The sequence below is a fragment of the Balaenoptera borealis genome (genome assembly GCF_965194805.1).
Source record: "Balaenoptera borealis genome assembly, chromosome: 2".
Classification (NCBI taxonomy): domain Eukaryota; kingdom Metazoa; phylum Chordata; class Mammalia; order Artiodactyla; family Balaenopteridae; genus Balaenoptera; species Balaenoptera borealis.
Genome location: NC_138867.1, coordinates 128,604,905 through 128,731,332, shown reverse-complemented (window position 1 = coordinate 128,731,332; position 126,428 = coordinate 128,604,905). Strand labels below are relative to the sequence as shown.

The window sequence follows — 126,428 nt, the reverse complement described above, 5'->3', positions numbered from 1 at the left end:
ACACGGGGAGGTGCATCTGTACCACATCTATCCCACATCAATGGGCCCTGTAGGAGACACTGTCAATACCTTACTCAAATCCTTTGGACCTCACCCACTTCTGTTCTCCACAGACTTCCAACTGCTACTATCTGCACCTTTGTGTCTGAGGGCTTTTCCCAGAACCACACAAGGCCAGTCTGCCAGCCTGGCATTCCATACATACCCAGGAATTAACACCCATCCCCAGGAGCAGCTCTCGATCAAAGACTGTAGAGGTATAAATACCCCAACTCCCTCACCCTTTGATGGAATTATTTTTTTAACAGCAAAATTGTTGGAACCATTTTGAGGCATGTGTTTACATTGTTTTCCTGAGTTTCTCTATGGGACTCAGCTCCAGTCACCCACTCTGATAACTGGTTTAATAACACAATCTTATTGGCTACCTTCTCTTCCCTGTATCACTTCCTCACTCCTCTAATAGTTTACCCTAAACCTCTCAAATAAATGACTTTTACTTAAACCCTTATTGCATAGTCTGCTTCTAAGGGAACCCAAACTAACATAGGTTTCCTTGATGTCTGACTTTCTGCTGGGTTTAGCTAAGAGGGAAGAACCAGCAGGAACTGAGGTGTTTTGCATTCTACGCTCTACCCCCAGGATGTCAATGCCTGGCTCTGTCCTGTACCCAAAGGTCCAACTCCTGTCAGGGGCCTTCTTCACACAGTTCTCTCTGTCTCCAGATCCCAGCAAGTGCTCCCTCCCCTTACCCTGTCAGGCCTCAGGCTACAAACAGAAGCCCACCTCCACTAGCCCTGGGGTACGGCAGTATTCCTTGTGATTACCCTCCACCCCATTCACCCTTTTTGCAAATAGTCCCTTCATTAAATGTTCCTCAAATTCCAAGTTTAGTCCATGATCTGTTCCTGTTTGTACCACAAGCGGTTCAGCAGGTTTGATGACTTCTGGGTTTGGCTACAGATAGTTGGGTGAGGTGAAGTACACAAGGTGATGCAAGGATGGTAGAGGGGGCAGAGATGAAAGGACAAGTGTACAGTGCAACAAAGGTTAACTGTTGTGGTGGGAAGGGAAACTGGTTATATTAGTTATCTTATTGCTGTGTAACAAAGTATCTCAAAATTTAGCAGCTTATCAGAAGAAAAAGAAAACACTAACTTGAAAAGATATCTGCACCTCTGTGTTCATTGCAACATTACTTACAATAACCAAGACATGGAAAAAGTTGTTTCCATGGGTGAATGGATGAAGAAAATGTGAAAGATATGTATGTATGTGTGTGTGTGTGTGTGTGCACGCGCGTGTGTGTGTGTGTGTATATATATATATATATATATATATATATATATAATATATGTAATATATAGAATGGATTTCATGTAATCTTGGCCAAGTTACATAACATTTTTTTTAAAACTGAAGTATAGTTTATTTATAATATTGTGTTAGTTTCAGGTTTATAGCAAAGTGATTCAGTTATATTTTTTCAGATTATTTTCCATTATAGGTTATTACAAGATATTGAATATTGTTCCCTATATTATACAGTTAATCCTTGTTGCTTATCTATTTTATATATAGTAGTTTGTACCTGCTAATACCATACTCCTAATTTATCCCTCCCTCCCTCCCTTTCCCCTTTGGTAATCATAAGTGTTTTCTTTTCTTTTTTTTTTTTCTTTTTAACATCTTTATTGGAGTATAATTGCTTTACAATGGTGTGTTAGTTTCTGCTTTATAACAAAGTGAATCAATTATACATATACATATGTCCCCATATCTCTTCCCTCTTGCATCTCCCTCCCTCCCACCCTCCCTATCCCACCCCTCTAGGTGGTCACAAAGCACTGAACTGATCTCCCTGTGCTATGCGGCTGCTTCCCACTAGCTATCTATTTTACGTTTGGTAGTGTATATATGTCCATGCCACTGTCTCACTTTGTCCCAGCTTACCCTTCCCCCTCCCCATATCCTCAAGTCCATTCTCTAGTAGGTCTGCATCTTTATTCCCATCTTGCCCCTAGGTTCTTCTGATCATTTTTTTTTTCTTTCTTTTTTAGATTCCATATATATGTGTTAGCATACGGTATTTGTTTTTCTCTTTCTGACTTACTTCACCCTGTATGACAGACTCTAGGTCCATCCACCTCACTATAAATAACTCAGTTTCGTTCCTTTTTATGGCTGAGTAATATTCCATTGTATATATGTGCCACATCTTCTTTATCCATTCATCTGTTGATGGACGCTTAGGTTGCTCCATGTCCTGGCTATTGTAATTAGAGCTGCAATGAACATTTTGGTACATGACTCTTTTGGAATTATGGTTTTCTCAGGGTATATGCCCAGTAGTGGGATTGCTGGGTCATATGGTAGTTCTATTTTTAGTTTTTTAAGGAACCTCCACACTGTTCTCCATAGTGGCTATATCAATTTACATTCCCAATAAATTAGTAAATTAGGTCACACTAGGTTAGGAATATCATTGGGGACACACAAAGAATTGCCAGGAGTCCATGGGCACATTCAGTTGTAAAGAAACCAATTTCTAGACTCTTGACTTCCTAAAATGATGAGCCTGAGAACACTGTCTCCTTTCCAACCTCCTCTTTCTCAACAGCCCTTCTCTCATTTTACTGAAAAAAACACATTCCTCTTTCCCCGCTACCCCCCATGTGGCTAATCTGACCTTGGTGCATTGCCCCAAGGGACAGAAGCCTCTGAGTACCAAACAACAGGACCAGCCAAAATAAGGGTGTTGATGTGGAAAAATGAATGACCCTAATCTCTGCTTAACAAGACCTTTTGCAACACAGGAGGTTTATAATTCTTTGCTTTCAACAAAATTGCTGAAGTAACTAATGGAATTGTCAGCTAATAAATCATGAAAATTAATTTTTGAGGCTCATGATGGAATTTTTGGTACATAACTCAGAGGAAATACAAAGAATTGTGTGACAATGCTGTGAGAAAAACTTTTCATTTCCTTCTACCTATTCATGTGAACAAAACTTCTTAGCATTTACATTTTTTCAAAGTGAAAGAATCAAAATAAAACTGATACTGAACCCTGTCTCAAAAAAAAAAGTAGCAGCTTAAAACAAACATTTAATATTTCACAGTTTCTGAGGGTCAGGAGTCCAGGAGCTGCTTAGGTAGGTGGTTCTAACTCAGGGTCTCTCAAGAGATTAAAGTCAGGCTGTCAGCTGGGTCTGTAGTCATCTCAATACTTGACTGGAACAGGAGAATCCACTTCCAAGTTCATTCACTAGTTGTTGGCTGGCCTTGGTCCTCATTGGCTGTTGGTGGAGGTTTCAGTTCCCTACCGCATAAGCCTCTCCATAGGGAGGCTCACAAAACGGCAGCTTGCTTTTCCCAAACAAGTGATGTAAGGGAGCACCCAACACAGCAAGAGGGCGCCCATCATAGAAACCACAGACTTTCATAATCTAACCTCAGAAGGGGCACCACTACTTCTACTGTATGCTATTGGTCTCACAGACCAACCCTGGTACAATGTGGAAGGGGAATACACAAGGGTATAAATACCATTGAAGGACAAGTTGCAGGCTGGCTTCTACAGGTGGTCAAGAGAAACAAAACATCCCATTGAACTTCCCTCGGAGGCCAGAAAGATCCTCTCATGTAAACTGACAGCTCAAAGTCTAAAAGAGCTTCCCAGAAATGAACTGTAAGAGGCACTCAAGAGGCACAGATGAGAGTGTGGGCAAGACTGGAGATCCCAATCATCCAAACATAATAAAAGAAATCAACTTAGTTAGTGCTCATTAAGTAAGCTGGAGATCCATGTAACTTCAGACAAACACTTCCTCTCTCTGAAACTGTTTTCTCACTTGTAAATGAAGGGACTGGACTAAACTCTGTGGCCGAATAACAAATACGTAGCAACTTATCATGTTCTGTGCTCTACCCACTTTAACTTTTAACTCATTTTTCCTGCATGGCGAAAGGCAAAGCTCATTTGGAAGAGCCCTCGGCACCATTGCAAATGTGTTGGGTGCTCCCACACCAGTTTCCTATTCTCAGCCTGAGCTGGAGCTCCGAAGATGTGATCATGTGTTTAGTAATGGGCTGGCTCTTTCTCTGGGCTTCTTGTGAAATATGCTTCCCTGTGTGGCAATCACCGTGCTTTGTGACTTGGAACAAAGTAAACTAGAGGCTAAACAAGTTAGCTTCATCTGCTTCCCTTAAATATGAAAGTGTCTGATCCTTTCTGTGATGTTTTTATTTTGACCTCCGGGAAAAGAGAGAGTCTTGATAATTTCTGAGGAAATAAACTCCCAGCGGCTGAATTTGGCTAAACCATGAAATGGATTTTCCCCCAGCCTAACAAGGGCATCTCTGCTGAGACTCCAAACTACCCTTCATATGACAGTCTATGTACATGTCTTCCCAGGGTTGGGCATTGGGAAATCCTGTGAGCTCTACTTCAAAATATAGTCAGAATCCCTAGTCCATGGCACTGTTGCCTGTTGCCTGGTCACTGCAGTATTCTCCAAACTCACCCCCTGCTTCTATCCTTGTCCCTCTACAGTCCATTCCCAAAACAGCATCCAAAGTGACCCTTGTTAAATGTAGGTTAGATCGTATCACTGTTCTGTGTGAAATCCTATAATGGCTCCCCACTTCCTTCACAGCAAAATACAAAGTCCTTAAAATGCCTTCAAGATCCTGCATGAGCTGCACCCCCATTACCTCTGGGACTTCATCCCCTGTACCTCTCTCCCTTGCTCACTCCTTACCAGCCCCACTACCTCCTTGCTGTTCCTCAGTTAGGCCTTAGAGACTTTGCTGAGACTCCGCTTGGAAGGCTCTTCCCCAGATGGCCACCCGGCCCTCTCCCCACCTCCTTCAAATCTTTGTTCCTATCTTACCTTCTTATGAGGCCAACCCTGACCACCCTATTTAAAATTGTGACCAGTTTCCTTCCCCTATTTCTTCCTTTACCTTCTGAAAGAAGGAGTTACCTAAAGACCAAAAAGAAAAAAAAATTTAGTTACTGGATTCCATCTGCAGCAAGTTCCAGATAGTTGAAGATAGTATATTGAGTTAGGCTGGAATTCAATTTTCAATTCTCTTTTATTCAATTCAACAAACAATACACTGGTAGTCTCCCAGAAGCAAGCTTTAGGGTTGGATGGTGAATTGTGGAGAGATGGAGGTCCAGCAAAGTGTAGTGAAGGCAATAAACTTGGAACAAAGACCTGCATTCAAACCCTAGCTTCACCTCTAACTTCCTTTGGGAACCTGGGCAAGTCTCTTCCCTACTCTGGGCTTCAGTTCTCCATCTTGAAAATAAGGGGAGGGAACTAGTTAGTCTCTAAGGTCACGTTTGGCTCTATAGCTCCATGACTTTACCCTTATTTCACAGAGAGCTATGGTCTCGTGTCAGTTGCGAGTTCTCAGGGGTGAGTGGGCACAGAGAGTGCATGGCCACCAGCTATCCCTTATAAGCCAGCACCTCAGGGGCCTGAGGTCTGCCTTAAGCACTAGCAGCAATTGGGTAATAGCTTCAGTGGTTAACCTGAAGTCACCCTGTGCATCCTCCAGCCGAAAGAGGATGCCCGTCTCACCTCCCTGCATCCTCAGCAGAACACAGAGGAAGTGTTCCATGGTGCCACAGAATTAGCATTAGCTTCCGGTTAGTCTACTAAGCAGAGAAGGGGGGGGGGCGGGAACAAGCCTTGGTTAGGTTTGAGGTATGCTTGGGAAATTACTGTTGAAGCCAAGCAGAGAGCATTCTAGAGGTGTGAAACTCATGTGCCCATAATGGGAATGATGCAATTCCAGCAAAGTTCCAGGGCAAAAATGAGTAGGCTATCAATTAATTTTCCACTTTCCTTTGCATTTGCTTTCTTCTCTTTCTAAGTGTTGTTAGAAGAGCAACTGGTTTCTTACTCTGCTGTGAATATAAGTGAACTGCTGTAGTGTGCAGGGAACTGCATTTATGGAATTAGAAAACAGAATACTGTACCAGGAGTGAGAAAACCTGGGGCATGTTCCTGGGGCGTGTTGACGCTCAGGACCTCATTTTCAACATTTGAAAAATACAAGTATTGAACTAGGATCTTTCTAGTATATGATAATTCTAAGGTATCCAGTCCACTACCCCAGGAGGCTATAGCAGGTGTCAGCAAACTCCAACCCGTGGCTGTTGTCTGTTTTGGTAAAACCTGCCAGCACCACTGAAGCAGGCTGGCCCTGTGAGCCTCAGAAACCAAGCCAGGTATCCTCCTATGACTCACTTTCTCCCTCTGCTCCCAGTGCCGGTCTGCAGTGCCAGTGCCTGTGCCTTGCTGCTGCCCAGGGCCCAGGCTGGTCCCTACCTACACACTGGGGATTCTGCTACTGGTGACTACCAGTCACAGAGCAGAGGAATCTCAGTCTGCCCCAGTTGAGATGGCCAGGCTTTCTTGGGAGAAGAGAAGGGCACCCGGATCTCAGTTTCCTGCACTGTAAAATAGAGATAATGATACTACCTGCCTTTTGAAGTTCTGGTGAAAATTAAATGAGGCAATGTATGTATAGTTTTGACACAGTGTTCTGCATTCAATTAAGTGCTCAATAAACATCAACTAATATTACTATTCAGTTCTATTTCTTCTCAATCACCAACTCTAATATCAGATAGGCAATAATACAACACTAGTACAAAGAGAAAAGCACTGAACTGATGGCAGGTAACATGGGCTCCAGTCTCTGCCAGCCCAGCTCTAAGTGGTTATTTTACATGTCTAAGCTTTAGTTTATGCACTAGAAAAATGTAAACGACACCTAGCAACATTGTTCATTCATTGATTCCACTCCTTCATTAGGCAATACTTATTGAACACCCAGAGTATAGACTTAGTCCTAATGCTAAATATGCGAAACCCGAAAATGAATGAGATATGGCTTCTGCGTGGAGGAGCTCAATCTAAGGAACTTCAAACGAGATAACGTCCGTGAAAGTTTCCTATAGGTCAGCAGCAAGACTGTCAGAAGCAAGTGCTGGTGTGGACTCTTAGTTTTCCAGTTCCAAGGAAACTCTGTCTCAGAGACCCTCCCTAACTTCCGGATGTTTGTCTGGAAGGTGAGGGCGGTAGAGGCAGTGTTAAATAAAACGGAAGAGCAGCCTTCCTTTCTGTTAGATACAAAGGCAAGGAGCGCACTGAGTCTGTCTGGATTTCTTCTGCGACTCCGTACTTGTCAAAAAAAGGTCTAAGCTCAGCCCGGACGGCTGACGCTCACAAAAATGGTTGAGGGGGAAGATGCAGGCAGGGGGGAAAAAAAAAAACAAAAAAACAAACAAACAAACAAACAAAACACCTGGAACCCCAGCTGAGCATGCGCACTTTGACTTTCTTCCGGCGCAAAGCCCCCCTAGCTCGGAAACCTTACGTCAAAGTCTACGTTGAAAGACACAGGGAGGGAAGCCAGGGAAACGCTGACTCTCGAGTCACGTGATGCGACGAGAGCGTCGTTGACTCCTCCCCCTCAAGATGGCGTCGTTGCTGCAATCGGAGCGGGTTCTCTACGTAGTCCAGGGAGAAAAGAAGGTTCGGGCCCCGCTCTCGCAGCTTTACTTCTGCCGCTATTGTAGCGAGCTGCGGTCGCTGGAATGTGTGTCTCACGAGGTAATGCAGTCGTCCCATGAAGAGTGTGTGTGTGGGGGGAGGGGGGAAGGCGGTTCCTGCTAGTCACCGAGCCCAGCGGGTGGTAATTTTCCTAGCATGTTGATTGGCTCTGCCTTCCGTCACTCAGATTTGCCTGTGATTTAATTTGCTTATACGTACGTAATTTGTCACTTGGAAAGGAGGAGCGGCCTTGGGTGGGGCTGAGCGGCCCTTCTGTTCTAGAGCGCCCTCTGGGACAAACTTGACTTTGGGGACCCTGGCCATCTCCTGGGGCGGGGGTTGGTAATTGGGTGGGTCAGGGGAAAAAAGGTATGGGGGTGCTTAGTTCAGGCCACTTGAGGGGCGAGGTATCGTCTTTCCAGCATTGACTGAGGGAGTGGGGAGGTCCGCGGGCATTCTCATCCAAGCCCCTCCCATCCTGGAAGTTCTGCCCCTGCTTGGGCAGAAACTGGGCCTTCTAACAACTGCCTTGTTCTGTTTCCTGACCCAGCCCAAGGCCTGCAGCAGATAAGAGGTTGGGATGGGGTGAGCTGAGTGAAAAGCGCTTACAATCGGGTCTGTCGTTTAAGAAGCTCAAAGTGTTACATTCATGGCGCTTCTCCTGAGGGTACATTTCTGACTTTCACTGGCGCAAGTGGGCGTTGGAGGCGGGATTGCTCAAAATGTAAAAGACCCCCGGAAAAAAAATCACCAAATAACAAAACCCCAGAACTTCTGCAGCACTTGGAGCATGCTGTTCATTCAGTAGGCTCTGCGGATTAAAAGACGCGTTAAGACGTAAATCTTGCTGTTGAGTAACTTGCAGTCTCGTGAAGGAAAAGCTGATTAGTAATAATACATAGTTAATGCTTATTCAGTACTTTCTATATGCCACGTGCTTTACATAATCTTTAATCATCCTACAAATTAGAATGGATACCTTTTTTAAAAAACCACTTTACAGTTAAAGAAAGAGGCACATAATGTTTGCGCTGGGTCACACAGCCAAAAATTTGTGGTTGGGAGGGGGGCACCAAGATTTGAAACCAAGCAGCCTGATTCAGAGGACTTAAGTGAGGATCCCTGGACGGTTAAAAATGCATATGAGAATATGTCCTATACTATAAGCCATTTTACACATTATGAATAATTATTATTTTATTGGGAATATTTTTCATACTGTTAAGAATAGTCAGAGAAAGCAGTTAAATAACACAAGAGAAAAATCAGTGCTGTATTATATACATGATTTTTTTTTCTCCATCTCCATTAGCACTTTGTATGCTTATTCTTTGGCAGGTCCTTTCTCTTTAGGATGCTGTCCTAACTCCACCTCCAGAATTTATTGGATTAGATTCTCATTTGGTGATCATTAGGGAGCTGAGTCTCCATGATCTGTAAGGATCTCTTCAGCTAGGACATTCAGTCTGTGACTGCATCTTTTACAGACTGGTGTGCACCTGTGAAATGGAGGCCATTAGGGTGTGGGGAAGGATGATGCTAGTGAAGGCTGAAGCAGTCCAGAAATTTCTAATGACAAGCCTGGGATTGGAGCTTCACATGAAGGGATGAGCATAATTTGGAAAGGGGACGGGGAGGAATGAATTATATTTTGCCTTTTATGATAGTAAGTGCAAATATAAGTTAACAGTATTATATTTTGTGTTCCTGGAGACTTATTTGAGCAGTAACTTTATCTTTTCAAAGGTGGTTCTGTTTATAAGCAGATGATGAAAAAAGAAAACAGTTTCTGTCATAGTATTTATGTTCAAGTGAATCTGTCCATCTGCAGGTGACTAGAGTTCTAGAATTATCAAATAGGATCTACTACATTAAAGAAAATATTTAGTCCTTAAAAAAATACAATGAATTTAATTTTTGTACTATGTTTTTGCATTAAATGCAGTAAGACTATGTTGTTAACTTAGTAGTTTTAATTTGCCATTTAAAAATCTCTAATTGGTTGGCTACAGCTGACTTTGTAAATGTTAATGTATGCTTTTCTTCAGTGAACATGTAATACCTCAGTAATGGGAAAACTTTTAAAATCTCTTAACAGTTTGTGTGGTCAAGTTATTGCAGTCACACAAAGCTAGACTAGATAGAAGGATATTTGATCACAGCCTCATAAATTGGGTTATTTTATTTGTTAATCTATTTAGATTATCATAGAGATCTTCTTTTACATAAACATGTTTTAACACATCTAATACATAAAACCCTGATGAAAGGGAATAGGAAAGACCAGAAAGGAAAAATAGAAGGATTTCAGGAAATCCAGAGGTTAAGAAAACAACAGGTGATTGAAGAATAAACCCGATGCTGAAAACAGTCCAGGTTCTTTGCCAGATCAATGATCTCTCACCTCTGCTGCAGAATAATGTATTTTAAATTTCACTAATTGGCATAGACATATATACAAGCCAAGCTAAATGTCTTTTCCTCCGATTTTTTGATTTCTTGTTTCTTTCTAGGTGGACTCTCATTATTGTCCCAGTTGTTTAGAAAATATGCCATCGGCTGAAGCCAAACTAAAAAAGAATAGGTAAGACTGGGATCAATTTTTTCTATTTTCCCCAACTATTTTTTTAATAGCTGGTAAAAAAGCACATGGAATTAACTCTCATTTTTAACAAGCTGTTTTTCTTTTTTTAGCATCACTTATGCCAAAGATGAAACTTTCATTTTAAAAAAATAAATTGTATTTTAGAACAGTTTTAGACTTAAGAATTACTGTGAAGATGATACAGAAAATTCCCATTACTCCTTACCCAGTCTCCCCTATTGTAAATGTCATATATTAGTATGGTATATTTGTCTCAACTAATGAACATTATTGGTAACATTATTATTAAATAAACTCTATATTTTATTTAGATTTCCTCAGTTTTCCCCTAATCTCCTTTTTCTGTTCTAGGATCCTATTCAGAATACCCACATTATATTTAATAGTCATGTCTCTTTAGGCTCCTCTTGCTGTGATATTTTCTTAGACTTTCCTTAGTTTTGAGGAGTACTGGTAAGATATTTTGTAGAATGTCCCTCAATTGGAAGTTGTCTTATGTTTTTCTCATCAGCTGGGGGAATGTGTTGTGGGGAGGAGAAACACACAGGTAAAGTGCATCTCTCATCACATCATATCAAAGGTATATACCACCAACATGACATCACTATTGATGTTAACTTTGATTACCTGGCTTGAGCTAGTGTTTGTCAGGTTTCTCTGATGTAAAGTTTCTCTTTTTTTTTTTCTTCTCCTTTTCCATATTGTACTCTTTGGAAAGAAAGGCACTGTTATAGCCCACACTTAAATAGTGGGGAGTTATGATCCCCTTCCATGAAGGCTATCTCCATGTATTACTTGGAATTCTTTTGTGTGGAAGATTTTTCTCTTCTCCCCTTTTTATTTATTTAGTCATTTACTTCAAGCAGTATGGGCTTGTGAATATTTATTTTATACTTTAGGTTATAATCCAGTACTACTTTTTTTTTTTTTTTAACTCAGATTGTTCCAGCTTTGGCCATTGGGACCTCTTTTAGTAGACTTCCGTCTCCCTTTGGCATACCCTCGTCATTATATGGCAGTGAGGAGGAGGGAAGTGTTATTCAATTGTTTGAGAACTTTCTTACTTACTCCAGGCTCATCCTCTATATTTTCTGCTCCAGTCCTAGAATTAGCCATTTCTCCAAGGAGCCCTGGTACCTTTTATTCGAGATTGGTATTGCAAACCAAGATCTAGGTAGTATTAAAAACCAAGATTGGTATTAAAAACCAAGATTTGGTATTAAAAACCAAGATCTAGTACTCACTGCTACTGGTGCCATTTTGGTTTTTAGCATGGTGTGGAAGTCCCTTGTAACCAGTCACACCTCTGTACCTCCATGGATATGAACCACTGTTTTGTCTTTCCTGTCCCGGAGAAACAGCTCCTTGTAAACCAGTTTTGTATGCTTTCCATACATTAATTTTGTCATTTAATCCTCAAAATATCCCTATGAGGTGGGTACTGTTATTGTCCTTATTTGAGGATATTATCTGGTAGCAAAATATCACAGAAAATTGGAGTTATGGAATGGAACGTCAGAACAAGTCCAGGACTGGAGGTGAAATCTTGATAATCTCAGATGGTGGGAAAGTTAAAAGCAACAAGGCATGGGGGAGCCTGTAGGGGAATGTTGAGTGTTTCACTACGAAGAGTAATGCCTAAAGAGAGCAGAAAGCCCTGAAAATGCCCCGCTTCTGAAACATTTCATCTTGGTAGCATTGTTTGGTATCTGTTTCAGCTCTCTGGCACAGCAAACAAGCAGTTATTTTCCAAACCCAGTTTCACAGCTTATTGTATTGTTGCCTCTCAATTTTCCATTGTGCAATTGGTCTGTCCTCTCTAAAGTCATAAGCTGTGACATTTCTCTGTCCCACAGAAATCTTTGTGGTCTGTAAAAAAGTCTAAAAGTTAACTCCAGACTGTTAACAGTGATTCCCTCTCTGGAGTAGGATTGGGTCATGCTGTGACTCTTCAGGAACTTTGATGATGATTGAATTTTTAAAAATAATTATCGTAATACTTTTGAAATTTTAAAATGAAGTTTGTAGGAGCCTCTTCAGAGTACTTTTTAATTTCTTTTTGCTTGAGAGCCGCCCTTCCCTTATAGTTCTCTCTTGAATTCCTAACATGTAGAACAATGTCTGGCACATAGTAGGTGCTCAGTAAATATTTGTTGAATGAATCAATGGTTGTTTGTCGTGTCCTAGATGCGCCAACTGCTTTGACTGTCCCGGCTGTATGCACACCCTCTCCACTCGGGCAACAAGCATTTCCACACAGCTTCCAGATGACCCAGCCAAGACCACGGTGAAGAAAGCCTATTATCTGGCCTGTGGATTTTGTCGCTGGACATCTAGAGATGTGGGCATGGCAGACAAATCTGTGGGTGAGTGAGGCGGACTTCAACATGAGATTTTGTGAAATCGGCAGTGCTCTAATTGCACACAAATCATTATTTCTGTTACCTGTTGGGAGGTAGGCGATAAATTCAGAGTATTTTGTCATTAAATCTTCTATGTTCCCACATTCTCACATGGACCATGATGTTTCATCTGAGACTTGGTAAATTATTTCATTTTCTTAAAGTTGGTAAAATAGCATTTATAAATCTGATACTTTTTTAGAATCAAAAGATTAATGTTCTTCATAAAAAATAAATGCTCCTGATGGTAGAACACACCATGAACAAACCTAAAAGATAAAAGTCACAAAGCTTGGATCATATATAACAGTCTAAAGATAAATAACCAAAAATAAGGAACCCTTAGAAATCAGAAAGCTACCCAATAGAAAGAAAGAAATTGTCAGAGGATATGAACAGCAGCTCTCAGAAATGGAAATAAAGATGGTCAATGACCAAAGTGTGCACAAATCATTGGATCTTTTTTCTTGCACACAACTTGGTGAGGTGATTTTTTTTAAGTCAATAAATATGCAAAAAGATACGTTCAGTTTTGCTAATAATCATGAAAATGCAAATTAAAACTTCGTCCATTGATTTGGCAAAATTTTAAAAATCTGGTAGTATGACAAGAATATGGGAAAATAGTTGTTTTGTCTGCTGCCATTTTAGAGAGCAGTTTGACAACATTTATTAAAATTTCAAATTGCTTTTATTCTTTTACCCAGAAATTACATGTCCAAGTACCTATCCTGGAGCATTCAAACACATGCTCAAAGATACATCTATATGTATCATAAGTGAAACAGAAAAGTTATGTATGTTTGGACCTAAAGAAAACCTAAGGTATTAAATTACCTCTCCATCATTTGAGCATTTCAAAGCAGAGGTTGCATTTACCTTTATTAGGAAACTTCCTTTATTTTTTCATATCCTGTACTCCATGGTTACTATCAGAGAGTAGAAACACTCTTTATTACAATCAGTTGAAAATCTTGAGTTGCTGTTTATTTTTTATATAAACAGCAGCACTGCTAACTCCCCATTGTCTTTTTTCTTTCTGAAATTTCATTTGTTTAATTTTGTGAAAACGTTTATTGTTAAAAATTCCCATTTTTACATTTCCATTCAAAATATCTACTTACTATTTACATGAGGAAGCCAATTAAAAACTCATTATGTTATTTGACATAACTAAAATGAAGATGGACTTCAGCTGAAAGTTTTCTACAGATTCTTACATAGTTTGGAAGTAAATATGGGTGAAGTTCCTTTAGATTCAACTCTATTCTTAAAACTTAATCCTTGGTTCTCTTGAGTTTGCCCTTTGGTTTAGAATGCTTGAGCTCTTGGTTGTTTTTCTAACTTCATAAATTATGTTGATAAAATACTATTCAAAGACAAAAAGTTAACTAAACAAGTCCCTTAAAAATGCTCATTGGTGGGTAGGCGTTTCCTGAAATGTGATTTATATTGGAAAGTTTCTGTAGCATCTTCTTAGATTGTCAGTAAATATTTGTGTGTGTGTGTGTTTTAATGTCAGTGTAGCAAGTAAATTGTTTGAATTTGTTTATGAATTTATGTTAAATGTAAAAAACAACCTCAAAGTGACACTTAGTTCAGTGAGTTAAAGTGTATTTTTTCCATGTTTGTATTTTGTTTCTTTTTATCAAGTTAAAGAAACGAAGCCTAGAAATCCAAATGGATTTCTCAGTTTGTTACTCTGTAAGTGCTTTTTTAATATTTTTTGGACTGTAAGCTATTAGGATTGGAGAATTTATTTTTCAGAGTTTAAAGGCTGTGCTTGTTTCTAGAAATCTAGCTCCTCTAGGGTATCTTGACAGTGATAATTGAATACTAGGAGTTCTTAAGGAGTACAGATAATTTCATTTCTTCCATGATGTCACTGGTGTCTGGGAAGCCCTGAAACCACTTTAGTTACAACTATTTGTTTATTTTTAAGTAAGCCATTGTGTCAGTAACGTGAAGAAACTTTTTAATGTCTCTCAAATTTATATTTAGAATAAATCACCAGTTCTAAAAACACAATTAGGTAAAACATTCAGATTTTCTAAAATATTACTAAAACATTTCTTTCACATAATTATTTTTCATAATTGCCTTAAGGCAACTTTTAAAATATAAATATTGTACTTAAGGATGTTATTGCTACATTTTCTTGCAGGGGGCTATAGTGTCACCTTCAACAGGAGTCCTTTTTATTTGGAAAAAAAGTTATTTTTAATTATACAAATAATACACTTTCATGAACTTATCACGCAGCTTAAGAAATTAAACATAACCAAAACAGTGTAAGCCCATTGTATAGCCTTCCCCCCACTGCATCTGCCTTCTTCTGCCTTCAAGACAGAGATAGTCATCACAATCCTGAATTCAGATGGTCATCAGTGTCCATGCATGTTTTTGCACTTCTTCATGTATGTATGTAGCCACTAGCAAAGAATGCTTCTCAACTTGAAACAAATGGAACCATGCTTTGTGCATCCTGCTACAATTTATCTCTATCAGGTTTGTGGTATGTAGTTGTGATGGTGGGTGATTCATGCATCACTTACCACAGATTACTTCTTCATTCTTCTTCACATTTAGGTTGTTTTCAGTTTTTTGGTTCTGACAACAGTGCTGTTAGAAACATTCTTGTGTGTGTTTCCTGTCAGAAGAGCAAGGGTTTCTCTGTATAACAAAGTAAAATTGGTGGTTTTAAGATGTGTACATGTTTAGCTCTCCAAAATGGTTTACCAATTTTTGCTCCCACTAATAATATATGAGTAGACTACCCATTGCTCCAGATCTCCGGCAGCTCTTAGCATTGTTGGACTTCTTTCAAGTTTTTCCAAACTGATGGTTGTGAAATGTCATCTCATTACAGTTTCTGCACCCCCCCTTTTTTTTTGATTAGCTTTATTGAGATATAATTTACATACAATGAAGCTCACCAATTTTAAGTGTAAAATGCTTTGATTTTTGTCAGATGTGTATAGCCATGTAGCCCCCTCCACAATCATAGAACATTTCTGTTACCCCAGAAAGTTCTCTCATGCCCCTTTGCAGTCACTTCCTTCCCCCCACCTCCTGGCCCCTGACTACCACTGATTTCTTTCTTTCACTGTAATTGTGCCTCTTCTAGAAGTTTATATAATTGGAGTAGTTTAGTCTGTTTTGTCTGTCTTCTTTCACTTAGCATAATGCTTCTGAGGTTCGTTCGTATTTTTGCTTTTTATTTTTGAGTTGTATTCTATTGTATGGATATACCATAATTTGTTCATTCATTCTCCAGTTACTGGACATTGAATTTTTTGCAGTTTAGGGCTCATATGTATAAAGCTGGCTATGAACATTTGCCTAGAAATCTTAGTGTGAATATGTATTTTCATTTTTCTTGAGTATATACCTAGGAATGGAATTGCTGAGTCCTAGGGTTAAGTGTATGTTTTCCTTGACTGAAAACTGCCAAACTGTTTTCCACAGCTGTACTATTTTGGGTCCTCACCAGCAGTGTAGGAGAGTTCCAGTTCCTCATCAACTATTAGTATTGGTTTTTTTCTTTCATCTTGGCCATTCTAGTGAGTGGGCAGTGATACCTCATTGTGGTTTTAATTTGCATTTTCTTAATGTGCTTGTTTGCCATCTATGTATTTTCTTTGGTGAAGTGTTTGTACAAATCTTTTGCCTATTTTTAAACTGAGTTTTAATCTTTTTATTGAGTTGTGAGAGTTCTGTATTGTGGATACAGGTCCTTTGTTGAATATATATTTTGCAAATATTTTCTCCCAGTCTGTGGCTTGCCTTTTTATTTTCTCAGCTGTGTCTTTTGAAGAACACAAGTTTCTAATTTTTTTTAATTTTTATTTTAATTTTATTTTTGGCTGCATTGGGTCTTTGTTGCTGCACTTGGGCGAGCTGCGGCGAGCGGGGGCTACTCTTCGTTGTGGTGCGTGGGCTTCTCATTGCGGTGGCTTCTCGTTGCAGAGCACGGGCTCTAGGCATGTGGGCTCAGTAGTTGTGGCTCGTGGGCTCTAGAGCGCAGGCTCAGTAGTTGTGGCGCACAGGCTTAGTTGCTCCTTGGCATGTGGGATCTTCCCGGACCAGTGCTCGAAACTGTGTCCCCTGTATTGGCAGGCGGATTCTTAACCACTGCGCCACCACGGAAGCCCTACAAGTTTCTAATTTTCATGAGGTTCAGTTTATCAATTTTTTATTTTATAGTTGTGCCCTTTGTGTTCTAGTAAAGAAACTTTAGCCTAACCCAAGGTTGCTAAGATTTTCACTTCTGTTTTCTTCTAGAAATATTATAGTTTCAGCTCTTACATATAAGTTTATTACCATTTCAGGGTAAATTTTGTAAATGTTGTGAGGTGAGGGTCGAGGTTAATTTTTTGTAAATTGTTACAGCACCATTTGTTGAAAGTATTCATTATGGTTTTACTTTCAGCTTTCTGGAATAATCTTTTCCCATATGATTTGTGCTTTTGTCTCTTATGTAAGAAACTCTTCTCTAAACTGAGGTCGTAGAACACAGAAATTGCCCAGTGTTGCAGATACGGGCAAGTTCTCTGGAGTCAGACTGCCTGAGTTTGAATCCTGGCTTTACCGCTTACTATCTCTATGACTTTGGGCAAGTTATTTAATTCTCTGAGCCTCAATTTCCTCATTTGTAAAATAAGACTAATAATGAGAGTCCCTACCACAGCGCGTTATTTTTTTTTTAATGAATTTATTTATTTATTTATTTATGGCTGTGTTGGGTCTTTGTTGCTGCACGTGGGGGGCTTTCTCTAGTCGCGGCAAGCAGGGGCTACTCTTTGTTGCGTTGTGCGGACTTCTCATTGCGGAGCACGGGCTCTAGGCTCTGTGGCTTCAGTAGTTGCAGCACGCAGGCTCAGTAGTTGTGGCTCGCGGGCTCTCTAGCACAGGCTCAGTAGTTGTGGCACGTGGGTTTAGTTGCTCTGCAGCATGTGGGATCTTCCCAGATCAGGGCTTGAACCCATGTCCCCTGCATTGGCAGGTGGATTCTTAACCACTGAGCCACCAGGGAAATCCTCAGAGGGTTATTATGAGGATAAAATAGAGTGTGATACATTTCAAATACCTGGCACAGAAGTTATACATGTGTTAGTTGTAGTTGTGGTCCTAATGGTGGTTATTATTATCACCATCATTATATTTAAAGAAAAAATTTCATTCTGAGCCCTTCGGTCTGTATAATTTCTAGGATTCTTTCTTGGAAATTCTGTGATTTTATGTTTTTAAGCTTTATTTTGTGGCCTGCAGATGACCTGTTTTTGTGAAAATAAAATCAAATTATGTAAGTCTTGTTTAATATTCCTTTATTTTGCAGCTAGTGGTGGTTGGCAGGAACCTGAAAATCCTCACACGCAACGGGTAAGTAAAGGGTCATCAGAGAGAGGATGAAATGAGAAAAGATGAAGAAAAAGACCATTTTATCAGTGTATATGGCATATGCTTATAAATCCATGATGTGTATTTTGGTGTTTTTTACACTTAGAAAGTGCTTCTCGTTGTAAGACATTAAATCACAGTGGCAGTTTTTTCCAGTCTGACTTAAGTTAATAGAGAAACCTAGGTGTAGTTTTAGTTCTGTACTCAGGTTGTGAATTGGAAAAGGGAAATGATACGTTTCTGTTTTCCACGTACCCACCAACTATGTTAAGGGTCCATTTGTTCTCAGAAATATCATCAACATATAAACATTTTAACTCTTGGAAACACCACTAATTTGGAAGATGCCATTGGACTCAGTAGTGGTTGCTTATAGAATCATGATTTAGACATCCTTTAATAGTTCACAGTGAATTGATCTCTGCAGTATACATTAGAACTGATTTTGTTGCCCCTGGAAGTAGAATATTAGAGAGATGATAAAATGCTATCGAAATGAAGTTGTACAGACTGCAAATTAAATAGTAATTTATAATTATTCACTTATGACATCAGCAAAAATTAGAAATACTGAAAATATCTTGGATGGGAATGTATGGAATTTGACCTTTTCACATATACTATTGTTAGTGTAAATTAGTACAGATTTCTTGGTCTCTCAGCAGTATCTACTTCCTGGACTCTGACCTACAGAAATACTTGTACTTATGCACAAAAATATGTATATTCATTTATCAAACACTTATCAAGCATGTGCTGCAGACTGTGTGTCAGGGATGGTGCTGAACAATAGGGATACACGGTCCTTACCCTCATAGAGCTTAAGTCTAATGGGAAAACAAAAATCAATTAAATAATCCCCAGATAAAGGAAAAACTCAAGGTAATATGAAGGAGAGAGAAACTGTGCATGTGGGCATTTATTAGGGGGAGTTTCAACTAGGTAGGTCCACATCTGAGGATTGCGCTAGGATCTGAGGATGACAGGCAGAGAAGGGAAAGAATTCAGGGCGGAGGAACAGCATAGGCAAAGAGCTTGTAAGTGGAAGGAGCAAAGCAAGTTATAGACAAGAAGGCGAGTGTGCCAGAGTGGAGCATAGCAGTAGGTGAATGGAGAAAAGATCTGGGGTCAGACTGTGCAGAACCATGTGGACCAAGTTAAGGAGTCTGAGAAGCCTTTAAAGCAAAAGAGCTGAAAGGATCAGGTTAGTGTTTCTAAAAAATAATTACTGCTGAATTGAGAGGACAAGAGTGGGTACCAGGGGACCATTTAAGTGCTCTCAGAGGAAATGGTTAAATACCTTTAGGACATCTGTACCGTTTAATAAGATGCAGCCTTTAAAAAGAATGAGGTAGATCTATTTGTACTGAATGGAAAGTTAATGGCACTTACAGTGAAAAAGTTTTAAAATAGTATGTTTTTTCCCCTTATATGAAAAATAAAAAGAGCTGTATTTATTTTACACATATAAAAGCGATATGTCTGTACATGCATTTTTTTAATGTATGCAGGATATAATATCATACCCGTGTCTGTAAGTGTGTAAGAAAGATATCTGAACTTTAATGGTGGATACCTGTGGTGAGGGGAAGGGTGGACTTGGGCGTGAGAGATAAAAGAGAAGTTTCACTTTTTATTCTTTATGTTTCTATATTGTTTGAACTTTTCACAGTTATCATATATTGCTTTTATGATTAAAATATATTTTTTAAATGAAAATATGTGATGGAGAGTGGGAGAAAATAAAGTATGAAATGTCACATCCTTGGAAGTAGGTGGTCCTCTGGTCATGCAGAGAAAATAGGAGCAGTTGTGAGGGGAAGTAAGCAATGAAGTTAGAGAGCAGTGAAAAGAGAGCATGAAATTTTCAAGCCTTTTCATTGCTCATTTCTTCCTGTTGTTGAGCTTGAAGGTTCCATTTCAATTCTGAAAATAGAGCATGTAATGAAGACAAATTCTCTTTGAAGAAGAGGGCAAACTTGCCCACCTTAATAAATCTGTCTTGTCTATTCATTATATGTCTAGTCAGTGGAGTTGATTAATTTTGTAAGTTTCTTGTTAGCTTTTTCGTGAAACGAATACTGAGTCTTTGATTTCTTACAGATGAACAAACTGATTGAATATTACCAGCAGCTTGCTCAGAAGGAGAAGGTTGAGCGAGATCGCAAGAAACTGGCACGGCGTAGAAACTATATGCCTTTGGCTTTTTCGGTGAGAAATTGGTACAAAAAGGAGTTTGCAATTCATGGATCAAGACCAGTGTGGCATAAGAACAGGGAACGTTTCAGAAAGTGGCCATTGTCCCTAGATTCCTGAACGATGGCTAACAGAAAAAGGTTCCTCAGGTGATAGGTGTCTAAGTCCAGCGGTTACGCTTTTGCCATATCATTAGTTCTGTTTGAGTTCTTTGAGTTTTAAGTACATTTGTGTTTCTTTCTCCATCACACCCCTTTCTCTTCTGATCATTCCTAAAGAGGCTACTGTTTAGTTTTGTAGGCACCCACATTTACAGCTTTCGGATATTACAGAAAGTCAGGAGAATATGGGCGAGTGGTAGGTTTTATCCATATTACCCTGTAGCCCACCCACCTTTGGCATCCTGGTAGTAGTGGTTTCCCAGCTTTAGTTACCATAATTTTTTGGCCCCTTCCAATATTTCTCCAGTATAAAAAACCCTGACTTTTACACAGAGCATTTTTGTGGTTAAATAAGTAGTGCTATATGCAGGTGTAATTTTTGATAGGAATTATTTACAAAAGTCATTCTCTACTCGTTTGTAAACTACCAATTAGAAGCAAGAAATTAGGATTTGGAGCTTTTGCTATTGTCCCCCAAGTTTTATTTGCTCTCACAGAACAGTTTATTTTCTGTGTGTTTGCTTGGAGCCAAGCAGGTTGGCATTTAATAAATAATGTTTATTGAATAGCAATGATATGTCAAGCTCTGTGCTAAGCACTTTATGCATATTATTTTGTTTAATCCTCACAACAATCCTGTGTATTAGGTGGTATATCCCCATTTTACGCTGAAGGGAATGAGACCTGTAAAGGTTAATTAACTTCTTTTACTGCCTCTGCATGAGAATTAAGGCATTAAAACCCTAAGAATTGGTAAGGTTCATATAAAAATATCTAGTTTAGAATTTAATAAAACATTAAAACTTGCAAAGCATCCATATTTGCCAGAGATTTTTATGAAGTCTCAGTGAATTTTTTGAACAATCCAGTGGTATAATCAGCATATGCACTAGTGTATTTAGGAGAGGAATTTGAATTAAATGTGTTATTCTTCCAACTTTCCCATATAAGCTGCCTGCTGTATGAGTTTGCTTCTATCTTATGCTGCATTTTTTGTCTCTGTTGCAACCTGCTGCTATTTTGGGGCCTACAGCAACATACTATTCATGTAGTGGTAAGTTCTCTTTTATGATTCTTGCTAACCCTGAAGAAGTTAGCAGATGATCACTGGTGTTCCAAGAAGACGTTCATCGTGTATCTTAGATACTCAACATAGTTCTGGTCTAAGCCATAGCTTAGATATTCTTAGATTATCACATTTTGCTCATTTTCACTGTATTAATGTAGTTTCAATCTCCATGTTCGGTGCTTTTGTTATTATTTTAAGAGTAAGATGATGTGGGGCTACAATTACTCTCTTTAAAAGAAGCTTTAAAATTAGCTTTTTTTTTTTTTTGGCTTATTTCCCTGAGCTTCTCATGCTGTCCCTCCCAAAATTCTTTATTTTGATACACAGGATATATAAAAGTAGAATTTCTAATAGGAATTTCTGAACTCTGTTTAGGACAAATATGGTCTTGGAACCAGGCTTCAGCGACCACGAGCTGGTACAACCATCAGTACCCTTGCTGGACTTTCGTAAGTTTGGACGTTAAATGGCTTTGAGGGAAAAAGCTGATATCAAAATGAATATTGAAGGAATGTGGTTTTAAAGTTAATAACAGTTGCCAATGGGGAAGAAGATACTCATACTTAGGAAAAACCTAAACAGAAAGAATATTCTACAATGGAGTAATACTTCAATTATTGATATCATGGACTTTGAAGATATTGAGGTGGACCCTTGAGAAATGATGGCTTTTATCTTTTAGCCTTAAAGAAGGAGAGGACCAGAAAGAGATCAAGGTTGAGCCAGCTCAGGCTGTAGATGAAGTGGAACCTCTACCTGAAGACTATTATACGAGACCAGTAAATTTAACAGAGGGTAATTTTATACATGATTCTGCTTTGTTTCTATTTTACATCTAATTCTGTTTTTACTTATATGTCTTGTGATTTGAGGGTTTTTCTTTGAGATTTTTAATAGCATAGTTGTTAGTACTAAAATGAATCATGTAGAAAATAAAATAGATGTAATCATTTGAAGAACTTGAAAACGTCTGTCAAATTTCTGTATTGTAGTTTTTTGAAGAGCACTATTCACAAAGGCAGTGTTATTTTGTGTAATTATCTCATATACGTCTGATTTTGAGCAAGTCAGTGTAAACCAAGCTTGGTTTCTGCCTTTCATGCTAGTGACCACCCTTCAGCAGCGCCTCTTACAGCCTGACTTCCAGCCAATCTGTGCTTCACAGCTCTATCCTCGTCACAAGCATCTTCTGATCAAACGGTCCCTGCGCTGCCGAGTAAGTATTCCTTTCTGTAGAGTTGTCATTTGTGTAAGAGAAAAGCAAAAATAAACACAATTGGCATCTGGTCAGTATCAAAACCTCTGGAATGTAGTAAATGTAGAAAATGCTTGTAGATAACGTTCCTGTGTCCAGGCACTACTTTAAAACTTTCAAGATAAACTTAATCCCCCTAACTCAGTGAGGTAGGTACTATTGTTACCCTTGTTTTACAGATGTGGAAGCTGCGGTATTTGAAGGTTAAGTTCATACTGCTAACCCCTAAAAGAATACTGAAAGAATATAAAGCTTTTAGGCCAGTAGAGAGGGGGAAAAAAGGACTAATAAAAAAAATCAATTTAAAAGAAAGCAAGAAAGAAGAAAAATCAGCAAAAGCCTCTGGGAATCTATGAAACTAACAACAGGGTTTCTTCAATAAATAAAAGAAACATTGTAAAAGAAAACAAAGTATGAAAGAGAAAATGGAAAGGAAACCTTTGCGATCAGTACCGTCCAACAGAACTTTTCTGTGGTGATAGAAATGTTCTTTATCTGCATAGTCCAGCATGTTAGCCACTAGTCACCTGTGGCTACTGAGCACTTGAAATATGGTAGTGCATTTGAGGGCCTGAATCTTTCTAAGATGAAATTCATTTAAATAATCACATGTGACTAGTAGCTCCTGTTATCAAATAACACAGCATTAGATTAGAAGAGACTTACGAGGCCTATCAACCAAACACAGTGTATAGACTTTAATTCCTGATTCAAACACAGCATAGAAAGATAGAAAGGGACCAGGGGAGGAGGGAGGGAGGAAAGAAAAATGTGTGGAACCTTTGGGGAAATTTAAATACTGGATTTTTTAATGCTATTAAAAGAATTATTCATTTTTTTAGGGATAATAATGGTATTGTTATTTTTTTTAAGTATCTTTATCTTTTAGAGCTGCATAACAATGTTTAAGGATGAAATGACATGATGTCCGATATTTGTTTCAAAATAGTCAGGCATAGGGAGTGGGTAAGAGTCTAGGTGAAACAAGATTGGCCATTGTTGCTAACATGTTGCTAATTGTTGAAGCTGGGTGGCTGGTACCAAGGGATTTATAATACTACTCTGTATTTTTGCATATGTTAAAAAATTTCTATATTGAAAAACCTTTTTAGAAAGAAAGGGGCTTCCCTGGTGGCACAGTGGTTGAGAATCCGCCTGCCAGTGCAGGGGACATGGGTTCGAGCCCTGGTCCAGGAAGATCCCACATGCCGCGGAGCAACTAAGCCCATGCGCCACAACTATTGAGCCTGCGCTCTAGAGCCCACGAGCCACAACTACTGAAGCCCGCGGGCCTAGAGCCTGTGCTCCGCCACAAGAGAAGCCACCACAATGAGAAGCCCGCTCACCACAACTAGAGAAAAGCCCACGCGCAGCAACGAATACCCAAGGCAGCCAAAAATAAATAAATAAATTTATTAAAAAAAAAAAAAGAAAGGAAAAGCCCACTTTAAATATAAAGACACATATAGATTAAAAGTAAATGGAGAAATCCAAAAATGGGCAGAAGACCTAAATAGACATTTCTCCAAAGAAGACATACAGATGGTCAGGAAGCACATGAAAAGCTGCTCAACATCACTGATAATTAGAGAAATGCAAATCAAAACTACAATGAGGTATCAGCACACCAGTTAGAATGGGCCTCACCAGAAAAATCTACAAGCAAAAAATGCTGGAGAGGGTGTGGAGAAAAGGGAACCCTCTTACACTGTTGGTGGGAATGTAAATTGATACAGCCACTATGGAGAGCAGTATGGAGGTTCCTTAAAAAACTAAAAATAGAATTACCATATGATCCAGCAATCCCACTACTGGGCATATACCCAGAGAAAACCATAATTCAAAAAGACACATTCACCCCAATGTTCATTGCAGCACTATTTACAATAGCCAGGTCATGGAAGCAACCTAAATGCCCATCGACAGATGAATGGGTAAAGAAGTTGTGGTACATATATACAGTGGAATATTACTCAGCCATAAAAAGGAACGAAATTGGGTCATTTGTTGAGACGTGGATGGATCTAGAGACTGTGATACAGAGTGAAGTAAGTCAGAAAGAGAAAAATATCATATATTAACGCATGTATGTGGAACCTAGAAAAATGGTACAGATGAACCGGTTTGCAGGGCAGAAGTTGAGACACAGATGTAGAGAACAAACGTATGGACACCAAGGGGGAAAGGCACGGTGGGGGGGGATGGTGGTGTGATGAATTGGGCGATTGGGATTGACATGTATACACTGATGTGCATAAAATTGATGCCTAATAAGGACCTGCTGTATAAAAAAATAAATAAAATTCAAAAATTAAAAAAAAAGTAAATGGAGAAAAATATACCATGTCAATACTAATTGAAAGGAAGCAAGAGTAGCCATATTAATTTCAGACAGAACAGACTTCAAAGTAAGGACAGTTACGAGGGATAAAGAAGGGTATTACATAACGGTAAAGGGGTCAGTTCTCCAAGAAGATGTAACAATTTTTAACGTGTATGTGCTGAACAATAGAGTGTCAAACTGTGTGAGGCAAAACCTGATAGAACTGCAGGAGAAATAGATGAGTCCACCATCGTAGTTGGAGTCTTCAACACCTGTCTCTCAGAAATGGACAGATCCAGCAGGCAAAAAATCAGTTTCGTATTGACCCATCGATCTCACTTCTAGGAGTCTACCCTGAAGGTACACCTCTACCAGCCAAAATATATAGAGGTTAAGGTACATCCACACAATGAGTACCAAAATATAAAATAGAATGTACTAATGTGGGATGTATTTTTAAATGCAAAAAGCAGGGTGCGCAGCAGTTACATAACTTTTTGTATAAGAAAAGAGGGAAAATAAATATATATTTAAACATAAAAAATATTTGTGTATGTTCGATTAATAGACTGTTGGAACAGAATAGAGAAAGCAGAAACAGACTCATGCATGTGTGGAAACTTGATTTTACTAAATATGGCCTTGCAGGTCACTGGGGAAAGAATACTATTGAAATTTTGCTAGGTCAAATGAATCTATGAAAAATAAAATAAAATTGGGTCTCTAACTCACACCATACACAAAAGTCAATTTCAGGAGCATTGGAAACTTTAAAGAGTAAATATGATGACCAGTATGTCTAGAAGGAAATATGGGAGAATATTTTTTGTGGCTTCTAGTTAAGGGAGTAGTCAGAAAATAAGACAAACCATAAAGGAAAAGTTATATATTTGACACATTAAAAGTAAAGTTTATACCCCCATTCCAAAGAAAACCCATAAAGAAATGAAAAGGTAGGCCATAGATTGAAAAAAGTAATTTGTAAGGTATATAATTGACAATTAGTATCCAGAATATGTAAAGAAGTATAGCAAATCAGTAAGGAAAAGATACCCTGTATAAAAATAACAAGTAGGTACTAACTTGCAATTTATGGCAGAGGAAATCCCAATACCCAATAAATAGGAAAGATACGCAAACATGTACAGTAATCAGGGAAATGTACATTAAAACTACAGTGAGAAACCATTTCATAGTCATCAGATCGGCAAAAGTTAGCAGTTTGGCAATATCCATCAAAATAATAAATGCATGCACCCACTTTTAGGAAATTATCCTACAGATACATTTATATGTGTGGGAAGTGATTTGCATACAAGATTACTCATTGCTGCATTATTTGTAGTAGCAAAATCAAGGAAACATCAATTTGGGTCTGGTTACATAAGTTATGGAAATCATTACAGTAGGACACAGAGGTACATCTGTGTGTGCTGGTATGTCATTCCAAGATCAATTCAGTGAAAAAGGCAGAAGAATATAAAATGTTCTCTTTTGTGTTATTGTGAAAAAGAAAGGTGATGTATGTGTATACTTCTATGCGCATCAGCTATCTGAGAAAACACATGAGAAGCTTGTTGGCTCTGGGGAGAGGAACAGTGGGACAGGTAACTGGTATCTTTACACTGTTTCTTTTTTATACCATTAAAAAAAATGTTTTAACCGGATGCATGTGGAACCCATTGAGGAAAGTAAGCAAGTAATTGTTACTGTATTTTAAAGCATGAGATCTGGAATCACACCACTTGGATTTAAATCCCAGCTCCAAGTCTTACTGGCTCTGAAGTTTGCACAGATTATATACCTTTCCTGTGTCCCATTTTTATCATCTGTGACATAGGGACAATAATAATTATAGTACCTACACCTACCTCATAAAGTTGATGTGATGTTTAAATTCATTTAAACCAAGAATATATATCTTTTAGGCTAGTAGAAAGGAAATTAAAAAGGACTAATAATAATACAAAAGAAAACAAGGAAGGGACTTCCCTGGCGGTCAGGTGGTTAAGACTCCACATTTCCACTGCAGGGGACATGGGTTCAAATCCTGGTCAGGGAACTAAGATCACGCATGCCGCAAGGCACGGGCAAAAAAACAAACAAAACAAAACAAGGAAGAGGAAAACTCAGAAAAATCCACATCGTTCACACTTAACAAGTCTGTGTTATTATTTCAGTAGTTTTGAAGCACTACAAGGTTATTAATATTTGATAGTGTGGTTGCATATTTCCAGAAGTCCAAAACATCTTTTGTATATTTTGGTTATGGGTAGTATACACTCTATTTCAAAACATCTGTGATCTTGCAGCAAAATAAATCCAAACTGTAGTAAATGCTATGCTTCTGGATTTGGCAGGTCTCTGGATCAGCAGAGTGTGTTCCTGTTTTCCTCTGATACATATTTTTTTCATTTTAGAAATGTGAACATAATCTGAGCAAGCCAGAATTTAATCCAACATCTATCAAATTCAAAATCCAGCTGGTTGCTGTGTGAGTATTTGGGATTGGTGTTTTGGGTTACTGTTTTTTTTTTTGTTTTTTCACTGTGACATGTGCTTACTCTTGGCTTAGAAAAAGAAAGAGAAACTACCTCAGAATAATCTTGCTGTTTTGTTCCTGTTTTGGTTTTGAAATACATACCAGGAAGTTTAAGGCAAATATACAGACACAGAATCCAGGGTGTTATATCAGGGCACGTGATAGTATGGTTTGTGGCAATGTGGTATGTTGCTGGTTGGAGAGTCACTAGTCATTCATCACAAATGATAAAGTACCTCCGTTTGGGAATGATCTCTTAAAAAAATTAATAAAATATATCAGATGGAAGAATATCCCTGTAACAATGTTCATGCTATTTAACTGTGTTCTGATAATGCTTTGTTGAGTGGGATAAAAGTGATTAAATTAGCGTTAACTCACTGAGACTTGTCAGTAGAAGGGAATTTTGTGTATGAAAATCATCTATGAAACAAGAAAAATTAGGAAACTATTGTCTTGACTTTAGGGTGAGAGAGCCCTTCCCAAGTAAGGCAGGAAGCCCAGAAGCCACTAAGGAAAGTAGCCAGCTTTGACGTTAGCAGAAAGATATGAGTTGTAAAAACCAAAATTGACAACAAAGTCCTGAGACGGTAGAGCAAGAAAGAATATTTGCTACTCCATGATAAATAAAAGTTGAATATCTCTGGAATGGGCTTGTTGTGTGGGGATGAGGTAGGGCAAAGGATTTGAACATGTAGCTCACAGAAGAGAAATTCCAAATGGCCGGTAAATATATGGAAAGATGCTGAGACTTGATAGGAAAAATTTTAAATAATAAGTAGTAGTGAGTGCTCATGAGCGTGTGGGTAAACATACTTGCATACATTGTTGGTAGACTGAATTGCTAGTGTCTTTTTTTGGAGAGAGACCTGGAATATCAAGACAAAATGACATAGACCTTTTAACCTGGTAGTACTATCTCAGGAATCTATTCTGTAGAAACAAAGCAATATATAAAGACCAATACATAAAGATACATTTATAAAGATGTATGTTATAACATTTTAAAGGCAAAAAGCTGGAAACAATTTTAATGTCAAACTGATTAACCATTAAAGAAATAATTGATTAAATTGAGATACACTCAGGTAGAATATTATGCAACAATTAAAAAGAAATCATTGGCAGTCAAAATGGCAGAGAAGTGCTGGTCTCATGACTTAGGAGGAAGAAACTAGAAGGGCCAGATACGGGTTCTGGCACTTACAGAATTTGTCTAAACTGATTTCCCTCATCTCTGAAATGGGCATAACACCAGTCCTGCCTCTCTCTTGTGGTTGTTGAGAAGGATCAAATGAGCTTTGTGTTCACAAATGCTTTGTAACTGTAAATCGCCGTACAGTATGTTCTGTTTTCCCAACTGTTATTTAATGCCTGACTGGTTAGGACTACAAAAATGGCATGTGAAGTGTGGTATGAACTCCTTTCTTAATTAAGAATTACACTCATTACAGAAATCCTGAATGGCAGGATGTGCTTTGCATCAATTTCTTAAGATTGCTTTGAAAAAAAGTGCTTTTCTTCTGGAATCATGGCAGAGTCACCGGGGAATCTTAATACATATGTTCTGGTCACACATCAGACCAGCTAAATCCAAATCCTTGATAGTGGGTCTCTTGAATTTGTATCAAGTTACTCAGGTAGTCCTGATGACCGTCATGAAAAATACCTAGTAAGAAGTTAAAATACCTTAATGCTAAGATGCACTCCTACCCCTGCCCACTTGTAGTGTTTCTGCAATAGATTTTGTCTTACGTTAATATATGCACGATAACATTTATGCATGCTTTGTTCCAAGCACTTTTTGCACTATTATTTAATTTATTCTTCACAATAACCTCAAGATAAAGGTACTTTCAATGTTCTCATTTTATAACCGAGGCACAAAGAGGTAAATCTTGCCCTGCTCTTTACAAAGAAGTATCTTGGTATATAAACACTAAGCTGGAATTTGAACCTGGGTTTTGAGGTTTTGAGTCCAGAACAAGCACATATAAGTACAAAATTCTATTGTCTTATTTAGAGAGGTAGTGTAACATAGTGGTTAAGAGCAAGGACCCTGCAGCCAGACTGCCTAGATTTGAATGCTGGCCGCTTACCAGCAAGCTGCTTCTCCCAAGCCTAGTTTCTTCCTCTTTATAATGGGGATAATAGTAATATCTATTTTACACAGTTGCAGTGAAGATTACATGAGTTAATATTTGTAACATACTTCAAATGTTACACATAGTAAGTGCTATATAAAAGTGGTAAGTATGTGGTAGTGTTTTTATACCCCTACAATGTATTATTAAATCAGTCTTGGATCTTGTAACCAGTTGCCTATAGGTTTACAGAAATGAGTTAATAAAAATCGCAAAAAATATATCTAATCAGTATATAAGGTAGAGATATCTGCCATGATGCACCCACATATGTAGGCTGTAAACTAGAGGTATACGTAAGATTTCAGAAAGAATCCATTACCAGTTTGGTTTCATATCTTAAGTTCTTATCATAGTGGTATGATTCTTTAAAATTTTCTCTGACATGTTCTAATTAACGTGAAGAAATCGTTTCTTTGCTGCACTAGCTTTAAAAAAAAAAAGTAACAATTTTAAGAGACTCCAATGACCATTAATGCATTTTTTTATTCACGCATAGCAATTATATCCCAGAAGTGAGAATCATGTCAATTCCCAACCTTCGCTACATGAAGGTTAGTACCATGCTTATTTACGGGAAGAGAAAGAATTAATTGATCAAAGATGTATGCATATGTGTATATGGTGGCTGTGTGTATTTGACATGGGATGCAATGAACAAGGGATAAAGAAGAAAGTTTGAAATAATAAAGGGATTGAGATTTTAAGTGTCCTTAAGCTGGGATTCTTGATAACAGCACCTTTGAAATATATGCAGAAGGAGCAGTGTGCACATTACATTGAGGTAGAATCATGGCAGGGAAAGAAAGGAGATGTTAGACCCCACAGGCATCTTCAGCTCTCCTCCAGCCAGGAGATTCTCCACCACCTCATGTGTGTGTATGTGTGAGATATCAGGAGTCAGCTAGATTTCTTCTTTACCACAGCCCCTCTCTTCTTTGAGGTCCTTATCTCCCACACACAGACACCCCAGTGAATTGCACAGTGTTCTGCAGCAGCGTCTTAGTTCTTTCATGCTGCTCATAAAGACACGTTTATAGTCCCTGTTCATTTTAATTTTTTTTTTTTTTTTTTTTTTGCTAATGTAAAGAGCATACCAAACAAGGGCAAATTATGGTTCAAGAAATCTTAAAAGTCTTTTACAGTCTTGATGTGCCATTTTTTTTCTATGCTAATATATCTGGCTAGCCTGTGGCTCCCATATTTTATTTATGAGGGCTTACTTCTTTTTAGTCCTTAAGTGGCGACCTGGGTAGGTCAAGAGTTGTAAACTTTAAACAATCACTTAGATAATGTGTATTTCTCAGAATTTCTGCATCTAGTAACTGGCCCTTTCTGTGGGATCTATTCGATTTCCTCGGTGAAATAGCAGCTCCAGAGAGTATGTAGACTAGCATGTAAGTAACAGAATAGGAGTTAGTGAGCGCTTTGAGAATGCAGTGATGTAGAGGCACAGGTGGGTGTTACTGTTCAAGAGTAATGGTGGGGACGTGGAGGGCGGAGGGGGTGATGATTTTGTGATCTAAGCATCTAAGGAAGTGGACCTAGGTGGCAGCAGTGGAACATGTCTGAAAGATGCCTTTCCTTTTCCCCAGGAGAGCCAGGTCCTCCTGACTCTTACGAATCCAGTGGAAAACCTCACCCACGTGACTCTGTTGGAGTACGAGGAGGGGGACCCTGATAATATCAACAGCACTGCTAAGGTAGGAACGCTTTGCCTCATCCTGAGTAACCCTGACTTCTCCTGGAGTGGCCTCATTTGCCCTGGCTTAAAGGACTCCCCACTGTCTCATTTTCACATCCAAACAGTCATCAGGTTCTTCTGATTTCACCTCTTGAGTTTTTTTACTTCATCCGCAGGCACACTGCCACTGCCCTTTTTGAAGGTCTCATCATTTCTTACGTGGACTGTGACAGTAGCCTCCTAAGCCCCTGTTTTTTCTTCAGCCCCACTTCCGTGCCAGCCCATCTTCCATCTTGCCACGAGGGTGCTCTTTCTAAGATCTCACTTTGATCATGGCATGCAGCTTGTTTGGTGTCCCTCTGACGTTGGGATGAAGTCCACATTCCTTGGCATAGCTTAAGAGCTCCCTACTGTCCTCACCTCTCTCTTTTCTTCCAGGATGATCTTCCCTGAAACCCCCAAATCTAGCATTCTCGAAATTGTGCCTATTAATGGTTGAGATCCAAGCATATCCAATGGGTCATAAACTTTCATGCTTCTGGAGGACTGCATATGCTATTCATTTTATCTAGAATTCCTCCTTCCCATCCCCACTCCCCATACATGGGCCACACCTCTCTTTCTGCCTGATGCATACTCATTTTTCAAGACACAAAGGAAATAACATTTCCTTTTAAAAGCTGGTGTGCCTCCACTAGATGCCCTCTGCTTACACAGAGTATACATAGCACTAAATATTTTTTTTTAATAGTCAATTTATTTATTTATTTATTTATTTATTGGTTGTGTTGGGTCTTCATTGCTGCACGTGGGCTTTCTCTGGTTGCGGTGAGCGGGGGCTACTCTCCGTTGCGGTGCGCGGGCTTCTCATTGTGGTGGCTTCTCTTGTTGCGGAGCATGGGTTCTAGGTGCGTGGCTTCAGTAGTTGCAGCTCACGGGCTCAGTAGTTGTGGCGTGCAGGCTCAGTAGTTGTGGCGCCTGGGCTTAGTTGCTCTGTGGCATGTGGGATCTTCCTGGACCAGGGATCGAACCCGTATCCTCTGCATTGGCAGGCAGATTCTTAACCACTGCGCCACCAGGGAAGTCCAAGTACTAACTATTAAAATAGGTGATTTTGACTCTCATTGTTGGTTGAGTGAATGAAATGAGGCCTTTCTACATTTTGCTACTTCATGATTCATCTAGTACTTGAAATTTTAGAGCAAGAACTTTTCTCTATAGACCATCTATTACTGACTCATAATTCAGCATGATACTCATAACAAAAGTTGGTAGAGAGGATGCCTGTATCTTTAATTAGCTGTTATTCAAGTTATACTTATTAGAGAATTTATCTTTTTTTTTTACTTCTTCTTTTTAATGATTTCATTTACTAGCATCACTTCCAAAGAGAGATGACACTCATCTGTCCTTGCTCCTTTTTAAAATAACACTAATAAGCTGTGCCAGTGAGGATAGACACAGAAATAAGTGCCTGATGAGTATACGCAGCTTATGGATTTGCCGTTTTTCTCTCTCTTTACAGCTCCCCAGCCACATTTATATCCATAATTAGGAATGTTGTTTACATTGTTATCTGTTAACTTCTAACATAGCAAAGTTGAAGCCTAGTTACGACATAAGGCTAAGTGTAAAGAATGCTTAACTGTTTTTCATGGCCATAAACATACCCAATATCTGCATTTCAGAAAATATGTTGGAACCACTGTTTCACATTATGTTTTTTCTTTTTTAAAAAAAATGAAGAACTGTTTCAGATATACCACAAAGCATAAAGAATAATATAGCAAACACCCATATTCCCCCAGCCCCTTAAGAAATAAAACATTAAAGACACAATTGAAGCCCCCGCATCCTGCCCACTTAAATTCCCCTTAGCAGCCCCAGTGAAGTAAGCACTCACCTGACTTTACCATTCCCTTAAATTTCTTTGTTCTTATATTTTTATCAGAAATGACCGAACAATATATTTGTTAAACTTTTTATAAGTGAAATAATGTATGTTTCTTGAAACTTGCTGCTTACTTCTGCATGTCTAGGTCAGGGCAATACTTTTCTGTATCCCATTGAATGAATGTTCTACAACGCACTGATTCCTTCTCAGGCAGCCCTCTTTGTGTTGCTCTCCAGGTGGTGGTGCCTCCCAAAGAGCTTGTTTTAGCCGGCAAGGATGCAGCAGCAGAGTATGATGAGTTGGCAGAACCCCAGGACTTTCAGGATGATCCTGAGTGAGTGATCCTTTTGTCACACACACACACACACACACACACACACACACACACACACACGCCACAACTGGCTGGTACACGAGGCCCACTCATAGATCTCAATTTTCTTATCTGAATTTTTAAAGTAATTTTTTCTTCCTATTTATAAAAATAATTACTATAGAAATTTGGTGAATATATATTTATATTTATCTATAAAACCATGAAGAAGAAAATAAAATCTCACCACCAGAGATAAGCACCATTAACATTTCCATCATTGGGATCATTCTATAAGCACAGTTTTCTTAACCTATGTTTCCTGTGTTAAAAAATTTTCAAGTGTATGATTGTTAATGGTTGTGGACAGGATATAGTATTCTATCCCCAAAGATTTACCATTGGATTTGTCCACCTGCCCCCCAACCTTTCCCTCTTAGAGCAACAGATTTTACTCTCTCATACCTAATAACTGAGAAGTAAAAAACCAAACCTTTCCCAGAAGAGGAATACATCAGTCAGGTTCCAGTCTAAAAACAGAAGTCACATCAGTTATTTGAACAGAGAGAATTTAATATAAAGACTTGTTAACTGGGTAACTTCAAAGGTTAAGAAGAAATCTGAAATATCCCAGAGATGGTAATTTTATGAAGCATTTACCACTCCGAGGGCTGAGGGAACAAAGGGAAATGGTTTAAATGATTCAAATTTAGAAGCTTGAAGGAGGAGCCCCATGGAGCTGAAACTCAGACCCCTGGGAAATGGGAGCGGGGACACTGCCTGACTGGTGCTGGCGTCACAGGGTGCCAGAGGAGGGGTGGCATGCTGAAGCTGGTTATGCAGTTGGAAAACCTGGATACTGCCACTTCCTGAGTGAAGAGGCATTGCCGGACTGCTGCCCACAGGCGCTGCCTGCGGACAGGAAGCTCACCGGGAGGCCTCTGGTCTCCGTTAGAGCCCCTAAAGGGAGCCTGGGAAGGAGCCAGCCTACCAAGCAGAAATGCGGTTAGCAGAATCCTGTGTCACAAAGCCGGCTGCAGAAAGTGGGCTTGGAGCTGAAAAGCAATAACATGTAATACACTGGTGTAGGGAATATTTAAGGTTTTTTAACAGAATGATCAAAAAGCTCCCTCCGCAAGATCCCGGAAAGAAGAAATAACATGGGACAAATTAGAAAAACAAAGTGAGGGCAAAGAGGAGGTTAGTACAGTGATTACCAAACTTGGGTGAACTTCAGAAAGCACCAGCGTGGGTGTTTTGTTTTAATTTTTTTTTTTTTTAATTCTGTATAGAGTACCGGACCCCACAGCTTCTCTTTAACAGGTCTAGGTAGGCACCAGGAATCTGAATTTTTTTAAAAAAAGCTTCCCAGGCATCAGTGGTGGCCTGGGAAATTAAGGCTAGAAAAACTTTTTCTTTTTTGCTATTTTTGAACTGAATTTTTAAAGTGAATCTGATGTAAGTCAAAGGTTTGATTAGTTACTACAAAATGATTGTGTTAGTATAATACAAAATGCATTCTCTATAATCCTTGCTTTATATAAATTATATTAATTTAAGTACAGAAATTTGTTAAGCCAAGGTGAACTTCTGGAAAGATCATTTGAGATAAATTCCAGTCAGATTACATGACAGATTAATGAAAGATTGAACTAATTATATTCCACATTATTGTACTTTTTAGGACTTCCAGATATCTGGAAATTATTAGTACTAATACTGGATAATATGTAAATATTTGATTTCAGTAACTTTTCTTAAAGTAATTGAGTATCATCTGGATAGTAGATCAAGTTCTGTTTATTTCATTGCCTTTTGACTTTTTGAAGCTAAGTTATTTAAACACAAACTTCAAGTGCATATCAGAAAACTGAAATGGAAACTTCAACTAAAGAGATTCTTTCCTATTCTAAAAATTCCTAATTTACAGACTCTATTTACAAAACACACTGATTTATGGTATCCCAGAAATTCCTTTAAAGCTCCAAGTTAGCATCCGTCTATATCCTACAGAAATAATACCATATGTATATAAAGGTTAATGTGAAGGGATGTTTATAACAGTGGAAATCGGTGTATACTAATTATGGTCACTATGCACCCATTAAGTAGAATGGAGAAGACCTATATATACCAGTATGGACAGGTGTTTGTGATAAACAGTGAAAAAAAGCATGTTACAGAATAGTGTGTGTCCCTTTTGTGTTGGTTAAAAAAGCAGAAAAGTGTAAGTGCACAGAAAAATATTTGGTAGGTTAAGAGCCAAACCGTTTACAGTTGTTCTCTGTGTACTGAAGAGGAAAATAAGAGGAAAGACTTACTTTTCCCCATTTAAAATTTTTATGACTATATTTTACTGTTGTAATATTAAAAAAATAAGGAGGTCAGCATTTTGCTGAAGAAACTCTTCATTGTTGACAAACGGGATGGTGGTCATATCTTGTCAACAGAGATTTCCAGTGGGGCATAAAATGACTGTGAGTCTAACAGGCTTGGCTGACTTGTGACCTGCCTAATACTATGCTTATTTCCTTCCATAGCATTATAGCCTTCAGAAAGGCCAACAAAGTGGGTATTTTCATCAAAGTGACGCCACAGCGTGAGGAGGGCGAAGTGACCGTGTGCTTTAAGATGAAGCACGATTTTAAAAACCTGGCCACCCCCATCCGCCCCATCGAAGAAGCTGACCAGGGTACAGAGGTCATCTGGCTCACCCAGCATGTGGAACTCAGCTTGGGCCCGCTTCTTCCTTAAAGCGTTCCACTGGCGGGCCGATCCCACAGGACAGTATCATCACGAACCCGCGTTAAAATGTGGAAGCCGCTGCTTCGTTAGGCCTTGTTTATAATGATGTACCCGTGCACTACTGAATCCTCTTCCTAGGAGGTTGGGGGCATAGGCAAGGCATTAGGAACACAGGGTGACTGCTGTTCCTCTGGCCCTCTCTTCTGTTAGCACCCGTAAGTCTGTGTCTCCCTCACTGAACCCTGCACGTTGACTAACAACAGCATAGTTCCATCCCAAGAAAGGGGGTGGCTGTTCCTTGGAGTGGCATTCGATTGACCACTTGAGAAACTGACCATACTATCTCCCGATCTGATCTCATAAAGGATCACAGTCTCACAGATGAAACTTAAAATAACCGAAAGGTAGGCCCGCTATTGATGACCCAGCATTGGTCTCAGTATACCAGCTGCTTTTTGCATTCCACTAGATATAATCTAGAACTCTAAACATATCCCTTCACTTGCCGTCTTGGCTCCCATCCATTTGACAGGATAATAGAATCGTCATGTTGTCTTTAGTTTTGTGATGATTGGAAAAACCTGTGAAATAGTTAAGGCACCTTAATTTGCCTTCTTTTAAGTGAATATAGGATACTTATTTATTAATTGCTCTTAAAAAATTTCTTCCCAATAGAATACAGAACTTTTTCTTCTAGGAAGATTTTGAGAAGCAAGCAATTACATGTCATGTCAAGGGGGTGGCAAATTCTGTTCGTTTTAACTGTTGCCACAATATCCAGGGACTGATGCTGCCGCAGCGAGCCAGGCTTTATGTCTTACTCCCTACGCTTCTCTTCGGCTCGGCCTCTTTAACTCAGTAAGTTGTTCTGAGTACTGGGGACCTGGAAAGAGCCCAAAGAAAACTTGGTGGACAAGTTCACTTCTGGAATGCAGAAACATTTTAAATGTTAGATGTTTATCATGATCTGAACTAATGTTCTTTCCATTGATTCGAAGGGGAAGTTAACATTTTGTAATCTCTTGAATCCAAAACTGGATATTCAGAAAAAGAACCTTCTCCCTTCCTGCACTTAAGACTTTTATCATACGGTTTGTCAAATAAGAGCATTTTGACCATAAATCATAAAGAATACTTGCCTAACAGCACACATGCTGTTTTCACTTGGTACCCTGGAGTTGGGTTGCTAACCTTAATTTCTGTGATGTTTTCTCAACTGAGACTTGACAAAGTAGACCACCACCTGCACCACATTTTCTGTAAATGTATTGTTAGCAAGCAGCCAACAGACTTTCGGGGAAAGAGAAATTTCCTGTTTATTCTGGTTTTGTTTTTAAGTTCAAGCCTTTAGTTTAAAAAAAAAAAATTAAAGGTATATATAGTAATCTAGAGTACAGACAGGACATAGTTACTTTTCAGCTCCCCTTGGAAGATAAAAATATTTAGGAAGCCTCTGAAAGACACTAAATACTACTCTTTAAGATCAAGCCAATATTATGAAACAGTATTCCACAGAGTAATATATATGCTGCGGTATAAGAAAAAAACACTCATGTCTCCAATATTTTGACAGTAATAAGGCTTAGCCTGTTAGGAGTTGGGGCAGGGTGTTGTATAATGACACCTCTGCAGACTATAGAAATTGCTTAACTTTTTGTGACCCCACAAAGTGTCAAATTAATTTTTATTTCACTCCCCACTACAGCCTCCTGTGATGTGAGTGCTCCGTATTTGCCAGTGGAGGAGATGAGCCTCAAGGTAGAGGATAGCTTCCTATGTTTACACATTTGCATAGACTACACACAGTTACGTGTTTATGGCATATAGCTGGTGTTTGTTCCCAGAAATAATGATGTTGAAGTAATGGGTCTCATCACCCCCATGTGACACAGAAACACAAGAACACTTTTGATCATAGAATTTTTTCCTCAGAAGCCAAATTAACTTGCAGAATAACAGAGCCATTGATTTAATGGTTCCTCAAGATAGTTTTCAGTGCAAGCTGGTACTTCCGTGTGTTAGTAGAAATGGTTCAGTATCCGTGTGTTAGTAGAAATGGTTCAATACCTGCAGCTGGTGAATTTGGAATTTTATTTGTTCCTTTTTTATGTTCGATTAGGTGCAAGATTTTTAAAGTATAGTCAGTGTGCACCACTGCAGGCAAATTAGATGTCATTAGCACTAGAAACTACAATTTTGGAAGCTTAAAGCTAAGTTAATTTGAATTTGTGATTTGATTAGCCCACCAGAGTTTTCTTTTCAAACTGTTTAATGAGCTAAATGTCATGCATATTTGTAAAGAAACAGCCTTTTTGGTTCCTTTTGGGAATGAGAGGCACTCCTTGGTCTTTATGAATGACAGGTTACTGTTTTGCCTGATTGCTTAACTTCGTGTGGTGAAATAAAGCAGAAAAAGCTTGAAAAGTGTCTTTTGTTTGGTTTCATGAAGACTGATTGGAGTAGCATGCCAGGGGTGGAGTTAGGGTTAGCATGAGGGTCAGTGGGGCATACTCCCTTCTTCCATTTGTCTAAATGAACTAAGGTAAAACCTCAAGGTAGTTCACTATAACATTATATAGATAGATGTTGCTTGAGCTCCTTCTGAACGTATTATCAGAACCAATATGTAAATGTTATGTTGTTAGGACTCCACCAGCTTTTATCCTGGGTCATTGCTCCCAAAGATATCCTTTTAAGTGTACAAAGTGGCCCAGCCCTCTCAGGTGGCCACTTGTCCACTTTCATCTGTACTCAACTTTTCCCTCCTCTTACTGTAGATGAATTGTTCATGTTCCTCCTGTCTAAAGCCAGCCCCACCACTTACTGCACTCAGTCTCACCCTCTTACCTATTCAAAGACCTCGCTTCACCAGTTTCTCCCCCTCCCTCTCCTGCATCATTTCCATTGGCATGCTATGATTTATCTAAAAGAAATTGACCTTATGCCCCTCTTCAGCCACCACCCCATTTTTCTATTCCCTTTACAGCAAAACTCCTAACTTTATTTTTTATGTGGAACATTTTTTTAAGTCTTTATTGAATTTGTTACAATATTGCTTTCTGTTCTATGCTTTGGTTCCTTGGCCACAAGGCATGTGGGATCTCAGCTCCCAGACCAGGGATCGAACCCGTGCCCCCCACGTTGGAAGGCGAAGTCCCAACCACTGAACCACCAGGGAAGTCCCCAAACGCCTAACTTTACCTTCCAGTTCCTCTTCCCATTTTCACCTGAACCCATTCCACTTAGGCTGCCACCCCTTCCACATCACCAGACTGTTCTTGTCTAGGTCCCCAAGAATCCACACCATTAAATATAATGGTCAGGGACTTCCCTGGTGGTCCAGTGGTTAAGACTCTGTGCCCCCAACGCAAGGGGCACGGGTTCAATCCCTGGTTGGGGAAGATCCCACATGCACAGTGGACGTCTCCCTGCTTGAAAGACTTAACTTCACTTGGTTTCCAGAACACAGCTCTCTTGGTTTTCCTTCTACCTTACTGGCAACTTTTGTTCTGTATCCTTTGCTAGTTCTTTCCCATCTTCCCAACCTTGGAGTGTTCCGGCTCTCATTTCTTACAGTGCTTTTCTCTCTGCACTCACTCCTAGCGATCTCACCCAGTTTTCAGGCCGTCTGTCAAATTCATATACCAACTCTAGAATAGTCTGTGAAAGTGCAAAACCACAGTCTGGATTGTCTCTCACCACATCTGTCTCTCCAGCATTCGTCCCTAACTAGGTGGCAATTGTTTCCCTTCAGTTGCTCACAACAAAGACCTTGGCATCACCATTGACTCCTCTTACATGCCACATCCAGTAAGTCAGCAAACCCTTTCAGGTCTGTCTTCAAACTGTGACCACTTCACAGCCTCTCCAACGTTACTATCCTGGGCCAAATCAGCATCATCTATGTAGACCCCTAGATGATATTTACAGTAGCATCTAAACTGGTCTTGAAGCCACCCTGGTCCCTGCCCCACTCTAGTCAGTTTTCAACATAGCAGCCAGAGTGATTAAGTCATTTCTCTGCTTAAAACCCTTAGTCTTCTTAGCTTGCTCAAGAGCAAAACAAATATAAAGTCCTTACAATAGCTTAGGGGGTCCTACAGGACCCAAAGCCCACTGCCCACCCCTGCCTCCCCGAATTCATCAACTACTTCCCTTGCTCTCTACACCCTAGCCACACAAGTCTCTGCTATTCCTGAGTCACCCCAGGTTGTGCTCTCTCAGGGTCTTTGCACTGGCTGTTCCCTCTGCCTGGAAAACTCTTCTCCCAGATATCTGTACAACTCAAACCCTCACCAGTCAGGTCTGTGCTTAAATGCTTCCTTCTTAGGCTTTCCCTGACCTCCCTATGTGATAATGAAAACTGCCCTTCCCTAAACACGTATCCCCCTTCTTTGCTGCTTTTTTTCCCCATAGCACTGATTACCATCCAGCACTATATACTTTATTTTTTGTTTCATCATACAAGAACATAAGCTCCCATAGTACAGGGATTTTTGTGTTTTTTAAAAAATTGATGTATCTGCAGAGCCTAGAGCAATGCCTGGCAAATAGCAGACAACCAATATTTGTTAAATAAATTAATACCATCTTCCTTTTCCTTGTTTATGTAGCTGTTGGTCTTTTATCTTTTTAAAAAATATATATACATATGCCTCTTTTTGTCATAAGCCAAATATCTTAACTTCCCTTGAGCTCTCTTGTTCCAGTGTTAGCTCAACCTAGGATACTCTTTCCTCTCTCTGCACCTTCTCCAGAATTACTTTGCTGCTCCCATCTCTCCCTTACTCCCATCTAGATGTGGTCTTAATCTGTAGTACTTAACCTCTCCAGGGCATTTACCTCTGCCTAGTATTGGGTTTTGTATGTGTATAGTTCCTTTGCTGTAATGCACACCCTTGCAGAGCCAAATCCAGGCCCCTCTGTCATCTCTTTCTCCTATATTCCAGTCAAAGGGTAACCTGGAATAAATTCAAAAACTCAGAGCCAAGTCACTTGCTCAATTGCAATATAGTTGATCCTTGAACAATGCAGGGGTTAGGGACACTGACGTTGGGGCAGTCAAAAACCTGTGTATAATTTTACAGTTGGCCCTCTGTATCCAAGGTTCTGCATCCATGCATTCAACCAAGTGCAGATCATGTAGTATTGTAGTATGTATTTAGTGGGGGATAAAAGTGTGCAAGTGGACCCATGCAGTTCAAACCTGTGTTGTTCAAGGGTCAATCATCGTTAGCTTTATTTATCCCCATTTTCTGGTGGTCAGGGACATCAATAGTGAAATATATTTCACGATACAAACCACCTACACAAGACAATGACTTTAAGTGTTAAGTGAAAGTAACATTAAATGATATGGAATCAAATAGAAAGTTGTATCATTCTCATGCCCTGCTCCCCTTTCCCCATCCTTCTGTCAAATAAGGATAAAGTATCAGTTCTCTTATGTAGCACTTTTTTTTTCTTTTAAACATAGGCTTCTGTCTCAGAGCCTTTGGCAGACAACAGAGGCTTACTTACTAAAAAATATTGTTTCATTTTCATTGTACTTGTTCTTAAGGCTACATCTACACAAGTGATACTAATTTTCCATTTACAGAAGTGATAAAAAATGTTCCTCTTAAAATATATTTAAGTAAAATGAGGAGACTTAGGAGTTCCACTTGTGCCTATGATGTGGATGTGTGGAAAGAGTGTCACCCTGACTCAAACAAAAAAAGTGGATAGATGACAAAATCATCCATTTTATTGGATCTATCAGATAGCTGATGTGGCAGGGCAGTCAACTAGCCTGAATTTCAAGGAAGGACAGACCTCTCCAAGGAGAGATGGAATGTAGACTGGCTCACTTGTAGCACAGCATGGGAGGAAGCAGTGTTGACCACCATATAAGCAGGTAAGAGGAAATCAACTAAAATAAAGAATTGATAAAGGCCAAACTGGGGCTAACATGACAGTATAAAACCCCTGGGAGCCTGAGATACTAGGGGACCTTGCATGCACTGACAAGCTCTTTCCAAAACCTCCACCGGGTGTTCATGAGAAAGAGCTGGGGGGAGTGGGGTGCTGGAGCTCTACAGAGCCTCCCTTGGTTTGGAGGCATGCAAAGGAAGGAGGAGTAGGAAAGGCATGAAACCTTGCCTCCCCCTGGCTAGGCCCTTCCCTCATTAGGAGCAAAAAGGCCTAAGCCACTGGGGGAGGAGCAGAAAACCCTGTCTCCCTAGAACACAGGTAAAGACCCGTTGCTGCTGGGACAAGGTAAGAAAAAACCTCTACCCTTGGGAGGGACAGGATTCAGTCCTGAGCCCCCCCCAAGATTTTATACCAATACCATTAAAGGCCTCTTGCCAATGCAAGAAGGGCAAGAAACTCTCCCCCCTCAAGACCAACCACAGATACAAATCAGGGTTTGGCTGCCACAGAGAGGAGGGGCAAGAATGCTGAGAAAAGACCCATTCCCAAGGCCTGGGCATGAAGGACCTACTAAAGACTGAGGCTTTGGGACTTCCCTGGTGACGCAGTGGTTAAGAATCTGCCTGCTGGGGGCTTCCCTGGTGGCGCAGCGGTTGAGAATCTGCCTGCTAATGCAGGGGACACGGGTTCGAGCCCTGGTCTGGGAAGATCCCACATGCCGTGGAGCAACTAGGCCCGTGAGCCACAACTACTGAGCCTGCGCGTCTGGAGCCTGTGCCCCGGAACAAGAGAGACCACGATAGTGAGAGGCCCGCGCACCACGATGAAGAGTGGCCTCCGCTTGCCGCAACTAGAGAAAGCCCTCGCACAGAAACGAAGACCCAATACAGCCAAAAATAAATAAATAAAAATAAATTTAAAAAAAAAGTAGCTAGATAAAAAAATATTATTTAAAAAAAAAAAAAAGAATCTGCCTGCTGGACTTCCCTGGTGGCACGGTGGTTGAGAGTTCGCCTGCCAATGCTGGAGACACGGGTTCGAGCCCTGGTTCGGGAAGATCCTGCGTGATGCGGAGCAACTAAGCCCATGTGCCACAACTACTGAGCCTGCACGCCACAACTACTGAGCCCGTGAGCCACAACTACTGAGCCTGCGTGCCACAACTGAAGCCCGTGCGCCTAGAGCCCGTGCTCTGCAACAAAGAGAAGCCACCGCAATGAGAAGCCCGTGCACCACAACGATGCTCGCCACAACTAGAGAAAGCCCACGTGCAGCAATGAAGACCCAACGCAGCCAAAAATAATTAATTTTTTAATTTTTTAAAAATTAAAAAAAAAAGACTGAGGCTTAATTAGAATAAAGAATCCCTGAGTCCTCCCTGACTACCAACGTAGCAAGCAGCTGCTGGGGGCATGGGCAAAGGCATAGAGACTTAACCATATGGTGCAGGTATGCAGGACAGCTGAAAGCTAAGGATGAAGTATGAACACCTGAGAAAAATTCTTCAGCCCCAACCTAAAGCACAAAATTAGTGGATATGAAACCTGTGGTACACTGAAGGCAACCATCGCAACAACAAAACCCAAACCTAGCTCAATTTCTGACCAGAATGACCAAACCCCACATGAATGGCCTGACAGAAGAGGCTTGCCTATTTCCAAGCATTAATACTATTGACTTCAGTCTCTACTGTTACGTAAGTAATGACTGGCATTCAATAAAAATTTTGATATACACAAAGAAGCAAGAAAAATCAACCCATTTGTGATAGACAATCAACGAGACCATATACAGGTATGACCCAGATGTTGGAATTATTGGGTCAGGGGCTTAAACTCTGATTAACATGTTGAAGATCTAGTTGAAAATAGGGATAATATGCATGAACAGATTTCAGCAGAGAGGTAGAAACTATAAGAAAGGGACAAATTGAAATGAAAACCACAGGATCAGAGATGAGGAATATTTTCTCTGGGCTCATCAGAACACCTTGTCATACCTGAGGAAATAATCAGGAAACTTGGAAATGGGTCAATAGAAATTATCCAAACTGAAACTCCCAAAAAGAAAACAACAGAGTATTCAAGGTCTATGGGATGATATCAAATAGTCTAACGTGTAATTGGAGTCCCAGATGGAGAAGAAACTGGGCAGAATATTTAAAGAGATGACACTTAAGAATTTTCAAAATACAATGAAGGACAACAAATCACAGATGCACAAAGCTCAGATAAACGCAAGCACTTTCTTTTACAGGAAAAAAACATACCACATGATCAAGTAATCCCACTCCTAGGTATTTACACATGCAAAATGAAAACCTATGTCTGTACAACAACCTGTATGTGAACGTTTATAATGCCTTTATTTTTAGTTTTTGTTTTTATTTTTTTTTAACATCTTTATTGGAGTATACTTACTTTTCAATGGTGTGTTAGTTTCTGCTTTATAACAAAGTGAATCAGCTATACATATACATATATCCCCATATCTCCTCCCTCTGTGTTTCCCTCCCACCCTCCCTATCCCACCCATCTAGGTGGTCAGAAAGCACCGAGCTGATCTCCCTGTGCTATGTGGCTGCTTCCCACTAGCTAGCTATTTTACATTTGGTAGTGTGTATATGTCAATGCCACTCTCTCACTTCGTCCCAGCTTACCCTTCCCCCTCCCCGTGTCCTCAAGTCCATTCTCTGTGTCTGCGTCTTTATTCCTGTCCTGCCCTTAGGTTCTTCAGAACCTTTTTTTTTTAGGTTCCATATATACGTGTTAGCATACGGTATTTGTTTTTCTCTTTGTGAGTTACTTCACTCTGTATGACAGACTCTAGGTCCATCCACCTCACTACAAATAACTCAATTTCGTTTCTTTTTATGGCTGAGTAATATTCCATTGTATATATGTGCCACATCTTCTTTATCCATTCATCTGTCGATGGACACTTAGGTTGCTTCCATGTCCTGGCTATTGCAAATAGAGCTGCAATGAACATTGCGGTACATGACTCTTTGAATTATGGTTTTCTCAGGGTATATGCCCAGTAGTAGGATTGCTGGGTTATATGATAGTTCTATTTTTAGTTTTTTAAGGAACCTCCATACTGTTCTCCATAGTGGCTGTACCAATTTACATTCCCACCAGCAGTGCAAGAGGGTTCCCTTTTCTCCACACCCTCTCCAGCATTTATTGTTTGTAGATTTTTTGATGATGTCCATTCTGACTGGTGTGAGATGATACCTCATTGTAGTTTTGACTTGCATTTCTCTAATGATTAGTGATGCTGAGCATCTTTTCATGTGTTTGTTGGCAATCTGTATGTCTTCTTTGGAGAAATGTCTATTTAGGTCTTCTGCCCATTTTTGGATTGGGTTGTTTGTTTTTTTGATATTGAGCTGCATGAGCTTATGCCTTTATTTATATTCATTAAAATCTGGAACAACTCAAATGTCCATCAATTGGCAAGTGTGTGTTGGGGGGGGGGCGGTGTGTGTTTAACCCCAGGGGCATCCATACAATGAAATTCTCAGCAATAAAAAGGAACAAATTACTGATACGTGTAACAATATGGATGAATTTCAAATACAATATGCGAAGAGAAAGAAATCAGACCCAAAAGGCAAAAAGGATTCCATTTATGATATTCTGGAAATGGCAAAACTATAGGGGCAGAACACAGATCAGTGGTTGCCATGGACCAAGCATGGGGAGAAGTGGATTCACTCAGCACAAGGGAACTTTTGGGGATGATAGAACTATTCTATAGTTGTATGACTATATGTAAAAATTCATAATTGTTCAAGTAAAAGGGTAAAATTTTACTCTACACAAATTATGCTTTAAACCTAATTGTTAAGATATAAGGTGGCATAAATAAAAGTATTAGTTTGATGATAGGGTATGTCAAAAATTACGAAAGTGATACCAGGACGCTTGGAATTCATAAAGTATCGGCAGTGTGGTTATGAGTTGTTCCAAAAACGATGTAACAATACATGTGTTGATCCATAGGACCCTTTTCATTTCAGAAGTTGGAAACACAGTACTATTGTCTTTGGATTTGTGGCTTCACCATTTTCTAGCTACACGACCAGAAGCAAGTTACTTAATCTCTCTAAACCTCAGTTTCCTTCTATAAAAGAGGTACAATAATACTTGCCTAGAGGGTAGTGGTTGCCAGATAAAGTACAAGACATCCTGCTAAATTTCACTTTCAGAAAAACGAGTCATTATTTAGTGTAAGCATGTTTGGAACATATTTGGAACTAATATAGGGTTCGCTGTTTATCTGAAATTCAAATTTAACTAGACGTTCTGGGTTTTCCTTGCTAAATGTGGCAACCCTACAGAGAGAAGGCTTATTGTGGGAATTAAGTAATACACGGTCACGGCAAGACGTTACCCCACCGTTTCGCATAATAAGCGCTCAGTGGGGGACCAACGCTGTTTTAATCCCAACCTCTCATTCATTACTTGTTCCTTTATTCTTTCACTCAAATGTTTAAATAAACCAGTTGTACTCGTAATTCTTCATCCCTTGCTGTCACCGCTCTGAAGAAGCACCAGGAAGCCAACTATCAGGCGAAGAAATTCTGAGCGGGCGACGTCATGACGCACAAGGCCCGCCCAAGGGCGCACAAGACGCGTAAATCAGACGTCGACGGCCGGCAGGCAGCCTCGGGGCCTGACGGGATTGTGGCGGTCCTCTCTCCCAACTCGGAAGCTGCGGCTACCTCCGGACGCTTTCAAGATGGCGACCTCTCTGGGTTCCAACACCTACAACAGGCAGAACTGGGAGGATGCGGTGAGTATACCTGCCGGAGGAGGACGGAAAGAGGCAGCGAAGCCAGGCCTCCACCGGGCGGGCAGGGACATGGCTGCGGCGCAGCCGAGGGAATTCCGGGGAGAAGCCAGCACCGCGGCCTAACTCGGCCACGGCTGAAAGCTGAAGGGCGGCCCGCCTGCGGGCTTGGAGGGAGAGGGCTTAGCCAGGGTCCGGCACCAGCCCCCTTTCCATCCCTACTCCCTCCACTCTTTTCGAGGGGATCTTTTCTCCCGCCATCTGCCGGAAGTGCAGACAGCACCCCGTCCGCGACCCGGCCCGTGCTGGACCTCGGGTTCCTGCCCCCTGTTCCCCAACCTCGCTCCTCGTCCCCTCCCCCCCCCCCCCACCACCACTGTGGCCGAGATGGCAGGGTCTTCGGAACCTGGCGTTCGACCAGATTTCCCATTTTCACCAGGACTTCCCTATTCTGTGCCAGACGTGTCTTGGAGAAAACCCATATATCCGAATGGTGAGTGATCGTGTGTGAAACGGGACTTAACTGTCTGTGTTCTGTCAGTGTTGTGGTACTTGCACACTGTCGGTGATGTGTTTGTCTTAGCCAAGAAGTAATAATGCCCCTTTACTAACCCGAAGAGTACGACGAATTTGCAAAGGACTGTCAGGCTTGTTCTCTCACTTTGGAACTCAGCAACAGTCCTGTGATATAAGAGTCATGATAATAGCTAATATTCGTTGAGCATTTACCTAGGAGATAGGTCTGTTAACCAGAGGCAAAGGGAGTTTATGTGTTTTCAATATAGCAAGTAAGGTGTGGAGCTGGGATCTAAGTTCAGCTATTCTGACTCCAGGGACCTCAGCAAATAGGAGGAGAACCAGGACTAAAAATCTAGGTTTCCTGACTCCTAATCAAGTGCCTTTTGGCCTCTGCACCTTGTAATCTGTTTAGTATAGGTACCCTCTATCCTTACAAATAAGGGTAAAATTAGCAGCAGTTAACATTTAATACTTAGATTAGGGCTGTGTTGTGATCAGTCTTGGAGGTATTGGTTGACTATATGCAGGGGACCAGCACAGGATGAATCTGTAGTAGTTAACTCTGACTAAACTTTGTAAAATGGGCTGGCCATGGCTGCATCCTCCATTTAGGGACTGTGGAAACCATTAGGAAATGGTTCTTGGGAGAGAACTTCGGAGCCAGAAATGAATCTAAGAGTTGCGGTTGTGGAAAGGTACATACTTACCTGGTGTTAGATCTGTAAGATTCTTAAGAGGTTATAACTTGTAGGTGACTAGATTATATCCCCAGCCCTCCCTTACGCCCCCTCCCTCCCCAAAAGGGTGCATTTTTTCCTCCTCTCTTCAAGATGCCAGGGATTTCCAGATAAATTTCTTGGGTCCTGTCTAGAGAAGGAGCAGGCATCAGGTTTTCTTCTTTCCCTAACTCATTCTTTTCTATTTTTTCTATTTCAGACCAAAGAAAAGTACGGGAAGGAATGCAAAGTAAGTATGTTTAAAGAGTAATGATTTAATTTTATTTTCCTTTTCTCTTCCACTTGCTGAGGTATGAAGTCCTTTATAAAAGTGAGTGCTACACAGACATTCATGTATCATTTATATACTCATTGGCTGTTAACTATTTAGTGTAGGGATAAGAAAATGAGCCCTTTCATGTAAGGATTCTTAACTTGGTGTCTGTGGTTGGGCTTTGAACCCCCTGAGATTGTATATACCAAGTGTTGTATGATTATGCACATGAGCATTTTAGCTGAGGAGGAAGGTCATAGCCATCATAAGATTCTCAAAGGAGTATATGACACTCCCTACTCACCCCGTAAAAGATTAAGGGTTATATCATTAATGGTGGTGACCTCTAGGGTGGGGAGGACTTTGATTTTTGAGTATTTTATTTCTGTACTATGTGAATTTTTTAACTACTGAGGAAGGGTGTTGCAAAGGATTGAAACATCATATGGTGTTTAGACTAGATGATTGCTAAGATCCCTTCTACACCCTAGATTCAGGGATCCTTTTATTAAATCTCCTGGATTGATTGTCCAGATCAGGACCATTAACACTCTGTGGCTTTATTTTGTGTTCCAGATCTGTGCCAGGCCATTCACAGTGTTTCGCTGGTGCCCCGGGGTCCGCATGCGTTTCAAGAAGACTGAAGTTTGCCAGACCTGCAGTAAATTGAAGAATGTCTGTCAGACCTGCCTCTTGGACCTAGAGTATGGTATGTTTGCCCTGTCCCGTAGGTCTGAAAGTGTGCAACTACTCTACACAACAAACCAGTTTTCTTGTCTCCCACTTCTCACCCCTTCTCTGGTTCTCACCCACTTTGGAGTGTCTGCTGTGCTCTGCTTTTCCCAAGAAGAAAAGAACCATACTAGTTTATTCTAGCGTTCTGAACAACAGTAGGGACTTAAAGAAAAGTTGGTAATTGATCAGCACTGGCCGAAACCTCCCTTCTGTATACCTTTGTAGCCAAGGTAAGTTAAAGGCATTGTTGCTATGATAGGTAATTTCTTTGCCTTTGGCTTCTTTCTAAATCCAGAGCTTTTTTTCCCACAATCCCTGACAAAGTTCTGGCTAATTGTGCTCTAGATTTTTGTATCGAATATATTGTTAGGACTGATACACTATATTGCTACTGTTTCAGCATAACTGCTTTTGGGAGTGATTTTTTTTTTTTTTAACTGCAGGTGACTTTTTATTTATGAGAAAAATATTCTTTCAACAAAAGTGTCTACTATACAGTAAAATAAAAGGGAAAAGGAAAATACAAGTTTATCTATGTTAAGTTCAGAAAGTTGACTCTGCTAATCAGAGTCCTGGTCACATATTGTTTAATATTATTTGTATGTTTGTTGAGGGGGTGTTCTGATTCTGGAATACAATGACGCTTACATGACTGTGACTATCCAGAGGATGTGTAGGACAAGCCTAAAAATAATCCATTTTTTGTATTTGTTTTAAATAAATTATGGCATAGTAAAAGCTAGATGCATTATTCATTGTAGGTCAAATCTAACTATAGTAAAAGTTTGTTCATCTAAAAGATTACCTAAAACATTCATTTCATGAAATTTCATGAAGACTCAGGAATTTGGATAATTTCTTAGAATGCTCTGTAGTAGTATTGGCCTGATGGTGCTAAAGATTTTGAATTAAAATAAAGCCTCTGGTACCAACTAAGAAAGTAGAGAAAGGAAGAATGATGTATGCTGTCTACAGATTCAGTTTGGATATGGTTTAAAATTATTTTGAGTTTTTTCCTCCTTTCCTTTGTTCTAGGCTTGCCCATCCAGGTTCGTGACGCAGGATTGTCTTTTAAGGATGACATGCCAAAGTCCGATGTCAACAAAGAATACTACACACAGAATATGGAGCGAGAAGTATGTTGCCACCTCCTTGATGTAGTTTTATATTTGAAAGAATGAATGAATCCTGGGGGATTGATACAACCTGTGTAATTTATCTTTTGAATGTGTCATTCCTTTATAGATTTCTAACTCTGATGGAACACGGCCAGTTGGCATGTTGGGGAAGGCCACATCCACCAGTGACATGCTGCTCAAACTGGCCCGGACCACACCCTACTACAAAAGAAATCGACCCCACATTTGCTCCTTCTGGGTGAAAGGAGAATGTAAGAGAGGAGAGGAGTGTCCATACAGGCAAGAGCTGAACTGCTTTTTCAGTTTTTGCTTTCAGATGATTAGTCATCTAAGAAGGGGGAGGTGCTAGCTTAAACTATTTCGGCTTTAAAATGTAAAAGTTTATACAACTAGTGTCATATGTCTTATATCTTAGGACTAGAGCTTGATTAAATTGTGTTTACTTATAATGGAACTTTTACTTACAACCAAGCCTTGGGAAACTAAATTGCTCTGCCATAAAATATCAATGTTGACCTCAAAAGTTTCTGCCTAAGATGTAAGTCTTTGCCATCATGGTATGATTGGCTTGAATCTCAGTATATAGTTGAAATCAGATTAAGACCAGACTTCTAAAGAATGTGTAAGTGTGTTTGAGTCAAGACTGCCAGGCATCTGGATTAGGAGTTCTTACTTTGGGGTTGGTGAAGCCTACACCCAACAAAAAGTTAGCTATGTTTTTTTCTGGGGTTGGGTCCATAGATTTAATAAGACTCTGAGTGGAATGCAAGACCTCAGACACATTAAGAACCCTTGACCTAGAGGAGGGTAATCATGTTGTGGTTGCCTTTTGTTTTGGAGTGGATTGTGCCAAAAACATCTTTATAAGGAAACTCTGCCACGCTGTGGCCGTTTAAGTGGCTTTTCGGAGGCTAGCAAGTCCTTGTGTGATACAGTAAATCCCTTGATATTAGCTCTGTTTTAATAGTTATGTTTTGGTACGGCCATGGTTTCTAGATCAAATGGGGACTTTTGTAGCTCCTGTTGGGTGGTATCTATAAAATTTTTCCCTTGTTTCACCTTTATGCATTGTTCTTTCCTGAACCATAGACATGAGAAGCCAACAGATCCGGATGACCCCCTTGCTGATCAGAATATTAAAGACCGATATTATGGAATCAATGACCCTGTGGCAGATAAACTTTTAAAGCGGGCATCAACAATGCCTCGTCTGGACCCACCAGAGGACAAGACTATCACCACACTGTATGTTGGTGGTCTGGGCGATACCATTACTGAGACAGATCTAAGGTTTGTGAATATAATTTTATGAGTTATTTTTGCTTTCACCAGCCCTAGAATTTTTTTTTTTTTTTTTTTTGGCAAAAACATGGGAAAACATGATAATTCTGTATATGGTACATTTTTCTTTAGTTGCTCTAGAGTTAGTAAGTGTCATGCTGACTGGAATTTTTATAAAGTTGTCCTTTATGATGCCACATAATGTTCCTCAACAGTGCTTATTCCATGCTTGTGTAGGGTATTAATTACATGAGCTTCTGTTTGGCTTAATAGCCATTAGAATTTCTAAAGATGGCACATATCCAAGTATGATTAATTTTGTAGGGGAGGGAGAGCTTTGCAATTACAAAACCTTGTGGTTTAACTTGTTGGCTTTTTAAAGAGATTGGTATTTGGTAAATTTGTGTTATTCTTGGCTTGTATTTTGCATGGCTAGATGAAACATCTGGGCAGATACTGATGGAAATTGCCTCTTGCAAAGAGAGAGAGGGGAGAAGAAACTCTTATAGGTGTACAACCTGCCCTTGGTAGCTTGTCTGCATTAAACCCTAAGTGAGCTAGAGTGTCCCCAGGGGGCGGCAGACTTTTTCCCACCTGCTCTTTCTCTTCTTTTTTACAACCTTAAAAAAAAATTTTTTTTAAAACGTTCTTGGCTCATCAGCCATGGGGCCTGTAGTTTGCCAACCCCTTATCTAGGGTTTAAGGTCTTTAGGGAACCTTCTGGAGCCCCTTTTCCTCCATGGGAAAAACACTGAGATGTTTGATAGCCTTTATTTACTCATTATTTTTCTTTCCCTTCCTCAATACACAGCACCCACAATAGGGTGTAAGGTATGGGGGGAACCACCTGCAGGTAATTAGGCAGATCACCATGGGGCCACCTGCCTTGTGGTGAATCAGTTAAAGAGTTAATAATCCATATTCAACTTCCTGGGAATGTCTATGTTATTAACTCCGTTTTTCTCTACCTGTATCCCTTCAGAAATCACTTCTACCAGTTTGGAGAGATCCGAACAATCACTGTTGTGCAGAGACAGCAGTGTGCTTTCATCCAGTTTGCCACAAGGCAGGCTGCAGAAGTGGCTGCTGAGAAGTCCTTTAACAAGTTGATCGTCAATGGCCGCAGGCTCAACGTGAAATGGGGAAGGTGAGCATTAGACTGTATTAAAATACCATTATTGAGATTTTCAAGAACCTTTTCATTATCTGGGGACTAGTTAGCTTAAATCAATAGGACCTTTAAAAAGAATTTTTCATTCTGTCTGGCACTCCATTCCTGTGGATATTAGGAAGATGCTACTTTGGAAATTTATTCAGGGTTTTGGTGTAGTGATCTGATCCTTTGAAGGTTCATGTGTTTTGTGACCAGCCGTTATAGGCCAAGGGTAATGCCAGGGCATGAAAGGTGGCATGCGAGTTTACACAAGAATTAGACCTAGATTCTGTCCTCTATAGGCCAACTGTCTAGTGAAGAAGAATAGCTAACATAAGTTTGAAAGTGGTGATTGCATAAGAGAGACACAGGTAAAATGCCCTGGACATTCAGAGGTGGAAGGTGTTTCTGGCTTGGAGCCAGGGAGACCTTTCACAGCAGCAGCAGCAGCAGCAGCCCTCACGGAGTGCTTCCTGAGCACTGGGCTCAGCGCATGGGTGTTGCCTCCTCCAGCCCCTACAGCAGTTCTAGTGAATTTTGAACCCAAGTCTTTCTGGCTTCAAAACCTTTGCTCTTATCCTCTGTGCACTGTGGCATTTATGGGAAAAGAGTGTGTGCTGAAGAGGAGGCAAGGAGTGAAGGAACTCCGTTTGACTAGGAAGCATGAGAAGCAGAGGTGTGAGAGAAGGTGGGACCGTGTGCTGATGGCGTAAGGGTCTGTGTCTCCCAGGTCCCAAGCAGCCAGAGGAAAAGAAAAGGAGAAGGACGGAACCACAGACTCTGGAATCAAGCTAGAGCCCGTTCCAGGGCTACCAGGAGGTGAGTGCAGACTTTCTGCCTACCTGGTAGCTTGCTAACTTCAGTTGCTCACACTGCCCTTGTGTCCCACGGATGTTAGAAGAGACCCAGGTCTCTGGCTCCCAGCAGCTGTGTTCTCCCAGCAGGACCTCCCAGGATTTCAAGGCAGTGGAAACGCTGTTGCACGGTTGTCCTCTGCTCTAACTAGCTGTTTCTCTTCTTTAGCTCTTCCTCCTCCTCCTGCCGCAGAAGAAGAGGCCTCAGCCAACTACTTCAACCTACCCCCGAGCGGTCCTCCAGCCGTGGTTAACATCGCCCTGCCACCCCCACCTGGTATTGCCCCGCCCCCACCCCCAGGTAACTTCAGCTTCCTTCTGAGGAAATCGGGAAACCCTGGCGAAGTCCTGTAGGCTGTGGGTGTGTGTTAGCTCGTAAAGCCTTTACTACCTGCCTGCAACGAGGTAAGGAGTTTGCACCAAAATGTAAATTCGTCAAGAAAGTCGTGTTACCAAAAAATTGTCAGATGAGCTAAACAATGCACTTGGTCATGTAATGAAGTTACATTTTGGCTCAAGCTCTTTACCTTGTTCATGGCAAGTAATAAACAGTTCAGGGACTAGCACTTTGTATAGCACTGCTCTTTATAGCACTGTCAATGCCAGCATGAGCAGTGTAAGTAAATCACAAGCAGCCGGTTCTCCCGGGCAGAGTTCCCATACTCTCTGGAGAAAGTCCTGGTTTCTGAACACCCTTCACTCGAGTATAAAGCATTGAGGTTAATGATGACAGGGTCTTGCCATCAGCCTGATTTCTCCCTCACCTCCCAAATTCTGATCAAATCCTGTCTGATAGGCTTGGCATGTTTGATAGATAGCAGAGGCTCAGATGACATACTAGCAATACCTGAGACGTGTGGAGTTTTTTTTTTTTTAAGCCATCTTGAGGGGGAAGGTTTCTAAAACCAAGGAAGTCAGCAGGTAGACATTCCTAAGCAAGTCTTGTGAACTGACATTTTCTGAAGCCCCATGTCAATTTGATTTATGTGTAGGTGGTATTGACCTTAGAAAATTCAGGGTTTGAAAGGTTGTCAAGAGAACTGCAAACCTAACAGATTTTTCTCTCCTATCTGTAGGTTTTGGGCCACACATGTTCCACCCAATGGGACCACCCCCTCCTTTCATGAGGGCTCCAGGACCAATCCACTATCCTTCTCAGGACCCTCAGAGGATGGGAGCTCATGCCGGGAAACACAGCAGCCCCTAGCACATTATCACCACTCTGGGGATCTACGGAAGAGAGGGCGCTTAAAAATCCCAGTAAATGAATCTTGGAATAAATATATTTTTCCTTCCTTTGTAGTTTCCATGATAACGGAATGTGTTCAGATGTGGGCAGTTGGAGAACAACAGCCGTGCTTTCCTACATGTGCTCAAAGGATTGATGGACCTGAAATAAGCTGCCATTAACACATCTGGTTACTGCTATAACATTACTAATAAAGCTTAATGCCTCTTCCCCTTACCTGTATGGGGAACAAGCAACTGGGTAAATTGGAATGTCCAGTGGAGTTACCATCCCAATTAAATGTTTATTTTGTATCTTTTCTGGGGGGAAAAAGTTGACCTGCAGTAAAAGAACAAACAACTTTGACCATTTTTATGTCCATTGGATATCTTCCTTTTTATCATCTAAAAAAAGATTACTAGTACTAATCATTGTAGTGGCAAGAGTGTGATTTAACGCTTCTAAAGTCACACTCAGAAAGACAAGTAGAAACCAGCAGCCAGCACAGCCCAGGTCTTTTCTCATCTCTCCTTTCCTCATTTATTACTAAAGGAATCTGGCTGATAGTTTTACTTCTTTATGCTACCAAAAAAAGACAAAGATAAAAATTACTTTTTATTCCTGTCAATCAGATGGAAACACAGATGTCATGGGGCTGTGTATCATTGAAGAAACCTGGTGTCTAGGATGAAATTATTTTAAAGAACTTCCAGTAAAACACTTGAACAAACTGTGAAAGGAAAAGAATTAGAGTGTGTTTGAATGGAAGACTTGTGACCTATAGCTGGAACTTTGATCTTCAGCATTCACCTTTGTGTGACTTCAGCGTCTCATTTTAATTCCCTGCTTCTGGGCAGGGGACTCTGGTCTTAGAATATTTGGATATAACTGAATTGTAGATGGCAAAAAGAAAAAAAAAAATTGATGTTGTGTTGTGGTTTTGTTTTTAAAAAATTAAAACGGGTCAATTTTCTAAATGTTGTCATAGGTTTATTTCTGTTTTCTTTATCCTTGGTAGCTGAACTTGAGGTCAGTGGGAGTTAGAAACAAGTTACAGATAAATATGTTTTTGTTTTAGACTGTTTTGATTCTGATCTCTATCCATTCTAAAAGAACCAGGCCTTTTTAGTACTTATGTCAAAGGTTAGTTGTGGGCTTGAAATAGGAATACGCAGAAGGCACAGCACAGAGCCTGTCATGTGGTTGTTGATACATGGTAGCTTTAAAAAGTTGTCCTAGTTATTATACAAGTCATTTTAAAAGGAAACAGGAAAAATTTATCTGCAAGTGCATTTTACCAGAAGCCAATTCCCATGTCATTTTTATCTAAAATACGTACTTACAGAATGGGTATACCCCTTATTACCCTATCTTAGCTTCTCTGGAGAATTTTTGTTGTTTTCTTCGAGAGGACTTTATCTTGCCTTGTTTTTTTTAAGATCTAAAATTAATCTAGAAGCACTTAGAAATTTTGATTTTAATTCTAGTAATATCGGATGTGAAGCAATGTAGGGGTACTTCCAAGTATTTTGACACCCTTTTGGGTAGGGTTTTTTACTTTTGAGCAGGTGAGAGGTTTTTAGCCAATTTGTGAATAATGTGAAACATAGTGTTTTAATAATTGCCAAATTCAATTATATCTGTACATATTTATATACACGCGTAAATATGACTATCCAATTTGCGTATTCTTGCCTTTTTGAGAAAGAGATTCTAAATTCTGTGCACTACCTGGCTGTGGATGTGTATTTTTTTTTAAAGCATAAACCAACATAAATTGAAGTATAGAATAGATGCTTGATTAGTCTTTCTTATGGAAATGAGAATTATGAGGAATTAGCTTTTGGCAAAAACTCTTAGGTGCTTACCAAACTCCATTTCCTTCTCTAGGGCGTACAGCCAGGGGTACACTTGGCGAAAAGTAAACTTTGCCATTCCCAGACCTCTGTAAAAAACATCTCACCCATCCAGTCCTATGAGCTTTTTCCCCATCTGCTGGCTGAATGCACAGGAGGATGATCCCTGGAAGACGGCAGAGTCACACAATGGAAGGAGCCTGGGTTACTTTATCACTGCTTCAAGGAGAGCATTGTGACAAGAGGAATTTTTGTTACAGTAAGCCATTGAGACTTGGGGATCTGTCTGTAACAGCAGTTAGTGTTACTCTCATAAAAGGTGTAATCAGATCTGATCACACAAAAAAAGCAGAAACCCATTTTTGTACTGAGTAATGGTGATTTTTTTTAATTTATTTTTATTCAAGTATAGTTGATTTATAATGTGTTAATTTCTGATGTACAGCAAAGTGACTCAGTTATATACATATATACATTCTTTTTTATATTCTTTTCCATTACGGTTTATCCCAGGATATTGAATATAGTTCCCTGTGCTGTACAGTAGGACCTTGTTATTTATCCATTCTATATGTAATAGTTTACATCCACTAACCCCAAACTCCCAGTCCATCCCCCCCCAACCTTGGTAACTACAAGTATGTTCTCTACGTCTGTGAGTCTGTTTCTGTTTCGTAGATAAGTTCATTTGTGTCATATTTTAGATTCCACATACAAGTGATATCATAGAGTATTTGTCTTTCTCTTTCTGACTTACTTCACTTAGTATGATAATCTCTAGTTGCATCCATATTGCTGCACATGGCATTATTTCACTCTTTTATGGCTGAGTAGTATTCTACATCTTTATCCATTCGTCTGTCAATGGACATTTAGGTTGTTCCCATGTCTTGGCTTCTGTGAATAGAGCTGCTATGAACATTGGGGTGTATGTATCTTTTTGAATTACAGTTCTGTCCAGATATATGCTCAGGAGTGGGATTGCTGGATCATTTGGTAACTCTAGTTTTAGTTTTCTGAGGAACCTCCATACTGTTCTCCACAGTGACTGCACCAACTTATATTCCCACCAATAGTGTAGGAGGGTTCCCTTTTCTCCACACCCTCTCCAGCATTTGTTATTTGTATACTTTTTTAAAAATAAATTTATTTATTTTTTATTTATTTTTGGCTGCATTGGGTCTGTTGCTGTGTGTGGGGCTAGTTGCGGCGAGCGGGGGCTGCTCTTCGTTGCAGTGCGCGGGCTTCTCATTGCAGTTGCTTCTCTTGTTGTGGAGCACAGGCTCTAGGCGCACAGGCTTCAGTAGTCGTGGCTCGCGGGCTCTAGAGTGCAGGCTCAGTAGTTGTGGCGCACGGGCTTAGCTGCTCTGCGGTATGTGGGATCTTCCTGCACCAGGGATCGAACTCGTGTCCCCTGCATTGGCAGGCAGATTCCCAACCACTGTGCCACTAGGGAAGTCCCTGTTATTTGTATACTTAAAAAAAAAATGTATTCATTTGTTTATTTTTGGCTGTGTTGGGTTTTCGTTGCTGCACGCGGGCCTTCTCCAGTTGCGGAGAGGGGGGCTACTCTTCGTTATGGTGAGTGGGCTTCTCATTGTGGTGGCTACTCTTGTTGCGGAGCACAGGCTCCAAGCACGTGGGCCTCAGCAGTTGTGGCACATGGGCTCAGCAGTTGTGGCTCTCAAGCTCTAGAGTGCAGTCTCAGTAGTGGTGGCGCACGGGCTTAGTTGCTCCATGGCATGTTCGGTCTTCCCAGACCAGGGATCGAACCTGTGTCCCCTGCATTGGCAGGCGGATTCTTAACCACTGTACCACCAGGGAAGTCCCCCATTAACTTTTTTAAAAGGAGGGATTGTCTTGGTAAAATGTAACTCATGTACAGAAAAAGTGCATAAACACAGAAGCACAACTAAATTAAATATTTTAAAGTGAATATCTGTGTAACAATCACGCAGATCTAGAAATAGAAATTGTCCAGCTTTCCCCAGAAGCGTTTTATTAAGTCCCTTCACAATCACAAACCTTTCTTCCTCCAAAGCACCACCATCCTGACTTTTATATTCAACACTTCCTTGCATCAGTAAACATATGTTTGTATATGTGCCTTCCTTTGCTCACCATTTTGTTTCTGAGATGCATCCATGTTGTTGTATGTAACTGTAGTTCATTCATGTTCACTGCTGCCATGTCTAGTGTCAGGTTTCCCAATGTTTGGGCTATTCTCAGCCCTTTTCATTTCCATGTCACGGTCTGATTTCATTCATGTAAAGAACAAAAACAGGCCAAAGCATAGAGTTTATATGAAGGGCCTACTAGGCCCCCAAATTACATGAATGGCTAATGACCTGCTTTTTCAGGATCAAAATTTTACTTGTTGAATAAAGAAGCAAAATACAGAACAACAAATACTGTATGATCCCATTAAAAGAAAGACGTATCTTTGTATTTATGCATCTATATACATGTAAATGTTTATTCAAATAAGTCTAGAATTCTAGAGCGACCAAACTATTACCACTGGTTACCTCTGGTATACGGGAATGGGGCAGAATGCAGGAGAGTGGGAAGGTCTATGTATGTGCATGGGAGGAGCTATGTGGGCAGATACCTTCACATTTTACTTCTTCATTTATTTATTTTTACAGTAGGCTTTTTTTTTTTTTTTTTAAACAACATCAGCAAAAGTCACATCAGAATAAGGAAGGGATGAGAATTTACTTTGGGGTGCAGCAGGCTCCTTACCAGTCTCTCCTCTTCTGTCCCTGGTGGCTGCCGTTACCCGCAGAGCGCAGCAGAGCCAACCTAAGGCGGACCAAATCCTCTCTTCTGTGTTTCAGACACTCTAATGGTTGGCTTTCAGCTCTCGGAAACATGACTTTAAATGGCAGCTCCCAAATTCAAGCCAACACATCAACTGCAAGCAAATCTGAGTCAGCTGTTGGCCCCTTGAAACTGTGTGGGGCAGAGTGAAACTCCAGAGCAAAAGGAAAATGCAACCACTATCCCGTGCACCTGGGAACCAGCTAGATTCCCGGCCTTCTCATCTCCCCAGGAGAGGGCGCCAGGGCGGAGACAGAGGGAAGCAGCGGGGAAGGAGGTGAGTCATGTCCAACAGAGCCCTGCAGTGATCAGAGGCTTTCCTTCAGGTTTCAGCTTTACTGACCCACAGTGACATTTCCATGAGCCTGCTTCTCAAGGTGCACTCACTGCAGGAACACCTTACCAGCCAAGAGTAGTAGCTGCATGGAATCTGATAATGATTGAGTGCTTATTAGGTATGTGTCCGTCACTATGCCCACAAAACTCTATGCAGGGGCTTCTACTCTCGTCCTCATCTTACAGGTGGAGAATTAGAGGCCCACAGGTGAGAAATGACTTGAGTTCCCACAGCCAGCAGTGGCATTAGAACCCACCCCATCCAGTCTGACCCCCAGCCTGTACTCTTGACCTCTAAACTCTAAAGCAGGGCACCATGACTAGGTGATTCCAGAGTGAATGGGCTTGGCCGCCCAGTGGGGTGATAGGAAACATCCACTGGGATCGGACAGATGCCCACTTGTCCCTGGACAAGTCACTTCCCCCTTTTGAGCCTGGATATCCACGTCTGTAAAACGGGACAATACCTTTGTCTCAAGGTTGTACTGAAAATTAGAAATGGGATATGGAGAGAACCTACTACCAGCCCAAGCACTGAGGCACCCAATAAAAAGCAGCCATAATCATCATCATCACCACCACCTGCAGTGAGGCGTTCCTTTCCCTTCTCTTCCTAACGAGCCAGCATACAGGCCGGAAAACGCCCGGTGGGGACTAGGACAAGATCCACCCTGGCGCCTGCTCTAAACGGTGAGTGGAAGGGGCTGGAAAGGAGTCGTCCTTGTAAGCACCCTACTCTGCACCTGTCCTGTGAGGTGCCGAGCACTGCCCCTTCTTTCTGACCCCATGGCCGCCTCCCTAGTCCAGGCCTTGTTCCTTCAAGGATCCTGGCGTCCAGCTGTACTCCTCTCCAGTCTGTGCTCCACACAGCAACCAGCGAGACCCCTCGCTCTCCAGCCTAAGAACCTCCCCATCTCCTTAGTGCAGCCCACCCCACTCTGGCCCCCTGAGGAGTCACCGACTCCTCTGACATTGCCATCTCCCTTCTCCACAACACCTGCCCCCATGACAGTTCTGCACCTTTGCACTCGCTGTGCGCTTGCCAGGAATGCCCTCCCCATCACACTCTCCCCATCACACCCCCTTCCCTTGTTGGACTGTCACTCCTGTGAGGCCCCACTCGAATCCTCTGGGAAGCTTCCCAGAATCCCACCCCACACCCAGGGTTAGAGAACCCCTCCTCTGCTTCACTGGCCCTTTGTTCCTCAGTTGTCAATTAGCGTGCTTTAGGGAAAATTAAGATGACTTCCTGCTTTACAAATCTGTCTTCTCTACTGTTGTTTTCCTCCCTAGGCTAGGGCCTGGGCTTACTTAGCACACCCTCTCCCTGGAGCTGCACAGCGGCTAGCACACAGTTGCTGCTTAGTAAATGTTAACAGCATAAATAAAGACCATCTGTGTCTCAGTAAAAGGAAAATCTAATTATCAGAGTGATTCACAGGTAAATAGGCGGCTAGTGAGCTCCCTGTCATTGGGGCAGTGTAAGCTAGACTACAGGAGCAGGAAAGAGTGGAGGCTTGGACGTGAACTCATTGGTGGTTTGAATTCCTAAAGATACAAACCGGGGACGAGTTTTCCTGGAATCAGCTGGGAGTACTAGTTACTAATAGAGACCCTCCACTCAGGAGATTCTGATGCTGCAGGTTTGGGACGGGCCAGAAATCTGTATTAAAACACCTCCAGGTAATTTTGAAGCACACCACATTTGGGAACTGCTGAACTTTGTGACCTTGGAGGCCATTTGTGTGTGATGGCCCTTCGTAAACTGTGAAGTGCTGTCCACAAGTCTTGGCTCCAGGTGTTACCCGCCCTCTGCGATGGGGGAATTGAAGGGGCTGGGGCTACAGCTCCTCAGACTCTGGGAGGTTGCAGACCCAGCCCTGGGCCACTCTGTTGAAGCTGGGTCTGAGGCGGAGGAGTTCCAAGCCACTGGTGAGCTCCGGGACGAAGAGGGTGCCTGCCCTCGAAATGGTTTCCCCCACCAGGCGTCCTCCAAAGGGCACTGGCGTCCTGGGGAGAGAAGAGCAGCAGGAGAGGAAGGCAGTGTGGGAAAGGGTGGCAGAACAGACCTGTGGGTCACCACGTGCAGCCCCCTCCCCTCCTCTCTCTGGGCCTCAGTTTCCCTGCTACTCAGCAAGGTTCTGTACTGTCTTTAACAGGTTTCTCCAGCTCTGCCCATTCTCAAATCTGCCCCTAGTGGGGATGGCTTCTTGCTTTGAAATAGGAGTGAGGTTTTCAGTGAGAACTGGCTTGTCCTGGCAAAACTCTACGTTCCTGTTAAGGAAGGTCTAGAAGGGAGTAGAATTGGAATAGAGTTTTTCCCTCCTCTTGTCATCTCCCCTTAAAACAATATATCAAGACTGGAGAGAGGAAGGAGGGTTAGAAAGAACACTGAGAATCAGAGACTACAGATTACCACAGAGACATGCCATTTCTCACTCATAAGACTGGCAAGGATAAATGATTTGGTAATGGGGCAAAGTTAGTGAGGCGGTGGGGCGAAGTCTCACTCATATACTGCTGGTTGGAGAGTAAATTGGTGTCGCTCCCTTAGAGGGCAATGTGGCAGGATCTTTTAAACCTGAAAATGTGCAAATTCTGTCAACCAGCAACTCTACCTGTAAGCATATGGCTTAGGGAAGCGCATGCACAAGGAAGCAGGTATGAGCAGCGATTAGTGACAGCCCAGAAACAAGCCATATGCCCACTGGCAGAGGAATGGATAAGATAAATATAGTATATTCACATGGCAGAGTACTATATAGCAACTTAAAAGGAATGAAAAGAGATATAGGTATTAGAAAGAGGAGACTGCAAAAGCATAATAACGTTGAGTGAAAAAAGCAAGCAAGTTACAGGATGAAATACAAAGTAGCAAAACACACACACACACATGCACACCAAACAATGCTACATCCCCATAGGTATGTAGCTGCTTGTAGAGAATATTCTCTTGTAGAGAATGTTCTGAAAACATACATACCAACCTGACAACAGTGTTACCTTTGGGAAGAGAGCTGGGATTGGAGGATGGGGAACAAAGGGGCCCTACCTTTATTTGAAGTCGCCTAGGGTTTTCTTTAAAGATAATATAAATACATGATTTTCAAACTATTTTTTAATTTTAAGAGAATAAAAAGCATTGCTCATGTAGTGTTTTCCCTGCAGCCTGGGACCAATGGAGAGAGGGGAACGCCTGCTCTGGGGTAAAAAGGCAAGGCCAGGGCCTGGGTTCCAGCCAGGACAGTGTTTCTGCCTGGACCACCACAGCTGCGATGGCAACAGCCAGGCCCCGCAGGAACAGGCTGGGCTGTTTCCAAGTCAAGCAGGCCTCACCGTTGGGCCCTTGATCAGGAGCCCAGAGTCCTGGATCCTGAGCACAGCTTGGCCACCAACGCTACAGTTCCTTCTCTCTCTGCCTCAGTTGCCTCTTCTGTCCCAGGAGGGGTCTGGGCTCAGGGGTCCCTAAGACCCTCCTCATTTTGGTGGGAACATGCCTCAGCCTGTCAGAGCTGAGGCATGAAATGGATGGGGCTGCGACCTGCAATGGCCAGCCTGGAAGCTGGCTGCTAGCACTGAATGTCAGCTGAGGGTTTTAAATAGCTGGACAGGCAGGGTCTGAGGGCCCCAGGAGGAGAAACAGCACAGTCCTGCCTGGCAGGAAACCCCAAAATGTCTGCCAGTGGCTTGTGATTCACATGAGGCCTGTTGGGCCCATTCTTCCCATCATGGTCCTGCCTGGCTCTCAGCTGTTTGAGGGCAGTCACATCCCTCCTGAGCAGTCTCTTCTCAAGGCCCATCACCCCCAGTTCCTTCAGCCCTTCCTCAGAGGGCTTGGTCTCCAGGCCTAGCAAGACAGACACAGTCTCCACGTGTGGTCTGAGCAGGTGCCAGAAGAGCTGGACTGTGGCCTCCTCTCTGTGGACCCTCCACTTTCTCACTTAATCCAGCCCAAGCCAGAGGAGCATTTTTCACAAATAGCAGCAGAGTAAGGAAGCCAACTGAAATGCAGTTGAAATGCATCCCCCAGCCCAAAGCCTTCCTTCCTGCCAAGCTCCTGTCCTGACTGCTGTGATTTGTTTTCAGGCCCCCAGGGCAGGATGTTAAATCTATCCCTTTTAAGTTCTCCCCTGTTGGCTTTTTCAGCCATCATTTCAACCTGTAAGTAATAATAATAATAATAATAATAATAATAATAATAATAATGGCAGCTACCATTTATTGAGAGCTTATCACTTGCCAGAAATTTTGCCTAAGGCCTCTCATGCCATCCTCACGACCATCTTATGAAGCAGGTACTATAACAGTCTCATTTTACAGGTGGGGAAAGGGAGGCCCAGCGAGGTTAAGCCACTTGCCCAAGGTCACACAGCCAGGGGTGGAGATTGCATTAAGCCCTTGTCGAGGGCCCACGTGCTAAACACTATGCGCCACTCCTTTGTGGCTCTCACCTCTGGTGTCCAACATTTCACTGCCACTCCCCACAGTGGTACAGCCTCAAGATCACTTTCTAGGCCTCTTCCAGACCACTGATGAAAGTGAGGAAAACGCTGAGCTGGCCTAGGACTGGTGAGATCTGGGGCCCCCACCCAGGGAAGGACTCGCACCTTGATGTCCATCAAGCAGATGGCACACAGCAGTGATGGAGAATAAGCAACTGGACTCCGGAGTCAGACAAAACCAGACTTGAATCCCAGCCCTGCCACTGCTTCCTTGCTTTGTGATTTTGGGCAGATTGTTGATAATCCTCTTCTCCAGCAGAATAGGAAAAACTGTAGCACCTGCCCCACCCTGTTGTGGAGGAGTATCCAGCAAGATGTGTGCCACATTCACCCATTTACTCCCTGTACATTTATTGAGCACTAGTTAGTTGTGTTAAGGCAAGAGCTCTACTGAGTTTTAGCAGGGGCTCAATAAATGTATATACGGCGTTGGGGGTAGAGCCTGGCATGTAGCAAGTGCTCAGGAGATGCAGCTGCTGCCGTGGTTGTGACTGGCTCCAGTGCATCCTCCCTCCAGGTCTCTCCCCAAGCAGCCCGCCTGCTCTTACGTGTTGAAATTTCGATACTCCAACAGGCTGTCGGTGTGACTTCCGCCTTCGCCCAGGTCGTCCCGGTAGCTGACGAACTCCTTCCACGGGCAGCTGTAGCCCTTGGGGATGGCCGTGTGGTTGAACTTCTCGGGAGGGACGCCCTTCAGTGGCTCAGCATAGCCTAGGGGTGGAGCATGGCACGTGGGAGGTGGGAGAGCGGGACGCCTGGGTTCCTTTTAACCTTGCCCCCCACGCCCCGCTGCAGACACTGTTTTGGGGGGCTAGGAAAGGGGAGTTGGGGGAGGGGTGGAATGTGGTGCTAAAGTTGCTCCAGCAAAGAGGACCCTTCCCCATCCCTGGAAACAAGGAGGATGGAGCACTGGAATTGCGAGTTGGGGCGCAGACTCTAGTCTTGCCTCGGACGCTGACTCGCTCTGTGACCTTGGCACATTGCTGCGCTACTCTGGGCTTGTGTTGGGTCTTTGGAGTGGGGTGAGTGTGTGTGTGTGTGTGTGTGTGTGTGTGTGTGTGTGTGTGTTGGGAAGGAGGTGGAGATATAGGACACTCTCTGGATGCTCTTCCTGCCCCACCGTGGAGCTCGCCCATGCTACGGTCCCCTGGTCCTGGGACGCGGGCAGGCCACTTACCTGGTGCCAGGGCACTGGGGCTGTGGGCACTCACTGGCCGGGCGGCTGTGGGCTGGGCACCCTCAGGGCCCCCAGGCCCTGAGGTCGGGAAGATGTGGAGCTCAGAGTGGTAGTTCTGCCCCTCAGAGCTGTTAGCAACCTAGGCACAGGGGCGGGAGCTCAGAGGTGGTGGACTGGGGAATCTGAGCTGCCTGGCCCCTTCCCGCAGGCTTCCGCCACTTCGGGGTCTCTGTGCACGCTCACCGTCCCAGGTTCCGCTGTTCCAGTCACCTTCTCCTTGGTGCTTCCTGCCACGAGCTGGGGGGAGGCGAGGGGCAAATAAACTGCAGGAAGGCCCAACGGGGCAAGAGGCCAGGGTTCTCCCTCCACTACAAAAAGGCAGGGGGTGGTGGGAGGTCATAATCCTAGAGCCCGCCTCCCAGGGATGTTTCGGGGAGGGGAGGATGAGTTAATAGAGCGCTAAACCCTGGAACAGAGAAGTGCTCTTATATACGTTAGTTGCTATTATAGTATTGACCCTGGGCATATAATACTTAACCTCTCTGAGCCACAGTTTCCTTCTCTGTAAAGTGAAGATGATGATAATAATATCATTCTCTGATCATTAACTGAGAGGATGCATGCAAACTGCTTAGCTAGTACCGTCATAAGCACATAGCAAAGGTAGGTGTTTTGTCATTTTTATTATTCTGCCACATCGATCCCTCTCATCATCTCCTGTTTCATCCAGAAATTGAGTGGAGTAGGATGAAAGGCCCCTGAGTTCATTAGAAGTACCTGAAACTGCCTGCCACCTTTTTGAAGCTGGAGGACAAGCCATTCTTGCCTTCTTTCTCTACCAGCTGACTGTCTCGTGGCCTTTGCCTTCTTCCAGTGGGAAGAAGAGGACGGCATTCTGCATTTTCCATCTTAGATCAAGCTCAAGTCTAATCTAAATCCTGCTTGCTGCAAATTCAGCCCAGAGCACCTGACTATTCTTCTGCACTTTTTGTAGGAGCCAGAGTCCCTTCACTCCATGGGTCATCCTGTCCAATCCACTTTATGTATTGTATCTGGGGAAAGGTGCCTAAAGAGCTAACCCTTTTCTAGGATCACCTAGCAAGGCAGAGGTCAATCTGATGGCGATATCACAGCCGTCCCCAGCTGGAACTTGAGGGACCCCCCCATAGAGGGCAGAGGTCCTATCTGGCTCATTGTTTGGCTCTAGGCTAACGATTGGCCCTCTCTGGGCCTCAGTTTCCCTGTGAACACAATGGAGGCTTACTCACCGCACGCGGGCTGGATGCAAACTCAAAGGTGAATTTCTGCACGCGGCGCTGTCTCTTATGGAAGAGGAGGGATCCTCGGTTGTTACGCAGTGATAGCTCTTCCAGCATCAAGTCCTGGGGCACCTTCAGCTTCTTGCCCAGGTCTAGCAAAGGCACTGCCCAGAGAGGCCAGAGGGAGCTCTTACTACCAAACCCTCAGGGCACTCTGGGTTGCTGCCTCTAAGGGGACCTCTACACAGCACCGTCTGCTGTGTATGAGAGTGCCGATTTCTCCCCCACTTGCTGACCCTGGGTGTCATTATTCTTAGGAATCTTTGCCCACCCAATGGGCAGAAATGACTCCTCCGAGTTTAATTAGCATGTGTTTGACACTCAGTGAAATTGAGCATCATTTCAGATGTTCTTTGGCCAGGTATATTTATTCCATGCGTTTCCCACGCAGCTCTTTGCCCATAATGGTGGAGGTAGTGAGTAATGATCAGATTCTAGGTATCTTTTAAAGGTAGGCCACGGGTGTGGGATGTGAGAGACAGAGAGAGAGAGAGAGACAGAGAGACAGAGAGACAGAGAGAGAGACAGAGAGAGAGAGAGAGAGAGACAGAGAGAGAGACAGAGAGAGAGACAGAGAGAGAGAGAGAGAGGTGTGGGAGGTAAAGGCAAGGTTTCTGGCCTGAGCCGCTGGGAGGATGGAGTAGCCGCTCTCTGAGATGGGAAGGCTGGAGGAGGAGGAGGTGTGAGGAAAGACCAGGCATTCTGTTCTAGACATGTCTTCTTTTAATGTTAAAATAGCCTTTTATTATTATAAAAACAGCATATATGTGCATTGAAGAAAGTTAGAAAATATAGACATAAAAGAAAAGAAAAACACCATTTTCTACCATCCAGAGGTTGCCACTACTAACACCTTAGTGTATATCCTTTCCTGTCTTTTTCATTGACTGTGTATTCATATGTGACTTTTTAACCAAAATGAAATCACAGCACAGCTGCTTTGTAACTCGCTTTTATCAGTTAAAGATCCCCACCTTTCCAAGTGAATGAATTTTTTTTTTTTAATATAATGCCTAGTCCATATTCAAACTCCCCTAATTGTCTCCAAAACTGAGCATAACGTTTGAAGAGCCTTGTAGGCATCCCAGCGGAGATGCCGAGGAGGGCGCTGGATATATGAGTCTAGTGTTCATGGGAGAAAACTGACCTGGACATAAAAACTGGGGCATCAGGAAGTAGAAATGGTATTTGCTGTTGTTGTTTTTTAATGAAGGCTGTCCCATTTATTTCTTTTCTCATAGTTAGGACCAGTCATTATAGCCATGTAGACGGATTCCAGGGCTGATGACCGTCCTTAGTAGTTTGGTGGCCCATCCACATCCTTGGCGCTTTCCCCGCCAGCAAAACACGTACTTTTATGTTGGCGCCGCAAGGGAAGACTTTTGGAAGAGAGGAGTGTCAGTGTGGTGAAGACGTTGGTAGGAGAGGGATACGTATGGGCAGCACAGGCAGAGTTGTCATCTCTACAATCAGACACACGTAGGTTCATATTCCAGCTCTCTAAATGGTATTTGGAGCCTGGAGGCTAGGTGAGATCACCAAGGATATGAGAATGGATAAAGAGATCCAAAGACCGAGCCCCGGCGCCTCCAACATTTAGACTGAGGAGATGAGCCCCAGCCCTGGAGCCTGGGAGAAAACACCCGGCAAGTTAGGAGGAAATCTAAAGACTGTGGTGTCCTAGAACCAAATGATGAAAGTGTATCAAGGAGAATGGACTGATCAACGGAGTCAAATGTTGCTGATGTGTCAAGTAAGAGGAGGGCTGAAAACTGACCATTGTATTTAGTAACATGGTGTTATTATTGGCAATCTCCTCAAAAGCAGTTCCTGTGGAGTATTTGGGTGTGAAAGCCTTATTGGACAGAGTTCAAGAGAAGAGGACAGAGTTAAACCACATCACGAGGAAGCAATGAGCCAAATCTAGGATGTGGGACGTTCTAGAGGGCAGGTGGCCTGGTGTCTTCAAAGGAGTGAATGACATGGAAAAAAAGGAGGGGGGCGGGCAGTGTTTTAGATTAAAGGAGATTTAAGAGACATAGCTACCAAATAAAAACAAGGGCCCTTGAGGGTACAGTTATTATGCTAAGTGAAATAAGTCAGATAGAGAAAGACAAATGCCATATGATTTCACTTATATGCAGAATATAAAAACAAACAAACATAAACCAAAATAAATGATCAAACCAAACCAAACATCAACAAACATGTAGATACAGAGAACAGAGTAGTGGTTCCCAGAAGGGAATGGGGGTCGCAGGGGAGGGTGAAATGGGTAAAGGGGATCAACTGTATGATGAAGGATAGAAACTAAATTTTTGGTGGTAAGCATGCTGTAGTGTATACAGAAGTAGAAACATAATTTTGTACACATGAAACTATCAATATATAACATTAAATATGAACCAATGCTACCTCAGTTAAAAAGTGGCTCTTATTTGGATCCCCATTAACAAACTAGAAAATTGGAGGAAGTTGACTATAGGACTGGTTATTAGATAGTATTAAATCAACATTTAATTTTGTTCAGTGTGTTAATATCTTTGTGGCATGTAAGGAAATGTCCTTTTTATTACTTTCTGTGAAGTATTTGGGGGATGAAATGACATGCTCTTTGGGATTTGCTCCAGACCCCAAGAACAAAAGGAGGGCCACAGGGATTTGCACTCTCAACTTTTGTGTGTGTGTGTGTGTGTGTGTGTGTGTGTGTGTGTGTAAGTTGGTTTAATAAAATGTGAAAAAGAGAGAAAGAGAGGAAGTATAGACAGAGGCTTTGAGGAGGTGTGCTCTGAAGGACCATGGCTGGGGGCAGCTGTGGAAGCAAGAGCGGTTTGCTTGCTTGTTGGTTTGCTTACTTGCTTGCTTGTTTTTAAAGAGGGAGGAACAATAGCATGTTTGTTAGCTGATGAGAAAATCTGACGATGCAATAAAGAGAGGGGAGAATTATTGAAGGAATGGCTTGAGCAGGAGACAGGGCAGGGAGGGTGTTCAGTGCCCAGCAAGAAAGGTTGGCTTCACACAGGGCAAGGAGAGTTCATCTATCATATCAGGAAGGAAAACCAAGAACAGGGACACAGATGCAAACAAGTGGACAGATGTGGAGGCGGGAGCTTGCAGAAGTTCTCTTTTGGCCACTTCACTTCTCTCGGTGAAATAAGAAGCAAGGTCATTAGCTGAGAATGAAGGTGGGGGAGGAGGTATTGGAGGTTTGAGAAGAGAGGTTGCTAAAGTTATCTCAGAGAACAGCAGGGGAGAGTGAATGGGTCAGGGATGGGTGATGTGGTCACCAGGCAACACTGAGGGCCATTCAGGTGCTGTGATTCTTCCCATTCAATGGAATCCTAAACGGCCTTTTAAAAAAGGAGGCTGATGTTTCTTTCATTCTTTCAGCAAATATAGAGACAGCACCTTCTACATGTTAGGATCAGAAAGAAATCCACTGTAGATTAAAAGGGGGGAAAAAAGGAAATTTCAGAAGAATCTGTATTCTAAGATCCCACTCATATATTTTAAAAAATAAGCACATGTTTATGTATGCATTGAAAAATCTGCAAGGAGATATGCCAAATATTGGCAGTAACAATTTGGGGACCTCGGAAGGAGGAGGGCTGGAAAATTGTTTGCTTTGTTTCTGTTTTTGAACAAGAAAATGTACTGCATACTTAAACAGATGAAAGACCATTTATACCTAAATACATAATTAAAGTCCCCTGGCATCATATTCTCAAATGCTGTTCAGATGAACTGAGCTTAATATTTAAAAAAAAAAAAAAAAAAAAAGCTATAGGTAAAACCTATTTGACTAAGCAATTCCACTTCTAGGCATTCGTCCTCGGGCAGAAAAGTTGAATGAACATGCCTGAAGATATACATACAAGGATGTTTACTGCAGTGAGTTTTCGAATTGTGAAAACTGGGAATCAGTCTTGTGGTGCATGCTGCCCAGATGCCCTTTATCAGTGACTCACAGCTCACAACTGTCACCTCCACAGAGAACTGCCCCGGTGAGTAGAGGCTGCAACAGCCCCCTTGCTGAAGATGAGATGAATTCTGTAGGGCAATTAATTTATGCTTTGGAGCCCACGTCCTTACTTAGCAGTTTCCTCTGCTGGATTGTGCTTTTGTCACTTCCCTTCTCCTAGGAGTGCGAGCTCAACAAGTCACTTGTTTGGGAATCCTCAGGCTCTACTCCTAAGGGTCCCAACCTGGGCTGAGGCTTCATGGCCTCCCTTAGGGGATGTGTGTGTATAAATATATATAATATCTTATATGCTGGGGGAGCGAGGGGAGGGGAGGGGTGAGATAAGTCATACTAGGATGGAAAGAAGCCTGTGGTGTGCCGCTAAGTGAAAAAACTTTAAGATGACGAACACAGTGTATAGTATTTAGCCCGTGTGTGTGTTTATATAAATACGTTTATATATGAACGGAAGAAGGATTTACACAAAACTGTTAACAATGGTTCTCTCCAGATGGTTTTGTTATGAGGAACTTTCACATTCAAAGTCATTCATGTCTGCTTTGTCTGAATATTCTATAAAATGAATGTTTTATTTATATAACCATGTGGTAAAGGAGCAGTTTTGGAGACAGAGCTCTGGGGTCAAATCTCAGTTCTACCACCTACTATATATGTGACTTCCTAGCTTCTCTGACCCCTGTTTTCTCATCTGCAAGATGGGTGTGATCGTATCTAATTTACAGAGTTGTTGTGAGGGTTATATATATAACGAAAGGTACAAATGCTCTTAGCACAGTATCTGAGACATAGTGAGCACACAATAACGGTAAGTGTTTTATTATTATTATTATTTTACAATGGCTATCTTTCGGTGGTGACACCATGAGATTTTTTCCTTTCTGCTTTTCTTTAGTTCCAAAATTGTCCTTAATTAATACCCTAGCAATCGTCAACAATTCATGTATTTCCAGTCTGGCATAAATGTTGTGCGTCAGTATTTGGGGGTCTGTAACTAATTAATTACTTAGACAAGAGAAAAGAAAATGCATTGCCTGATTCTTCTAGTTAGAGCATCGGTACCTCACAAAGCTTGTGTATTTCAGCACAGAAAATCATGGAATAAAAAAAAAAATGACACCAACAAAAGGAGGCAAGAACACACAAAACAAGTTAAAAGTACGACTTACACATAAAGTCATACACATGATTAAATACTTCCTAGAACACTGAAGGAGGTAAAACTGCAGCAATGCCCTTAGACATGGGTTTATCAGAGCTTGGTTCACTTCCCATCTGCATCAGAATCACCTGTGTACTTGTCTAAAAGGCTAATGTATGGCCTCCTCCCCAGGTCCCCTGAATCAGAATTCCTGGGGGTTGATGCTGGGAATCTCTATTTTTAACCAACGCCATGTCACTGCGATTCACAGTAAAGTTTGAGAGGCCTGCCTTAGCTAAATTTGTTTTTAAAATATTTGAAATGCTCTAAAGTAGGCCAAATCAACAGACTCCAAAATTATGCCAAGAGGTCTTATAAAGTTGATAATCATGTATTTTAGATGATTTATGCATTGGATGAATGTGCTTTTAAGTGAAATGGTTTGAGGCAGATCGGGCAGCCTATTCCTGCCCCCCTGACCCGCTCTCCCCTGACCCCTTGTCTCTTGCCATGGGGGCTCGGGGACACCGCCCAGTTAAAACAAGCAGGGGCAATCTGTGGGACGCTTGGGCCATTGTTAGGGTTGAATCTGGGACCAGAGCTCTCAGAGCTCCATTTGGGGCTGAGGTAAGGACTTAGGTGGGGGCAGAGCCCAATCTAGGGCACTCAACCTCAGCTCTTGGGGGTGCAGGCATCAGGGCAAGGCCCCTGCCAGTGCTTTGGGAAGCTTCCAAGCCCAGGCAGCAGATTCCACAGGCTGGCCTCGAACTCACACCTGTTTGCCCAGACCTGGGACCAGCAGGCCTGAGTGGCTGCAGCCTGGGAGCAAGAAAGCATGGGATCTGAGGAATGCTCAAGGACTGGGTCAGCCTTACCTGGTTCAGTGAGGTCCCCCATGGTAGTCATTACTGGCCCCTTCTGCTCCTTGGGGATCATCCTGTGGAGGAGAGACTGCCACAAATGGTCCAGGCTACCTCCGTTCCTCCCCAGACCTCCCAATCCTTGGTCTACCCAACCCCAGGCCTGCGCAGCCTTGGCCCACCCCAAAGCCTCAAGCAAGGGCTGTCTGAGCTGGAAAGAGGAGGCTGAGGTCCATGGAAGAAAAAGGAGATGCTCAAGGTCACACAAATCTGCTTCCTTGATGCTAGAGAAGCACACACTCATTGGGGGTAGTTTCTGGGACATTAGGAGATGGGGAGGCGAGGGTCTCTTGACTGTTGTTGTCCACTGACTCAAGTGAGCGCCAATCAGAGGCTGAAAGAGGTTGGAGGTTGAAGTCAGGGGGAGAGGAGCGTGGGTGGTTAGGCTGAAGCTGCACTGGGGTCTGCAAGGTGCGCCCCTCCTGTCCTCAGGACTCGGCTCTGAGGCTTGAGGGCGCAGGCTGATCCAAGGACACTAAAAACAACCATCAGCCCCCTTCCTATCCCCCCTCCTTCAGCTCACTTGCATGGTGTTCTTTTCTCCCTCGCTCCTTCTCTCCCTCTTCCTCCATCCCCCCATTTGCATCTTATGGCGTGTCCCAGGAATCTTGGAGGTGATTTACAAATAAAATGAGGTCCAAAGCCCCAGAGAAGCCCTGTGGGCCCCAAATCCAGATCCCCTAACTCGCCCCCCAGGAGAGAAGGCAAAGTCCTTGAGCCTCCTGACGGCCTTACCAACCCTTGTGCCCCTCTGCTTTGCTTCCAGGTTTTTCTATATTTCTTCTTTTAGAAAAACAATCTGCCTCCATCTGTGCCCCCCACGCCCATACCCAGCCCCGGGTCAGTGGGCGCTGAGCTGGGCGGCCTGGATTCTAATCGGTGTCCCTGACTCCCTCGGTAACTGTGAGCAAGTAGCTCTCCTGTAACCTAAGGAGACTGGGCTAGATCATGGGTATCCATGGATGTGCTTCAGGGCATACACGAACCCCCTAAAACTGCATGCGAACATGAGCACACATGCATGCATTTGGGGTGATGCCCACGAGCTGGTGGACAGCGCTCCAACTGGGACCACTTAGGATTCCACAGTCCCCGGAGCTGTTTCTTGACAAACACTCTCCTTATAGAAATTCACAGACATTGGGAAGGACCCCTCATTTTATAGACAGGGACCCTGCTTCCCTCTATTGCTGAAAGATCTTAGAGTCCTGAGCAGAGCCATTACCTACCCCAACCTTGAATCCTAGCCACCCCCTCTCCATTTAACCCAGAGTAACCCAGAGCTTAGAATCCCTCCCTTCCCAACTCAGGGTCCAGGCTTCCACGAGGCCCCACCCTCCCCGGACCCCCTTGGGCCCTTCCTCTGCTTGGGGGAAGGGGCTCTGGGAATTGGCTCCTCCCCACTGCCCACTCCCCACAGCGCCTCGAGCTCCCCTTGAATCCTGGTACCTGAGAGATGGAACCACAGTGGGCAGGAGGGAGTGTCAGACCCTCAGATTAACACCTCTGTCGGGAAGCTGAGAGTTGAGTGGTCAGTGTCTGTGCAGGCGGTCGTCAGTGAGCTGGGTATGCCTTGCCGCCGGCTCTGGCCTCAGCTGATGAGAGTTGTCCTTGCCTTGTCGTGGCTCACAGCCTTATTTTGGGCTGCAACAGGATCCAGGGACAGATGCTAGAAGCACCAGGCCCCAGGGAAGACAGGTGCACGGGCAGCAGGCCCTTGCAAACAGAAGACCTTGCACATGTACAATACACATACATATGCACACACCAAAGTCACCTGGAAATGCTGAGTGAATCACTGGTCCCCTGAGCTTGCAAATTGTATCCTTAGGGCCTAGATCAGGGCCTGGTAGGAACTCAGTAGATATTTGTTGAATGAATGATTGAATGGGTAGATTGATGAATGAATGAATTGTCCCCCAGTAACTTTGCTTGACTTGTTCATTCCTCCTTTCCTTTCTTCCTCTGCTTCCTTCCTTCCTCCCTTCTTCCCTCTCTCCCTCCCTCCCTCCTTCCACCTTCTCACATTCTCTGAGCCTCTCTCTATGGACTGAAAATAAATAAGACAGGGCTCTGTCCTCAAGGAGCTCAGCCAGGCCTGTGTCAGACCTGTAAACAGCCTTTGCGACGCATCATGGGAAATGCTCTGGGAGGGCCAGGGAAGGGGGCCACCAGCTCGGCCTGGGGGTGGGGAAGGCCTCACAGAGGAGGAGACATTTGAGCTGGGCCTTGAAGTCTGAGTGGGAGCTCACAGGCAGAGAGGGGCACGGGCACTGCAGGCTGAGGCCATGGCACACATAAGATGTGAGGGGTCAGCGAGGAGAGCTAGAACTGGGGGCTGGGGTGGTGCTGAGAGATGAGGCCAGACAGGTGGGCAAGGGCCAGATCACAGCAGGCTTTTCAAAAGTATAGTGTGTCTTATAAAGGGCTGTTGGAGTTTAAGGCAGTGGAATGGAGCAGTCACATGGTCATTTTCCAAAGATATCTCTGGCTGCCCTGTGGAAAGTGGGTTGGCAGGAGTTAGTCTGGAGGCAGGACGATTTCACTGTGGTCAGGTGAGACCTGGGGGTGGCTGGACCAGCGAGGTGACAGAGGGCATGGAGAGGAGGAGAGGGGCTTGAGGGGTATTTGAAGAATCACCAGGTCCCAGTTAGAGACTGGATGTGGGAGGTGAGGGAAGGGCCGCTCCCATTTCTGGATTGAGTCATTCAAGGAAAATAATGGTGAGGAGTAGGGGGGGCAGCTTGGGGTTGGGGGCAGAGACTGAGTTCAGTTTGGAGTGAAACTGGTTTGGCATGTCTGGGCACCAGGATCACCAGTAGGCAGGGGGATACTGTGCTCAGGAGAGGTTCCTGCTGAAGATAAAGATTGAGTCAGAGGTGCACTAAGCACTACCAGGGAAGGGTGGGACCAGCAGGGATGCGCCGGGTCCAGGGCAGGGAGCTCCTGTACCTGTGTGCTGGACAGACTGTCCAAGGGCATATCTCTTAAGAAGAAGCCTGGACTCTGCTGTGGACCACCTGAACTCAGCTTCCTGCCCGTCAGAGTCCTTTGCCCCGCCTCTGCTGGGCCTGAGCTTTTAGAGAGGAAGGTGAGGGATCTTGGTCTCACCTGGGAGTGGGGCCCCAATCCCCTTCTCTGGGCAAAGGACGCCCCCATCAGGAGAGGAGCACTCCTGATGGTCTGGATCCTGAGTTCTCTAGGGTTGCCTGGACTCTGACGTTACCTCTCATAGGGGCTCCTCCTCCTGTCTGAAGCCCCGACCTGCCATCAGGAAGCAGCCCCAGAGCACTGGGCCCTGATGCAGCTTGGCCCTGGCCACTCCAGTGACAGTGTTCTGTGGTCAGGGCCTGGGCAATACCACCTTGAGACATCATCTCACCAACTCACTCATTACACAGATAGGGAAGCTGAGGCCTGGAGAAGGAGTGGGTTTACCCAGGGTCACCCAGCTAGTAGATGATAGGACCAGAACTTCAACCCAGGGACTTCTTCTATGGCCCAGAGTGTTTTCGTTGTTCCCCATCTCTGCTCATGATTGCTACTTCCCAAGCTCCCATCCCATGTGTATCAAACATTCTCATCCACCCAGCATCCCATGGACTGTTCCATGGTTGGGGAAAAGGGAAGGGCTTTAGACATAGCTGAAAATGACACAGGAGACAGAAAGATGCAGGAAGCATTTATTGAGGGCCAGAGCTGAATTCTACAGGAGGCAAAAGGCAGGACACAGGAAATTTCTAGTGGGTTAGAGGAGAGGACTGGGGGAGAAGGCAGTTACAGGGAGAGAACAGCCAGACAGAACTGCAGCTTCCCAAGGCTGCCTCCTGCTGGCTCTTTGGGGGAAATGCAGGTAGAAGTGGATTTTCTCTGCCACTGTATCAACCAGTGGCCTGATAGTGTCTTTTCTCTGAAAGAAGCCCTTAGCCCCAGCCTCCCACACTACAAGGGTCCCTGAAGCAGGTGGGGACTTCAGTAATGTGATCACTCATCACTGACAAGTTGGAGCACCCTCTCATCTTCCTACCAACAGGGCCTATGTTCCCAATCTTTAGGCCCTGGGAATCCTTTGGGATCAGTCCTTTATTCCAAAGCACCCCACCCTCACCCTGACTCCCATCCTAACCCCAGCTTGCCCTAGCCTCACTTAGGGGTTCCAGGTCTAAATCACCCTGAGGGATGGGTAAGTCTCCTCTTAACCCCAAAATCACCCTCTGTCCCTCACCTTTAGCAACATCCTGGTATCCTTTCACTTACATACATACCTTTGATCCTCAGCCAATTCCAGCCCCCCCCACCCCCCACCCCCTAACTTAGTTTCCTGAAACTGATATTCTGAACCTCTAGAGGGCACCACCAGCCAACTCTGGAAACTATAGGACTGAGGTACATTCCTCCCTATGTTCCTCCTGGGGATTGGAATCAGAGTCACTACAAGCCTAAGGGACAGGCTAGAGCCTGCAGCCAGGCTCCCCAAGGTAGTGACCAGACACTGGCTAGGCCGGAGTGTGATGGGAAAGAGATGAGGCAGAACAGGGCCCCCTCGTCTGGGCACAGTATGGATGCTGGGGCCTGAAACTGAAGAGTGGAGTACTTCCTAAGGAACCAGAAACACAGGCAGACTCTGGTCTAACCCCTCACTCACCCACCCAAGCTCATCTCCCCAGCCAATCCTCCAGCACTACTCTCCCTCCCTCCCTAATACTGCGGAATGCATTTCAGGACTGGAAGAGCCCCCAGAGGTCATCTGAGCCAATCCATTCCCTACTAGAATCTCCTCTATGCATCCTGGCCACTGCTTGCATACCACCCATAACAAAGAACTCTTTGCCTCCCTCTTTCCAAATGGGCAACCTCAAACTCAGGGCTACCAGGTAAAGCCAGAGGATAGCAGATAGCTCCGTATCAACTCTTCTCTGCCCGGCTCAGCTTTGAGCGCAGAGCCTGCCGTGAAAGGGCCCGGAAGGGATAGATGGGTTGGAGACACCTATAGCCTAATTCCTGGAGACCCTGGGAAGCCTGAATTGGGATGGAGAAAAGCCTGAGAGGGATCTGACAGGAGGAATCTTCCCTCCTCTTCTCCCCAGAGAGAGAGACTCTCCAGAGAAGCCAGCAGGGCACCTTTAGCTGGCCTGGGAGACCCTCTCTAAAGGTCACCATGGTAAAAACAGAGCTTGTCTGGGGAGGGATGGAAAACAGCTGCTCCTGCCTGGGACTTGGTGCCAGGGAGGCGGAGGGTCAAGCCAGGGCCTGGACAAGGAACTCAGGCGTAGGATCCTCTGAACACACCCCTCATTTACCAGACTCCAGAGATCAGAGCCGGGAAGGGGGGGAAAGAGTATGGAACCCTGCAATGCAGCAAGTCTAGGGGTCCATACATACAACACCCTGCCTCTTCCAAGGCACTAGTGTGTGTGTACTGATAGAAGGGGTAATTTCGAAGTTTGGAGATTGCCTTGGCCAAAGCTCTATTAAACAGATGGGAAAGCTGAGGAGCAGAGGAAGGGTCTTTCCCACAATGACTGAATGACAGAGCAAGGGCTAGAACCCAAGCTTGGATCACCACCCCACCCCCAAGCCCAGAGCTCTCCTCCCCTGACCCCTTATCTCTGGGGCTATCGAAGAGGTCAGACCCTTGGGGACATGGTGCTGGGATCTCCCAAGCCCAACGACACTTCTTCTGGCTCGGCTCTCCCGGGGCAGGGATGGGGTGTGGGCGGGGAAGCCTTTAGGTGGTGCAGGAGGCCTCCGTGGGTAGGCTGCCACGCTTGAGCCTCAGGCTGCCGTTCCACCCGCGGGGACAGATGTTGTAGCCGAGGATGCCGGGCGACTTAGCCCCAGAGTCCTCGGAGTCGAGGGACACATCGGAGTCCGTGGGCGAGCGGCGGTAGGGGAAGGGCCTGGGCGGCGCGGGCAGCGGGCTCCGGGGACTGGCGCAGGGCGAGGGCCCGGCGGGCAGTGGGCTCCGGGGGATGGGAGCGAACGTTGCCCCGGGGTCCGCGGCCTGGCCGGGTCGGACCGGCAGGGGCGAGCGCATGCGCGGCGGCGGCGGCGGCGGTGGCGGCGGTGGCAGCGCTCTTGGCGGGGAGAAGGGCCGAAGGCTCTCAGCTCCCGCCGGCCGCGGGGAGGCGCTCTTGCGCCGGGCCGCGTTGATGATGTTTCGCGCCAGGAGCGCCTGCAGCTGGCGGCTGGGGGTCCGCGCCTCGGTCTCAGGTCGCAGAGGGGATACGGAGCGCTCGCTCCAAGAGGGGGACATGGGCGGCGGCGGCGGCGGCGGCGGCGGCGGCAGCGGCGGGGGGCTGCTCAAGCTGCTCCCGCGGCCCGGCTCCCACGGCCCCGGGCTCACCCAGCCGTCCAGGCTGCTGGGGGGCCGGGACGCGCCCGGCGTCCAGGGCGGGGAGGTGGGCAGGTTCTCTCGGCGGTCCTGGGGAGAGAACAGAGAGGGTGGGGGCAGGCGTTAGTGCTCGGCTCCTCTATACCGGGGTTTCAGAAGGGACCGAGTCGGCTGTGTCCATTGTACAGAGTCGGGAACCCAGCGACCAAAGTCAGGTAGTGCCTGCAGAAAAACGCAGGTGCCCCAACTTTCATCTTTCAGGTGCTTGAACGAGCCCACGCTGCCTGCCCCTGCGCTTAACAGGGAGGCAGATGACTGGCGGTTTAAGAACGCTCGCTTTGGAGACAGACCTCTTTGTTTACTGAATGAACTTGGGCAAGTTGCTTCAGCAACAGAAGCAACTCGAAGCCCCTGGGCTGCAGTTTCCTCCTCTGTGAAATGGGAGTATAATATCAGCATGTACCCTATAGGATTGTTGTGAGGAGTAAATGAGATAACTTATGTAAAAGACTTATCACAGTATGAGAAGGTTCCCTAGAAGAGAGTAGGTGTGCAATAGATGTTAGTTACCTTAAAGACATACTAGAAGGATACACATGAAACTAACCAGAGTGCTTCTCTGTGAGGATATGGGGTGAACAGGGCAGGGGACACAGCCACAGGAGTATAAGGCTTTTAATGTATTATATATTTTTTATATAAGTTTAAGGTTTTGAACCATATGGTTATAATATCTATTCAAAAAATTACAAGCAAAAATATTGATCATTATTACTAAAGTTGGACTTAGGGAAAGGCCCTCTCTGTCTCAATCCCCCTGCCATGTTGCCATGGTCACCTCCTAATTGTTCCTTGGACACCTTGAACAGGGAGGAGGTTCCCACCGACAGATGGAAACATAAAAGGAAGTTGGGTCGTTCCTCACTAGGCAGCACACTCCCCTCACTGGACTTCTTGCCAGCATGGGGTGGGGAGTGTGGGTTCCGTGAGGCCAAGTTGGTGAACCTCTTTGAAGTTCTAAAGCACTGCTCTGCTATACACTGTCATACCTGCTTCCTACCTCCTTAGGAACTTTCCAGTCTACAAAGTTGGGTCTCATCCTTACTCTCTCATCATATCCTCACAACAGCCTGGAGAAGTAGCTGGTATTATCACACCCATTTTACAGTGATGAAAATGAAGTTCAGACGTGTAAATAACTATCTGGTGTGTTCTGCCCCACCAGGAAGTGTGTGTGACTATCTGTTGCTTAAAGGTGGGAGGCAGGCTTAAGCAGTTTGAACTGATTTGAAAGTACAGGGCTTGGGGATCCATGCCCAGCATGTATCTGCTAAACCATCCAGCTGTTCAGCCAATCAGATTCCAGCAACAAGCCAGTCCACTCAGTCTTCAATCCAATCCAAATTCACCAGCAGTCATCCCTCAGAGTCCAGAACTAGCCAGTCCATTCAGTGCCTCCTACCCAATCAAAATCTAGAACCTCTCGTAAGATCCATTCTCTCATCCAATCAGTAACTAGCCACAGCCAAGCCAGTCAGCTTCTCATCCAATCAGAATCTAATTTCTCCCAATCAAAAGGAAGCAATAAAGTACATGTATTCTCCAAACAATGCAGCAGCTACCAGATGAGCCCAGACTCAGAAATGGAGCCCTTTAACCTACAGAGGAACATACAGCAGTCTGAACAGATTTTTCATGGGATTGGGAATGTTAGGAACCTCCCGGGGACATCCAAGGCCCCAATCATCAAGTAGGAAAGTTATAGCTCAGCATGGGCTCCGCCTCTTTTACTCCCAGGGTCAGAGTTCTGTCTATGTGAGCCAGAGACACTGGGAGCTGCTGTCTGTGAGCCATCTCAGGAATCTTTCAGTGAGCCTGGCTGGGGGGAGCAGGGCCAAGAGTTCATGATCCAAGTCCATCAACAAGCACTGAGGCAGAGGAACCAGGGCTTTCAGCCAGGAGCAAAGCAGGCTGGGGCAAGAGGAGCTATGATAACTGTCTGAAATCTCCAAGGATGGTCTGCCTTTAGTGGCCACAAGGGGAAGGCTAGGGCCAGCAAGTGGAAGGAGTAATAGGATTTACTTCTCAGAATGCCTGGGTTGGAATACTGGGGGCAGTGGTGAGCAGCTCCTCATCCTTTGGAGGTGGGCCAGGGCCTGACCTCATCGAGACTGCCATGTCTGGGTACTGACTGTGTGTGTGTGTGTGTGTTGGGGGGCGGGGGAGCAGTGAATAATATAAAAAGGCTGCAGGGAATCAGAATTATTCACTTTCTGAAAAAGTTCTCAATGTACCATATACACCAGAACTCCTTGGAAATGCACATGGGTGAAAATTCAGAAAGGGGCACCCACTTAACCCAGCAGCAGACCCAAAGCAGGACACATGTGTGGGGTGAAGGCATGAGTAGAGCAGAGTCAGACAGGAACTATCAGATATCAAAGAGAGCTAGCTCCCAGACAGCTTCTGTAATCCTCTGGTTGCATGGAAGGGGAGACTGAGGCCCACGGGTTGTCTAAGGTCACACAAGGAGTTAGATGCAGATCTGGGCCTAGCACCCATGTTTCTGGCTCTTGATGGCAGTTTGCTCCTCTCCACGAGGGCAGAAACTCATTTTACGCACGAGCCCGGCAGTGATGACTGTGGAAAGTGGCCAGATTTAAATAATGGGGGCGACGGGGGGCAGCTGCTGAGGGAACCAGAAAGTATATATGCTCTGGCTAAAGGCACTTAAATACTACTTTTAAAGAATTCGAACAAACCTGGACCATAAGGGGCATGGGTTTTCCCCCATGCTCTACAGACTTTTTGGCCAAACTCTTAAGGAAGGAGAAAACAGAACATGATTTCCACAGGATTCTGGTTCCCTCAGTGCTGACCCAGGGAAGAGAGAGGGCAGCCCTCACTTTCAAGCCAGCACACATCTGTACCCATGGCAGATCCAGACACTCAGCAGATGCAGGCAGCACGTGGACACACACCACAGGCTCACACGCCGTAACTAAGCAGTCCCACCCCACTTCCCAGGCCAGAATTGGGGAGGAGGGAGAGGGCCCTGACCACCAGCCAGTGAGCGTGGAAGAAAGAAAGAAGCAAGACAGATTTGAGGCAGAGTGTATTGAGAACAGGAGAGAAAACAAAGTTGAGGGAAGAGCTCAGCCAGCCTGATCACAGGAGCTGCAGGATGGAGGGTGGGCTCTTCCATTGCTGGCCCTCAGGGGTGGAAGGGAGCAGGGGTCCGGAACATGGGCTTCACTCTGTCCTGGGAGGGGTGTGACGTGAAGGAGCCGAGCTCCCTCGCGACTCTCCCATGCATGCCCCACGTTCTGGGCAGAATGAACTCACTGGGAAGGCACCCCCTGTTGCCATGGAGATGAGCCGAGAGCTCACGAAAACTGCAGGCTCAGCCCAGCATGGGCACCGCCTCCACCACCCCTCGCCCCTCTGGGGAGCCCAGAAATAGGGCTGGGAAAGAGAAAGTGGGTGGTGCTCACCCCCGGTCTTGGGAAGCTTCCATCTGAATTCTGTCTCTTGCGTCTATATTCTCTAACCCCCACAAAGTGTGGTTTTGAGGGGCTGCAGCACATCAAAGATGTCAGAGGTGGTGAGGATCTCAGACTACCTGACTCAAAACCCTCACAGTATGATGGGGAAACTGAGACCCAAAGCTACACATGGAGTCCATCTTTGAGAATCCAGATCTCCTAAGTCCCAGCCTTTTTTTCAAAACCTTAAGGTCTCCTTTGTCCCTTCCTTGAGCTGCTGTGCTCCTGCCCCAGCCCTTGCCGTGTTCCCACTGTCTCCAGGCGATCCTGAGCCTGAGCAGTCCCAGCCTAAACTTCTGATCTCCTGGCCTCCTGCTGCAGCTCATTCCAGCCACACCCTCCCGAGGACACCCTTACATCTACTCCCCAGCTGTCCTATGGCAACTGTCCCATTTCCTTCCCCTCTCTTCCCAGGGGACTGTCTTATCACTTACAGGGCCTTTCTTCCAAAGCACCAGCCTTTCCTCTCATTCCTCACAGATTGTCCAGCTAGGAGGGCCCTCATTGTATAAATGAGAAAACTGAGGCACAAAAAGGGAAAGTGACTTGGCCAAAGTCGCACAGCAAACGGGAAGCTGAGATGCCTCTCTCCTTGCGGCCCCTTCCACTGCACGTAGATGGCTGCTTTCAGTCGTGCAGATCTTGGCTGAGGTTGAAGGCAAAACAGCTGATGGATACACTGCTAGGGGCCTCTCTCCTAGCTGCACACCAACCTCTGCACAGCCTCCTACAGGGCTCTCTGTCTCTCAGGGGTCCCCTGGGACCTCCCACATCCCAGAACAGTGAGGGCAAGCTAGGGAGAACCAGGACTGAGGTCTGGGATGAACTGCGTTAGCTGTCTCGAAAGCGGAGCTGGATGTTTGGAGAGGGCATGAAGGCAGCTGAGCAGAGGGCCAGGAAGAAGAGTGTCAGGCAGCAGTGGTGGGCTGAGTCCTCATCCAGCAGAACCCAGGAGAAGAGAAAATGTGGAGGCCGAGGCAAAGGTCTCTGAAGCAGCGGAGAGGAAACAGTGTCCAGAAGGCAGAGGTGGGTGGAAGAGACAGACCTGTGGAGGTGAGAATCCAGCAAGAGGCAGAAAGATGCCAGAGCTGGGGCCCCAGTGAGGACGGCCCCACCGGGGTGGCTGAGGAGGCAGACCCTTGGCTGGCTGGTCCCACAGGCAAGGGCAGGCTCTGTTTGCTGCAGAAGCCCCTCAGCAAGACGCTGGCATCACTACAGCTCACCAAGGCCAGGTGAAGCCCCCCAGCTTCATTAGGGCCTGCCAAGGGAGTTCTCTCTCCGTGACCCTCCTCCCCCCGCAGTGGCAGACTTCAGATCCCTCAGACATGGAGTCGAACCACTCTGTGGTAGGGAAGGGGCGGCTGCAGCTCAGAGAGGGGAGGTGACTTGCCCGACGTCACAAAGCTAGCTGGTGGCAGTGTCAGCCCTTGAGACCTGAGTCCCCATACTCCTGACTCAGCCCTGTGCCACTTCCTGCTCTCCATCCAGCCCTCGGAGAGCAGGCTCTGACAGGCAGCGGGATCCCTGTGGGGTCCATTACTTGAAGCAGAAGGAAGGCTTCCACACCTGAGCCTCGATCCCGGCATTCCGGGTGGAGAAGGAGGGCCTGGGGGCTTGCTTGGCTCGGGGAGACCACGCCCTGGAGGGAGACACGGGCGAGACATCACTGCTGTAGGTAGGGCTCATGGCAGTGGGCCGGAGGCCATCCTGGCCAGGGGAGGTGTAGAGGCCTGGGGAGGAGCGGGAGGGCCGAGGCAGGGCAGGCGACGGTGGGAGGGCCGCCTTGGGCAGGCTGGGCGCCAGGTCCAGGGAGCTCGGCTTGGCAGGCGGGGCGGCCGTGGGCGAGGACTTGGCAGGTTCCTTGATGGGTGAGAGGACAAAGAGCGAGGGCCGCAGCTGGCAGGGTGGCCGCCTGGAGGGCTCTGGGCGCAGGACCCCGTTCTCAGGCAGGTAGCCATGATAGAGGGAGGCAGGTGGGGTCCGAGCCGGGCTTCGGGATGCCACTCGGAAGCCGCCAGGCGCGTTGGTGGGGTACTTCCAGCACGAAGGCAGGGACATAGTGGGTGAAGGGCAGCGGGCCCGTTCCGCGTGGCCCGAAGACTCGATGACGTACTTCTCCATGCGGGACTGGCGGCGGGCGTAGAGCTCAGCCCCCTTCCCAGAGGCCTCGGAGAGGTTCTGGTTGGGTTTGGGCTTGGGCTTGGCCTGGATGCGCGGTGACTTGAGGCATGAGGCCCACTCGGGGACAATCTCCTCGGCACCTGCGGGGCTGGCCCTGTCCCGGGGGGCGGGCTCCTGCTGGAAGTTGGAGGCCTCGGCCCCCAGCGCGAAGGGCTCCTCCTCCACGCCCATCTCCCCCTGGTCCCTCTGCCTCCGCTTCTCGTCTGCTGTCTGTACCAGATCCAGCAGGTCTGGATTCGGGGTCACCTTGGGCTTCTCCACGAAGGTGAACATGGATTTCCGGCTGCCCCTGCGGGCTATCGACTCCTCCAAAATGCCCGTCTTGCTGGCAGGAACTGCCTGGCCCTTTAGATGAGAAGGCTTGGGGTCGGAGCTGGGGTACAGGGCAGAGTAAGAGGGGGGAGACCTAACCCGGGAAGCCAGGGGGGCCGTGGACAAGGTCTCGGCATAGGTTGGGGGTGGGGTGAAGTTCCCCAAGGGGCGTCTCTCCAAGGCGGGGCTTCGCTGTGCCACGGGCCTCCTCTCCAGCATGGGGCTATGGGACATGACGTGCCTCTGTGGCCGAGGGCTCCTGTCTGCCACGCTGGGGGGCCGGGGAGCGGTACCCTTCTCTCCAAGATGTCGTCTCTCTACCATGGGGCTTCGTTCCATCTGGCTGGTGCCGCCTGGCGCCTGAATCCCAAAGGGCCTGGCCGTCCTGTTGACCACAGATGGGGGCTTGGCCAGCGTGAGGTGGACCTCGCTGTACAGTTTGATGGGCGTGGTGGCAGCTGCCCGCCCGGACATCTCTTGTTCCGTGGACACCACTGGGGCACCAAGCTGGACATCAATGAGCAGGGAGCTGGACATGAAATCTGGGGCTGGGGGCCTGGAGCTGGAGATGGGAGTAACTTCTCTGGAGAAGGTGCTGGTGGTGGTAGGTGGAGCTGATACCTTATCAATTAGTAGGGTGCTGGATCTCACCTCCGCAGCTGGCTCCTGGGGTTGCCCACCAGCACACGGGGTGCTGGGTTTGAAATCTGGCACTGCACCCTTCGGCGGGAGCTGTGCCTCTGAAGAATTCTGTTGGACGCTGGACAGTGGCAGGCTCTGCGGGGTGACAGTTGCGGGTGGGTTCTGATCGACATCCGTGGCTGGCGGGTTGTGGTTGCTGTTGGAAGGTGGATTGATGACCGTGGCGCCGGGCGAGGGAAGGTTTTGGCTGGCATCTGTGGCTGGGCTGTGGACCTCCGCCAGAGGTGGAGTTGGGGGGCTCTGCTGGGCTTCTCGGTTCTGGGACAGGTGGAGCCCATTGGCCGTCAGCAGGGCCGCGTTCTCCTTTAAATAAACCACCAGTGGTACCTCCTCTTCCTCACTGGCCACTTTCTCCAGGTGCCGCAGCAAGCTGGCTTCCTCTGAGGAGCCCTCCATGCTGTGACCAGGGACCCCTGTGTCAGCGCTCTGGCAGGCGGGGTTTCTCGGAGGGCCTGGTTCAGGGAGTGAGGTGGGACTCAGGCTGAGCCCTCGGGCATGGCCTGTGGGGCTGGCGGGGGTCACCCTGAGGGACTCCTGGCTGGGCTTCTGTCCCCTCTGGCCGCGGCTCTCCAAGGTGAACTCGTTCACCCTCTGCCGGCGCCTGTTGAAGAGCTGGACACCGCGGGAGTTGGAGCTGGGAGGGGTGGTCAGCTGGGCTGCGATCTGCTGGCTCCTCGCCTTGGCCTCTTTTAGATCCTTCTCGGTGAGGCTAGTGCTCCGGCCCAGCGCTGCAGGAGGGACAGAGGCCGAGTCAGCAAATGGGATTGCAGAGCCACAGGGGTACACAGACAGACAGACAGATGGTCACCCATGCCCCCACTACAGATGGCTTTTTCCTCCGGAATTTGATCTTTACTCACCGTGTCCTAGAATCTCCTCATAAAGATCCCTGACCCAACCATCATGGCCCAACTCAAATACCCATGTAAAACCTTCCCTGATTACCCTTTTAGTGTTAACTGCCCCCTTGTTTGGATTCCGCCTGAAGGTTGTTGATGTGGCACTTTACCAAACTCAGCAAGAACACCTCGCCCTAGCAGTCAAGGCCCCACTACATCTCGGACTCATCTTGTGCCACCTTTCTCTCTCACTGGCGTCTTCCTGGCTGGCTTTCTGTTCCTTGAAAATGCCAAGTTTGTTCCTGCCCCAGGGCCTTTGCACTTGCTGTTCTCTCTGCTTGGAATGATCTTTTCCCAGGTGGCATTCCATGTTGGTTCCTTATCGCTCAGGACTCACGTGAATGTCACCTCTCTGGAGGGGCCTTCCTCTATAATCAGCATACCCCCCCCCACCCATCTCTTTGTTTTGTTTTCTTCATAGCATTCAACACAATTCAGTATTATCTTCCTTACACGTTTCCTTGTCCATTATCTATCTCCCTCACCTAGAACGCAAGCTCTAAGGGGGAAATGAACTTGCTTGACTTGTTCATCCCTCTAACCCTAGCCCCTGGAACAGTGCCTGGCAAAAAGTGGGCACTCGGTAAGCATTACTGAGTGCATGAATGAACCTGCAGGATATTCACATGCCTAAGTGCATATCTTAGGGCCCTTTACACTTTCAAACTCATAGTGTAGTCATTTCTTAACACTGACACTTCCTCTTTTTAGAATAGGTAATACATTTACGTGGACTAAAATTTTTTTAAAAATTTAAAAACATAAAAAAGTATACAGTAAAAAATGTCTCTCTACCTCTGAGTGCTCCACACCACAAATCAGGTAACAACTGTTAATAGTTTCTTCCAAGTCCTTGCAGAATTTCTTACCATTTTCATTTAAACAATCATTGAAAAATTCTCATACTTTAATATTATAAAAGTAATAAATTGGGCTAATTTCAGTGACTCTACTAGAACATTGCATTACCTCATTTTATCCTCACAAGAACACTAGGATACAAGCATTACTTGCCCCTATTTTACAGAAGTGGAAAATGAGGTCTAGAGACTTGTAAGTAACTCACCCAAGATCACACAGCAAAGGGTGGCAAGGCTGGAGTCAGAACCAGTTCTCGCTGGGTCCACAGTACATGCTCAAGCTGCCTGCTTGTCCCAAAGGTCCCTTTGGGACATATAGGGGACAGAGTCGGTGGGAGTCGGGGTTCAGTCTGGGGCTGCAGGCTAGGACCGGAGTCTGGGGCCTGAGGTCAGGGATCAGGCTGGGGGTCAGGCCCTATTAATATGTAAGTTCACTACAGGCAACCATTTCTTTTTATATCACCAGTGCCCGGCTGGCACAGAGTCAGTGTTTAATTTGTGCTTATTGAATAAGGAATGAAGAAATGGATGCATGAACAAATGAACCTATGGACAGATGGATGGGACAGCCTGTGGCCGGGCTAGCAGCTCAGTCGGTGGCTGGGAAAATTCCTCCCTTTGTCACCCCACCCCCACCGAGGGAAGCTAATTAGTTCTTGAGGAATCTGACCCTGCCCTTCCTCCTATCTTGCCCTCATTAGCACTGGCCATGACATGCTGAGTGGGTCTCCAGGGACAGTTTTTCTAGGCATCTTGCCAGCGAGGCTCAGAATTCATGGACTCTCAGAGCTGGGAGGGCCCTTATAGAGGAGCTATTTCACTACCACCCCCATTTTATAGATGAAGAAACCAAGGTTCGGAGAGTGGTGCAGGGTAGAGCTCACACTAGGGTCAGTGGGGAGGCCCTGTGACACAGGACAGAGTGGCTGCCGACAGCTGCTTCACTGGGACCAGGCCCAGCAGCCACAGGCTCTCTGGCTCCAACCTCCTTCTTCCCTCCTCCCATCACGACCTGGCTCCCCACCACACACACCTGTGCCCACAGGTCCAGAACGGTGACAGCACACAGCCTGCCCCATGCGCCCCTGACGCCTGCTTCCTCCTGGTGGGGCTCCTCTCCTGCCTGGATCACCCCATGATGACGGCTTTGGGGGTTGGGCCAGGCTGCTCCCCTGGGGGGAACTTAGGTAGGGGACAAGCCAGCAACACAGGAGGGGTTGCTCAGCTCACGCGATGTCCATCTCCTCAGGTCTGCTTAGAAACCAAGCCTCCCGGCCCAAATCCAGGCTCTGCTATTTGCTAGCTGTGTGACCTTGGCAACTTACTGCACCTCTCGGAGCCAGTTTCCTTAGCTGAGAAGAAGGTAATAAAAGCACTGACATTAGGGTTTGGAGGCTACAGTGAGATCGTGGATGCCAGGGGGGTTACTGTCATTCAGCCCAAGTAGAGAGGACTGAGGGCTCATGCTACCCTGGGATGGAGTTGATGGTGACCCCACGTGACACCCTGGAAGGGGTCAGAGCTTCTTCTAGCAAAGGAGATTCACCCTACAGATCATGGTCCTGAGAGGGGTGACTGTCTTAAGGTCACACGGCAGGGGATTCTAGAGTTATTGGGAGGCAGGGATCATTGCCCCAAATCACAGAACCTCAGAATCTTAGAGATGGCTGTCACCGGGTCCAATTCCCCACACAATTCCTGCGTCCCTAAAACCATGTCCCTGAGTGTACAAGCCTCTGTTTATACCCTCAACTGACAGGGAGCTCACTACCCTGAAGATATGCCTTCTGCTAATTAACATTCTTTCTTTAGCTATAAAGTCGCCCTTATATTCACTCCCACCTCTTGACATGACTCTGCCCCTCACTGCCACACAGATAAAGAGCTTTCTCTTTCCAACCTGAGAGCCCTGCAGAGACTCAGTCACAGATCACATCCCCACGGGGCATGGTCAGGATAAACATCCCTAGTCCCACCAGTGGCTCTTATGACACAACTGCAGCCATCGTAGCTCACATTGATTGGGCTCTTACTGTGTACCCGGCTAGCGGATTCCCACAGTGCCAGGCTCCTAGAAAGGGCTTCAGTGTTTGTGTAATTCAGACCTCCCAAATCCCTGCACTTTTCTCTTTTTTCTCTTCACCTCTGCTTCAGTCCTATCCCAAGGCTGGTTCTAAGGGCCATGGGGCTAGAAAATGCTCCAGTGTCAGAGAGTGAAGGGCCCTCAGGGATAAGCTGGCCTGGGAGGGAAGGGGTTGCAGAGGAGGCCATGGGCCAAGACCTGGTCTGCTGACCCCCAGCCAGGCTGTGAACCTTCCCCACGCTGTTGTTCTGGGACAAGAGGAATCCAGCAGAAAAGGCCAGCGGGTGAGAGAGCCCTTCCTCCGAGGGAGCTCCCGTGCCCCCCATCCCAGCCTGCAATGACTCCACGGAAAAGGAATTTGGCAGGAGGCTTGGACCAGACCCAGCCAGCAATCCAGACGACTTTTGCCACCCTGCACAAACAAAGCTGGGAGAAGGGGGGCTGGGCCAAGTACGGGCATCCCAGAGTCCCCCACTGCAGGGCACCGGGGGTGGCAGCTCCATTCAAAATTCCCCAGACTAGGGAACTGCCACCTCTAGTGATGCCCCAGCCAGGTGGGTCCAAGATCGTGGTCCCTGGTGTCAGAGAGGCAAGAGGTGGCCAAGGCCCACAGGGGACAGACCCCTTGCTGAGCCCCCAATCTGCTTGGCTGCAGCCTGCACCTGTACAAGTCCTAACAACCCCTCTTCCCTCAGCCTCTTCAGGGTTGGCCCTTGAAAGCCCCACCCTGGACAGTGGATGAGGAGCTCTGAAGACCAGCCTTCTGGAGATGGAGGGGTGAGGGCAGACTCAAGGAAGAGCTGCCCAGGGTCAGGAGACCTGGGTCCAACAGGGTTGAATCCCTAAGTGGGGAAGGGGGACAAGAAGCCCTGAGTACAGCCATTAGAATGAAGATCGCAGTGGGTGCTATAATTAGTGAGCCCTCACTACTGCCCAGTGTAAAGTGCTGTGCCATGCACTTTAGACCCATCATCTTGTTCGATCCTCCCAATGACCCCAAGAGATAAGTACTAGCATTCTTCCCAGTTTGCAGATGAAACCAGAGCTCAGAAAGACCTGCCCAGGGTCATATGACTTTTAAGTAGCAGAGCTGGGATTCAAAACTCAAAATCTGGTTGCTGAATCTCATTTCTTAACCACCCTGCCTTCTGGACCCTGACTCTGGTGGGAGGGGCACCAACAGAGACTCTGGTGCTCCTGGATGCTGGTCTGCAGACCCCTCCGTTTCCACATCTCGTGACCAGTGCCCGCAGCAGTGCCCTCTCCTCTTCATATTCAGCTGCCCAGAGCAACTCGTGCTTTGTCGCCCTTCTTCCTCTCAGGAGAAGAGCTGATGAACTCATTGTGACTAAGGTAGAAATGACTTCTAGGACGCAAAAAACTAGTGCAGTAGGGCCTCCCTGGTGGCGCAGTGGTTGAGAGTCTGCCTGCCGATGCAGGGGACACGGGTTCGAGCCCTGGTCTGGGAGGATCCCACGTGCCGCGGAGCAGCTAGGCCCGTGAGCCACAACTACTGAGCCTGCGCGTCTGGAGCCTGTGCTCCGCAACAAGAGAGGCCGCGATAGTGAGAGGCCCGCGCACCGCGATGAAGAGTGGCCCCCGCTTGCCGCAACTAGAGAAAGCCCTCGCACAGAAACGAAGACCCAACACAGCCAAAAAAAAACCTAGTGGAGTAGAAAGAGCACGGTGTGGGGAGTCAGGAGACCTGAGTTCAAGTTGTGCTCAGGCAGGGATAAGCCCTTTCTCCCACCCCATTACTTCTGTAGGCAGCTGCCTCTTCTGCCAGCCACCAGGCCTTTTGGACAGAGGATCCAGAGGAGGGAGGCAGGGCAGGGGAACGGAGGCCAGAGCAGAAGGTCAGGACAGGGAGAGAATTCAAGGAAATTCTTCTTCACACGGCTGCCGTCAATGGGAGTGCCCAGGGCCCGGGTAGGGTGGGGTGGGACAGGGAGCCAGAGGTAGGAAGAGAGACTGGCTGGAGACGGCCCATTGTGGCTGCCTGGGAGTCTTGGCAACGGGACAGGTAAACAGGCTGGGTTAACTGCCCCCCTGGTGGGGTCAGGAAGGAACCAATGGCTGGCTGCTGCACAACCTCGGCCTCAGCCGGGGGCAGGAAGATGAACTGGACCTGAGTAATGGCCTGACTACCTTGCCAGCCCCTGCCCCGCATCCTCCCTGCTGAAAGGAGGAAATGACACAGCCTCCTTTCCCTGGGGAGTTCTCCATCCATGCCAAAGTCCTGGTGAGTGCAAACTGCCTGAGTCCCAGCAGACTTGCCAGGCTTCCTTGCAGAGAATAATTCATACTAAGGTGGGAAGGACTGCCAGACACGGGAGATGCATAGGAATGGAAGGGAAGAGCCCCAGACCTAGCTCCAGCCTGGCCACCAACCGGCCGGCAGAAGTCATGGCATGCCTCTCCCTTAATGCCCAGGGGGAACTGAGACCAGAGAAGGTTGCTGTATGCCCTAAGTCACGCACCCCAAACCACAAAGGCACCTCTGGGTGCTCGCTTTACTCACTCTGGCTGGGTCCTCCCTGCGGCCCAGCTTCCCTCTGGATGCCGAGCCGGCCTTGCTTCTCAAAGCCTCCGCGAAAGGCAGCCAATCGACTAGCTGACAAAGAGGAAAATCCCACGTTGACGGCAACGCGGAGGAGCTGGATATGACTTCTCTCCTCCACAGATGACTCAGCCTAGCTCTTTATCAGGAAAACCGATTTCGCAACAGCCTTTTAAATGGTCTCTCCGCCCCCAGTCTCTCCCCCGCCAATCTACCCACCCCACGCTGCCAGATCCATCTTCCTCCCGCCTGGCTCCACTCGTGTCGGGCCGCTCTCCTCCTCTCCGGGACATGGGGGATCAAGCAGCAAGTCCTCATCCTGGCATTCAGGGTCCCTGACGTCAGGGTCTGCCCGAGAGCTCGCTCACCTGCTCCCTGCGCACTCAACAACGGTCAGAGGGAGTCCAGTGGCTCGTGGTGCCACACCTGCCCTGCGAGTTCCAGCCTCCGCTGTGGGTTTGCGCAGACCCTTCCACCCGGAACCCGTCTCTGTCTCCTATCCTTTCTACATGCTCAATCCCCAGATCATCAGTGTTTTATCTGCACCGCTTAATAACCTCATCACTTGGCATATTATTTGTTTTAGTCAGAGTTTTCGTCCAGGGCGTGCTTACCACATGCCCCATGCCAGGCCCTGGCTCCATTAACAGCAGCGGGGAGGTCAGCAGTCCCCTTATCTCCATGTTAGGGGAGAAACGGGCTCAGAGAGGTGAAGTGACTTAGGTGGTACAGCTAGCCAGAGGCAGAGTTGGGATTCGAACCCAGGGTGGCCCAGCACCCAGCCCAGGACCCATCACATGGGCCATGCTGCCTCCTCCCAACATCTTGCTTTGCAGCAGTCAGGGTCTGGGTCTTATTTTCCCCCAGAGAGTGCAAGAGCCGGGGGACAGGGGCCTCAACTGCTTCCGCCTTGTCCCCTACACCTTCCCCGGGGGCTTGCAGAAAGGATGAAGTCAATGAGGATGACAACAGCCAACACGTGAGGCGCTCCAGATGCTGCCAAGCTAAGGGTTTAGCATATATCTTCTCATTGAATCCTCACAGCAACTCATACAGGAGGCCCCCTTACCTCTGTTTTATTGATGAGGAAAACAAGACCCAGAGAATTAGCCAACTCACCCCAGGTCTTACAGCCAGCAAGGGACAGGCAGAGCAGAGCTGGAGCCGGGAGTCTGACTGATCCCAAGCCTGGGCCCCTCCTTCTGAAGAGCTCTGCCCACAAAGCACACTCACTTTCCCCACCTACTGTCCCAGGCTCAGCCCAAATGCCACTTCCTCCAGGAAGCTTTCATCAATCCATCCAGACTCCTCGATCAGTGCTCCTCCCCTATTCGACCTGGCCCAGGGGCCTCGGAGCAGGAGCAGGGCTTGGAGGAAACAACAGGTTGAGAAAGCTCAGGAACCAAGGCCCAAGGGAAAGGAGGCTGGGACTGGCCCAACTCCTGGTATCTCCCTGACAGGGGTTCGGGATCATGCAGGGCAGGATGGGTGGGCTAAGTCGAGGGCTCCCAGGTCAGGTCGGCATGGGTGTTGGCTAGCAGATATCCCTGTAGGCCACAGGCACTGCTCACTGCTGGCTGACGAGGGCCCTGCTATGCGGTCCTCCTCTCCCAAAGGCCAGGAGCCACCACCTTCTTCCTGCCTGCTCTACTAGCCTAAACACTAATCTACAGTTAGATTTTCAGGGACTTGGAAACGGTGACCCAGAGAGAGGCAGGCTCAGTTCCAGGTGCACAACAAACTGGAAAGGGCTGGTTCACAGGGAGCCAAGCTCAGACCCAGGCTCCCACCTCCCCCAGTCCAGCCCTGGTAAGCCAGGCCTCCCCCCGACCCCCAAGCCCTCTCCTGCTGCATCAGCCTCCATCATCCCAGCCCTGGGAGCCTTGAGAGTACAGAAAGGACTACCACACCCTACCCTTCCAGAGAAAACACTTAATCCAGGAGGCGAAAAGGTGGTGAGCCAGGGCGGGAGAGAGAGAATTTCCCCTAAACTATGCCTCTGCCAGGAGCAGGGCTGAGCCTAGTCTATCTCTGGGTCCCCAGCACCCAGCCCAAGTCTCTCGACAAAGATACAGCCCTTGCTCTTGTCCCTGTGGCAGCCTGGGGCCGGAGCTGGTCCCATTCTCTCTAAATTCCCCAGACTCAGCAGAGGCCGTCACCCAGGAGGGGTTCACTAAGTGTTGACTAAACAAATGACTGAAGGATGAGCACTCCCACAGTCCAAATCTACCTTCACATTTTACTCCACCATTCACCCCAGGAGACGAATTCTCGATTTGTCTAGATCCCAGAGTCATGGAGATTCTAGGTCAGAGATCTAGAGGGTGGTTCCTCGAGGAAGGGGAGAGAGGAAGGAAGGAGGTAGCAACAAGCCTTTGGGTGAAGAGGGAGATGAAACCTCAAATGGCAGTGTTAGATCCAAGAGGCAGAATATTCCATTGAGTTCCAGGAGAATATAGAGCTTAAGAGAGAGATGAATGAAGATGAAGAAATCTGGGAAGTCTTCCTGGAGGAGGCAGCATATGCCCTAGGTCTTGAAAGATGGAGATGTGGAAGCATTTCAAGCAATGGGACAGTGCAGTGGAGGCTGGAAGGCTCAAGGTGATCCCCACCCCATCCTCTACCCTCCTCCACTCACACCTCCAGTCAAGACAGCTGGAGAGGAAGGCACCTCTGACAGAGGAACACGTCCACCATTGGGCTTGCCCAGAGGCTAAGGGTGACTGGGGTGGTCCAGGTAGTTTTCCAAGGGAGCTATGTACATGGGAAGGCACATGCCTAGAGCTCAGAAGCACCGTGGTATCGGCCCTGGGTCTCCGGGTGGGTTACATAACCGCCCCACCGCCGGGGCCACAGATTCAGCCGGGACCCTCCTCCGCCTCCACCTCCCCAGCCATCTGTCTCTGCTGCTTCCCTCTCATAGAAGAGGCCGCTGCACTACCCAAAGCAAGGCCAGCGCCCTGTGGTAAATTCCCCACATTCCTTCCTCACAGAAAAATAAATAACGGGGAGAAAAAATGCTGGAGGAATGATAATGACGGCCCCAGCACGCTGCAGTCCCAGCTCGCCTCCCCACCCTGTAGAGGAGAGACAGTCCTGGGCTGGGGCGGGGATGGGGACGCTGCTACTTCTCCCCGAGGCGTCCTCACTGCCAGGCCCTGGAATAGACGAGCCTCCCGCAGCCCCTCACCACTCCCCCAGGCCTGCCAACCCTCTTTTGTTCTCAGGGTCACTCATATCTGCTGAAGAAGGTGCTGGGAAAGGTGCTGGGAATCTTTCAGTTGTGGCAGGTGACCACAGAGGGCAAACTTGCCAGAGGCTGGGCGCCCTTCACTTTTACTACTCAGGTTGCTGTTTACTGAGCACTTCTTATGTTCCAGGCATTATTATCATTATTTCATTATGTTTTGTTTTATCTTTGCAAGCTGTGAACTGGAAGTACTGTCATACCCATTTTACAGATGAGGAAACTGAGGCTCAGAAAGGTTTTATGATTTGCGAAGGTAGTTTGGCCAGTCAGTGGTCTACCCTCTCCACTCCTGCCTCTTACTCCCATATCTATTCAGCCTGCTTGCCCTCCCCCAGACAGCCCTCCTTTACCAAATCCAACCAGAGGTGCAGCCTGTTCCCTTCCCACGTCCTGCTCAACAAAGCATCCTGTGAGGGCTACCTTTAGTAAGTCACCTCACCTCTGAGTCTCAACTTCCTCATCAGTAAACCAGGGATGATTATAGCTGCTTTGCAGAGTCACTGCTGAGCAAATGAGATGCACAAATTATTTCTATAGCATAAAACGTTGTGCATACCTGAGGGGGATTTAACTTCAGCTTTTTGCACAAACCTACCTTTGTATAACTGTACCAGGCTAGGGCGCTGTCTGTCTCCCTCCCTTCTCCAGCCCTCTCTGGGGCTGGTCTCCCTCTTCTGCTCACAGTCAGGCACAGCCCAACCTTCCCCTCCCCCTTCCAGCATCCTCTCAACAAGGGAACCCCAGTGTCAACCTCTAGCTAACTGTGCTGTAGCAGGAGATAACCAGGTTTGAATCCCAGGTCTGCCTCTTACTGGATGTGAGTGCCCAGACCCCCTTGGATGGCCCCAGACCCAAGACTCCTGGGAGGGACGGTATGGCCCAGGCTCCCACCACTCAGTACGTAGACCTGCAGCCAGGAGGGCGCTGTGGTCCTGAGTGGGCAGGAGGCTACCGATCCTGCCATCCCCTCATGCCATTCGCCGGTTACCAGGCATGTGTGGCTCCCCTCCAGCTGGAGGAGTCTCCAGCCAGAGGAGAGGCTGAACCATCCAGCCTCACCCTCCCCTTGTCCCTCAAACTGCAAAAGGAAAGCAGGCTGGAGGTCAGGAAATTTGGTTCCAGTCTGCTCTGTCACAATATGGGTGAGATGCTGGACTAGTTCCTGACCCTCTTTGGGTTTCAGTTTGTCCATGTGTTTCAGAGAAGGGATTGGCCTGCACCAGTGATTCCTAGAGCGTGGTACCCCCACACCTCTAGTGGGAGCAAAAGGATTTAAGTGGTACCCTGATACTTAATAACATCTTACTAGTTATGTAAATTTCACGTGTGTATTAGAAAAGGAGGATAATAAATCCATCAAAGGTATATTACTGCTTAGGGAGAGGTAAAAGTAGATATTTCAGCAACAAAAGTCAGACAATTTAAAGAAAACAAGTATAGGTGGTGTATGAACTCATTCATTCAACTGCTATTTATTGCACACCAACTAAGGGCCAGGCACTGTTCATAGCCATGAAGAGAAACAGATAAAGCCCTGCTTGCATTCTAGCACGGGAGCCAAATAATAAATAAGACTATTTCTATAATCTTGTTATATTATATATCTATAATCTTATTCTATTACTTCTATAATAAATTCTATAGAATTTACCATCTGACTTACAATTAAGTCAGATGGTAAATTCTATAGAGAAAAATAAAGCCAGGGTGGGAGATATACAGACTGCACAGGGTGGGGAGTGGTGTGCAAAGGTGAATAAGGTAATCAAAGGAGGCATCACTGAGAAATCACATCTGAGTGAAGAAGTGAAGAAGGTGAGGGAGTGAGGCTTGTGCATTTCTAGGGGAAGAAAGACCAGGCAGAGGGAACAGCTAGTGCTAAGGTCCCTAGGCAGGCTCGCACCTGGCAGGTTGAGGATGGTGCACGTAATGTGGAGGTGGGACATGAATAAGGAAACCAGGTTCTCTAGTGGCCTTTCTAGTGGCCTGCAGGGTCTCAGGGACCCCCCCTGCATTGCAACCATTTGTGCTTGTGCGTACACACACACACACACCCTGTAACACACACATTCTGGACAGCTCCCTAATGCTGGTGAGAGCCTAGCCAGCAATAGTATACCTTCCTCTGCACACACACCCACACACAAAGGTGCTGTTTGCGTGTGCACCCACAGAGGGGGCAGAACCTACACACCAGTGTGTGTGCACAGAGCACCCGTCGGTATGCATGTGAAGACACACAGGTATTCAGGTGGCAGACTGGCACAGGTGCACGTGCAGCAGGTACACACCTTATGGGCGGACATATGTGTCTCCCTCCTGCCAGCCTGCCTTGTCTCTGAGTTACCAGACCACCCTTGCCTGGAGGGCAAGTGCCCTGATGGCGTGGTTTCAAATTCACTTCTCCATATCTCTGCACCTCAGTCATGGTTTCCCATTTCCAGGGCTACATTAAAATCGGCCACCTGATGCTCAAATGTCCCAAGGGATCATGTTGCTGTGGAGAATGTCCCCTTTTCTACCCCTACTGCAGTTAAATAGAAAAGCCATGTAAAACGCCTAGCACAGCACTGTCAACAGGATCAGCCGCTACTGGCATCATCGCTCATCACAGTCATCCGCATCCCTGGCTTCATGCCTTTAGGCTGCTCAGGGGGCAGCTGAGGAGTAGAAGGAAAAGGCCAGACTGGGAGCTTCAGGCCTGGGTTTTAGTCGCAACCTCGTCTCCAACACATTGCGAGGCCTCAGGCAAGTCCTGTCCCCTCTCTGGACCAGATCGGAAACCTGTGGGTGCTGCAGAATTTCTCCGGGAGTGTGTCCAACATGCCGATTCCTGGGCTCCGCCCCAGACCCAGGACCACAGGATATGCACATTAACAGTCTCCCTGAGGGGTTCTGAAGCACAGCTAGGTTGGGGACCCAGTGGGCTTTAGAGCTCATGATTCTATAAATGTGTTTATAAGTAAATGAACATATAGGGAAATGCTTGGAACATAGTCTGGCAAATAGACCCACGTCAACAAAAACTAAGTTTGAGAAAATATATTTACATAAGTAATTATATGTAGTAATCATACACCATCCTTGAGCGTGCACACACTTCTATAGTTTTCCTAGCAGCTTCACATCCATCAGAGAAAGAAGTAGAGCAGGGATTGTGATGCTATTTTAAAGACTAGAAAACTGAGGCAGAGAAAGGTCAAGGGGCCTGGCCAGGATCTCACAGAACACAGGTCTTTGGCTCCCAGCCAGAGTCCTCGGCTCAGCTTCGTGAGATGTGCCACCTCGGGGCCTTGTCACCTCATCCCATAACGTTTTGCCTCCCAGCCCACGGCGGGCGTATTGTGTACACAGCAAACACAGTCCTTCCACTCCGGGTGCACTGACTTCTCCAGTCACTTGGGGTTCACTGACAATGGGACAACCTCAGCCAGTTAATTTCCTTCCAGCTGAAACGCCCTTCTCACTGGGTAGGGCAGGGGGTTCCCAAAGCCCTAATGCTCCACGCTACCATTTGATCTGGAATGGTCTTTCTGTTCCAGCCAACCTGAGTCCAGATCCCACCTGAGCAGATCACTACCTTGTATACGCTAAGCCTCAGTTTCCTCCTCTGCGAAGGGGTCTCCTAATTCCTATCCTTCAGGGTGATTGTGAGGATAAGGTCTTTTGTGCGAAGTACCCAGCATCTGGCCTGCAATGCTGGAGCGCCACTAACTTGCAGGCTAAAGTGTGAGCTCCTGGAAGGCAGGAACCCACACAGTGGTCATCAGGGAGCCCACACCTACCACGTGTCGTATGCTTGATTAATATGCACCCGAATGGGTGAGAAATGAGATATCATCTCGAACTTCTTCCTGATCCCAGCTCATCATTGTCTTTCATGAGCCATTTCCCAGCGTGGGGGCTGGATGCACAGAGCAGAGATGCTCGGGGCCAGAGGGGTGGGTCACGGGTCCTGGGAAGGCACTGATGAAGGCCGCTGGGGAGGGCCGTGTTCTGGGAGACCTGAGTGCAATCCTGTTGACTCAGAGGCATAAATAATGCACTAGCACATTCTCTGCTCGCCATCCTGTCATGCTAAGAATAGCACCGGCTACCCTTTCAGGGATTTCTCAGGGAACAGAGGAGGACACCAAGATGGGGACAAGCAGGAAAAGGCATCGCTAGACTGTGGACCATCAAGCGCCCTTTCTTCAAGCCCACCTTTCCAAACCCATCAAACTGAGGACCCTGGAGGTCTGAGCTGAAAGGGCTCCTGGGGGAACCTGGTCAGGAGAGGCCTGAGGAGACGGGGCACCACCCACCCTCGCCCACTGGGACTGCTTCTTTTCCTCCTCCCTTCTGATGCCCATCCCAATAAAGCCCATGCCCCTAGCCCATACCCCACGATCCCCACCCCCACTCATGTGATGAACAGAGTGGGTGGTTCCCCTCTTAATGTGTTTTCATCTGTAAGACTTTGGAGAGAGAAGAAGATTCTATAGCTTTTAATTTAAAAAAATTTTTTTAACTTTAAAAATGACTGACTTAGTGCTTCTCGTACTTTAATGTACATAGTAATTACTCAGGGTTGTTGTTAAATTGCAGATTCTGATTCAGGAGGTCTGGGGTGCAGCCTCAGAGTCTGCATTTCTAAGAAGCTTCTGGGTGATGCTGATATTGCATACATGATTGCCATACAATGAGTACAGAAAAGCTAGAGCATTTCCCTATAAAATCGATGGAGAAACCGAGGCCCGGAAAGGAAAAGGGATGTCCCCAAAAGCATACAGCAGAGCTGGGCTTCGAACACAGGCCTCCTGAATCCTCTTGGGCTTGGTCCTAGAGGGGCTTTGGGGTTGAGTGGAGGTGCCTGGAGTGGGACAGGGTTCAGGCGGCAGTTCCAGGCAGCAGGAGTCGGTCCGGGGGCAGGCCTTCATTCAGCCGAAAGCTGAACCTCCTGGGAGCCACAGGCTCCCACAAGGCGTAAAAGGAAATAAGAATCCACCTGAACAGAGGCACTCAGCTGAAGCGACTGCAGCCTCCTGCTCAAGATCATGCCCTCATCAGCTTGCATCTGAGGCCTGAGGGACTGGCACCCTCCTGGAAGGCAGGGTGAAACAGGGGGCTATTAAAATGCAAACAAGATCCAGGCAGAGGAAGGTGAGGTCTGAGCACTGTGCATTCAGTCATACTGAGAAGTGGCTGGGGGAGTGCGTGGGGCCGGTGGTGGTGGGGGGGGCCCACTGCACTAACAGGATGGGCATCGGAAGGAAAGCAGAAAAGAAAGGAGGCAAGATCAGCCTCTAAGACCAGCACTAGGAACAGCTCCTTTTTCCTAGGCTTGGCCTCAAACCCCTTTGCAGGCTCCAGGCCCTGCATGACTAGCCCCAGTGCCCCTCCATGCCATGCTGCAGCTCCCCTCATGGTGTTTGCCCTCCCTACACGCCAGCCACGCTGGCCTTCCTTCGAGCGCTCAGACGGGAACTAAGCACTTCGCACCTCAGGGCCTTTGCACTGGCTGCTGCTTTTGCCTAGAACCGTTTCCTCCCATACCCCTCAGTTGTCCCTTTCTGGCCATACTTCTCATCCTTCAGGTATGTTTACAGGTCTCAGGGAGGGTACGCCTGCCCTGGGAGGTCACATTCCTCTGCCACAGCACCCTCTACCTCTCCCCCAAACTCTCATGAGATTTGTAATTCCATTGTTATTTGTTTTAGTGTCAGTCTGCCCTGCCCCATGGTAAGGAGGCCCCGCAGGGCAGGGACCTTGGCTATCATTTCTCTGCTATGTTCCTGCCCCCGTGCCTAGGCCATAGCTGGGCTCAATAAACATTTCCTGACTGAATGAGGGAATAAATGAATAAAAACAGTGAGGACATCTACCTCCATGGTTCCCAGTGACCTCGCTCACCCTGGAGAAGTTGTAAAGGACCAGGACTTGCAAGATTATGTGGGTCTAACCCTCTGCTCTGCTATGCTCCAGCTGAGTGGCCTTCACAGGTCATATCACCTCTCTGAATGGGGAGCGCTGTTTGTCGGGTCTAAATGAGAGGTAGAATCTGGGAAAGGCTCTGAGAGCTAGAAAGAGCTTTAACTGGTAGCTCTACTCATCCGTGTTTGAGGCCCAGAGAGGGAAAGGGCCTCATTTAAGGCCACACAGCCAGTGTGTGGTGACGCCAGACCCCCCGTGGCACAGCTTAAAGCCAACAGGCCCACCCTGGCTCAGTGAGGGCACCATCTGGCTGGAGGCGGGGCAGGGGTGGAGGAGGAGAGGAGAGGAGGTGGCTGGGAGCATCCAGCCTCAGGCCCAGAGCCAGGGTTGGGGTGGGCAGGGCCCCCAGCAGGAGACCTGAGTGGGGCCTGGCAGCTGGGCATAGGGGAGCCAACTGGCTCAAGCTGGGTGGTGACAGGCCTGTTCCACATGCGCGTGACAGTCTATTTTTTAATCAGCACCCTCCCCATCCCCCAACTTCATGTGCCCTCCTAAAGGGTACATAGTAGGAATCATGTCCTGGCTGAGACCAGGGGCCACCTTGGAGATTGGTGGGAGGGTCCCCAAGTCCCATATCTTCACGAAGCCCACAAGTCCTAAGCAGCCCAGAAGGCAGTACAGGAGACTCAGGGAGGCTGTGTGGGCTTGGGCCTGTCCCTGGACTCTCTGACCTCAGTTTACCCTGTCTGTACAGTGATGAGAGTCATGCCAGACTCCATGGCAGTTTATTACAGCTCAGGCTCTTGGGATCCACTCAAGCTTCACTACGCTAATGACGCTCACTTGTCAGGCCCTGGCAGAGCCTCCTTTGCCCACAGCATTCCCAGGGCACACATGATCCTCCCTGACCTACTCCCAGGGGATGAGGGGAGAAGATAAGAGGCTGATCTGGCTCAAGGGTCAACCTCAGAGCCCCAGACCCCAGACCCAGTGAGGCTCCCCCTTCCAGCACCTGAGGGGCAGAGATGATGAGGATCAAAGGGGAAAGAGGTGCGTTATTAAGCACGTGGCTTGGCCCCTCTGAGCCTCTGGCACTCCACCTAAGGCAGGAGAAAGCATGTCGTGCAGGAGTTAAGCACGCGGGCTTTGAGGCCAGACTGCCTAGGTTTGAACCTGGCCAGTTACCAGCTGTGTGACCTTGGGAAGCTCACTTAACCTCTCTGTGCCTCAGTTTCCCATCTGTAAAATGTTGATAATAACAGGACCTACTTCATAGAGTTGGTGACATGTAAAGAACTTAAAACACCCTGGCACATAGTAAGTTACCATAAATGTTAACTATTTTTCAAGAACTTTGGCTTTTACCTATCGAACACTCTTCGTCTCCAAGAGATTTTATTCCAGAGGATTACATGCAAGAGTCTCACGTCAGCCCACTCTCCTGTCTCTGAGGCTCATCCAGCCTGCCCCTTCCTGACCCACCCTGGTGACCACCCTTCCTGCCAGCCCAGTGGCTTTCGTGTCTGTCGAGCTCTTTCACACTCACGATCCCCTTATATCCTTCTTAGTCCATTTCATAGTAGCTCAGAACCAAAGCCTGAGCCCCAGAGGAAGCAAATGATTTGTCCAAGACCACCAGCTCGTTGGCTAAGGCTGGAGGTTCAAGTATCCATTCCTGAAGCTCGATCCAGGCCCTTTTCCACCATACTGTGCCCATCCTCCCACTATCAAACCTGTTCCTGGCTAAACGTCAAAAAGTAACATATACTGAGATATGAGTCTTCAGCGAGTGTCCCTCTTCTCCAGGGCTTGCTATTTTAACAGAGATCAAAACATTATAATACTATTTAATAGGTAATAGTTATTTTTATCATCTCATTTAATTTTCAGAACAACAGTACAAGGTAGGGTCTGTTATTGTTTCTATTTTATAGATGAGGAAACAAAAGCCTAGAAAGGTTATATAACACGCTCAAGATCTCCCAGCAAGCTGGGGAGAGAATCCAGGGGTCCAACCACAGGATCTGTGTATTAGGCTCACAGGAAACAGCTAGTACAGGAGTAGACCGAATTTTGCTTCACTTGAAGAGGCCCTGGGAGGCTGGACAGGGTAGGGTAGGGTAGGGTAGGGTCAACACAGCACCATACTATACTGCCTCACTGAGTGGAAAAGATGAAGCTAGGACGGTGGAATTTCAGGCAGTGGCCAGTTGGTAAAGATTTCATTTCGGAGAGAGAGGGCTTTTGTGAGCCTCTGGAATTACAGGGCCCGGAGACTGTCCCCACATTGACTTCTCTGGCCACACTGGGTAGCGATTGAGCCACAGTGTCCAGGGACAGTTCACAAAGGACTCTGAGCTCACACACACACACAGGCCTGGTAGAGCCCAGCTGCCCCTGTGACCAGATCACAGGCCTGGGTTCCTTTGGGTGGACAGCCTGAAGCCCTGAGGGATGAAGGCATTTTCATAACCTACAGCCAATGCCCACCCCACTTCCTGCCCCCAGCTCTTAGTTTAGACTCTTCACCAGCCTCTGAAACACCCTTCCTCCCAACCAAATCCCTCCCATTCTTCTAGACCCAAGTTCTGGACATGCCAACTCCACAAAAGGCAGCCATGACCACACCTTCAAATAACATTCAGGGTGCTGATCCAGTGTCACCTCCAGAGAGAGGCCTTCCCTAACCACCAAGACAAAGACCCCCTCTAAGTGTTCTTCATCTTAGCAATGGCTTTTTGTTTGTTTTTCATGCTACTTTTATCTATCTGAAACTATCTTGCTGAATTCTTTGCTTCCCTTTTTTTTGCCTATTTCCCCAATTAAAAAGCAATCTTGAGGGCAGGGACCGGTCTATCTTGTTCACTATTGTAACCCCAGTGCCTAAGGATCCACGTACCCATTGCTAGACAGGGACACTGAGGTCCATAGAGGGCAAGGGATTCACCCAAGGTCATACAGCAAGCAAGTGGCAGAGGTTGGCCTAGCACCTGCAACTCTGCACTATGGCCCAGGGCACTTGGCCTGTCCCCATCCCCACCCCAGTTGACCCTCTGTTGGCCTATCTTGTCCCTGCCTTCACACTACAGTGGGGCCAGGGCCTGCCAGTCCTTGACAACAGTGTCCCTCCACTGCCCCAGGGGCCTTCGGTGCCCCAATCTGGGCAGCCCAGCCTGCTTCCCCCTCTGTCCCTCCCTTCCTGGCATCAGCATCTCCGATGAGCTCATGTCTGGAAGCCTGGGAGCTGCCCTGAAGGAAAAGGTGCCTCCCAGGCCGGGCCCCTAGGCCTGGAGGTGTGTTCAGCCTTGTGGGATGGCAGCCCTGGCCGGTGGAGAAAGTGTGATGACCCCTGCCCAGCCCAGCGCCCAGGGCTGTGCAGTGGGCTCAGGGAGACACGTGTCATCCAGGGAGATAGAGCATGACTAGGGGTAGAGAGGAGATGGAGAAAAGGCTCCTCCTGTGCTTCTCCCATCTCTCCAGGTGCTCCTCTGCCACACTGGCCCCTCCTGCTTGTCAAGGAGCTGCTCTGTCCCAAGGAAAGGGGGCTCTGCTGCCTTCTCCTCACAGAACCACCCTGAGCAAATCTCTTCCCCTCCCCGGCCTCAGTCTCCCCAACTCTAAAATGGGGAGATTAGATAAAATGCTGACTGAAGAGGCTAGGGATCAGTTGGGAACCAGGCACCAAATGCCACAGGATTTTTTTCTTTTTTCTTTATTTTATTTTATTTTTTACCTTAGGGGAAAGGCAGCAGACAACAAGGGAGGGAAGGAGTTCACAGGCCTTATTTTGATAATGTAAATGCTGATTCCAACCACAGTTTAATTTAGGTACTAGTCTGGGGGCGGGGAACAGGGGTGGGGGGTGGGGGGAGCTGTTCCAAGGCCTGCAAAGTGGCGATGGGGAGCCAAGGTGGCATAGCAGCAAACAATTTGCTTTTGGGAAGTTCTCTGAATATCAAACTAGAATTATCCTAGTCCATTCCCCTCGTTGTACAGATAAGGAAAGAGAGGAAGAGGAACCAACCCAAGATCCCACAGGGAGACAGAGGCAGGTGTTCCCCCACCTCCCAAGCAAACGAAGCATTTTCGCCTCCCTTGAGGTCCCATTCCACTGCCTGAGATAATACAGCAAGCACTGGAGGAGCAAGAGGCCATCAGTTTGCTTGTGGTGCTGTCCCCCAACACAGGGTGGGGGTCCGGCCTGGCCTTGGTGACAGTCAGGCTGGCACCAGCAAGGCTTACAGTGCCCTACCCCAGCGTACCCTAGTCCCTCTAATCAGCATCCTGCCTCATCCTAATCGTGCAACATGACAGGGGTGGGGCAACCTCCGACTGCCCCTACAGCCACTACCAGTGCTGCTGTCTCCAATGCAGTTAGCCCCTCAGGGGCCACCCACCCACCCTCTCACTGGGAGCCAGAGAGGGCAGGAGGCTTGCCCCAAGATCACAGAGCAAGGTGGTTTACTCCAGTGCCACCTGCCACTCAGGGTAGGACGGGGACTGGGGCGCATGCCGCTTCCCCACTTGTCCCTGCTCTTGTCCCTGTGAACAACCCAGACATGGAACATGGGAGGTCCTGTCCCCATCCAGAGTTAGCCTATAACTTGGGGTGGAGGTGGGGAGGAGGGAGACCTTTTCTCCCGAGTTCTCAGAAAGGTCCTCTCCGGGCTCTGGATGGAGCCCCCTGATTCCACGGTGTAATGGTTAGATAGGAGCCCCGCCCTTCACCTCTAGGGCCTCCGCGCTCACCTTGGGGCAAACTGTGAGAATGCGGTGAAGAGCCCTTAGGACAGTTACCCCTCTCCCCCACAGGCACGCAGGAAAGGCCTCGATTTCCCCAGGTGGGGCTCGCGCCGGTGTTCCCCGCGGTCTGCGGGTTCCGCGTCCTGCGTGCCTCGCCCTCACAGCCGGACCCGGGCGCCCCGCCCGCGGGAAGGGGTGAGGGCGCGGGCCCAGCACACGCCGTTCCCGCTGCCCCACAGGCGCCCATGTTGGTCAACCCCCCGGGAGAGCCCAACCCGCCACTTCCCGGAGTCAAGCCGTTCCCCCCCTTCCCCAGAGCGGGCCGGGGGGCGCAGACCCGCGGGCCCGCGGCTGCCCCGGCCGCGATCTGCTTGCGGGCTGGGGCTCGAGGGCTGGAGCTCCCACGCAGCCCGGCTTCGGGGCGTCCTCCCGCTGCTGAGCTGCCGCGGAGCTTCGAGATTTCCCCAGGTCCCCGCCTCCACCCCACCGTACAGGTGGGGAAACTGAGGCCCAGAGTGTAGCAGCGACTCGGCCAAGGTCACCCTGCGTGTGGGGACTGGAGCCCAGACGTGCCATCTCCACGGGCGGCACCTAGACCGGCACAGGTGGGAAGGGGCGAGGCTCGCTCGGCACCGTCACCCCTGCCCGGCCGGCGCCCCTCACTCACCTCCAGCCTCCGCGCGCGGTCCCCGAGCTCACCGGCGCCGCCACCTCCGCGCACCTGGCCACGTCCGTCAGCGCGCCCCGCCCCGATCGAGACCCCCGCCGCCCCCCCCGCGCCGGGCGCCCCCTCCGAACCTCCGCCACAGCCCACTCCACCGCCTAGCAGGCTGCTCCGGGACCGGGAGCCGGGAGAGCTGGGCGGGCTGGCGAGCCACGCTCCTGCCGCCCGCTCCCCGGGGCCCTAGCGCCGCCCTTCCCTCCCGCCCCGCCCAGCCCAGCCCAGCCCAGCCCTCGGAGGTGCGACTCCCTCCGCCACGGGCTAGGCCTCCCGTCTCCCCTCGGGTCCCGTCTCTCTCCCTCTTTCCTCTCCCTGGCCTCACTCTCTGCTGCCTGATTGTCTGTCTCTCTGTTTCCTCCTCAATTTTTGTGTCTCTCGATGGGTCCCTGAATCCTTCTGCTTTCTCTTTCACTCAGTTTCTTCATGTCTCTCCCATCTATTTCATCCCCCCCCTTTCCTCTATCCTTCCCACTAACCCCATTTTAAGTCTGTCTTTGTGAGTCCCCATAACTGACACCACCTCCCATCTCCCCAGCCCGTTTCCTTTCAGACCCAGATGCAGTACCCTCTTAGGCCCATCCTCTCCCTCCTCAGCCCCAGTAACTAGAATAACTGTCTAGGACTTAGGCAGGTAGGACTGCCTAAGTAGGCCTTGGCAAATGGAGGTTGAGGAAGGTTGTCACCTCCCAGGCAGTCTGGGGCCATCCACTGTCTTAACTAGTGGGCCAGCAACAACAAGGGCAGTGACGTTCAGAGCCCCATGGCAAGGGTCATTGTGCATCAGAATCTAGTGGGGATGCTGTGAAAAGTCAAGATTTCCACAATCAGGTGCCCCCTCCCAGTGGTGGAGGGGCTAGCAATGGGCTTGGAAACTGGGCTGATAAGAAGCACCCTTCACGCCCCCAACAATTCTGAAACAAAGCACTTGGAAAAACGCTGTCCTGGGTTTTCACCGAAGTTTCCCTGGGTTCCAAGTACCCCACCCCTTTAACCAGGGTGGTTCCACTTCTGTGTCCTTTATGTCAAGGTTCTGTGTTTAGATTTCTGCCAGAGGAAGTTGGAAATGTGCTGATATAAGCCCACTCACCCAAGGTTCTGTGAAATGCCGAGGTGCAAGTGGCCTGGTTTTGAGACGTCCCCTGTCACCAGTGGGTGGGCTTAGAGTGCATGGGGTCAGGTGACAGAAGGGACAAACCCCTTCCCTGGCTGCTGACCCTCTGCTTGGCTTCATGGCTTCAGAGAATCCCTCTGACCCGGTGGCTGCTCTTGTGCTGGGGCTGTCCCAGGTGACAGTGGGGGGTGGGGTGGAGGTGGGCACTGAAGGGGTCCTGGGGATTCGCATCAGGCAGGGTATTGCCTGCTCTGTGAGTGCACGTGCTATAGCCCAGCCTGTGAGAAACCAGGAAACAAACTGTGTGGGAGAGAGAAAGAGAGAGAGAGAGGGAGGGAGGCTAGGATTACTGTGTGGGTGGGTATGAAAGTGAAAGAGATGGGAGAAAGGAAGGACAGAAAGTGGTTCGGTCTGTATGTGGGTATGTGACAGTGGGTGTGCAGAGTGGATATGCCTGTAGGAGAGAGTGTGTGCATGCAAGAGAGATTGCACAGTGTAGGTGTGTGAGCAAAAGAAAATGGAGAAAGGAACATGCTTTTAACCTGTATCTAAGGGAGGGAATACGTGTGCTTGTATGTTTTCAGGTGGGACTGCTATGTATGCAAATCTGACACATGTGTCCACATGTGAAAGTTAAGCATGCATGGGTGAGGGGGGTGTCTGTGGGAGGGTGTGTGCCAATGTCTACCCCATGCACGGGTGTGTTGGTGTCTGAGAGCATGCATATGTGTGCAGTTGTGAATATATACACATGAGCGTTTGCATAAGAACATGGTGTGTAGACATCATTGTACATACACATGTGTTTGTAGGGAGTGTGAGCGAGTATGTGTGGGTACACGTGTGAGGTCTATGAGAACCTGTGAGCCCTGCTCCTACACCATCACCCTTATTAGAGTCACCGTGTTCGGGGAGGGGAGGGAGAGTGGGCAGCACCTTGCCGCTCTGTCTGCCCTCTTTTCCACGGGCCTGAGGAGCAGGGGCCTTGTCCTTGGCCCAGGGATCAGCTCTCATCATGGGCGCTGACTCCTCTTCTTCAACACGATAGACATGGCCAGGGGCAGGGCTCCTCTGACAACCCAGATCCACACCCCCATCTCCACCCCAAAGGCTTGGAGCAGTGTCCACTGGAGTTGGAAAGGTCTCCAAATTCTCCAGATAACCTGGACCCCCAGAACAATGGTCTGGAGAGGAGGGAAGGTGGGAATTCCAAAGCCACGGGCAGAGGAGGGGCTGGATTGGCAGTGGATCCCATGTCTCCCTGCGTGTCTCCAAGGAGGAGGGGGTATGGCTTGTCCACCATCCCTCAGAGTCTGAACAACCTTTCCCCAGCCCCAGGTGGGTAGAAGAACACAGCCTGCTGCCTTGTCTCCATGGAGACAAGGCAGCACAGAGGGTGGTTGAAAGCATGGGCCAGACCTCCCAGGGTTCAAATCTCAGCTCCTCCACCCTCTGGCCTGATACTTTGACAAGTCACCTAAACTTGTTATGCCTTAGTTTCCTCATCTGTCAAACAGATAAGAAAATTATGAACTTCAGAGGGTTGTTTAGAGGATGAAAAGAAATAACCCATGCAAAGCATTTAACACAGGGCCTGGCAGCTGAATTGAGGGGCAGAAACCCTGGGTTCCAGCTATAGCTTTGCCACCAGCTTACTGTGTGACCTTGGACAATTCACTTGCCATCTCTGGACTTAGGAATCTCCACAAGATTATCTATAGAATAATCTCAATAAGCCCTGCCAGTTATGACCACCTGAGACTTTGTGGGAAGTACAGCCTGGGTCTCTCTTGGTGAGCTATGGACTAACCAGCGCTGATGAGGAGCCCTATGGGACACTTTCCTTCCCACGTATCTTCTCTCAAGTTGGCAGCAGCTGATAGGAGGAAACTTGAGCTGCAGGCTGCTGCCCACCTCATCTCTTTGCATCCCCTGACCCTTCAGCCTGCCAAGGACCCCATTCTGCCCTGCTCAGCTGGTACTCAGGCCTTAGCAAAATGTCACTGGAACCCACCCACCCCCCCAAGTGGTGAATACCCAAGGCAGAAGATGCCGTGACCCATAGTTAAAACTGTCAAGGAGCACTCAAGAGAGGCAGGTATAATTGCGGAAGGATGGGTGTAACTGTCTGAAGATGCTTATAATCCTTTGGCAGTAATGGGAGGAAGTTTTAAAAGGACGCCTTAATCTGCTAATAACCTGGCAGCTCCACAGGCCTCTTCCCTCTGCGTAGAGAGAAGGGACTCTGGCCACTCCCTTTCTCAAGGGAGCAGAAAGGCCAGTGTAGGCTCTGACCCAAGACCACCCAGGTTTCTACTCTCTCGCAAGACCCAGCTTCCTTTCTGCCTCCACTTCTGAGAAGTCTCCCCTGCCCACTCCATCCTCCTAAGGTTACTCCTACCTCTTCTGTCCCTAGAAATGTTCAGGACAGAACTAGATAACCATCTGGCTAGATGTTAAAGAGAGGAATGAACCAGACTGTGAGCAAGAAGAACAAGACCATAGTCTCAGCTCCAGCGCTGACTGTGACCTTGGGCAAGGGACGTAAGTCTCTGAGCCTCAGTTGCCTCACCTGTACAATGGGGAGAATAATAGCTGCCTTGAAAGGCTAGAGTAAGATCAACAAGAATGAGATACCATGAAATGGGCCAGCTCTGTGTGAGAAGCCAGCAGGAGTCAGTACTGGTAGTTTCTCCATATATGGTCTCTTCCCCTCAAGGGTGTCAGCAGTCAGCACTTGCCCGTGTAGATCCAGAGCACAGTGGTAGCCAAGAGCAAAGCCCCACATTCAAAACACTGTGATTGAATCATGGCTTTGCAGCTTGCTGGCCATGAGTCTTGGACAAGTCACTTATATTCTCTGAGCCTCAGTCTTCTCTTCTGTATAATGGAGATAGTAACAGTATGTCCCTTATGGGGATTGTTATGTGATTAAATGAAGTGATATGTGTAGAGCTCTTAGCACAGTGGACTTGGCACATGAGGGCTCAACAAAGAATAGCTCTTGTATTGTTGCGCTGACGATGATCATTTTAGTTGTTATCAACATCCCTTACCTGCTTATCTAGATTACCCTACAACCTCCCGATAGCTCTATGAGGTAGATAGGGCTCATATTTTTATTTTATTTTCACAGATGAAGAAACTGGGAAGGGATTTTTGGGGGCTTGGCTAGTTGCATCAGGTCCAGAACCAGCACCCATGTCTCCTGACCCCCAGCCATGGTCTGTGAGAGGGAAGGGAGCAGGTCCTGAGGCTTCCGGCTCTAGGGGACCTGGATTTGGGTCGACTCTGGTGTGGAGGCCTGTCTCCAAGTTCAAGGCTGCTGGATCCTCCTGGGATCCTCCTCCTTCCTACCCCAAATGCATTGAAGGCCCCTCCTTGTTCCTGCCTGGTTCCCTGTGTGACCCAAGCCTGGGGGCCAGGGGGATGGGGAATGGTGCCCGTGGGGGGTGGTCAGAGCCTGGAGAGAATTATTTCGGAAAAGAGAGTGGGTGGGAGGCTGGTGAGACGCCAGGCTGGGTGTCAGCGACGCCTGCACAGAAATGAAGTGCTCCTTCAGTTTCCTGACGCACAAGCCCTCCCAGGCCTGTGTCCCCCGCACGCCCTGCGCCCCCGGGATCTTCTGGCAGCGGCTCCCACCTGAGCGAGCATGGCCCGGCTCATGTCCTCCCCATCTGGACCCACTTCAGCGTTGCCATGGACCCAGCGGTGGAGGTGATTCAGTGTGGGTTTCCCTGTCCCGCCCTGCTCTGCCGACTCTTGCCGCCTGTGGGAAATTGATCTTCCTTCCTTCCTTCCTTCTGTGCCATGCACACCGAGCTCTCCCCTACACAATGTCATTGAGTCATCAGTGCAGCCCAGGTGATGTGCCTCTGTCGCCTCTAACAGATGGGAAACCAAGGCCTGGATGAGGAATGTGGGCTCGGCTCAGCCACCGACAGGCCGAGTGACCTGGAGCAGTCTCTTCCTCACTCTGGGCCTCAGTTTTCCCACCTGTAAAATTAGGAGGTCGGTTTAGATCAAAGGCTCAGTCTCTACCTCAAAAGCACCATGAGGGCAGGGACCACATCTGTTTCACCCCGTGCTGCACCCCCAGCACCCGCAAGTAGTTGGCACTTAGTATGTTCAGCAAGGTGGTCCTGCCCCATCAGTTGCTCAGACTCTAAGGTCATTTGTTACCACGAATGATCAAAGGGCAGACAAGAGTGAGCGATGGGCTTTTTTTAACCAAGCCCTTTCTGCTTGGCTCCCGTGGCTTTCTCTTGCTGCCTTCTCACGTGCCCTCTTTGGCAGAGAAAAGAGTGGACTTAGATGTGGTACAGCTGGAATGACACGTATGGAACAGCCTCCCCTGTCTCTCCACAGCTGTTAATCTGGGCAGGCCCGTGGGACTCTGATGGTCTCTTGTGTACCACGGGAAAATATGGTCAGGAGTGCCTGTGTTAAGGACCTGTGGGGTCCCCCATGACTCTGGCAGTCCAGGGGGAAAGGGCCATGAGCTTACCTGGTTTCTGGGCAACCCTGGGCCCAGGGCTGGGGCTGAGGCTGGCTGTCATCACCTGCTGGGCCTTCACCGTGTCCCAGTCCTGGCTGGCTCTGTTGTCATGCTGGGAACCCCCTTGTACCTCCCTGGAGCACCTGGGTGACTGGATGCCCCAGGCTCTGGGAAGCTGTGGTGCCCCTTGGGTGGCTCTGCAGGCGTTGTCCTCACTCCTTCTGGCCACTTCGTTTTCCTCCAAGTCCGTGAGCCCCGCCTCTCCCTGTAGGCCCTCCTCGCCGCCGCTCTCCTCGGCTTCCAAGGCCAGACACCTGTAGCTCCCGTCAGGAAGCCCAAATGTGCAGGGGGAGGACTTGCCTTCGCTGGGCCCCAGGGGCGGGGGTGGGAGGTGAGGGCCCAGCATGGTGCTGCCTCTCCTCAGGAGCACAGAGAAGCTGGCGCCTGGGCTGAGGCCCGGACTGGAGGCTCCGAGTAAGCCCTGGTGTCTGCTCTTCTCGGGGCCTTCTCTGGCTCTCTGCAGCCCTGCCTTCCTCAGCCGACTCACAGAGCTGGAATGGGGTCCAACTGCTAGACTTCCTGGACGGGGTGGGTGGTGGACCCCCAAGCCCTCCTCCTTAACCCGTCTCTCGTCTGTGAGGCCTCCCCTTCAAGATGATCTGTCTGCAGAGGGAGAAAAGAAACAGTGCATGAGACGGTTCGCTGCGTGTTCCAGGCTGAGTCTCTGAGACCACTTTAGGGGAACCCTGAGAACTGAACTGACTGGGGTTTGGGGTACGGGTCTCAACGTGTCCATAGGAAAGTCCCAAGCTTCAGTCATTTGACATCCCAAATTTTTGCCCCAATTTTTGCCATATACTTATGCCACTTACACTTTATTTGCTTAATATCCTTCCATAAATCAACTTTAAATAACTTACTTCTATTACTTTAGACTTATCTTAAGCAATAATTGCAGAGAAACCACAAATATGTTGTGCTAAGTCATTTTCCCCCTTAATACACATTAAATAAATACCTAGTTATTTAAAAATATTTATCTGGGCACCTCCTAGAAAAAATTCTCTCATGTGTCACCAAAGGTACATATGCCACAAGGAATCACAGCAATGGTGGCGCAGAGGGTGCAAGACTGGGGCCAGGACCCCCTGAGGAGGCTGTGCACCAAGGGATGTGGTGCAGTGATGTGCTTACATGCCCAGGCTTTGAGCTAGAATCCCACCTCTGCCCCCTGTGTGGTGGGCAACAAGTCCCATGACCTTTGTGGACCTCAGCTTCCCCATCTGTAAAATAGGAACTGTAATATTTCCATCATAGTGTTGCAATGAGGATTAGGTGAGAAAATGCATGCAGAGGACTTAGGACAGTTTCTGAGACATAACTTAATACATGTTGACTATTCTTTCATTCCACCAAAAACTTTTGAGCTCCTGTTTACATTTTAGACACCATAAAATGTACTGGGGCTACAGTGGGACTAAAGAAGACGTGGTACTCTGGTTTGTGAAGCCTTCAAATCTGGTGGGGAGAGCTGTGAATGACAACAGGGACAATAATAATAACAGTATGATTATTTAGAAATGTTAAAAATGATGGCAATCCAGGAGAGAGGAGATGGAGTCTTTCTATAGGGATGTGCGGAGGGGATAGATGGGAGAGAAACTTGGGTGGAAGAATTGGCTGGGCGGGGAGGCAGATGGAGAGTGGGTGTGAAGGAAGAGGGAGGAGGCTAAGATGCAGCCCAGTTCGTCACTCTGGTGACAGCGTGATTTCGTTAATAGAGATCAGGAATAAATGGTAAGGAGCAGGTGTTCAGGGGAGCAGGGAGATGAGTTTGATTTGGGATTTCCGGGGGAGATGAGCACGGTCAGCTCCACATGGAGGCCTGAAGAGCAGGGGAGAGGTGCAGGTTGGAGACAAAGATTTAAAAATAATTTGTGGAGGTCCCAGGCAGAGGTGGGCAAGATGCCCCAGGATGGGCAGGTAGAGCTTAAGTCAGGGTCAGTGACCAATTGCACTCGGGAGGAAACCTTGAAGTTTATAGACATTGGTAAACAGATCTGGGATTCCACCACTGCTTAGCTGTGTGAACTCTGAAGAATCTGAACTCTCTGAATGTCACTTATCCTGTTATAAAACAGAAAGAGAAGAATCCCCCCACCTCCTACTGGCTGCCCCATGGGCGGTGAGAATCCTGAGAATTGTTAAAGGCTGTGGATGTTGGTGACCTCAGGGCCTGGGCTGACCTCTGCTGCTGTGGTACCTGGAGGCCATGCCTCTGCCCACAGGCAGGGTCAGGCATCCCCCACCCCAGTAGGCTCCTATGATGGAGGTACTGTTATTATCCCATTTTGAAGGTGGAGAAATTGAGTATCAGAGAGGCGAAGTGACTTCTGGCCTAAGTCACACAGCTAGTAAGCGATAAGGCTGGTCTCTGAACCCAGCTCTGGCACCTTGACCGTGATGGTGGACACAGAGAAGAGAGGTTCCAGAGCCTCATTCATCTCCAGATTCCTTCTCACTCGCCAGCTGCTGCCAGATTTCTGCCATTAGAATTTCAAAGAATCTTAGAATCTCACGAAGGGCCAGTAGAATTCTGAAGAGACCTAAGTGGCTGTTTGACCTTGGGCAGGGGCCTTCTGCACTCGAGTCGGTTTGCCCAAAGGCACCATGGTGGGCTCGAGCCAGATGATGCTGGAGGGTCCAGCCAGCCCTGGCATTGCAGGATGCCATGATTCTAAGCCTTTGGAGCCCTCCATCGCCACCGCCACCCGCCCCACCATGGAGCCAGATGGCAGGAGGCAGGAGTGGGTGTGGGGGGCAGGGCTCCCTGGGACGCCCCACGGGGCCTCGCCTCACTCTATGCCTGCTTCTGTTTTGCTGTATTTGACGGTGGCCACGGTTTCCAGGAAAGAAGACAGAGGCGGAAAAGTTAACTTTCCGCCACCCACACAAATATTTTTGGCCGGCGTTGTCTTCGCACTGCCAAGCCGGGAGGGAGGAGTTGGCAGGAGCGCTCCAATTCAAGTCTCCCTCCCAAGGAGGGAAGGCTCCCAGCCCAGCTGGGGGGTCTGGGCAGGCCCCATTGTGGGCCCAAGCCCTGGAACACCCACCCTGCTCAGGAGCCCGGGGCAGGGGCGGGGGTGTCAGGACCCGGAACAGTAATGGCAACTGCCACTTACTGAGCATCTGCTGGTGCTTGGCCAAGGCTTTGACCTAACGCTCCTGTGGGACAGCCACGTGAGTGCTGTCTACAGATGAGGAAACTGAGGCACGGAGAGAGAAATTCTGCATCCAGGGTCACAAGGGGCTGAGTGGTAGAGCTGCTGGGCCCCGTGCTCTTACCCGCACTCTCAGTGGCTGCAGACTTGACTCCAGGGACCCCGCACAGCCCCTGAGGTTGCGCGCTCAGACACAGCACACCTGTCTGTGTGGGCACGGCTCCGCCGTGGGCAGGAGAGAGCCTGCTCCGGCCTCCACAGAAACGGGAGGGGGAGTCCTCTAATACCAGCTTCCCCAAGTCCACAGCCCTCCTCTGGCCACAGGCCCAAGGTTCTAGGCCATCCAGCCTCAGCTGATAGGGCTGACAGAGTCCAGCAAACCCACTGCGCTCACCTCAGAGAGGGGAGCTCTGAGCCCAGAACAGGGAAGGGATCACCCAGGTTGTACAGAAGGTTCAGACACAGGCCTGGCATTAGAGACCAGGTGTCAAGACACCTGCCTCCAGCCTCTCGCACAAGCCCTGCTCCCTCCTGAGCGGTCAGCCTCCTGTCCTCCCTCCCCTCGCCTCCCATGAATCCAAGCAGGGCCCCCAGGACCAGAGGCCTAGCTGAGCATCAGATCTCTACAGCCCCTGTCCGTGCAGCTCTGAGGGTCTGCCGAGATCTCCAAAGGCTCCTTCAGTGGTTGGCTTCTGCCATGAGTAGGCCCAGGGTACGTGGCCTTGGGAGCCTCACGTCCCTGTGTGGTGGAGGAAGGGAACTGGCTTTGGAATCAGATCTGGGTTTGAATTCTGACTCCCCTGTTCAGTGGCTGCCTGACTCTGGGCAAGTCTCTCTGTCTTTGTGAGCTTCAGTTTCCCCTTCTGTAAAACAGATTAAAACAGAGCCTACTTCACAGGGTTGTTGAGGGATTAATTGAAAAATACAGGCTCGTTCCTTTACTTGGCAGGGGATGAGGGAGCAGGGCTGGGTGCTGCTCCCCTATGGGGCTCTGGGGATGCTTGGCTCACAGGCCAGGTGAACATAAAGCACAGTCTGGCCTCCCCTGATTCTTCATCGTCTTCAGCGCCCTCAGCCTGCTTTGTAGCTGCAGAGGAAATCAAGGGAGTGAGGAATGCTGAGTATCAGGGCTTAAGTAGACACGTTGCAGGGTCAGGCATGGGCTCCTAGTTTTGACTTTCCCCCTGACTTATTGAGTCAATGCTGGGGAAATCACAGGATCTGATTTTGTAAGGGGGAGACTAGAGTAGGCAGAGAGGGGATAAGCAGCCCAGGAAGCTTAAACCCTTATTCCTCTGAAGGACTCCATACCTGGCCTCCCTACCTGCAATCTCTCCCTGTCTCCACCCTCTACAGGATCTGGTCCCTTCTTCTAAAGTGTACCTCTGAGTGTGTTGCTCAGCTGCTCAGGAACCCTCCGTGGCTCCCCATCGCTCATGGAATAAAGAAAAGTTGCAAACAAAGGGAAATGCAGATTCAAAGGCAGATCTCATGATTCTTGGCTGAGGGGAAGGAAGGAGGGCTTCCTGGGGATGATGGATGATGCTTCAGTTGAATTTGAAGGATTTTGGCAGGAAGTGTTTGGCATTCTGATGAATGGAGGGTACTCCACCCATCAAGGCCCAGTGGAGGCAAGAAGGCAGGACCATTTGAGGATGAATCTGGAGAACCACAAGGGCCTGGATAGGCTGAGGCTAGGGCACGTGTGGCAGGGCAGAGGGAGGTGAGGCTGGGAGAGAAGGTGGCCAAATTGTGACAGGCTTCAGCTGCCTGGACTCTCTCCTGCTGGCTTGAGAGGTAATGTAGAGGGTAGCCCTATAGGGCTGCGGGAGCCATGGCAAGGCCCAGCTTTGGGGGTGGAAGTGGAGGCTGAAACAAGGGCTGGCGTGCAGACACCTCGTGAGAGGAGCATTTTGAAGCAATTTCCTCAGCACTTGGCACAGCGCCAGGCACATAATCACAATGACAAAGATGATGGCTGAAGTTTATGAAGTGTTTACTACATCAGGTGTTATTCCAGACACTTAGTGTACATTGACTCATGTTATCCTCATCACAACCCTATAAGGAAGATACTATTATTATCCCCATTTTACAGATAAGGAAATTGAACTTATGTGGCTTGCCAAGCTCACACAGCTAGTGAGTGGCTGAGTCAGGGGTCATGTCCTGATAGTCCAGCTCCAAATATCCCTCTTATCCATAGGCTGTACTGCCTTAATAGTTTAAGTAGTTACTAAATGAATGAATGAATGAGGAGGAAGAATGGAAAGATGGGAGGATGGGAGGATGGAAGGGAGAGAGGGGAAGATTATCTGCAATGCTTGGTACACTGCCTGGCACATAGGAGTCACTAAATAAATATTTATCAAGTGGAATAATGGACCTGGAGTAACTGAGGTACTAACTGTATGTATAGCCTAGGGACAAAATTGGAGTCACCCTGGGGAAAGGGGTAACCCAGAACTGGTCCAGATGGCTCAGGGTGCACCTACCCACCCCACCCCTGTTTGGCAGCACCCTGGCGTTAGGAGTGGGGTGGAGGGTAGTGTCTGGACTGTCGAGAGCTGAGTTCTCTTGGCCACTAGGAAGAGAGCTTTTGTTGCCCTCAAGAGTCTGAGCTGAGAGTATGTTCCTGCCTTAGTGCTTTTCTCTCAAGGAGGGGATGGGAGCCAAGGTGGGTGGGGGTCTCTTCCCCATGGCTCCAAAGGGGGAGTCTCAACCCCCTCCAACCTCCAGAACTGGTGAGCATGAGGAAGCCTGCCATTTGGAATTATCTTGCTATGTGTTCTGGAAGAGTCACTTCCTTTCAATGGGCCTCAGTTTCCCCAGCTAAAAAAGGCCTTGGGCAGAGTGGTTGGTGGGGATGGCAGTATCCACAATTGAAGGTGTCCCTGAATCCTCCCTGGACTTGCCCTCTCCTGGCATTTTCCAGTGGGCAGAGTCATTCCCAGAGGGATGTGCAAATGTGACCCCACATTACTGAGCCCTCCCTCCAGACCTGCAGGACAGACTGACCGATCGTGGCCTCCTTTCTTCTTGCCCTGGCCCCCAGCCATCACCACCCGGGCTGCCCAGCCTTCCCTGACTGCTCTTCCTTCCTCCCCACTTCCCTTCTCCCCGCTGTTCCTGTCCTACTCCTGGGGCATAAGGGGCCAGTGGTGGATGAGCGTCATGTGAAGCTGGGAGAGCTCTGGAAGCGTCAGGAAACCATCCCTTGACAAGAGGTAGCTGTGAGGGCCTGGGAAGAACTCCTGAGCTGGACACACTGGGTGGTCTCAGGAGAGATGAGTGTCAGCCAGGCCTCAGTTCAGCCTCATGATAGCTTGGTAACTTTGGACCAATCACTCATCTCACTGAATTCCCGTTGTCTTCTTGGTAGGATGGAGATTCACACATTCACTTATTCATTCACTCATTCTTTTGACACATGTTCACTGAACGCCTGCTCTGTGCCATCCACTATTTTAAGTCCTGGCAGTACACAGTGAACAAAAGAGAAAGAAACCCTGCCCACGTGAAGCTCACACGTTAGTTGGGGTGGACGGACAATAAATAAATAAGAAAGTATGTCAGAGGGTGATAAGTGCAATGGAAAAATAATTAAGCAGGAAAGGGGACTGGGGAGTGCATGTATCATTAGGACAGAAAAAACAGTGGTATTACCATGATGCTATCTTCTGTTTTGTATGGCATATGTATTTCAGGTTCACTATTACGTTAAATTCTCATATGCAATTAAAAATATATAAAATCAACATTAGGTGGCAAACTCAGGAACACAAACCCTGCAAGCCCCTGGGAGATGTCTTACGCTAACATTCTGATCATTTAAGCATTCACCACTTTAGAACCTTCATGTTCCACTATGAACCTGTCTACCATTTAGGACTGAGCATGTTTATGGTCCAGTATATAAAAATATGATTTCACATATTAGCTTTATTTCTTTGAGAGTGTTCTTTTCCAAGTTCATTAAATGGACAGGGTGTCTCCTCGATGTAAAACACATGCTATACAACGAGTTTGAGGATAATAATAATGATATCCTATAGGTTACTTTTGTTAAGGGGTGACTGAGGATATAATCAACAAGAGGCACCACTTATCGAACACTGACTGTGTGCTGGGCACTGTCCAGGTACATGATATCAAGTATGATCTTGTTTATTCCCCACAGTAACCTTAGAAGGCAGGTACCTACTACTATTCGCATTTAACAGACGGAGAAACAGAGGCCGAGGGAGGATAATCTCTGCCCATGGTCCCAGAGCAGGAAAACAACCAAACCAGGACCTGACAGGTACCTGGCACCTGATATGATCACTTGTGGAGGAGGTGGTCTCCCCAGGATTCGGGGAGAGGCCATTTTGCACAGTGCAAAAAACTCTATTCTGGGCCTGTCTCTGCCATGCCCTCTGCACCCCTGGACATGTCCCTTCACTCCTGGGCCTTAGTGACCCCCAACCACACAAATACAGGGCTGGGCTTGGAGTCTCCAAGTGCCCTTCCGGCTCTGGATTGCCTGAGTCCTGGTACCCAGGATGCTGGGGGCTTGAGCCCATTCCAAATGGACACACCAAATCCAGTCTGCTCACCAAATCAGCCAAGTTCCCTGCGCGTCACATCTATTTCTGCCCTGCTGGGTTTATAAATATGTGGGCCAGGGAACTAGCTTCAGTGGCACTGGAGAGACTGAAGTCATGGCTATAAATACAGGGCCAAGGCTGGCTGGGGTCAGGCAGGGGTGCTGCAGGGCCAACGCCAGCTTAGAAAACCACACCCTGGGGGTCCCACGTGCCGTCCAGTCTCCTCCTGGACACACAAGAAAATGGAGGCCCAGAGGGGCAGGGACTTGCCCAAGGCCACCCGGGCAGTGAGGTCAGAGGTGGGCCTGGACCACAAGGCTTCTGGTTCTGAGTGGAGGCTGCTCTTCACGCCACCTACTGCCCATTATCACAAGTCTCCACGCCGCCCTGGGGCTCACCCAGTTTAGCAAGAGCAAGATCTTATAATTTAAGTTTATAAAAGAAACCTCTACTGATAACATACTGCTTTTTATCTGTTGGAAATATTGGGGGCTTTCAAATTTTTCATTTGAGAAAGTGTTCTATGACTAAAAATTCAGCAAATTACTACAATATCTACCTCCTACTCAGTAGGATACCCCCCACCCCCTTCACCGTGCCCCGTGGCCCAGCCATGTGCTGGAGCCCAGTGTACTGACCCAACAGCCAATTGTGTGAATCACTTCCCAACTCTGCGCTCAGTGACATCACTTTGGTAGCTTGAAATCAGCCATGGTGGGAGTCATTCCACCATGGACATGGGCAGATGCTGCAAATCAGGGCTTTTTTCGCTCCAGAGAGCCAGTTGTTAAACATTTAACAGCACACCACTGGCTAAGACCATGGCTAGTAAATCCCTACCATGCCTGTTTCCTGGCTGTCTGAACTTGGGCCAGTTATTTTACCTCTGTGAACCTCCACGTTTCCATCTGTAAAGTGGGAACTATAACCACACCAGCATCCTAGCTGCTGTGAGGACTAGATGAGCTTGTGCCCCAAACGGTTAGCACAACAGTTCCCAAAATTGTCTGCCTGATAGATCTCCCAAGATCTTTTACACATTCCAAAGCCCGGGCCACACCCTAAGCCAATTCAATCACAACCTCTGAGGCATTGGTATATATCAAAATTTCCCAGGTGATTCCAATGTGCAGACAGGTTTGGGAACCACTTTGCAAGCGCTCAGCAACTGTCCAGGAACCACAGAGGGATAGGGGGCAATGCCAACCCCTTATCTCTGTTCCATTTAACTCGTGGGGTTTCATGAAAAAAAAAAGTATTAAAAAAGTGTGTGGGGATTTGTGTGTTTGTTTGTTCTGTGTAAAGACCTAATCTGCCTAAGGCATGCAGGAGGTGCTGCTTCCAGAGACCATAGAAGGAGGGGCCTTTGCCCTCTTCCTTCCAGATATGTACCTGGCCACCCCACTCTCCACAGCAGATGGGCCACAGGCTTATAAACCCCAAGGAGGCCTCACTTCATGTGGTACTCAGCTGGTCAGCTGGAGAGATGGAGAGACCTCAACCTGGTCTCTCCCTCACCTCCTAGAGAGAATTAGGCGGGCTCTTCTCAACCCACAGGCCAAGGGTGCACAAAGCTTGGCTTAGCCTGGGAGACATCAAGTTGCTGGCTTGGAGGACTCAGATTAAGAACAGAAACATCAGTGCTTATGCCAAGGGCTTGGGGCCTCAGCCCAGCTTCTCCCTGGACCACCACCAACAACAGCCAGTGATAAAAATAATCATAATGGTGCCTGACATTTATTGGATTCTTCCTATGCACTAGGATATAGCATAGCAAGCACCTTGAAAGGCAGTCTAGTATACACCTGTGTGGTCCAGTATGGTGGCCACTAGCCACATGTGCTACTAAGCTTTTGAAAGGTGCTGAGTTCAAACTGAGATGTGCTATAATGCATACCAGATTTCCAAGGCTTAGAACCCAAAGAAGAACATAAAGTGTCACATTAATGACTTTTTTTAGATTTATTACATGTTAAAATGATACTCTTTTGGATTTAAGTGAACGTATTATTAAGATAAATTTCTGTTTCCTTTTCTTTCACCTGTTTCTTTTTGCTTTTTTAGTGTGGCTTTTAGAAAATGTAACATTACATATGTGTTTGCATTTATTTCAATGGACAGCGCTGGCATAGAGGTTAGGAGGGCAGGCTCTCTAGGGCCCCACTCCTGGGCTTCGAATTGTATTCTGTATTCTCCCACTTACCAGCTGTGAGACCCTGGGCAAGTCATACAACTCTCCGTGCCTTGGTTTTCTCATCTGTCCAACTAGGATAATAATAGTACCTACCTCTTGTGGCTTTAATGTGCCTGGCACAGAGAAAGTACTCAGGAAAGACGAGCTGTCAGGGGACCACCTGGCCCTGGGCTAAGTGATATCCTTGGATCATCTCATGCCTCAATAAGTGCTGAGCTCCCCATCACTGGTGGTGAACAAGCAGAGCCTGGGAAACTCCTTGGCAGGCTGCTCTGGAGGGAGTCCCAAAGTTGAATGTGGGTGGGGGAGGCACTGGATGAAACGGTCTTTGAAGATGGCTCCCAGCACTGACACTGCGTTATGCTGCTGTCTGCCCCTTGCTTGGTGTTCTCTACGCATCCTCTCTTCCTCACCGTGTCCTCTTTTCCTTTCCCAAATCTTTATTCAACCCAACTGAATGTATTAAACGTTTATAGGTGCCAAGGAAGGTCAGCACTGTGCAGGACACAGGGGAGAACAGAGGGAAAGCAGAAGTGGTTCCTGCCTTCCAGGAGTCTAGTGTGGTCAGAGGGGCATGAGACAGGGGCTTGAATAGTTATAATACAAGGTGGGAGGCGGCAAGAGCCGTGAGATGCTATTCAACCTCTTTGAGCCTCCGTTTCCTCATCTGTAAAATCGGGCCAATGATAGCACTACCTTCTAGGCACTGTTGTGAAAATTAAATGAGATGATGTGGGAGAAGCACTTGGCACAGTGCCAGGCATATGGACGGGCTCAGGAAGTGTTGGTTGTTACCCTGGCTCCACAAGGGCTGGCATCGCATCAGTTTTGCTCCCCATTCACTCATTTAGCAAGCAGTTTATATACATATCCTATGAACCCGGACTGCTCTGGGAGCTGGGAGTACAGTGGGGGCTTGGATGGGTTGAGACCAGGGCAGGGTGGCACAGGGAAGGCAGGGAGTAAGCCATTAGATGAATAAATAAACCAAGTAATTTCAAAAATGAGAAGTGCTCTGAAGGTGACAGAGGGAAGAAGCTCACCCCCTACTCTACTGCAGCCACTGTCACATGACTAAGTGCTAGCATAATGCCTGGCACCTAGTAGGTTCTCAATAAATGCACGCCAAGCAGATCTCAAATGAGAGACACTATGGGGTGCGGAAAAGAGTGGGACTGATTCTGCCTGGGAGCCTTCCCTGACTGGGGGAACCACATTGTCGGCCCACCAATGACCTGGCAGGCTCGGAGGCAGGAGCCCAGGGGTGGAGGTCTGGGTTCAAGGTGGAGTTATGATCACCTCGTACAAGCCACTGACTTCGGGCAAACCCTTTCTCCTCACTTGCCTCCATTCACCCCACCATACAGGGAGGGGGTGGACAAGGTGCTTCCCAAGGGTTCCTCCAACCATGTGGATTATACCCTGTCCAAGAATGTGTGTCCTGGTCCTGGTGGGCCGTGGGGCGGGAGTGGGAGTTGAGGCCGTGCATCATGGAGAGACCGGGGGTGGGATGTGCTCAGGCCTCCCTGGGGACCCCTCACCTTCAGCACAACCTGTGGGAAGAGCTGGAGTCAGGAGACACCGACTTAGAGCGGCTCGGTGTTGGGACTGGAAGGGAACTAAAGCCCCCATCTCAATCTCAAATCCCCTTTCACTAAGGCCTCCAGCCTTGTGCATCTCTGGTGTCAGTGGCCTCACTTTCCCCAGAGGCAGCTCATTCATTCCATCTTTCGCATCCCTTTTCTAGAGAGGTGAAATCTCCCCCCACTCTACCCCACTGATTTTAATCCCATCCTCTGAGTATTTTCTATTCCCTTCCTCAAGCTAAACCTCAGTCCCTTCAACTATTCCATATAGGGAAGAATTTTCCGACCCCTTCTCTCCTGTTCACACTCCTCTACTCTCAACCCAGTCTGTCAGATTCTCAGAACTAAACTGACCACAATAATCCAGGAAAATCAAACCAGCATAGGCCAGGGCAAGACCATGACCTCCCTCATTCTGGGCACTCTCTTTTTATTAATGCAGCCTAACATCAGATTAGCTTTTTCCCCCTTTCAACTGCTATATCTCTGCTGAATTATATTGTCTTTATGCTTCACCAAGACATCACTATACCACTGCTACTTTTATGCCACATCTCCCACACCCTGTACCTGCACAGCTGGCATTTTGAGCCCAGTGGAGGACTCTGATATGTATTTTAGTTGGTTTGGCCCTCGACTGGAAAGGATTCTCAGTGAATGGTGGAGCCAAGGTAAAAGAAAATAATAACCACCACCACACACATACAAAATGAAATAAAATAATGGAAGGGAAATATGTTTTGTCAACAGGCATCCAGTGCTATTATTAAGCAAGCTCAGGACACACTTGTTGAGGTAATGGCTGGCTGGATAAACTAGTGTGAGGGTGAGAGATGCTGGATGGTGAGGTCTAGGGGATAGAGGTGAGTCTCAGGGGTCGGGGCAGGTGACGGAAGGGAGCTATGGCAGAGACGCTGGAAGAGGAGGCTGCAGGACACTGAGCCTACGTGTGACGCGAGAGTTTGTCCGACCCCGACCCCCTGTCTCTCCTCTCTGCACACGCAAAGGCATCCAGCCCTGCGCCCTCCACTCTCTGTGACTTCCTTTCCCGGGGCCTGAGAAAAGGGCGGCATCATGTTGCTGGTCACATGGTGTGGAGAGTGGGGGGGGGGGCGGTGAAAGTGCTGATCCCAGGGCCTGGCACAGAGCCAGGGCCTAGTGCCCTCCGAGACAGGGAGGGGCACCGTGCTCCGGGCCCTGCCGCTCCGAGCCCGCTTTCCCATCTGCAGACTGGGGCTGATGACAGTGCCCACCTCGAGGGGTTGCTGTGAGGCTTAAACAGGTTCATCCAAGTAAAGGGCTTAGAGCTCAACAACAGTAAGCGCCTCGTAGGTGTTACTGTGATTGCAGCAAGGGGCTGGGCTGCTGTGCGCCGTGGCTGTGTGGGGAGCGAGGCGCCCCAGCTGGAAGGGGCTGCGGAAGTCCTCCGTCCCAGCACCTGCCCTCCCGCTCGGGGCTCCCGCGCCGTGCATCTGTGCATACGTGTGTGTGTCTGTGCGGGACTGTGTGTGTGTGTGTGTGTGTGAGTGCGTGTGGCGAGGGTTGCTGGAATCTGTCTGCAGAGCAGCTGGGAGTGGCCCAGGAGGTGGTCAGCCAGACCAAACAACCCCAGCGCTTGGAGCTCTAGGCTTTTCTCTGATTCTGTTTGCTTTCTTTCTCTCTTTTCCGGTTGCCCTTCAACCGGTTCCTGCTTCCAGGGAACAGCGCTGGAAGGAAGCCCCGGCTGGGTCGGTACAGGGCCCTCCCCGCCTCCCTCTCCCCACAAGGTTTCCCACCCTCTCGCCTCCACCCCTCCAGTCCCTGCCTCACCTCCGCATGGACCCCACACAGGCCCCTTCCCTCTTAGAGCCTCAGTTTTCCCGGTTTCCTCCTTTCTCTCAAGATCCTTCAGGTAGGAAGCCAACCCACACCCCTGCTGGCCGTGATAGTGAGGTGCACTGTTACTGCCCACCCTCTGCCTGCGGACAGGGGCGGGGACAGAGCACTCCTCTAGGAGATGCTTTCGGTAGTGTTTGTGGCAGGACCTGAAACCAGTCCAGAGGGGAGATGCCCTCCCAGGGCTGCAGAGCCTCTGGCTGCCTGACCTTCCTGCTCCAAACGCTGTGGCCCCAACTGAGGACGAGTGGGATGATTTGAAGCAAGCATGTTGAGGGG

At 46.9% G+C, this 126,428-nt stretch overlaps 4 protein-coding genes across 10 annotated transcripts; 2 read left to right on the top strand and 2 right to left on the bottom strand.

The window, feature by feature from the left end:
* The first annotated feature begins 7,150 nt into the window (after positions 1 to 7,150).
* DCTN4 (dynactin subunit 4) lies at positions 7,151 to 38,737 on the top strand. 2 transcript variants are annotated; one of them, XM_082381515.1, is made up of 13 exons: positions 7,151 to 7,637; positions 10,091 to 10,161; positions 12,370 to 12,548; positions 17,923 to 17,966; positions 20,088 to 20,195; positions 21,786 to 21,859; positions 22,093 to 22,205; positions 22,517 to 22,626; positions 27,409 to 27,482; positions 30,174 to 30,228; positions 31,270 to 31,377; positions 33,489 to 33,586; positions 36,106 to 38,737. In XM_082381515.1, exons 1-13 carry the CDS (start codon positions 7,503 to 7,505, stop codon positions 36,317 to 36,319), a joined length of 1,383 nt encoding a protein of 460 aa, XP_082237641.1. In that variant the 5' UTR covers positions 7,151 to 7,502; the 3' UTR covers positions 36,320 to 38,737. The 2 variants fall into 2 exon arrangements, with proteins under 2 accessions (XP_082237641.1, XP_082237642.1); XM_082381516.1 differs by lacking the exon at positions 10,091 to 10,161 and having other exon boundaries at positions 7,515 to 7,637.
* An 8,035-nt stretch (positions 38,738 to 46,772) lies between these two features.
* On the top strand, positions 46,773 to 57,939 carry RBM22 (RNA binding motif protein 22). The gene is made up of 11 exons (XM_082381517.1): positions 46,773 to 47,023; positions 47,460 to 47,513; positions 48,476 to 48,505; positions 49,106 to 49,238; positions 50,300 to 50,400; positions 50,510 to 50,682; positions 51,493 to 51,693; positions 52,667 to 52,831; positions 53,568 to 53,656; positions 53,861 to 53,992; positions 54,768 to 57,939. Exons 1-11 carry the CDS (start codon positions 46,970 to 46,972, stop codon positions 54,896 to 54,898), a joined length of 1,263 nt encoding a protein of 420 aa, XP_082237643.1. The 5' UTR covers positions 46,773 to 46,969; the 3' UTR covers positions 54,899 to 57,939.
* A 3,395-nt stretch (positions 57,940 to 61,334) lies between these two features.
* Positions 61,335 to 74,977, bottom strand: MYOZ3 (myozenin 3). 2 transcript variants are annotated; one of them, XM_082381519.1, is made up of 7 exons: positions 74,422 to 74,977; positions 72,928 to 73,003; positions 66,882 to 67,036; positions 65,857 to 65,910; positions 65,614 to 65,752; positions 64,985 to 65,147; positions 61,335 to 61,944 (listed from the first exon to the last, which is right to left on the bottom strand). In XM_082381519.1, exons 2-7 carry the CDS (start codon positions 72,986 to 72,988, stop codon positions 61,776 to 61,778), a joined length of 741 nt encoding a protein of 246 aa, XP_082237645.1. In that variant the 5' UTR covers positions 72,989 to 73,003; positions 74,422 to 74,977; the 3' UTR covers positions 61,335 to 61,775. The 2 variants fall into 2 exon arrangements, with proteins under 2 accessions (XP_082237645.1, XP_082237644.1); XM_082381518.1 differs by having other exon boundaries at positions 72,928 to 72,989; positions 74,422 to 74,975.
* Positions 74,978 to 76,641: 1,664 nt separating this feature from the next.
* On the bottom strand, positions 76,642 to 113,271 carry SYNPO (synaptopodin). 5 transcript variants are annotated; one of them, XM_082381473.1, is made up of 3 exons: positions 112,694 to 113,271; positions 84,418 to 86,774; positions 76,642 to 79,396 (listed from the first exon to the last, which is right to left on the bottom strand). In XM_082381473.1, exons 1-3 carry the CDS (start codon positions 113,088 to 113,090, stop codon positions 78,701 to 78,703), a joined length of 3,450 nt encoding a protein of 1,149 aa, XP_082237599.1. In that variant the 5' UTR covers positions 113,091 to 113,271; the 3' UTR covers positions 76,642 to 78,700. The 5 variants fall into 5 exon arrangements, 4 of the variants coding, with proteins under 4 accessions (XP_082237599.1, XP_082237602.1, XP_082237601.1 ...); XM_082381476.1 differs by lacking the exon at positions 112,694 to 113,271 and adding an exon at positions 107,153 to 107,254; XM_082381475.1 differs by lacking the exon at positions 112,694 to 113,271 and adding an exon at positions 93,568 to 93,592.
* Between the last annotated feature and the right edge of the window lie 13,157 nt (positions 113,272 to 126,428).

Bases quoted from the DNA above. Each gene is read 5' to 3' on its own strand.
- SYNPO (XM_082381473.1), bottom strand. From the start codon at position 113,090: ATGCTGGGCCCTCACCTCCCACCCCCGCCCCTGGGGCCCAGCGAAGGC. The intron at 86,775-112,693 runs GTAAGCTCATGG...TCCCTCCTGCAG, and splicing joins CAGGGTTGCCCAGAAACCAG to CGCTGGGCCGGAGCACTAGC. The intron at 79,397-84,417 runs GTGTGGAAGCCT...TTCTCTCCCCAG, and splicing joins ATGCCGGGATCGAGGCTCAG to GACCGCCGAGAGAACCTGCC.
- RBM22 (XM_082381517.1), top strand. From the start codon at position 46,970: ATGGCGACCTCTCTGGGTTCCAACACCTACAACAGGCAGAACTGGGAG. The intron at 47,514-48,475 runs GTGAGTGATCGT...TTTCTATTTCAG, and splicing joins AAAACCCATATATCCGAATG to ACCAAAGAAAAGTACGGGAA. The intron at 50,401-50,509 runs GTATGTTGCCAC...ATTCCTTTATAG, and splicing joins CACAGAATATGGAGCGAGAA to ATTTCTAACTCTGATGGAAC.
- MYOZ3 (XM_082381519.1), bottom strand. From the start codon at position 72,988: ATGATCCCCAAGGAGCAGAAGGGGCCAGTAATGACTACCATGGGGGAC. The intron at 65,911-66,881 runs GTGAGTAAGCCT...GCCTCCCCCCAG, and splicing joins TTGCATCCAGCCCGCGTGCG to CTCGTGGCAGGAAGCACCAA. The intron at 65,148-65,613 runs GTAAGTGGCCTG...CTCCACCCCTAG, and splicing joins CCCCAGTGCCCTGGCACCAG to GCTATGCTGAGCCACTGAAG.
- DCTN4 (XM_082381515.1), top strand. From the start codon at position 7,503: ATGGCGTCGTTGCTGCAATCGGAGCGGGTTCTCTACGTAGTCCAGGGA. The intron at 22,206-22,516 runs GTAATTTTATAC...CTTTCATGCTAG, and splicing joins ACCAGTAAATTTAACAGAGG to TGACCACCCTTCAGCAGCGC. The intron at 27,483-30,173 runs GTGAGTATTTGG...ATTCACGCATAG, and splicing joins AAAATCCAGCTGGTTGCTGT to CAATTATATCCCAGAAGTGA.